The sequence below is a fragment of the Condylostylus longicornis genome, unplaced genomic scaffold, assembly GCF_029603195.1.
Source record: "Condylostylus longicornis isolate FDR11 unplaced genomic scaffold, ASM2960319v2 ptg000048l, whole genome shotgun sequence".
Taxonomy (NCBI): domain Eukaryota; kingdom Metazoa; phylum Arthropoda; class Insecta; order Diptera; family Dolichopodidae; genus Condylostylus; species Condylostylus longicornis.
Genome location: NW_026578017.1, coordinates 6,199,357 through 6,343,535, shown reverse-complemented (window position 1 = coordinate 6,343,535; position 144,179 = coordinate 6,199,357). Strand labels below are relative to the sequence as shown.

General features: G+C 26.4%; 3 protein-coding genes across 4 annotated transcripts; 2 read left to right on the top strand and 1 right to left on the bottom strand.

Annotated features, from left to right (window-relative positions):
• The first annotated feature begins 36,856 nt into the window (after nucleotides 1-36,856).
• Nucleotides 36,857-67,498, top strand: LOC129610934 (solute carrier organic anion transporter family member 74D-like). 2 transcript variants are annotated; one of them, XM_055523765.1, is made up of 11 exons: nucleotides 36,857-37,429; nucleotides 41,404-41,487; nucleotides 41,559-41,960; nucleotides 56,395-56,460; nucleotides 58,019-58,413; nucleotides 58,482-58,646; nucleotides 62,090-62,768; nucleotides 62,838-63,309; nucleotides 63,374-63,537; nucleotides 63,598-63,753; nucleotides 65,166-67,495. In XM_055523765.1, the coding sequence occupies exons 3-11, from the start codon at nucleotides 41,929-41,931 to the stop codon at nucleotides 65,338-65,340; spliced, it is 2,304 nt and encodes a 767-aa protein (XP_055379740.1). In that variant the 5' UTR covers nucleotides 36,857-37,429; nucleotides 41,404-41,487; nucleotides 41,559-41,928; the 3' UTR covers nucleotides 65,341-67,495. The 2 variants fall into 2 exon arrangements, with proteins under 2 accessions (XP_055379740.1, XP_055379739.1); XM_055523764.1 differs by lacking the exons at nucleotides 36,857-37,429; nucleotides 41,404-41,487; nucleotides 41,559-41,960 and having other exon boundaries at nucleotides 55,630-56,460; nucleotides 65,166-67,498.
• Nucleotides 67,499-83,007: 15,509 nt separating this feature from the next.
• LOC129610824 (ankyrin-1-like) lies at nucleotides 83,008-88,172 on the top strand. The gene is made up of 4 exons (XM_055523570.1): nucleotides 83,008-83,068; nucleotides 83,204-83,335; nucleotides 84,254-84,321; nucleotides 85,240-88,172. The coding sequence occupies exons 1-4, from the start codon at nucleotides 83,008-83,010 to the stop codon at nucleotides 88,063-88,065; spliced, it is 3,087 nt and encodes a 1,028-aa protein (XP_055379545.1). The 3' UTR covers nucleotides 88,066-88,172.
• Nucleotides 88,173-104,698: 16,526 nt separating this feature from the next.
• On the bottom strand, nucleotides 104,699-105,374 carry LOC129610823 (uncharacterized). Its single transcript, XM_055523569.1, has 2 exons — nucleotides 104,871-105,374; nucleotides 104,699-104,803 (listed from the first exon to the last, which is right to left on the bottom strand). Exons 1-2 carry the CDS (start codon nucleotides 105,372-105,374, stop codon nucleotides 104,699-104,701), a joined length of 609 nt encoding a protein of 202 aa, XP_055379544.1.
• Between the last annotated feature and the right edge of the window lie 38,805 nt (nucleotides 105,375-144,179).

Below are 144,179 nucleotides of genomic sequence, written 5' to 3'. Positions count from 1 at the left end.
TGAAACAAACTTCTAATTTCTAAAATTTAACTCATATAGTTGATATCTTACAGATTTCAAATATATAAGTAAAATTTTTAGTCTGATTTCTAAATATTACGACGCGTCCCGTCTTAGATTATATTCCGATGCCAATGAGTTTCATTTAAAAGCTTCGAAATTACTTAATTCCCGATTCCAAATTAATTATCTGAAAATACACCAATTTATTATTTTATATTGATGAGCACTCTAAAAACATAATGAGAGTCTTTAAGAGCTCTTGATCTGCTGAAGTTTGCAATTTCAAAAATTCTTGGCTATCATAGGGTTTTAAATTACGAACGACGGATTGAAGTACAACAACAATCAATATGTAAAAAACAGCAAATTTGCATAAATTTAGGCAAATGGCTGCTATTATAGAGTTTGCTTAGTTTTTCGCTTTTAAAATAATTAACATTCTAATTAAAAATTATTTCCTATTAGCAATTCCAATCACACATTATTTTTAAGTTGCTTTTAATGTCTTTTTTTTTTGTTTGTGGAATTTTTATGAATTTTTTACAAAAGTTTTTGCTTTTTAAATTGAAAATATTAATTGACAAGCATAAGCAATTTATATATTCCAACTATGCGAGTTCATATTTTATTTCTTTTTAATTAATAAAAGTTGAAAAAGACGTAGAAACGATAGTCAACAATTTAAATTAAAATTTTCGAAGTAAGTTTTTTTTTCCCAACTTTTTTTTTCCTTATCAATAAATTATTTCATTAACAGAAAAAAAAGGCCAGTCTTAAGAGCCTTCTAACTTAAATCATAATTAATAATTTCCTTTAAATGAATCTTCAAATGATCAAATAGCTAATTAATAAAAAAAATTACAGAAAAGTTTTTTAGAAGTTTTTTTAAGTATAGTTGAAACTGTCAAAGGAAAAGTTTCGCAATTGTATTTGAATACTGCCTTTTTACCAATTTTTTTGTTTTTTGTTCAATTAAAAAGTTAAAAGAAAAATTTTCAGTAATGATTCTATCAATTTTGAGACCAAGATTGAATTTCGGTTCTGCTATTCCAAGGTTTAATTAATGTCCTTAATTTTTGCCGATTTTTAAAACTTTTTTTTAGTTTATTTTAGTTTTTACAATTTCCTAAATTACTTTATGTCCAAATTAGAACCTTTGGAATGTTCGAATCTCAAGCAAGTCCTACCATCTTCGAAATAAGAGAAAAGATTTAGCATTAACAAGATCATGCCCTTAAAGTTTTCTCTAAACTCGCGATTTGTTTTCCAACATCATTTAAAGGAAATTACAAAAAAAAAAATGCAGTACGTCACAAGAACTGATGCGTGGCAGCGCAAATGCTATGGTTTTGGGCATTAATTATTGACGGGCTTCAAATAAGTTTCTTCAATAATTGAATTAGTTTAGGTTTTAACGTTGTATTTACTCTATAAATTTCTAGGGAATTTTAGAATACCGCGTACAATAAAACTTTTCTCTCTTTAATAGAAAATTGCAAGATGGACATTTCATTACAAAGAATAAATTAATTGTAATTTATTGAATACATTTTTTCTGATATATTATGTATAATTCTTTCTGTAGTATTTGATTAACAATTAAATAAGTTTAAAATTACTTTATTGATAAAGTATATAGCTAAAATAATATACACAAGTATGTATGAAGGTAAGTTTTCTGAAATATTTTAATGAAATAAAATTAAAAATTTTTTAAAGAAACTTCTTAATAACAATATTAATATTCAAATTTATATTTTGGCAACTTATGCTTTTAAAATCAATTAACATTCAACTCACAATTTGCATACAAATTTTAATTAACGCTAGAAAACTTATAAGAGAATGAAAAACGAATTAATTTTAATGTCTTTATTAAATAATTTCAATGTTATTTGGTTCTTATCATGGTTCCTATCTAGTAGGATAGAAATCATGGTTACTATCCAGTAATCTACAATCTAATCTACTATCCAGTAGAAACACAAGAAAGTCACAACACTGGCACCAACAGAGTAAACCTGAATGCATGAAGCAAAAGAGAAATAATTTTGTCATATTTATACATAAATTAAAGAAAAATAAGGCAGAAAGCCTTGATAGAATACCGAAACAGATTTTGAAAGCGGGCTCAAATAACAATTTGGATCAACAATATCAAAAAGTTAGGAAAGCCGCATAAAATTTGTCAAAATTGTAGTTATTTCAGCTTCGTAATTGGCGAGATATCACAATATTAAGATCTGTTGTCAGATGGTAGCCCTCAAGTTCACTCAAGAATCAAAAGCAAAATGGAGACGAATCTTAGAAAAGAATAAACAGCCTTATTGATTTCATTTAAGTATTTTTTTTAAGCAAAGCAAAACCGATAACATATTTGAAAACTTTTTGTCCAATAATTCACAAGCATATGCAGGTTAGCACAATTTACTGTATTTTAAAATAAGTTTTATTGAATTAAGATTGGCTTCAGACAGATTTGGAAATTGTGATAAATTTCTAAATTGTAAGGTGCCTGCGTTCAATATATGCAAAGAAATTTTACATTTAAACGTGGAATAGACGGGGACTTCATTGTCATGGAGCCCTGTCAGAAGAAATTGTTCATTATTTCTTTACTTAGTTAATAATACTTCATACTTCCTTACATTCCTTGCAGAAAAAAATTGAATTTGTATCTGTAACATTTTTATAATAATACAAACAGCTAATTGTCTGAATTAAATTTAATTCATATAGAAGAAAAGTGCTATAAGTTAATATTTCAGAAATACGGCAGAGTTTGAATTAATTATAAGTAAGAATTTGATTTTTAAATATTTTATTGAAAACGAGATAAAGTAGAGTTGATCATGTAAACTCTGCAATACCAGCTCGAACTCGTTTCAGTACTGTAATTTCAATAGTTTCCGGGATATAACCAAACAACAATTGAGTATAGCAACTGCCACAAGAATTAAAAAATTGCAACGACTTTATTAACACATAATAACCCCAACGATATATTTAACGTACTTGTACTATAAATTTTGATGTCATAGCGTCAATAATTACTAAGATATAGTCAAATAAATTTTGAAGTTAGAGGGCAGCTAACCGAATCAATGCCAAATTAAATAGGATTTCAGCATTTACAATTATTAATCCTTTGCGAAAATTTGGCGAGCTTTGCTCAGATAGTTTTTGAGTTACCGTTGGGACGAACGGACGGGCAGACATTAAATCGACGCTGTTCAAAAATATACTCCTAGTGCATATCTCAGACCACTAATTCATAGCGTTACAAACAGTAACGCAAATTTATAGTATCTTCGAACATTCGTTCGTACAGGGACAAAATATTTCATTCTTAATAATGTTACAAACACAGGTCGGAAAATGCCCGTAATAAACGCGAAATCCTTTAGAAAAAAAGTATAAAATGGAAGACTTCTAATTGCTTATACTAGTGGCTCTTGAATATTAAATCAACTTCTAAAATTTACATCCATATAGTTGAAATTTTTTCCGTTTAAACGTAAATTAACTAAAAAAAAAAGTAAAAACTTAAGAGCTTAATAAAAATGAAGGAAGAGTTTAACATCTTAAGTAGAATAATTTTATGCTGTTAAAATTCACTTAATCCTTTTTCTTCCACTATGTGACGAGGTATGTATACTTTTAACAATTTTAAGTCTTTAGCTTAAATGACCGTCACGATTTCTTTTGTTTTTTAATAACTTTCTATCTGTTTCTTTAATGAGAAATGCTCGTTCTACTTTACTATACAAAAAAATGATGCCCCAAATTTAATGATAATTTTTTTAAAATTCTAAAGAGTTGGTAAATTACAAAACATTACAAGAAGTTGCAAAAAACACAGAAAAAAAATAATGGATATTAGTTCGGGAAAAATATAAGAAAATCTGCCCCGTTTCGGTTGTTTTTGTTTTTTTTTGTTTCTATGTGCCTTTACTGCCATGACGATTTATTTACGGATCATAAACTAATACACAAATAAAGAAAAATAAAAGTAACTGGTTTTAAGTATAATTATTTCAAAAAATAATACAAGGAATATTTTGTTTTGTACAAAATATACCAGAAAAAAAAGCAAAACAACGGAAGGAAAATCTCATCAGGATAAAAATTTTAGATGCGGTTGATTCAAATAACAATGTCCCATTACGGACGAGTTATATTTAAAGTGATTGGGGGTGAATTTATACGTAAGCTTATACCGTCAAGTGCTTCATTGTATTCGTAATAAAATATTTTTACTTCTGATGTTATTTAAAATAATTCTAAAAGTATTAAAATCATTAGTTTTTTTATACACAGCTATTCTTTTCCCATTATTTTTTAAATTATTTTTGCTAAATTTTATTTTGTTCTTTAATTATTTTATGAAGAATCCGCATTAACAATGTTATTCTTGTTCTAATAACTTTTTATTTGCCATTGTTAAGTTTTATTTTTAAATTTTTAGTATTAAAATTATCAAATATATTTTGTTTAATGAGCAGAATGCAAAACCGAATAAATAATTTTAGAATCCAATATAGGTTCTAATAAGATTTGGCTGAGTGCTACAAAGCCTTATTTTTGAAGAAATTTAACTGACAAAAATTCCCAATATTTTTTTTATTTTATAACCAAAGCTAGTTTCGTAACCAAAAGATAAAGCCTATATGCTTTTAAACGTATGGCTTACGGCTGTGGGATTGTGTCAAGAAAATACACATCAAAATACAAACTTATGAAGCGAATACCACCCTCGTATGTGCGCACTAGTAACATTCATAAGGAACTGAGTATCCCCCGAGTATGTGAGGTAATAAAAAACTGTGCCATGAAACATAGGGTGCGTTTGGAAGAGCATGTAAAGGATTTAAACAAAAACACTGAAGAGTGTTTTTGTTTAAATCTTTTAACGCGAATGAGACTTCTCGATTAAGAATAAAGTGCTATAACAGCACTTGCGTGCCTTCCTTCACGGTATGTAGACACAAAAACACGATAGAGCAAAACTAATGGTTAGTCAAATTGACTAGTTTTGGTAGTTTATGGCAATCCAGATGTTTTTTATGTTATGTTTGGTTAACGTCCCCCACTATTAAAAGGTCTAATGACGTTTTGGGTCCGCCTGTCTTTCGATGATTGTATAGAATAAAAAATTTATATTAATTAATAATTTCACACAATTAAGGAATTTTATTTGCGGAAATTGTACTAATACATTTTTTCTCTTTTCATATAGTTTTTATACTGTCAGCAGCAATGGATGCAAATAAGTGTTTCGGTATACGGTGGATCCCTCCAACATATACAACGAATGTATTTAAATTATGTGGATCCAGGTGCGACAATTGGGGTAAGTGCACATTAATTTAATTTAGTTTTTGTAATGTGGTTCTTGTCTTAGTTATTTTTCATGTTCAATTATTGAACTGCTTAAATTGATTCGTGTTATAGAAATTTCTTTCTATAACACGAATCAATTTAAAAATAAGAAAATTTTCTTAAAATTTGTTAGAAAAATGATTTTGCAATATTGTTGATCGGTGCAATAATATGTAAATACGAGTACAACTTGTTTCCATTTTTTTCTGTCAAATTGAGTGAAAAAACCACAATCGCCATTCTATAATTTGTTCTAATTTTGAATACTTAAACATTTTCTTTTGCGAATATTTTTCTAAGAATCGCTGTTAAATGTTTATTTATAAAAATCAAGTAAGTAAAATAGTAAGCGGTTCAATAATTTAATCTGAAGGATTTTTTATGTATGTGTCTAAGCCACATCATCAATGAAATTTTTGCTCTTTTAAATATCCTAATCATTAAAAATTAGGATACGTGTATTTTTTTATTAAGTACGTACCTTATTTAAACTCTTATGTGCACGTACATTAAACTTCATAATTAATTATATAAGAAACTTAAAATACTACATTTATATATTCGTATAATATAACATTTTGATATTTTGAATTTTTCACTAATTTCAAAAATCAATATTTTGTTGAAATTTTTCGGACAAATTCTGTGCACATTTGTATAATCTTTAAATATCAAAGTAATTAAATTAATTTCTAAAAGCAAAAAAAAAATTTATCAGAAGAATCCATTCATCTTAAAAAATAAAAATTAGGAAAAATAAATATTGATTCAAACAATTGCAACTTTTCTACTTTTAATAAAATATTCGGGAAATCTCTTTGATATTTTTGTTTTATTTACCATAAAATTGTAACAAAAATGAAATAAATGTACTTACTCGTAATTATCATATTTATATAAATTTATTAATAAAATGGAAGTTATCCTTATAATGAATTGGAAAATTCCTCATATATCTGCTCTTATAAAATTATAATTGAAGTGGGATCTAAAATTAAATAAAAGAAATATTTTCCATTAAGTTAATTTATTTGTAGTGAGCATTTTTATGTACACATTCGGATAATTTGCCATAATATTTATATTGAATGATTATTTTCCTCATGATTTAATTAATTTTCCATAGACCAGACAAAAAAAAAGAGAAATAAATTAGGGAAATTATTTTCCAATTATGCATATAAACATAAAGAAATTACAGATGAAGACAAGCGAGAAATTAATAAAGACGTAAGCATAAAAAATATGACATTTTTTGTCAATACTGAAAACATTATTCAGTTGCAAGATAGGACAATTTAATCGTTAGTTTCGAGATCTTTTCACTTAATTATTAAACGTTGATTCAAAATCCTTTTTGAACGTTGGAACATATAGAAACGGGAACAAGTCGAGTATGGATGGTTTCTTTTCTAATATTAGTAAATTACAAATTTGATTTGAGGACAGTTGAGCGTAAAAATATATTACGTCAAACTTTGGGATTAAAAATGCATCTAATTCTAAAATTTTAAATAAAATTGTAAACCTATATTCCACTTAAAACACGTCGAACATGGTGCACCGTAAGAAAATCCAATAATATGTTGATACCGAAAAATAGCTTTGAGATTCCAGGTAGTATTTACTCACTCTATCTACCAACTGTTATTATAATTATTTCCAAATTGGCATATCTCGTGTTCTCGTGGTGAAAAATTGGAAAACTTTTCTGGTTCTCGTGATGAAAAATTAAAAATTTTTGGGAACATTCAGGCTTAATTTAGGAGTGAAAGTTAAAATAAAATTTAAAATTTTCGTTAATTCAAAATATTCATAAACAAAAATTTTCATAAATCCTACCATAAATTTTTAAACAAATTTTGAGGGAATTGCAGATAACCGAATTTTACAGGCAAGAGCTTGAAAATGAGAGAACAATTCATATTTTAAGACATATTGTGCTTCAGTATATCAGAAAAAGATTTTATACGACGTATTTACGACATGACAAGGCCAAAGAACTAATTCCGTTCGTTTTGCAAAAATTGTCACTTCTTAAATCGGTGAAGGATTGTCTATAAGATGCATTTCATTTTTATAATTATTATATAAGCATTTCACTTTGTAAGTAATAAAAATATTTTAATTCCAATATAAAAGTTATATGCATATTTTTACAATGAATTCTCTTATGGCAACAATATCCGTATAAGTATTTTTATACTTTTTTTTTCTGGTAACTTTTCCACCACGAATAGAATCATAAATCATATAAAATATTAATAATGCGATAATAAGATGAGACTATTAAAAAGCATTTCTACAAAAAAATGAAGAAAAATCTTTATTTTTATTATACTCTCATTAGGGGTCGTTACGAATATGAAAGGTTAACGATAACACGTTCAAAATACGAGCATTTACCACTAATATTTTCCAACTTATTTTCTGTTATTTGATGTGTATGTGTTATTAATGACTTGCATATATGTGAATGTGAATGTAAAACAGTACTGTGTATAGTTCTTTAGAATGCTATTGTAATATTATAAAAAAAATCATATCACTACGTATATTTTAATATACTTAAGGAGAAATTCTTGCTAGGATATTAATAGTACGCTCATACATACATATGTATATATTGTATTTATGTATATAGAAACTATAATATCGGTTATAATTTAGAAAAGAAAATGAAAATAAAGCAATCTTAAGAGGTGATTTTATTAGAAAGTAAAGAATCAGCCGAAAATCGCCCCCATCAGCTAATAATTACTGTATATAAAAATAAAGATTCTTTCTTCGGCTACTTCTTCTTCCAATAAATTTAATGTAATATTTAAGAAAATTCAACCAACAATCGCCAATAAATTTAAAAGAAATGGATTGAATGTAAAATGGCGTAAGAAATATACAATGTACTTAGTGTGTTGGTATTGTTATGACTTTGGTACGAATTTTTGATGTATGAAGAGAAGAACCATAATAAATTGCACCTAAATCTAAATTAAATGTAAATCCAATTTTATTTTTTTTTATTTTCTGTAATTTCTCTTTTTAGAAACAATAAATATGCTTACTTACAACAGCATACACCACGAATCAAAAGGATATTTTTGCTCCTTCACGATATCCTCATTATGGTAGAATTTGCCCGTTTTGGATGTAAATGTATATGTACAAATTATTGTTATGAAAATGGTTAAAAATAAAATTAAGATTTTTTTTTTTTCAGTATAGTAAAAAAAGAAAACGAAAAGCGATAAAAATAAACACAAGAGCGTAAAAATAAATAGGAAACGTGATATGAATTAAGGTGAAATTTTGATCCTGGTCAATTTGATCTTATATGATGAAAAAAAAAATAAAAACTACAATAATTTTTTCGCTTTTTTTGAAATTTTGAATAAATATTTAAAAAACATTTTTAAATAGGTTTACCTAGGGGGTGCCACAGAAAAAGCATTCAATTTTAATTAAAAAACCAACTTTTTTAAAGGGCAGTCATGACAAGGATTCTTAAATTTTTAATATTGCTTGCTATTCGATATTGAGTAAATTTTTAACTTAGTTTTTTGTGTAACGAAAAAAACTAATTAGGATTTATAAAATTAGATGTTATAAAAAAATTTATAATAAAAGAATTAAAGTGAGGCACATTTAAAGGAAAATTAATGTACGTAACTACCTCATGTAAAAGATACAAATTTAGTCTTAGAATGGTCATTGACCCTTGGATATGATTTTTATTTCAATTGCTGCGATAAGGCTTACTGGAATATTTGTACTGTTTTATTCTCCGTTCGAAAATTTCACTTAAAACAATATTTTAAATTTTTTGAAATGTTTTAATTTCAATTCGCGAAATTTTACTTTCAGCAATGTTATTATAGAAAATTGTTATCCATATATTTCCATATAAAGTTTTATCCATATATTTCCATACTGGCATTTCCATATAAAGTTTATATAGAATACATGACTATTACATGCGCTGCAGAAAATGCACCAATTTGTAACTTAGGGCAGTAAAATATAAGAGTTTTAGGCATAAAAAAAACTAAGAAGAAATGAAGAGGAATTCCTGTAAGATTGTCATTAGGACAAATACGACTATAAAAAATTTAACAGACCAAAATGGCAGTCAAAGTTTGAAGAGGGAATTAATTAATAGTTCTAAAGGAATCAGTAGAAGAATGATATGGAAGACATGTTGCCTTTTCAAAAGATTATTTTATATCGAATTTTAAGAATTATATGAAAAATTGTCGAATCATACCTCATATCAAATTTTGCCCAAAATTTTTATTCCAAATTTAAAAATATGTAGCAAAAAATTAATTAGCAAAGTTTAACATTCGTTTTTCAAAATTTTAACTTTTCGAAAACCTTATTTTTCCACTTGACATTTAGTTTTTAGGATTATATAAAATATCATGTTTGAAGCTTTAAGTTAACATAATATGTAAGAGTTGTTATGGCCAAATGTTCAACTTAATTGACTTGATTTACTTTATTTACTGTATCGGCAAAAAGTTTTGAATTTTTTATAACAGAATTTAGTTTCACAAGAATTTCGTCAAAATTATGAAAAATAAGTTCTGCATTTCTTACGGCTAAGTTTTCAATTCTATAGGAAACTCAAAACGCACCCAATATTACTGTACACATGATTAAATAATAATTTGCTGCATCAAGAATCTATAACGATAAAAAATGCAAATTGTTAATCATGAACGGTTGTTAAATAAAATATTACTACGCAAGAGTGTGAATTTAAAACACAACATCCAAATGAAAGGATAACATATTGAACAGGAAATATATATGCAAAATTATTTACGCCTGGTGTGTTAAATTTGAACTAAATAAATAGTATATAAGAATTTTCGGAATTGCCTTATATATGTCATGTATCTACATATAAGTTGAGTTTCCAAATCAAAAACAATTTAATGTTTTTATTAACTATCACTTGACGAATTATACAATGGCAGGAGGTTTTATAATCACGAACCCTTATGATTATTCTCAACATGAAAATCCTTAAAATATACATACCTACATAAAAACAAACATGAATTGTATTTACTTTTTAAATCTTATGGTTTCAATCAATTTTCTTAGAATATTTTGTATTCTTTTTTTATGCTAAACATTACGGCAAAACTCTATATATAATTGTACTTGGAAAGAAAAGTTCACCCTTAAAATAAAAGTGTATAGAGAACAATAAAATGAAAGACAAAGAAAAGGATGAAATGATTTTTATATATGATTTTAAATCTATTTAATAGACACATGTTGATCTTTAAACACTTAATATAAAATTATCGCTACATTGGGAGTTTGAAGAAGAATCAAAAACACTCAGAAAATGGGCAATCCTATAAAATGTTTATTCATAGAAGAAAAAAGCAAGATTCCCAATGATCAATGAAAACCAGTTTAATTGAACAATATTTCTAAGAATTTTTAAACTTCACAGTTTACGTATTAAAACGAATTTCCACTGTTGAATAATTAGGGAAAAAAGGAACATCTGTTCAGTAAAGAGGGAACATTTTTATATAATTTTTATTCGCCAATAGTAGCGAATAGCTGCAACGGATCCGGATCCCAATTAAGTTGACGATCCAGAATCCGGAGTCCAGCGAGAGTGGTTTGTCATATTTCTTGGCTTGGAAGAGCGACCTATTGGCAATAATTGACAAAAATTATATGGAAGAAAATTGTGCGAAAACACCGTCTTTCGAAATCAGCATGTCACAAATAAAAAAAATTCCGCCACTTACCTTTATCCTAACTTATTTGTAAAAAGGGGTATTGAAAATAAAATTGAAAATAAAAAGCCTTCAAACTTTAATTTCATATCCCAGATGCGCATTACACATATAAATGGCACACATAAATGTAGAAAATCCATAATTTTTGCAATAAAATAAATTTTTCAAATGTTTATACAAATGATAATTTTAAAGTTTCTTTAAATTGGGTATAGTATCTGTTACACTATATTGTATATTACAATAATATCATCATTTAATAGGGTTGTCACTTATAACATAACCAAGTATTATATACAAAGACAAAAAATAGGTAAGCATATACAGAATTTCTTTTAAACAAAATATTGAAAATATTCACATCCTGCACATATCCTTAGAAAATCATTTTAAATTCTAACATAATATGGTGAAAGTTAGAGAGAAAACATAACATTATATTTAAAATAATAGAACAAGAATATTTGATATAGAAGGACAAAAATAAAAGGGGTGCTAGAATATTTTATTACGAAAGAGAAAAAACTTGTAACTTACAAAATAATTATCTTTAATTTTAGAGTAACCTTGTACAGACAATAATAAGAAAAAGCATATTATTTTAAGAAGGTGTACATCATGCGGTGTCAATAATCTGATTGTGGGAAAATTCTAAGAAATTATTTCATCTCTTTGTTCATACATGCATATATATAAAGAATATAAGGATGTTGTCTCATATATGCGATTATTATGTATAAAAATGTAGATCAGGTGAGTTTTTTTTCTCTATAAGGATTATATTAATAAGATTGAAATGTTTCGTTCAGCTAATTACAATTTAAACATATTTAAAAATTTATATGCATTATAATATTCGGTAAATTATGTATGAAGATATGTGTATATTGTTACTATACGTACATATTATTTATGTATGTATATAATGAGAATTTTGAAATATGTTTTTTTAATAAATAATTTAAATAGTATTATAAGCATATCAAAAGAAGGATTTTTTAAAGTTCTCGTAAGAAGAAATGAAACTTGCTGAGGATTTAATGTTATTAATTCTTAAACTTAAGTATGTTTCTAAAGAAATTTAGAAAACTGTGTACTAATTGTGTCTAATATTTATTTGAAATTAATTTGAATTTTTATTGAAATTAGAAATTTTAATCTGGTTTACACCATCAAAATTTTATGGACTCCGTTTGATTTAATAAAAATTTTATGTAACTAAACTGCGCCTAGGATTTTGTTTAATAAAAAAAATTAAGAATCTATGAAGAATACTTAATGTCAAAACTTTAATTTCCATTTTAAATTTCGAACACCAAATTTATTTTTTACTTTAAATTTACGTGCCTTTATATAGGAAATTTTCGATAATTCTATTACAACCAAGATCTGAATATAAAGCATGTTTTAAAAATCCAAGTTGCAAAATCTGCAAAAATATGAAGTTTGATAAAATTCTGCAATGAAAATTTTCAAAAATGACAGTTGTCCCTAAAGAGTTTTTAAGTTTTTTTATATTTAAGAGGAACATAACAGGAAAATGTAGGATGTGGAAGACTTGAGTACTTTTTTTTGCAATTTTTGCGCTAAATTAATAATTTTAAGACCTTAGATAAAAAGTTGTAAAAGGAAAATATTCAGTTTCCGCCGTTGGAAGTATGTATAAAGTGAAATCTAAGATTTAATTTAGAACTTTCAGCGCGTGTCTGAATTATCGAACATCTTTTTTATTTCTTTTGCATTTAATTCCAATCTTATATGCACTTATATTTGAATAAAGAAAAGTCATATTTGGTTTCAATAATATTTCTCCGTTCGCAGAGTTTTTGCATAACTTTTGAATTGCAATTTTAAAACTATTGGAAATTAAAGCATTCATAAAAATATAGATCGCAAATCTATACGCGTTTCAGACTGAAAATTTGGACCGACAATACGCAATTTTTCAAAAACGAAGTAGGTTTTACATTTTTCTTAAAATCGAGACATTTACCACTAAAAATACTGTAGATGCGAAAAAATTTTCAAAAATTGGTTTTAATTTTTTTAAATGTGGAAATTCGTTAATACAGTTTTATTTGTCTATATGCTAAGTTCACACTCAAAAAAAATTTAGTTAACATTAATTAGTATGATACAATTAACCACAATTTTATTATATCGGCTTCTATCCGCTGGATAAAATTTCAGGCTACAAGCAGATTTAAGCATTTTGACTATAAAAGTATACAATTTCGACGTCGAAATTTGCTCTAATAATTTGAACCTACTTATTAATTTGAGACTAACAGGAAAATGCGTAAAATTGAAGTGAAAGCCGTTTATAGATTCAAAATTCAATATATGGACGAATATATCATTTTGAATTTTAAGTGCAATGTCAATTTAGGAAGTAGGTAACTTCAAGAACAAAGCTATGAATAAGAAATGGACTCTTTTACGATTATTTTAGAAAATTGTGGTATATAGAATCGAAAAGCTGTTGTGATTTCTGTTAACCACACTTAATTTATTGTAATTCGCCTAATTTAAAATTTTGTTTATAATTTAATTATAAGGTCTTCCAAAAAAGCTTTGTTATATTTCTAGTTGTAGACTGAAACTAAATGGATTATATGATCTCGAATCATCACCAATACAAAGTGTGGTAAGTGCATAAAATATGTAATACATTTTTTTTGCAAAGACATTATGGGTTCAACTTATCCTCCGTTTTCGCTATTCCTAAATAAGCTGAGCATAGAACATACTTTTCTGTATAAACAAAAATATATTTTTAATAATTTTATTGAACCACACCCACATTTCGCTGGTAAAAGAATTAAAAGTTTTTATATCTATGGTAAAATTAAAAAATATTTTTAGACTACATTGTATATGAGAAATGCGCCTTTATCCTAATGTATAAGAAGACAAACTATACAAGAAATAAAAATAAAATAAATAAACTATACTATATATAATAGCTGTAATACTCGTATAATACAAACAGTATAATATAAACTCTACTACAGTTTGAAAAATAACTCCTTTTTTTAGAGTACATAAATTCCTTTTTCGTAAAGCTTTTCCTCTTTATTTTTGTGTTGTTTCCCATTATTTTTTTGCTTTTCTTCTTGTTATTACTATCATTATTCTTTGTTCTTTGGTTATTGTATCATCTACCTCTTTTCATTCGTTTTCACAAAATAAATAACAAGAGAAATAAAAAAAGAGAAAAGAAAGTGGAACAAAAGAACAAGGAGATAAAAAAAAAGGAAATTGAAAATGTCAGGACTTTATACTTCAGTTTTATAAATATTTTTATACTCATATAGCATCTACTCTTATTTATAACTATTATATTTAACAAAAAGAAAAAAAAAACTGTAAGAAAATTAAAAGTTCTAGAATAACTTTCCAGTTTTTATACTTATTTTTTTTATTCCGGTTTCTTTTATATCAAAATACACAACAAGTCTATATAAAATCCAATCCACATACATTCATACATCTGTTTCACTCACATATAAACATTTTGTATAATTATAACAATATGTGTATATTTTAAAAGTATAAGAAGAAAACAGAAAAACAAAAAACCATTTATATTCTAAAGTCCTTGTTTAAGCCGACCATAACAATCACCACCATTTAAGAATCCTTTTTTATTACATTTGCTCTAAAAAGAAAATAAAAATAAAAGCAATTGTTATTATTATTTTTTTAATTTTCTTTTGTTTTCATTTCTCTGGTTTTATATTTTTTTGTGTATAGCTTTAGTAAACTCCTCTTCCTCCCTTTCCTTCTCTATCTTTCGGGTAAACTTCTTTCTCTTCACGCAAACAATTGAAACAAAATTAAAGTGCATATATCTATAGAGAAGCATTTGTAAAAAATAAATAAATAAAAAATATTAAAAAAAATAAATATAAAGGTTTAAAATAAAAAAAAAAAGAGTTAAAAAGTACTGGTTGGCTCATATTTTTTTAGTTTTCGTTTTGTTTTTATTTCATATTTTTTATTTTTTCAAAATGAATTGAAAAAAATTAAGAAAAAAATATTTTTAATTAAAGGATTTGCTTTTTTTTTTTTTTGACTTTTTTCTTTGTTGTTTTCGGGGGTAATCCACAACATTATTTTATTTAATGCAATAAATTAAAATAATATAGGGAAATGAAAATGAACGCATTGCCAGTTTGCAAAGTACCCTCGTGGCGGTACGGCTAGAATTACTGCTGTGATTGCTAAACGTATGCTACTGTTTTATATTTACCGACCGTATTGTGTAAACAATAGGTAGGTTATGTGATGGCAACAAATTTTGCATATCGAGTTTTCGGTGGGAACGTACTTCTCCATAGTAGGGAAGTGTAAGTAAACTATTTTTAGCAACCTGTCGGTCTGTCGGTTTGTCGGTCTGTCGGTCTGTGTGTGCACGCGTGTATCTCAAGTTCTGCTGAACCGATTTTGATGAAATTTTATATGTAAGTTTATTTCCACCATGGCACGGATTGATCATGGGATATATTTGGGATATATCCGGCCTCGGGAACTGCACTTTTTAGCGGGCCTGTTTTACATTTTTGAACATTTTGAAGAAAGTATTCAACCGATTTACTTGAAATTTCATATATAAGCTTTTCTCGACCGTCCGCAAAAATTCCTAACTTTTGGAAGAAATCAGACATCAGCAACTGGACGTTTACAACGGGCCAAATATACATTTTTGCGTAAATAAAGAGAAATAATTGACCGATTTCATTGAAATTTAATATATGAATTCCTCGTATTAAAACAATGAACATGAAAATTTTTTGGAAAGATCAGAGCTCAAAAACTGATCTGCGGGCCGATTTTACATTTTTCACCATATCTACAAAACGAATTGATGGAATTTCTTGAAATTTAATATTTGAGTTCTGGTTAACTGGCGAGCATTTCAGGGAATTCGGGTAGCACAAAGCGAAACTCTACTAAAAGCTAAATTTACATTTTTCTAGGTATGTCAACTATAAGTTTACTAATGTCCTAAAAATTGGAAAGAAGTATTTAAAAGACATTTTTATAAGATTCTGTAACCCTTTCACTTAACTAGACAATATACAATGCGGTCGGTTAGGTGCTGACCACATCAGATTTTTTTTATTTGTTATTTAATAGTTTTTAAATTAAAAACAATTAAAATTCTGTGATCCTTTAGTTCCAATATCATACGCTTGGAATTGGAACTTCACAGTTGAGATCATTTGCGGTTTCCGTGTGTTGATTTCAGTAGTGTACACTTGTGTACGTAAAGATAGTTTTTTGACTATAGTCATATAGTTTACAATGAATCTTTTCGTACTTATTAAGAATAATTTTTTACAAATTAACATTGTTTCCAATACGGTGGATAATTAAAAAAGTAACAGCTTGAATAATCTATTTTAAGCACAAAAACTTAAATAAGGAAACTCACCTTACTTAATAACTTACCTTTAGTTATTATTGGCATTTCCATACAATTGAATTCAATATTTATAAACTCTAAAGACGATTAAATTTTTGCTGCAATTTTCATATTAATGACTTTTAAAAGTGTTACTTTTTTTCATAAATTGAAATAAGATTCGTAAGTCTTAAGAGCTGTCAGAGTAAGAGTAAAAATAAAAAGGCTGTTTTAAGCCATTTGAAGATACATGTTTTACGATCTTAACTAGCCATTTCGAATTATTTTGTATTAATCGATGTTTTGTTAGCACTTAGGTACCTTACTATGTACTTACGTATTGAAGTTTTGTTAACGAGGATAATTGTATTTTTTAATGGTATAAAAGTGCATTTCTCCAATGAGCAATATTGATATTCACCAAAATATTTTTAAAAAAATTTTACCAATATTCTATGTTTCTAGCGTCACAGTCATTTTGCTCCCACTGATGGATGAAATTTCCCGTACTGTTAAGATTTTAGGGCTAAAAGAAAAAACAAAATAAAAATTAAATGTAAATTATATAAGATTAGGATCATTTCAAAAGATCTTTCGTTCTGTGTACCAATTTTAAAAAATTGCTAAATAAATGGCATAACCAATTAATAGGGACTTACTTGCTTTTCCTAATTTTTTTTTCAAAATGTCATGAAAATATTTTTTAGTGCAGCTAATTGATAATAACATAATTGTTTTTGTATTAGCTAGGTTAATTTTAGATGGTAATTAATAATTACCTAGTATGTGGAAGCCAATAATTCGGAACCGTGAGACCATAGAAGAAGATTATATTTTGATATTAATATTATTATCGTCTCTTCCATGTAAAGCTGATGTAAGAAAAATTTAAAAATAATTCCAAAAAAAGATTTATTTGTATTTTACACATTCTGTTATTTTAAAAATTGAGCTCATAACCGCTAAGAGATAATTAAATGGAGCTGCTGTCGTCATTGGTTCCAGGCACTAGAAGAAAATTCAATGTAAACAAATGTATTATGTCAACTACTACACAAAAATTTTGAACATTTTATTTATTTTCTATAAAATTTTGTTGAAGAAGTTGATTTTACCATTATGAACTTACCAGTGGCTTTTAGAAAATTACCAAATTTAACAAATAGTTTGTATAAGTGGAGGCATCTTTTATTCCTAAATTCTTAGACAAATCGTCCCTGAATAAAAATAAAATCGTCCTGAAAATCAATTTTACCTTGACCATTTTATTGAAAATATTTAATTACCACAAGCAAATAAATTACTTTACAAACGTAGCGTTGCGCCAATGCAACTGAAGTAACAGTCGTAACTAAGATTCACTGACCTATTGTCATCTTCGTTTTTTAACACTTTAATACTAGTTATTTTAAATAAAAAATTTGTACTAAATTCGATTTGAACACCTTGTACCTCTATAGATGCAAGACATTTCATATTATTCTTAAATAACCCATAAAGACATGCTACAATACATAATTTTCAAGTTAGTACTTTTCCAAAATAAATTTTCCACAAAAAAATAATAAAGAAAATTAAAAATGAAAATTATAAAATAAAACAAAAGGAATCATTTAATCAAATTTCTTAGGTATTCACTTCCAAATTACAAGGTACACACATACAAATTCAACCGTAATTCGCTTTTTTATGCTTTTAATTTACTCCTTTTTTTAACTGTTTTGTTTTTTGAAATAAATGACAGCAATAACGGTTGTAATCTTTGGCCTTTGTCAAAATTTCAGATAAAATATTTGAAATATAATTTTTTTTTCTTTATTTTATTTTTAAAAATTTAGAAATATTAGATAATTTTTAAGAGTTTTAAATATCGGTTAAGCCTCTTGTATTATTATTTTTGCGAAGGTAGGATTTCTTCGTTGAAAAAGAGAGTAGAAAAAAAATTGTAGTAGCATAAAAGGTGCGAGTGCGTACATTTCAAAAATTATGTATTTTCTAAGTGTACGTGCGTGTGTATATTTATTTTTAACACATTAATTTCTTTTAATTAAGTATACCTACCGCATTTCAAAAAATATAATTTGTTATGAATGTCTAAGATTAAAAATGATTTAGTTAAAATAATAAAAGGCTCATTATGTGTTATTAAAATAATTTTTTTTGTTATTATTAAAAATATTAAAATATAAAAAAGAATTAAAAATTGTTTTATTTTTAGTTGGAAATTGGAAAAGAGGTTTTAATAATGCAATATAATATATAAAAAGTGTGTAAATAAGAACACATAACACAAACCCTTAAATCAGGGTGAAAATGATGGAAAATTCTTCTACACAATTTCAAACTTATTGCTGCCAAACGCGATAACTCAGAATTACTTACGATATCGTGAAGAAAAATTTGTGAAGACCATGAAGTTTTTTTATAGAAGCCCTAGTTCTACTACCGTCTTCATGCCGATTACACATGTTCTTGTACAAAGCCAAACTAAGGTGGCAAAATACCATGATGTGCAAATCCTATGGTATAATGATTGAAGTATAGCATCAGCTTCTTTTTACTAATTTCAAAAATAATTTAGATTTCATTGTCCTACACAGCTACTTTTGTGTAAGCTGCTGTGTCAGAATAACACAATATTAAATTTTGTTAAAAAATATGCAAGTATATGTAAGTATACAAGATGAGGTCGAATGATTTTTATTAAAATTTATTTTATAGTAATGTGCAAAATATGGTGTATTGGCACCATATAATTAAATAATTGTATACAAAATTCCATACAAGACTTTGAAAGATTTGTGATGGGGATATTGAAAATCGATTTTAATTTTTGGTTGTTGCTAATACATTTTAAACCTAAAAACAACTTGTATATTTTATTCATACAATAGTAGAAACGTAAAAAAATCTAACATAAACTTATAATAAAAAAATTCTAAGAAAAAAGCTTTGAATAATTTATTATGCTGAAATAAATTAAAATAAACGCACTCTGACGGAAAACTAACACAATTCTCTTACTACTAATTATAATTGATCGTGACAAAATGCCAGGGTTCTCCTAAAAGTATGCAAGTTTTTTCTTAAAATCGCAAAATATCCAGTTTTTAAAAGAAGTGAAAACTGAAAAACACTTTTTGTTTTGAATGATAGCACGAACGCTTGTTACGAGTATTTTTAAATTAAAAAAATTTATGTGCCGTACGTAAATGTCTTGCACTCCTAAAAATATGGCATTTATAGCTGTAAATTGCTGCAAATATTGATTCCTGAGCGTTTATGAATTAATTAATAAAATAGTTAAAAATCAGCTTTAGTTTTTCCATTTACAAAATTAAATTACGCTTTTAAAATACAATAAAAACATAAAAGCTATTTTCTATTTACTAAGAAAGATTTTGAACATGAATAGGGTTTCCATTTCAACTTTTGGTATATATCAGGCCTCGGGAACTGCACTTTTTAGCGGGCCTGTTTTACATTTTTGAACATTTTGAAGAAAATATTCAACTGATTTACTTGAAATTTTATATATAAGCTCAGCTCGACCGTCCGCGAAAATTCCTATGTTTTGGAAGAAATCAGGCATCAGCAACTGGACGTTTACTACGGGCCAAATATACATTTTTGTGTATATAATGAGAAATAATCAACCGATTTCATTGAAATTTAATATATGAATTCCTCGTATTAAAACAATGAACATGAAAATTTTTTGGAAAGATCAGGCATCGGAAACTAGGCGTTTACTACAGACCAAACATACACTTTTGTGTATATAAAGAGAAATAATCAACCGATTTCATTGAAATTTAATATTTGAATTCCTCGTATTAAAACAATGAACATGTAAATTTTTTGGAAAGATCAGGGCTCGAAAACTGATCTCCGGCCGATTTTACATTTTTCACCATATCTACGGAACGAATTGATGGAATTTCTTGAAATTTGATATTTGAGTTCTGGTTGTTACCGAAACTAACTGGCGAGCATTTCAGGGAATTCGGGTATCACAAAGCGAAACTCTACTAAGAGCCAAATTTACCTTTTTTTAGGTATGTTAACTATAAGCTTTCTAATGTCCTAAAAACTGGAAAGAACTATTTAACAGACATTTTTATAATATTCTGTAACACTTTCATTTAACTAGACAACACACAATGCGGTCGGTTATGTGCTGATCACATCAGATTTTTTTATAGTACTGTTATGCAAAGAGTAGACTATACAGCGCAATTTGTTACAGTTCTTACATTGATATTTTGATGAGGTTCGAAAAGAGAGGTTTCATATATTTTGAAATAGATTTATGGAAGAACTAAGATCACAATAAACTTTCAAGGTCAATGCTTATTTTAATGGTTTTCTTTTAAACTGCATTAAAATTAGAAGAATGACTAAACTTTATATAAAATCAATTTACAAAATTTATCTGATCAGTCTAACATCGATCTTAAATCTTGCTAGACTTCAGCACTTTTAAATATGGTATATATATTTTTCTTCAAAAGAGTTTCAAAATTACAAAATTGTGTCGGTGAACTTAGTAAGTATAGCTTTCACAATTATATGCACAAATTTTTATTCTTCAATTCCGTTAAATATTTTTCCGTTTAAATTTGCCCTTACAGCATCGCTTTAGTTTCAATGGATTTAGATTTTAAAATAGTTTTAAAAAATTATTAAATTATCCTCAGTTGATTTGTTCCTTTGTGGATATTAAAATTGACATTGTGCCAGTGTTACTTATACAATGATAAATGTTAGGTTTTTACCACATTACTCATATTAATTTTATACCATCAAAAATAACAAAATAGTTAAATGAATGGATAATTTGGTAATGATGATGGAATCCGTGAAAAATCCATAAATATAGTAATATAGTAAAGGTCTGGAAGCTGTAATTGGTCTATACACATTTGTATCTATATATACTATAGACAAGTAGTATAATTTTTAATTGAAATATCTGTTTGTCATTAAAATTACCTTGAAAAAACCATAAGAAATAAAAGTTGGAAAAGAATAATTTCGCATTCAATTGAAAATTTCATTCAAACAGTTTTAATATTTTGCATTTATCATTAATAAGGATGAAAAGTGTTGTCGATTTTTTGAAGAAAAACGAAAATCATAGAAATTTGATTTTATGAATAGCATAAAAATTATAATAATTTCCCATTTGTGACACAAAAAGATTTTCTCTACGTCTTTCAAATTAAATTTCTTTTCTTTTACCTTAAATTCAAAACATTTTATTTGTTTTCCCCAATAGTTTTTTTTTTGTATTCTTTTTGAAGAAAAACAAAATTTTAAAAATTATAAAAATTCTTTTCTTTATTTTGTTTTTGTTGTTTTCTTTTTTTCCAAACTAATCTTGTCTTTTATATAAATAAATTATTTTTAAGGATTCACATTGATTTCTCTGATAATTAATCATCTTACCAATATACACTCAAAATTCATAATCCATCTATGAATAATTTTTGAAGATAATTTTCATTATAAATGCAATGAAAAAAAAAAAATAATTCCCTGTTTTCATTTCCTTTTTTTGTCTGATTTTTTTTTTGGTATTTTAGCGGGAAATTCTTTTAATGAAAAGGAAAATATACGCGTGGACAAAATAATCCATTCATCCTTAGAGACTTTTATGAAAATATTTTTGAAATATAAAAATTTGAAAAATCTCTTTTTTTTTCCTTTAAGATTTTTTCTTATTTTTCTGTTCCTTAGTTGTTTTTTTTTTCGAAAAAAATAAAATAAGAAAAAAATACATCCTTCTTTAACTTTGTTTGTTCTTCATCGATTTCAAAAAGAAAATTTTAATATTTTTATGCTTTGATTTAAAAAAATTAATCCCTCCAATAAAAAAATAAGAAAGAAAAAAACAACAAAATGTATATTATATAGGATATAAGAAAAAATATTAAAAATTTGGAGTTGTTCTGGATTATATTAAGAATTTTAAAATTTTTAAATATTTTATTTAAAATATTCGTTTTGCTAAATTACAATAGATTCGTTATGAATTAAAATCGGAAAACATTTGCAATAAAAGTGACAACCAAGCCTTAAACCATATAATACCTTTAAATTTCTACTTAATACATTAAAAGACTAATGCGAAGCATAAATGTGCTGATGTCGTCGTAAATCCTTTAGGAGAAAATCTATATTGCCTCGTTTTTCGGCATCCTTGTATTCTGCTTTTCAAAGAAATTTTCAAAAAATAAAAAATTACTAAACGTTGTCATTGCGTGTACTTAATTAAAATTAAAATCTAATATAATTTGTCTCTATCGTTATGTAGACTAAAAATGATAGTCATATATTAGTAATACAGTATAGGTCGGATAAAGAAGAGATTCAATTGAAAGTTTCTGTATATTGCAAAAAATTTATGTAATTTGTGATATACGACAAACTAGAACGAAATTTCAATTCATCAGAAATCATGCACACGTGTTATTGCCTCTTATTAAATTGAAAAACATTATACGGCGTACCATTAACTAGAAATTCATATCTTTATATCTGATGATAATATTCTGGCAACAGCATTCGATAGATGACTTTATATTAGTAAGAATCGCGTTCATAATTTAAAACATAACGAAAAGCGTATTGTACAAAATTATAAACGAATGCGAATTTTACTAACAAAATGTAAAAATTCATTAATAATAAGAAAATATGATTACCGAATTCGGGTATAAACTTTCCGGAATGGAGAAACTGAGGAAGGTATCGATTTTAATTTTTATTTTGTCCATTAAAAATGAAGTGACTTCCTTTTTCTTTTTTCATTTCTTATTATTTTCGTTTTCTTAATTTGGACAACTCAACAGTAAACAAAATTATAGAAAAAAGAAAAAACAAAAAAAGAAAAAGAAAACATAACCAAACAAAACAAAAGACGATTGAACAGTGAAGACACTTAAAAAACTTAAGCCCTTCGTTAATCTTCGCCATTAGTCCTTTCTGATGGAAAATTTAATATAAATGAACTTATAACATTTTCTTTTGTTGTCTTTGTTCTTTGTTTTTTTTTTTTTAATTTTTATTTAGTGTCCTGTATAAGAAAATATTAAACGTTTTTTTTTTGTTTTCTCTTTTAATTTTTTCTTACTTTAATTCCAATTTTTTTTCTTCCTTTGTTTGTAATGAAAAGTAAAATAACAACCATCATAGCTATTAAATCTAAAGGGATAGCATCCACTTAAGTTTTACCAGGATGTTATGCTACCACTTTTTTTTTTGTTGTAAAAATACAATAGAGAAAAACAAGAAGAAATAAAAGAAAATTAAAAATTATGGTTAGAGAAAATAAAAATTTAATTTAAAAAATAAAACTTAATTTTTTTAGCGATCAATTATGCAAACAATGCCAAAAGATTTTCAATATATTTTTTTAATTCCAGTTAAAAATTAACGCAATTCTTATTTAAAAAAATGTCGACAAAATAATTGTTCAAAATTTTAAAATTTTAATCAATGGGTAAAATATAAAACATTAAGAATAATTTGTACAACACTTCTAATTTAAAATTTTTTGACACTGAAGTCAATAATGCTTGGGCACTCCACTTTAAAGCAATTTTCTAGAATGTTGTACGAAATTTAACATGTTAAGTTTTTTATTATGCGGGTTTTAAATAATTTAACTACAAAATTTCATTTTAAGAATCAGTGTTAGTCAAAATAACTTTTTGTATATGCAAAGAGGTGGCTAAGCTTTACAATTAATAAAAATGTTATGATTCAGTTTTATGAAAAAACAAAAGTTGACAAAATTGACCGTGTCAACTCTGTGATATCCGTACCCGAATGCTTAATTTTAAGTGCTGTGTGCTGATTGCTACACTGGTCCATAAGTTAACTCCTGCTTTTTTATTCGTTTGTGCAAAATTTCAGTACTGTAATTTCAATAGTTTAAATATCAAGAAATTTCACCAAGTTTTAACACATATAAGAGCCCTAATGAAATATTGGATTCTGCTAAGTTTCAATATTATAGCTTCAATACCTTCTAAGATATAGTCAAATAATTTTTGAAATTGAATGGCAGTTATCCGAACCACCATTAAAAATAAAATGGGATTTCAGCAATTACTATTATAAATCATTTATGAAAATTTGGTTCAGATGGACGCGCAGACGGACAACGAGCAGAGCACTATTTCTTAGAGTTACAAACGGAAAGACAAATTTACTATACCCTTCTAACATATGTTTGAGTTTTGTAGAACACTCAAAAAAGTTATGATTCGATTGTCTTTTTAATAATTAACATTAGTAAATGTAAGGCCATAAAATACCAATTAAATCTGTTCCAGAATTTCATATAAAATAAATCGATAAAATTCACAATTAAATTACTCACTATAATTAAATTAGATATAATTTTAATGGAAATTTTCGATTGATTTTAACGAATTCAATTTATGATAAAAAAATGTTATACTTGCAATATTTCGAATTCATAGAAATTCAAATGGACCACCTTTTTACTGTAGAAAAGTCGATTTTTGAGGAATTGTATTTAATCTAATTTGAAGAACTGCAATACTAATGCAATCTATAGTTTTAATTAAATTTTTCCATATGATATACAAGCGTAAAAATATTTCAGTTCCTGCTAGACATTCTTCTTTTTTAATATATTAAGAAACATTAATTAATACGGTAAATATTAAATCTATAATTTGAATTGTATAACTATCTCAGACAATATTAATAACAATTCACTATAAGGTAAATGGAATAATTTATATTCCGTATGACCACATGTTACAGGAGGACGCCATCTTAACAAGATGCGAACTAGCCATCTTAACTAGATAAAGATATGTCAGAAAATGCATAATTCAAAACTGTTATTGACGCATACTCACTACAAAAATGTTTAACTGTGAGTCAACAAGATAAAAATATATAAGAAGGCATTAACCTACGATATTTCTATTAATACCTGTATGAAGTTTCCGTTCATTATTAAACGCGTTCATTATTAATGTTAATAAAAAATATTATATTCTTTAAGACAATCCTTAGGATTTAGTTAAGTACCTATCTCCATAAATATCAAAATTCGATGAAAATCACAATTTTTGTTTTTAATAAATGAGTATGCAAAACTTTTTTAAATCTTATATAAGCTCTATAATATTTACATATCATAGAGTCAGAGAACTAATATTTTAATGAAAACCAAAATTAACTACTCATTAATTTATTACTTTTTAGGATAATCACAACATTTCTAAATGTACTCACCTTTAAATCATATTATAAAAATTTACATACTTACCCTCTAGTATTTCAAATATTTTCTAAAAGATTCTACAAGTTATTTTGTATAATTTTGATAATGTTTCTTTAAAATTATGCATGTTAATCTTAGAGGTTTTAATCTCACTCCAAAATTTTTATTGTTTTCGTATTGCACATTATTCAAGATTCGAAATATAACATTTAATATGTTGCAATCTATAATAAAAAAAAGTTTAAAAGGGACGAAACAGGACAATTTCTTCTACATTTTTTTTTTTGTTTTTGAATCAAAATATTAATAGTCGGCTAATTTACAACCATATATAAAAAAAAAAACTCCTTAAATCCTTATTTTTCTATTCGAAATCGAAGAGCAAAAAAAAAAAACTTAAAAAAGGCTCATAATTTTTTTTATCTTGTATTTTCACTAAGTATGTCTTAAATATTATGTACGCACCGTTTACTTTACGACATATTTTTTTCCCCGTTTTGAATGCATAAAAAAAATTCTTTTAAAATTACCTTCCAAGTATTCTTAAATACAAAAAAAAGGACATGAAAATGTGGTTAGAATTAGTAAATTAATTGTGTATCATCATTTAAAGAAATCATTAACTCGATTTATTTATTTTTTTTTTGCTTTTACTCCTTATGTCCTGTTTTTGCCTAGTTCTTGTTATTTCTTACTTTTTGTTTTTTTTAATATTTCCACAATATTTTTCTTTCATTTTCTTTTCCTTTTATCTGTAGCGATGTGCAAGTTACCCTGTAAACGCGATGTAAATTACCGGTTTTTTCAACCATAAAATAAAAAAAAAAAGAAATAAAAAAAACATTTAATTCATAGGTAAATATCGTCCTTTAAATATAAAATGAAAAAAAAGAAGTTGAAAAATAAAAATTTTCTTTTTTTTTTACTTTCAGTTTTAAGAGGGCGAATATCCTTTACAGTTCATTTCATTCATATTTAAAATAATGAAAAAAATTTGAAAAATATCAGTGTGGTTCTTTTTCATGTTGGGTGAATGTGGTTTTAAATTATAGAAACAAAAATGTGTAGGAACAAGTACACATTTTCCATTGATGAAACGCACATTATGAACGTAATGGCACTAATCGCATGTTAGTCGATTATGTAAAATAATAAAACAAATGTGATAAAGTAACTGATAAAATTTCTTCATAAACTACGTTTAATAGTAAATCTAAAGTACAATATATTTAAGTGAATCTGCTGAACACCAATCAACCGATGGCACCTTTAATTTTTATGGAAAAGGGAAGAAGATTTAAATACATCTTCTATTAGAATAAGGAAATTAGATCTACAAGAGAAGCAAGTCTCTGGATGGCTTAATCTCTGTAGCAGACGGGAGCTGCGAAAAACTGAACGCCACAAAATATCTTGAAGAAGTACTTTAGGCGTCATATCTGATACTTAGTCGTATCCGTATTTATTCCAATAAGAATTCAAATTAAAAATGGTAAAATTTTCTTTGAAATTATTAACCTTTTCCACTGCGCTGTCACGATTATTATAACTTTTAAGTTTGAATTTTAAATTTATTTGCCAAAATCGGCACAACTTCAAAGCTAAATCGCTCTTGTTTAAATTGTTTTATAAGTCTATTGTTTACATTCATGTTAGCATTTTAAAAATGAGCAGAATAGGCATATGTTTACGAATATAATATGTGCATTTTTACTCAATATATAGCTGTTGAGTCGTTAGATTATCAAAACAGTGATTAGGCAGAGTTTTAAGAATTTTATTTGAAACATCGCATTAATACGAGTATAACTTTCCAAAAATATCAAGTCTTTCTTAAGATTTTTCCTAAAAAAAACGACACAAGCATATTTGAATTTTGTTTCCGTCAATATCTTTCTAGAATCATCAGTATTTTTTAGGTCTAAAAATTTACAGCCTCCAAAATGCAAATTATTTTTCTAAGTTTCTTATAATCTATCTTACATTCTATCTATCTATAACAAATCTTTGTTATTTTAGAAATTCTATTTAATAGTAATTTCAAAGTCGACCACCTTAGAAGTTTTGTGCTTTACATCTAATTTAGCCCTATGGAATATAATATTAATTCCCAATACCTCCTTTGTATTGTAGATATTGCAGATATTTTTCAACATTATTTTAAAAATTTGTTCACCCTACATTTTCTAAAATAAAAAATATTTTCAAATTGGAAACCCTCAAATATTTTCCAAATTTTTTTTCTAAACTCTTCTTTAACCTCAATCTACTTTCCATAAACAAAATTTTTATTTTATTTACTTATTTAATTCTTTTAAATATTGGAATAAGAACTTTTTTGTATACTGTCCTATGGAATATTGCAGGCCACAAGAAATGGACTCTGCGATTGAATTTCCATATAAAAGAAATTTACCTACAAAGTAGTATAGATGAAAAAAATATCCGTTAAGGGAAAATAAAAAAAAAACAATCTTAAGCTGGTTTCCAAGATGATTTATTCAAAACGAAATTTTTTTTTTTGTTTATTAGGTTTTCGGAATTTATTTCTTTTAGCAACTTTTTTTTTAACATTTAATTTAAAAAAATCACGCTGTTTGACTTAAACATTAGTGTTATACTTTACCAAAAATCATTGATATAGAAGATGAAAAGATGGAGAATTGTGTTCAAACTTCTTTTCTTCTTTATATAATCTTTGGTTTGCAGCTTAACGCAAGGATTACGCTTGTTAGAATGTTTTCTTTTGTATATACTGGCAAAGTTTAAGTTGCCTAAGCTTAACATAGAGATTTTCTTGTATTTTATTTCATTTTTAACTTCATTATTAAAATTTAAGTATATTTCATGAATTATTGTAAAAGTTTCAAAGATGTTATTAAGTAGAATAAAAATTTATTTGGAAAAAAAAGAAACTTTTTCAAATATAATACAAAAGCTGAAGTCTAAAGTCTAATAAGAATTAAAATATGAAAAAAAAATCAGAGATTACTAAATATTATTTTTGACCTAGTTGAAAATATTAATGAAGATAAGAAAATATTCAAGAAAGCGTGGATTCCAGAAAATAATTTTTCATTGAACAATTAAAGGAGACTCCAAGTTCAATGTGCTGGCACAAACCTGTAACTCTTAATTTACATTTTAAACTGATTCTTTTTGTTTTCATTGCCTAAAAATGAAATTTTAAATTTTTCCTTTAAATTCTGTTAAAAAAGTATGAGAATTGTAAGAACACATTAATTTAATATTATGTAGGAAAGATATAAGAAGAAATTTTGCAAGGATAAATAAGACCACCATTAAATAAAACTAAATTAAATCAAGTACAAACTATGAAAAGTTGAAAGTTTATCTTTAAAAGAAAAGCTATCCATCAGAATTAAAGATTTTTCTTATTTTATGGGGATAAATTCTTTGTTCTATTTTGGCGGCCAATAACTGTTCAAAAATACTCAACCAATTAATAAAAAAACAATTAAATTTTAGGTTATCTGATCAATTGTATTTTGACAACTAAAAATAACCATAAGAAACGGTACTATTTTTAAATTGCAGAATATTCATTTATATCGTGTGTATCAGCGAGGTCAATCAACTAATTTACCCTTAGTTACTCCAAAAGAAGCAAAATTAATTGATTGATTGCTTGTTTAATTAATTGAGTTCTCGTATTCAATAGGCTTCATGTTCATAGTTTTTTAACTTATTGATAAATTACAATATACCCGCACTAATGATATTAAATTATAAGTGGAAAAAATAATATTTACAGCTATGTGGACAGATTATTGACCAAATTTTATCGAAACAAGCTAAAGTTTAGCTATTTAGATTTTATTGAGTTACAAAATTTGAAAAACTTTAGATTAAAATGACTATTAAAAAAAGTTTAACTAAATCAGAATTATTGTTAACTTCGAATAAAAATTAAGTCCAAAAGCTTAAAATCATTTAAAAAAAAAGTTAACAATTGGAGCTCGAAGGACCCTTAGAACTTAGTTAAAAATTTTTATTCACTGAAGTCTTACAATATTTTGGTGAATTATAGACTTTAATGCGGTGAATTTGAATATTTTAGTATGAAAAATTTTGAACTAAATCGACTTAGTTGGTTTTATCATATTGATTATCTTAGGACTACCTTTTTCTTTTAACTTGTTACTATTAACTGATTCTATGCTAATATTGAAAATTCTATGCTATTGATTTACGATTGAAATTCCACGCTATTAATTTATATTATAAACTGCGTGCTTGTATGATAATTTAGAAGTAAAAATTTTTAATTCTTATATAGCTTCTATTTTTAAACTATAAATTTACTTTATGGCAACTCTAAGCATAAAATTTCTAGTGAGAGTAAAATTTGTTAAAGTAAAAAACTAAAACCTTTAAAAAAGGATTATTTTTGTGCTACTAGCATCTTAATTTATTATTCTTTATAATCTCTTCATTACACCAGCTATAAAAATAAGAAACAGAATGCTAAACAATAATAAAAAATAATACAAAAACAATTTGCAGACACACACAAAAAAAAATACAAAAAAAAATTTATACAAAATAATAAATTTCTAAAATCCATCTTAAATATTCATTATTCAGGTATCCTTGGTAAAACATATGGCGCTTAATATATTCAATAAGAAAAATTTCTATTATAAATTTTTCCCGAAAATATTCAATTATTTTGTATACCTACACTCTATACACTCTCCCCCTTACCATTTAATAAAATACGCGTTTATTTATAAGAAAATTATTTAGATGAATTTTAAAACTCTTCAGCTTCAGCTCTGCATTATTTTTCATCATCACATATTTAGAATGCTTTTCTACATAAAATTATTTTTTATCAATAATTCGCATTAAATTTTGCGCATCATCTGTTTTTTAAAAAAAGAAAACAATCATAACTTAAATTTTATGATGTCTTTAATATTTTTAAATTCTCCTTCATAATGTTACGCCCGCTTATGCTTTAGAATCTTTTCTTTCTAATAAAATTTTTTTTTTATTAACATTTATTACTTATGTATGTACTTATTATGTACATGTACTCACTTACCTTACTTAGGTATGCGTGGGTATTACAATATTAATTTGTTTTTAAAAATATAGGCTTGCACACATCCATACACTCCATATAATATTTATTATTATTGATTTAAAGTAAATAAAATGAGGCAATATTCTCAATCATATAAAAAGGAAAGTGTATTTATAGTTAAAATATAAAATTTTTAAAATATTCTTGATATGCCAATTTGACATAAAAAAAAAGTCCAATGTCTTTTGTTACAAAGATGTGCGAATTTAAATGAAGAGTTTTTCTTTTTGAAAGATACAAAAATTATATACCATGCCATTTGAAACGATGTAAACGACTACATGTCAATTAAATAAAAGTTACATTTTATGTACACATGCATAAATAGAAAAAATAAAATAGAAATAAAGTAGAGATTTTAAATTCATTATTTTTTTTCCTATCGATATTTCGCCTTATTTATGCAAATTCATTCTGCAGGATTGCTATAACATAAATTGTTAATATGAGTAAATAAGTATGTAAGTATATGCAAATTTGTATGATGCAGGTATACGAGTACAAAAATTTGATATTGGAAGAACATTTTTGACAATGCGGAATTCAATTTTTATTTTTATTGTCAATATTATGACATAAATTGTTATACCACTTTAGCTTATAGGGAATAAAATGTTGAAATTTGAAAATCATTTTATGGAAATTTTTATAGTTTATTTTCGTATTTAAATTAGAGAATCGCATTTTTATTCCGCATTTTGTTTACAGTTTAATACCATTACTATTTTAAAAAGTACTGCTGTATAATAGTTTTATTGAAACTCAAAAAAAAAGGACTCATAGTCTATGCTAATTTTAGAATCATGTGTACACAAATTTTAGTTGAAATCTATGCAGACTATTGTGAAGTTTATCAAATTCACATAAAATTTTTCAACAAAAGCTTAAGCAACCGCAAAAACAAATAAATATGTTAATTATTTTATTTAGAAAAAGCAGACCGTTTAAAATTGTAGGTATGTTATAGATCACATTATTACTTTACTGTTATACAGTTTAATTCTGGTATAGTAATGAAATAGCCAAGCCATATAGTTTAACTTACGAGAGTTTATGAACTTCAATCATACAGAGTAGATGCTTGGCTCTACTTGAGATCTGAGTATTTTTGATAATGTGAGTCATATAGTGTCACCTTGAGAATACTTTACTTGCGAATGGTTTTAACTCTTAATTAGTGCTTAAAAAATGTTATTGTTTGATTTCATATTAAAGAAAAATATTTAAATTCACCCAAAAACGGAAAATTTATAAATCATATATATACGTATGTCTGTCAGACTTTATGATTGAATTTTTAAGAATTAAATTAAAGGGCTAAATTTTGGGTTATAAACACAGAGACTTAAAAAAAATGTCAATATTACTAAAAAAACCCAATATTTTGTTTAATATTTGATTTTTTATATTTGAGTAAAGACCCTTTCTAGGCAGTTTTTTTGATCGTCATGACCTGAATGCTGCGTATAGTGTGCATATTATAATTGGATTATTGCCTCTTAAGACGAACTGTATTTATTTTAAGCGAATACAATCCTTTAATAATTGAACTGAATTATTTGATCAAATAATCTTTAATAAAGTGTCTGTGAATAATTGCGAGGATGGAAATGAGGAAGTTTAAAATATAGAGATTTTATTTAAAATTTCTTTATGATTTATTAAAATTTCATTTGATTTTTAATTACATGCAATATCTTTGAGTCACTTATAGTTGAACACCTCCTTAAATTTCACTATTTCTAAAATCTCTTTTTAAATTAAATAAGATATAAGAATAAGAATAATAAGGATAAGGGGCGGTCGTGCACCTTGCATTCAATTTTTCTCAATTTTATTTATTTCAATAATTAAAAAAGACCTTGTATAGTTTTAATGTCAATTTTAATGACATCAATTAATGGTATCACAAAGCAAACAGTTGATCGAAATTGGGAAATCTTTCAGGCTTGAAATTATTCATCTTGATATTTTGTTATAATTTTTTTTTAATTATGGGTCGTCTGACTTTCCAGTTTTAATGTAATACTTAATTTCTTATCGGAAAACTAAATACAAAGTTCCTCTATTCTTGAATCTATTACAAAAGATACATAATATTTTTCGATTTAATAATATCGTAATTTAATTTAATTAAAGTAGCCTTTAAATGAGCTTTTTGTCAAAATTAAGAAAAAGTAAAAATAAATAAAAAATAAGTAAAAAATTTCAATTACAAAAACAAATATTGTGAAGTCATCCTCAACATATACAAATACATATATTCCATATTACGTAGCTATTATACAAATCAACTAACCAAAACGCCAATCAACTAAATTAGTTTATTTTTATTTATGCGAACACTTTTTAAGTTTGGTTTTCCCTTACATATTTATTTATTTTTTTGAACAATAGTTATAAAAATTATAACGTCAAGTTAATTATAAAGCAAAAAAATCCCCTAGTCTATTGATTAATGAATTTTTATAATATAAACTTTATGTACTTTCGAATTTAAAAATATTTAAATTTTAAGTTTAATATTAATTTCATTTGGCTATAAATAAAATCACTTATGTTTTCATTCTACGTTGGAAAGCAAAAAAATGGTGCGGTTTATAAGAACTACGTCAAAGTTTTTGGGCAAAACTGGTTATACGATTTAGTATTTAGTGATTATTTAGTATGAATTGAAATACTTTCCATAATAAAAGCAGATTTTTAAAATAGAAATGAATGTTCGCTTATGTGTTCTTAACTTTTAAATGAACAATGCAGTTGTCAAATTCATTGTTTGTAAAACAGCACATCTCGGTTTAGTAATTTTATTGTAGGATAGAGCTTGCAAGTTAGATACGGTAGTACTTATAGTTTTAGGTACAAGCAAATGAAAACGATTCATTGAAAAAATTTTCTTATTATCATATAATTTTGCATAAATTTAGGAGAAATATTAAACTATTTGTTCTTGAATAACCGACACCAACATAAAGTTTAAATTTGATTTCTAAGTACACAATTTAGTTCAAGCATATGGGTAAATTTTTGGTCAAAAAATTCACTGTTACTTGTTTACTTTTGCAGAAGTTTAGTAGAACTTACAGTGTCGAACAAATAAAGGACCATAAATTGGCATATTGTAAACTTTAAGAAAATAGCAATACAGAAACTTTTAAGGAATATTTGCCGATTTCAATAAATTACAAGTACATGAATTACATCTGGGTTTTCATGTTGAAGTAAAAGTACTCCGAAAATTAGGGAAAAACCGGTTCGAAGGTTCAATTCGAAAGTCTGACATTTCTTTTTAAATTTTTATTATGTAGTAGTCGTGAAACAACGGACAGATGAATTAATAGGCAAAGTGAAACTAATAGCCATGTTATTTGAAAATATCTTAAAAATAAGAAACAAAAATAAATAAATCTGACCACCAAATAGTTTCTAATAAGCTAGCATACTCGATTTGTAGTGCTGTAATAAAATTTGTAAAAAAATAGATACAATCCAATGTAAGGCATAGAGTATTCCTATATACCTACTTAACAACATTCTTATATTTCCATGTTAACATGTAAATCCATATTATGTACATATGCATACAAGAGTTCATAATGTCAAATATCAATGGTAAGGTAACATTAAACTAGTATTTGGTAAAAGAATTTGCGAAATTTAAATTCAGTGAGTAAAGATGCAAAAACATAAATAATAAACAAAAATAAAATAAAATAACGTTGAAAATAAAATGTTCATTAGCACATTTCCAACAAAAAAACGTTTGTTCCTTTATGTTCTGTCCGTCTATCAATTTTGAAAATTTTTATCAAACTTCTGCATCCTTCGATACTTATTTGACATATTAAAATTAAAAGACATCTTCCGGAATAAATATACGTTATCACTTTTCAAAACTTCTCATTTTTTATGGAATGAAAGTAATCTCTCCATAGGATTTCAGACAATTAAGTAGAGTGTCATGAGACACAGTTAAGTAGACAGTTCAATAGTGCCAATTAATTTTACGCAAAACAGAAGGTTCTGAAACACAATGTCCATATATAACACAATTTATCTAAAGCACACACTTTCTTTAAAAAAATATATTTAAATTTGATAAGCTCCACAATTTATTTTGCCAATTCATGCTGAATAAAATTAAGCCGTCGTTTACTTAAAAAAAAACAGTACTAATTTATTCCAAATTTTTGTTATGTGACGTCCGATTATTTAAAAATAAAGAAGCTTTAAAAAAACAATAATTTTTCAATAAAATAAATTATATAATTAAATATACATACTAGCATATTATAATTTTATAAGTCATGCGTACCTATATGCAAAAAAGCAAATATACATAGATATAAAATATCTATGTATATGGAAAAGCTAATTATCATTATATTGAAAATGCCGATAAACTTTATATTCTATGATGTTTAAGTTTTTCATAATTATGTTATTAACTTGTATACAATTTATATACCGCAATTGAAATTACCTAAATTTGATATACTGCATAGAATTCAGAATATTTTGCAGGTTTATGTGCTGGCGATATATAACAAAAATTGCATTAAGTAAAAATTTATTGTAGATGTTAGAGTTATGCTTTAATTATGGCCCCTAATAATGTTAGAGTTATGTTTTAATTTAGGATAAATTTCAATTTTCAAATAAATTATTGCTATGTATGGAACATATCTACTCAAAGAGCTTACTAAATCTGAAGCTCCAATAATATTTGAAATTAATTTTTAAAGTTATCACCCTACACACATGTACATACGTATTTTAAATAATGAAATATTATTCAAAGTTAGAGATTAAGTAATTAGTTAACATGATATTAAGTTGGCTTAGTTCAATTAAATAAATAAATTTTATAAAGAGCGTGGCTCAATGAAATACTTTGAAATTTAAGTTTTACTTCTTTTAAGACTAGTTCGAAAAAGATCAGTTTATTCCAAACTAGACTATTCTAAATTCTAAAATTTATCCAGAAATTTACTGTTTTTTACAGGCATTCTCTAATTTTTTTCCCTCTAATCTGTAAATGCAAATTAAAAAACAAAAAAGTTTGTTTCAAAATTTTAATTCTCATATTTAAAATTTTGCTGTTTACGCAAAATAATACTAATAGTTCGGTTACTCCCCCACCCAAGAAATTACGCTAGAATTTTTTTGTTCATTTTTTTATATGTACACATATGTATAATAATGTACATAATATATGTACATATGTATGTATATATACTAAATATCATATTTTCATTCTGTTCATCGCTCCAGCAAAAACTACAAAATAAAAAAAAAAAAGATGAAAACAAAATTGCTAAAAGCTTTTTTTTCCAATATCAGGTTTACTTTATGGATAATCTTCAAATTTAAAAACAGTTATTAACGTGATCTATCCGTGTATCTTACTGATATTAACAGAATTAAATAAAAATCTGAAATGTTGCAAAAATAAAATATAAGATTTTATTCGAGACTTTAAAATAATCTTATACTTAAGTATATGTGCTTAGCTCTAGTGTAAAATACTATAAATTTGAAAATTGAATTCTTTTGAGAAAATTTTGTGATACTAGAAATTTAATATGCATAACAGAAATAACAAATATAGTATGTAACGTGTTTGCATAGTGTGTATTAAATTTATAATTGTATTTTATCTCTTAGCACTCTGTATTTATACATTTTGTAAGTGAGTCTTATATGTACCTATACATCACATTATACATGTATGATTCTTTGTGCATTCATAATCATATGTACATATGTTTGACATAAAAAGTTGTTTATGTTCTAGAATGTAAGTGAAAAACTATTGCAATATTGCATGCAGCAAGTTTTTATTTACGAAAAAAATTTTTTTTTTGTATTTTTCAAATTTTTCTATAATTTAGTGTACAAAAATTTAGTGTATAAGTGTGCGCTGTTGAATAAGGTATTTTTTGTGTTTAAATTTGTTGAATAGAAAAATTTTAAATAACTGACCAATTATAGCATTATTTTTTCCCTAAATTAAATTTAAAAATAAATAATTGCAATAATGTACAAATAATAATGTGCCAATATTATATTTAACATACACACATACAAAATACAGGTGTATACCAAATATAAAAGTTTTAAACAAAAGAAAAAGTAAATTCAATACCTTGAAAGAAATTATGTGCCAAAATATTGATACTGTTATTAAAGAAGACCTAAAATAAATTAATAAATACATTCAAAACCAGCTTGAAAATTTTAATTAGCATAATTAACACATATAAATACAACATACATTTATACACATGCAAATGAGTTATAATTAAAAAAACAAAAGTTTTTTATCAAATTTATTGAAAAGAAAAAAATTAATAAATATGAAAATTCCTACTTAATTTTCGGCGCTTATAATAAATATAACAATTTTATATAAAAATGGAAATATTCTCAATATAAAACCGGTCTTACAAGATTGTTATTATATTATTGAAGAGGTAAGAGAAAATCTTAATTAATAATTAATAAGAATAGAATATGTACCTTATGTACCTTAATATATGTAATTTATTATACATTCTATACACACACCTGTTATATGTATAACTACAACTTATAATTCAAAATTAATTTTCATAAATCAATAAAATATTTGACGCAATTATTGTTTAAAATTAAATGCCATTTTTTTATTTTTTTTTTGCAATCTTGAATTTTTTTTATGTTTAAAATTAAAGTTGATCTTATCTTAAGAATTAATGAATTTTTAAAATTTTACCAAATAACTAATTAATTTAGATTTAAAATTCACCAGAAACGTGTTTAATCCTTTGCTATTTAAAAAATTCATAAATAGCATAAGCAAATTCTATTAATTATGCTAAGCTAATAATTAGCATAATTATTATTTTATAGAAAAACATTGAATGCTTAAGACTAATTTATATATGTTTGAGCAGTCACTGCTATTATTTTATCCGAAGCGATCTTTAACGAATATGAAGATGTTATTCGTTCCAAACTGCACAAACAAAAGAGTCACCTGTAATGTTTTCTTACATGCTAAGATTCAAATAAGGTTTTATTTTATCACACCCCGTGGAAGAAGAAGGTTTGCCTTTTGAATTTTGATAATGCACGATTAAAAACAATAAATTCATATCTATGGGCGAAGTAGATCTTTCACTTACTTTCACTTTCAGGTTTTTTAAGGTATTTGTTTTTCCAATAATTTTAACAACTTCTGGAAAGTGAAACTTATATTTATAGATAAAATTTTTATCAATACAAAAAGGACGTATTCTCAAAATCTCTTGTTAAAAGCCTCGTTAATTACTCGTAATATTTATATTTTTAGGAATTAAGATCCTATTGAACCAACCACTTTTATTTTTACTTTTTCATTTCGATATTTATACCGCTGCAAATATAGAAATAGAATAATATCGTACTTCCTAGGGGTGCAATATGAAACGTTTCGATCGCTTTCTTATAACTGCAATGGGAATTATGATAAAGTGGAGGAAGTGGAAAAAAATTTTTCAGTTTACTCAAACATCTTAGACAGTATTGGAATGATTATATTGTATATATAGCACTGTATTGGAATGAGTAGTAAAATATTCTGTTAATTTTCAGAGAATAAAAACAAAAAGTTTAAGTTAATATAAACTTTTGGAAAAATAAACAATTCTTGTGTAAACAATTCTTGTAAAAATTTTAATATATTTGTAGTGTTACTGTTTTATTTTTAACTAAAACACCTGTTTTCAAATTAATTGCTTATAACTTATTGACACCTTTCTTAAACTTCAGCTGTCAAGAGACTTGAGACTCTTCCATTTATGTAAACAATTAATAGTATTCCAAGCCAATTGCTTATATATGCTTTAAATAATAACGTATTGTAAACAATAATTTAATATTTAACCTTCTTTATTTTGCTTCAATATCTCGAAATTGATTAGTGACGCAAAACTGTTCTTCATAAGTTTTTTTTCTTCAAAGGCGTAACTCAAGTTGTGTACACAAATCCTCTTACTTTATTACTTGAAATTGAAAAATGTGGTTGTTCAAAAAATGTACTCTAGATTTGTAAAATTGCACATTTCTCTCTGACAGTTTAGGTCTCGATTTTGAATTAGTATGGCTTTAGGTCTAAGTAATGAAAACGATATAGATTTTACATAAAATTAGATAAAAAGCGGAGTGATAATTTTCGAAAAACTTAAGGCATAAAAAAGGTATATACTTTTCTTATATTTTAGAATTTTGTAGAAGTTTTCAAAGCTTGTATTGGTTCCAATAAAAATGATCGGCCCAAAATTCAAATTTTTCAAATTTCAACGGGTAATATTTTGGAAGGAGAATTAATAAATTAAAAGTTTGTCCATATTATTTTAAAACATTGCTCCCAAAAATTAGTAAAATAACCGGCTTGAGAAAGTAATTAACAAGAGGGACCAATTCGATAGCTTGACCAATACGTTAGCTTGAATTTTTATTTACGATAGAAGCAATATTAGTGCTTTTAGTTAGTAGTTTGTCAAAAAGTTGCATTGTCACGACAAGTTATAACTTTTAGAAATAGGGGATATAAAAATTTTGTAAATGGATAGATAGCTTAAAACTAATAGGCACATTTTTCAAAATTTTCATAAAATGTCCCAAAAAATATGCATTTTTAGTAGGCGTAAAACAAGTTAAAAAGAAAGTGAAACAGCTGTCAGTTTTAATAATAGTATCATAAATGGATAGGGGTATTGCACTATTCCTTAAACTGTTGTAAAAAACTTATTTTAAATTGTTTTCTGAAAATTATATTTTATTATATTTGCGGCATATTATGCAAAACGACATTATCTCAGGTTTCAAAGTTAGTGAATTTATATGTAAGCGGAAGTAGTATGACCTATTAAGTTTTTGACCTTTATATTTGAATTATTTCGTACATCCGATAGTTATAAACTAAAATTTTAAGCTCGAATTTATCATATTAATACATTTAGATCGATACGGTTACGTATGTAGTATAATTTATTTTTTGGTTCACGGCCACACATTATTTTTAAAAGCTCACTAAGTTATGACAAAAAATTTGTTTAAAAAAATTTTTTGAACGTGATTTTTCGTTGATTTTTATAAATACCATTTACTATTTTTAAAACGAAATTTTTAGTATCTACTACTCCGCTATGCAATAAAATTTTATGATTTCAATTACTAATCAAAAATTGCTTTGTTTTTAAATTAATTATTAGGTATACAAATGCATATATTTATAGATAGATTTAAGGGCATGATAGTTGAAAAATAATTTGAGAGCCGGACAAAATATATTTTTTGAAAGTCTAATTTGTAAGTCCGATGTAGTTGAAAATACAAATAACAATTAAGAGGTCTTGATATTAAGGTTTTCACTATTTACTACATACGTTAACCTCGGTTAACGTTTTAAACTCGGGTTTTTAAACTCGGGTTTTTAAACTCGGGTTTTTTGAATTCTCGCAAGATATGTACATGTGTATGTGGGTATATTTCGCTGACTTCAATTGTGTAGATATATGCGGTATAACTGCAGAACTACTAACGCTATAGTAGCAAGTTCTGTATTTAAAAACACTCTACATCATTAATTTTGCTTTTGTTGAAATATCGAAATATATTAAATCATTGCATACATTTAGGATAAGATATTTGAAAGAAGCGTTAAAACACTGATCGAAAAATTTGAAAAAGCTGGGAGTTTCCGAAAATGAAACGATGAATATTTCAGTTTTATGAATTTCGCTTTTTTGAAATATTTCTACCGAATCCAACTATTTATTAATGTCTAAAAATTCCTAATATTACAAGTTCTATAACTAACCGTCTAGAAGAAAAAATAATGATAATTCAACGGTTAATTTTAAAAGAGGGAGATTAACATGTCAACCGTAACGATGTTAAATTTATGTAGTATTTTTAAGTATGCATAAATTTTTCTATATTCGAAATACTCAGTATATGGGTATCGGACTTGGAGATTTTTGTGCATGTAAATTAATATTGATTGTGAAAACCGTAGGCCTTGTAACATTGCAGTATAGTAAGAAAGTTAACGAAATGGCAGTATGACACACTTGTACATTACAAAAAAAAGAATATCATGAGCTTTCAAGTGAGTTAATTCTACTTTCAACTTTTTCCGAGTTATAAAGAATTTCGAAGCCTCATATTTCAAAGCACTTTGTTCATTAATTCTGCGCTATGATAGTACCGGTAGTCACATGTATATTCGAATATATATAAATGCATCTATGGAATGAACAATTACTTTGCCCATTATTTTTAACAATTATATTCTGTAATCCCTGCGAACTTACTACATTGTTCTGTACATTCTGTTAACTTTACATTATTGTTGAAATTTTGCAAATTATTCAAAAGTATGCGTTCTTCAACTATTTTAATTATTTTGTTTAATTTTTAGGCTTAATGGATCATTAACAGAAGCATCCACCAATTTTATCTAATAACTCGAATGACCATCACCAAATTGAATACAACTTATATGGTAAGTTTTAATTTCTGAAAATGTTGATTAAATTTTTATATTATTTATTTCTTTTTTTTTCTTGCTTAAAGAAATCACGTCCATTTATAAATGACCAATTAATTTTATTATACAAATATAATCTACAACAACGTTTTTGATTTACAAAAGAAATTACAAATTAGTAGAAGATTTGGTGTTATGTGTGACAAGAAATTACTTCATATGTAAAATTTTATTGCACTTTGTGCAATATTTACAATATACATGCAATAACATTGCAGAACACAAAAGGAAATTCAACACCGAATAAGCTTTATGTAAACTTTAAAATAATATAGAGAAAAATCATCATCACAAATTAGAGAATTTAATTAAGAAAATACAGTCTTCGAAATCACTGTGATAAAAAATTATTGTATAGAATTTTATAGGTAGACTGAACAACTAAAAAACAACAAAATGAAGCTCCTGAAACAGCTATTTGCAAAACCGTATGTATCTATTATTTCATACACATTTTCCACATTATTATTATATTATTTTGTTTATTTATATATATATAAGAATTTACTAATATCTTTATACCTATATGTTATAAATTTAGGTATATAAATATGTATACCATAATAATTGTAAATAAGTATATTATTATCACAGCTTTATTTAATTAACGCTCAAAATTTGATTCAATTTAAAAAGTTTTCATAATAAATCTAAATTTTTATTTGGTCTGACAAAATAGAAAACGTTTTCTAAAAATTATTTTCGCCGTCACACTCCATGTAATATTTATGTTAAAATTAAATTATATTATTTTATATAATTCGCCATTTTATGGCGACTTTCCGTACTACATTCGAATTCACGTTATTTTAATAAGTTACTGTATACATAAATGGTTACATAATTGTAAAAATGTTTAAAATAGGATTATAATATAAAGTTGGAAGATAAAGGACGGCTATAATAGGTAAAGCTAATATATAGAAATTTTTGAAATACCAGTTCAGTATACTTCAGACAGATTTATGGAAACAAGTTCAATCATCCTCGAAGACGATATTGGGATACTAGTGAAATATGATCCTTCTTTAATAACTTCTTCAAAAATCATTTTGCTAAAATTTTTCTTATTATTTTTTACCCTTTTTTGATGTTTTCTAATATTTCACCCAAAAAAGTCAAATTGTGATGATTTTAATTAAACTAGCAGTAATCTAATGCCAATAATTAATTAAGTTTTCTAAATTCTGATTCGTTGTCAAAAGTGATACTATAGCCTTCTTGAGTTTGCGGAAATTCGAAATAACATTGAGAAACAAAAGTAAGATTTTCATATTTTTTTCTGTTTTAAATAATACGGGCGATAAAAACTGATAAATTTTTGTGGGTCGTTGAACACGAAATTTCACTTTCATTATAATTTATATTATTTCATCCATCATTTATGGCGATTATATTTAGGTATTAAATCAATATTCTAACAAATTTACAAACCATTTCTAAAATATATTTTTAATAAAAACAGTTTATCAGCTACTACTATAGCGTTAATATTTTAAACAATTCTAAGTGCACATGCTCATGAGATTTTAACATTAAACTAAATCTAAAAGCGAGTGTTGATTCAATTGAAAGCACAAATCTTTTATTTTATTGTTCATTAGTTTGTTAGCTTTTGCTTTTCATACTTTTTATTTAATATTTATTTATTTGTATATTTCATTGTTTGTTGAACTTGCCTTTCATATCTAGAAGTATGTAGAATATATTGTTACTTTTTTTATATAAGTAGTAAATAGACACATACATACATACATACATATACATTATTTTTATTAGAGTGAATGTTTAATTTTTTGAATGACATTTGAAAATATAAGTAAGTTAGTAAAAAAATATTTGATATTAAATGTAATTAAAGCTTTAATGTTTTTATCAGAAGAGTTTCACTAAAATGTGTCTAATAGTTCGATATTATTATTGTTCAAATTTGACAAAAATGTCATAAAAAACGCATACCGAGCAAAATATTCCAAAATTATGTTAAAAGGTGTGTAAAGTGTATTTATTATAACAATGGAATTGTGTACTAATGGTTTTGAATTCTGAACTTACTGGTGCTTCCAGTGAAATAATAAATCTATAATATTTAAAATTCAAGTCGATTCAACTACAGTTAATGACAGAACCAGCAGAAAATTGAATATTTTGGGGCCTTCAATCAAAAATCAATTTTCAAAATTGCAATAACCCATAATCTTATACTATAATATTTATTACAAAACAATAATTATAAAAGTATAGGTAAAAGCGAATTAAGATTTCATTTGATTTCGTATAATAGAATACCTTCAGGAAAGTTTTATATTCTTCCATGTAACTTTCTTAGAATTTTTTGTTTTAATGATAAAATCTCACATCAGAACTTCTAACATAAATAAGCAATTAATACTCTTTACTGCACTTGAAGTTGTCTTAAACAACCTGTAGAACGAGAAGACATGCTGACTTCCAATCACTACATAAAATTGAAGTCTTCATGTATACATATAACATATAGTACATATATGTATTTGCAAATATATTCCGAGAAACTGCAAGAGCCATTGCTTTCCGCAAATCTTAAAACATGTGTATGAAATCAGTATTATTAAACGATAGTGAATCATAGTTGGTATAGAAAAATAATATGTAAGAGTTGCTAGTGTTCATCAATGATTGCAATAGATCATAATCCGTCCTAGACCTTGCATAATCTGACTTAAAAGAATAATGAACAAGAACTATGTGTAATAACGAAGCAAGAACCAATAAACGGCCACAGATAAAAAAAAATCTGATGTGGTCAGCACATAACCGACCGCATTGTATATTGTCTAGTTAAGTAAAAGTGTTACGGAATATTATAAAAATGTCTTTTAAATACTTCTTTCCAATTTTTAGGATAGTAGTAAGCTTATAGTTAACATACCTAGAAAAATGTAAATTTGGCTCTTAGTAGAGTTTCGCTTCGTGCTACCCGAATTCCCTGAAATGCTCGCCAGTTAACCAGAACTCGAATATTAAATTTCATGAAATTCCATCAATTCGTTCCGTACCTATAGTGGAAAATGTAAAGTACGAAAGACCGACGGACCGACAGGTTGCTAAAACTAGTTTACTTACACTTCCCTACTATGGGAAATAGTTTACTTACACTTCCCTACTATGGGAAATAGTTTACTTACACTTCCCTACTTGTTGCCATCACGTAACCTACCTATTGTTTACACAATACGGTCGGTAACAATGAGAATAGTAAAGTAAGCCAGCAATTTACGAGCACAAATGGCTACATTGTTTTTAGCATTCAATAATGACTGCATTAATAGCACTCTGAAAGGGAATAAGACATTACATAATTTTATTTTAGACCTACCATGCATGTATGTCTAATAGCTTCTTTAATGAATTGAGGATGTTTAGATATGTTATATAACATTATTCTCCCTCTAAAATTTTTCATCCCTGATTATTGTATATTATAATTGTTTTAAAGTAGGAACTAGTTTGCTATTACGTATTATAAAAATCTGTTGTCAGAGATCAATAATCTTGCTAGGTAATAATTTAATTGTATAACTAAAATTTAAATTTGTGTTTCATTAGAATATGTGAAGCGGTTGTATGTATGTATGAGTCGTGAAATTTTGAAAAATATTTCAATTATTGTATTATCATTTTTCTGGCTGCTCTTCTTTTCTCTTTTTTACATTTGCGACTTTTTTTTTCTGTAAATTGCCGTTTCTTATTATGTAGGTAAAATTTAAAGGAATAGCATCATAGCTTTTTATTATATTATTTTTGTTATAAGGAGACGTAAGTATGTATGTATAATAAAATGTTCTGTGCATGCAATGTGTGTATATACCGTCATGTTATTATTCATATTGTCCAGATAAATTGTATATATATATATATATCTACATAGAATGTAATCATAAGTGTGTATATACACATAGGTACATGAAAATATGAACTTGAGTACAGATTAGTTATAATTTACTTAAATTAGAATTTATTTAAAGAATATTGTATTGTTCATTTTCTTTTAGATACCTCGGATTAAGACGAATTTGAACTAAAAACTTGAGTTAGTTTTGAAATAGCTTTGATTGTAGAACTGTCGGTTAGAGTGTAAATATTTTCATATTTCTATACTTTTTTATTTTCTTTCCTCCGCTATAATTATAATGTTATAAATAACGGTTAAGGTTTGGAATATTTTAAACCCACACATACTTTTACACATCGCATATTTATTGGAATGGTTCTTACTTAGTTTTATTTAAAATTGATTAGTGATTTTAAGTAAAATTAGACTATTTATTTAGTTAAGCAAATAAATAAAAAAATTTTGTAAATTTAGAAGAATAATTGTAGTAAAAAAGTAAAAAAATAATTTTCTAAAGTGCTAAAATAATTTTTTTTAAGAAAATCGTTATAATATTAAATAAATAAAATAAAAAATCAATTTATATAAGTATTATGTTGATAGATTGAACAAAAAAATAATAAAATTTTTAAATTAATAAAGTGTTAACATGAGTTTTATTAGAATACTTACACGGATAAACTCATTTTATATGTATTTAAACTAATTCTTGTGAATTAAATTGTATTAATTTAAGTATAACAAGAAAAAATTGTGTGAAAATTTAATTTAAAAAAATTGAATTACTTAATTTTACTCATAAACAAATTTACTTTTATACTGTTATACCGTATAGGTAATATGTAGTTTCAATGAATGAGATGGTTGAGATTGTGTGTAAATGCAATGTGAATATATTACAGAGGTGCTTTCCTTTGACACAACTGAATTTCTTATTATATTATTATTTATTATATGAAATTGACAAACTTTTTATATGATATTTTGACGTCATTCAGCAACACTCATTATGCGATTATATAAAATGAAAATTATGCTGAAAATATAAAATTATAATAAAATTATGCTATAATTGCAAAATTGAAGACAAACTAAAATAGTTAAATATAAAAATGTAAAATAAAAGTAATTATTTCTTCAATCTAGTAAACTAATATTTTCGAAACTGAAAATAACAAATTTTAATAATTAAAGTGTGTGTAGTTAAGTTAAATGCGATGTATAGAATATCCTTAAATAAAATATTATCAAATTACAAAAAGGAGGCCTTAACAATTTTAAAATTCACTTTTCTACTCTACTTTGGGTTTGTAACGTTATATATATTTTGTGGAGACATATTACAACGCCTATATTTTTATATGAACGGATTAAGTGGTTTAAAATTTTTTTTATTCTTCAGTTTTATTTTAATATTGCATACTTATTGGCGATGATTTATTTCCATTTTCTATAATAAAACATGTAAATATGTATGCATTTAAATTAATATATTTTTACCGACCGAAATTGGATGTAATAAGCGAGGTGATGTGATGGCAACAAATTTTACATATGGAGTTTTGGGTAGGAACGCACTTCTCCATAGAAGAGAAGCGTAAATAAACTTAATAATTTTTAGAAAGGTGTCGGTCTGTTGGTTTGTGTGTGCACGCGTGTATCTCAAGTTTGGCTGAACCAATTTCGATGAAATTTTATTGTAAGTCTATTTAAACTATGGCACGGATTTTAAAGAAAATATTCAACAGATTTACTTAAAATTTCATATACAAGCTTCATTCGATCATACGCGAAACGTCCTAATTTTTGGAAGAAATCAGGTGTCCGCAACTGGACGTTTAATACGGGCCAAATATACATTTTTGCGTATATAACGAAAAATAATCAACTGATTTCATTGTTGATTATTTTTAAAATAGTGTTAAAACAATGAATCTATAAATTTTTTGAAAGATCAGGGATCGGAAACTGATCTGGGGGCCGATTTTACATTCTTACAATATCTACGAACAGACTGACGGAACTTTTTTATGAATCTGGAATACTTTTACTAATCTAGACAATATACATATATTGCGGTCGGTTATGTGCTAACCACATCAGATTTTTTTTTCTTTTTTTTACTTTTTAACTTTATTTTTCACGATAGATTGGTTTCTTAGAAAAGTGTATGTAAATATCAGTGCATATAATTTATAACTACCGTACTAAAATATTTTATTTATTGATTTTAATTTTTGAGGACTTTTATTTTCTTTTGTATAAGGTAACTATAAGGGTATTTAAGGCATTTCAGGTTAAAATTTAGAGTATAACCGTCTACTATTTTCAGTTAAACAAAAACCTGCCCTATTATTTACGTTCTTAATGCACCTACATCAATTATTTCGAATGGTTTAGTAAAAAGAAAATGAAATAATTATTTATATATATATTTCTTTTTATACACATTGACCTTAATATACTTATAATGCATACAGTAGAAACATAACAATATAGCCACAAATTTATACATAGGTAAACCATGTGCTTTGTCTTATTTAAGCGCTAATGTTCGATTTAAAATTAATTAGTTGGAAAAACTTAGTGAAATTTGTTTCTTTTAGTTCATTTAATGGACTTTCGCACATGGCATGAAAATCGACGCAATACTGGAAAATCTTAAAGAAAGCAAAAAAATTTTTTTCGTGTTTATTTATATGTTTTTTAAATATCACATTTTTAAGTAACAAAAAAATGTTATGTGTACTCAAAGCTAACTTATTAAGCCAAAAACTTCCTTCCGCCCATAAATTAATTTAGGATAATGACAAATTCATACTGAAAACTTTTCTAAATACCATGAATTATTATTTATACATAATTATGTATGCACCTTCATATATGTATGTACACATATATTATTTAAATTACGTTCAAACACTATATCTGAAGAAAAATCAAGATAACAATATTAGAATAGAATTTAAATGCAAGTACAATAGAAAATTTCAGTATTGTAGCAGTGACGACTAATAATCTTATCAATCAACGAAAAGAAAATAATTGAAAGGTAAATGAAACTGTTATATAAACTACTGACTGAAGGTTTATGTCATAATTTTGTTATATTATTTGCATACATGCTTAGATACAGGTGTACGTAATTGAAAAAAAAATAAAGAAAATTCGCAGACGGATTCCTTATATTTCTATACAAAACAAATTTACCTTATAATAATTGCATTCTATAGATATTTTTGAAAAGTATCATATCATTATCGTTCTGTTTTCAAAAAGATGGTTACAATTACGGTTCAAAATATAACAAATTAATATTTTTATTTTTCAAAAACCACTTGGGTTCTAAATATATATTAGAAATTATATGCCAGAATCCTATACAATAATACATGGCAGGATTCTTAAGATGAGAAGAACTAAATTTATAGCATTATACTTCATAGTAAATATGTCTGTTTGTAAACACATATTTTGATGAATTTGTATGAATGACCAAGAAATTAAACGAATTATCAATCAATCATTATTTTGTAATAAAATTTGTTAAATTAAAAACATTATTCCTTAAGGTGAATTCCATTGATTATTTTGACAGCTCAGGATATGATTAGATAACCTAATTAAAGTACCATAACCTATGACAACTTGAAATCTTATCATTCAAGAACTGAAAATTAATACTCGTGTCGTTTACAAACGAAATAATTATAACAAACAACATTCTTTTTACCATTTGTTTGATATTGCAAGAAACTTATTTTCGAACCAATCAATGCAATTTACTTATATATATATATATATATAGATATTATATATATATATATATTTAAGTATATTCCGTTTTGAAATATTTTGTACAAAGAGAAACGTTACAATTACTTTTTTGTGAAAGTGGTCGTCTAAAATATATGAAGCTTAATACTAATGCAATTTAGAGCAAATTCATTTTCAATAATCATTGTAATTTATCGGTGCTTATACAATATGTCGGACCTTCCATTCTTATACAACAATAAGACGTGTAACGAGTAATGGGTGTAACTAAGTTCTAGCACTATTAGGTTAGTTTGGTTATTCCGTTTTTCAATTTCAATTATTTTTATATAAGATTGCGCTTTAAAAATATAATTATAGAATTGGAAGTATCACACTTCCTTTCACGTTTATATACTCACGATTTTTATGGTTTTATAGCGATTTTCAATTTAATTTACTGATTACTCAACGAAAGTATCTAATTTCGTATCGGAAATAAAACTATAAACTGTAATATAATATACTTTTACACTTATATGTGCACATTTTGATAAATAAAAATTGTATCGGAGACTGATCTCTGATTATGAAAAGTAATAATTAAGAGAATAATTTTTTTTTAAATTTTGTCTTTTTATAATTAGTTGAATCCTCCGTTTTCTAATACGGGAAGTTGATGACGTTCGTGTTGCTTTTATAATTTGAACGAAATGACACTTCCATGTTTGAAAATCTTAAAATTTTCGAAAAATTTGTTGTATTGAATATCTCAGCACGTTATTATTGGTTACAGAAAATCTATATAAGACATTTTTAAACCGAAATCCGGATGTCGAATAAATAGAATATTTATACACAATTCAGCTTATGAATTATAATTGCTGAATTGTGTTTAGATACAGTAATAATACAATTTGGAAATAACGGAAATGTAAGAAAGAGGAAGAGGTTTCATTCTCATAATTAGTTCATTTTATATTATTAGATAATTGTTATTTATAGCTTTCGAATTACAATAGTCATTCAGTTCATAGTGATATTGGGTAGTGAAGTAGTAGTAGTACAGTAGAGAAATTACTAAAAATATGACCGTCGACGCAAAACACATAATCTAAGCGGAGTTTGATTTTTTCAGTAATACGATTTAAATTCCTGAATATAAATCTAATTAAAGTTACATCTACGTTAGGATGTTTGTCCTATATCATTTGATTACAAACCAGCAGGTATTAAAATCGAAATTTAATTTTTTAATTTCGAATTGTAATTAATTAATTGGTGTATCAGTTCAAATATTTCTGTAAGCTCTTTATCTGTATATTTAGTGTTATTCTAAAACACATTGTACATATCTTATTGTGAATGAAGTATATTGATAAAACGTTCAAGTTCAAACTATTTAAACTTGTTTCTAATCGTAACAGAAGCTTTTAGATTACAGAAGAGGCATTATTCAATCTTTTAAATTTATTAAACTTATAATTTTTTTTATTTGAATGCAATTAGTTGTAAAACAATTTTATTTAGAACTAGATCAAATTTAAACTTCCTAAATTTTTAATATTGTTCTATTTTTTTTTTGGTTGGAAATTTTTAACCGATTTTGTCTTTAATTATGAATATTTTTAAATTAAATTTATAGTGCAAAAAATTTTGCGAAAAATTAGTAGTCATAAGCAAGTAAAATTTTGTGGTTAAAAGATATTATAGTGGTCATAAAAATGGAACTGAAAAAAAAACATTTTTTAAAGAAAACTTGTTTAGAGAACTTTTTCCTATAGTTGTGTCTTAAATTCAGTGACGACAGTACGGTGTGATTCGGCTTTACTAAAATTTGTTTTAGAACGTTTTCATAAATAATTATTTATAGCATTATGAAAAATAAAAGTCTTAACTTAATCTATTTCAACCAGAATTAAAGTTTATCTAAAATATTTTGTAACTTCAAATCATTCATAAATTTCGAAGATCTAATAATTCAAGTTACTGTGAAACTTACATTAATAATAAAAAGACTTTAAATTCAATGTGGAGGTACTGCGACTTAAAAATTGTCCTTACTTCAATATTGAAATAATATCGCCTTTAAAACCTGGTCATGATAAGACGTGAATTGCCGAGTTCAGTTTGAAGAAATTAAATTTCTGAAATTAATTAAAAAACAGTAGTGCTATACATTAAGAAACTCAAAGTGTGTAAGAAATTTGAGTTAAGCGTGCGTGCAAAATATATGAAAACCGTTCATATTATTTATCATGTGTTCATGTGTACATCACGTAAGGGTGAAAACATATTGGTCTCTCAATCACGAAATGTTATTTTTTAATCTTTTGTTAATTGACATTATAGTCACCCACATTAAATTCAGGATTCTTTGATTCTGTTGTGACTAAGTAGTGTGACTGAGAAAGTAATTATAAATTTCACGTTAAATAAGTGCAAAATATCAATAAATGGTTCTTAATATTCCTAATATTCCTTAATAAAATTTCCTAAAATTTTTAATTTAAAAATGTAGCTGATCGTAAAAATATCATATCTCACTTCCAATTTTAATCTAAGGCTTTATAGGTTTGTAGGTCAGACCAATGAAAATTATCTATTAAAATATTTTCTCATTGATATTATAATAAAAATTTGAAGCACTTTGAAGACGCATAAAGGTGGAAATATATAAAGTGTTTTGTATAGAACTTTCACATGTGTTTGTGTATGCTTCATTTTCATATCTTGAATGATGTAGAAGTTTTTTAAACAGATATAGAATATAGATACGCCGGAAGAAACTATTAAACACATTTTTGCCTAATTTTTATAGAAATGTGATAAAAGGGCTTTTACTGTAAATTTATAGAATATTTTGTTTCGAAAAGTGATGTGTTTTATTGAACATCAGTCACTTATTATATTATGAAAATATGTTAAAGCTTTTTACATTTACAGTTTTTAACAATACTTATATCGAAAAACAAAGATTATTTGAGATTCTACAGTAAAATGAAGTACAGAAATAAAAATCTTAACTTTCATAGTCTCGATTACATTTTTAGTATATTAGATTTCCAAATATAATATGGGTTCTTATACATGTATCGCACATATGGAACAACAATACAGAACGGTAGAATTTTACTATTCGATCTTATGAAAATCTAAGATTTATAAGTGAAAGTAACTTTGCACAAGTTGTTTTGTATAGCGTTAAATTGATGCTGTAAAAGTGCATGTTTTGTGCTAATTCTATAAGCTAATTTTGTCAGCTATTTTGTCGTGAGCTTTACTTAAAATAAGCTGGTTTTGTGACGGCCACAAATTTCGAACTCGTACATTGAGTTTTCGACAAAAACATGTTTTTCTATGCTGGAGAAACGTAAATAAATTATTTTTAGATGGATGTCAGATTATATGTGTACTCCTGTATCTTTTAATGAAAAATTTATATCTGAGCTTTCTTTGACCATGTGGTGGATTAACGATGACTTTACGTTATTAATTTATTTAAAGAAAAAATAAGTTAATTTTCTTTGCTTTATCAAGATTTCTAAAAAAACATTTGCCAACAACTTTCGACTGAATTTCTCTTTTCACCCAATTGTAAAGAAATAGTCATCTGATTTACTTGCAAGTTAATAGTCAAATTTATATTTTGGACGGCCCATCAACTGGAAGGTCACTACAGCTTACTTAAAATTTCAAATATCTAATTGTGCTTTTTCTTCATCTTCATAATCTGGGGTGCACATGATTTTGATGAACTAATAAAAATAAATAAATAGCGATTTAAATTATTCAGAAAATAAGCATTCGTGTCGCGTACCGGTTGTTCACATCCGCTTTTTTTAGTGTAGTGTTATTCCATGGGTGCGATATATACCCATATATTAGATTATTATTTCGTTATGTCGTAAAATGTTAATATCTAATTACATTATCTATCATATCTATATTTTATCATTGAAAATAGGTAAATAAACACATTTATTTAAATATAAATACAAATTTATAATATATGTATTTGTGCTACTTGTTAGAAAAATTGTAATTATAAGAATTCTAAGAATTTTTTCATTTGTTCTTTTGACTAATCCTCCAAATCCTTTAATTTATGAATAGAAATTACTCTTACAGTTTTGATATATTATGCATCTGTATGTTATGATATATGACGTTACGTAGACATTTACCTACATATGTCTATTTTTAATTATTTTATTACTTTTCGTAATTTGACAAAAATATTATGAAATTATGATCTTTCAAAATGAACCGGATAATTCTCGCACAAAGCTTTATTCTCCTGAATATTTGAGTGTCTATATTTTATTTTTTAACATATTTTTTTTGGCAATAAAACTCCTTAAGCGGGTTGATAAACCACCTTATTTTAAATATTTTCAAATATTTTCTTATCTTGTTCTAATTCTGGAAATCATCGTAGTCTTCAATTCTTCATATTCTCATATTCAAAATTTTATATTGCTTTTGGTGTCAAAAATCGAAAAAAATTATGCAATTGCGATTAAGTGTCGTTGGATATCGAAAAATCGGATCAAATCATCTCCTTTCAGCAAAGTGTTATGGGGTAAATGTTATATATAATATGTTATATATATTACTACTGTTATATATAGTACAAGTAATTAAGAGTTACATACATATTTTATTAGAAATAAACCGGCTTCTCATGTAGTTACAGACACACATATAGACATATAGTATGCATGTAATTTGTATTTGTAAATATGAAGTATTTGCCTATCAACTTGAGTCAATATTTAAAGGTCGTCTCATGTTGCATTTATTGCAATAAGCAAATTTAAAATTAATTATTTTCAAGTATCTTCACAACGCGTCATTACTAACTTTTATTTAACTTTTTCAATATCAAATTGAATTTATTTAAGGATTTTATATTTAGCTTTTAAAAAATTTTTATTAGCTATTATACAAAAGTTTAGATTAAAATATTTTCTGTTAGGAAAACCTAACTACACGATGTAGATTAGAATTTAGTTCCCCAGGTTTTCTCGTTATTTAAAGTAAAACTCTGTCCTGATTCACTCATGATTCAGAATATCTACAATTAAACTCCGATATCTTTTGCAGAGTTGTCGGATATTTTCTTTATTAAAATTTTTTCTTAAATAATTTTCATTCCTCAATATAATTCCTTTCTTTCTTACTTTCTTCTGTTCTTGATGTTTCTTTTTTACAATTCCTCTATCATCCCGAGGGTCTACTAAATCCCCTAAATTTCTGAGGGTCTACTAAATTAAATGATAAAATGTTTATGGTTTTTCAATTTGAAAATTCCATGACTAGACTATAGGGAATAATTCCTTACTAAACAATTTTAAATTTATATGTAAATTTGCGTAGGTCCACAAATTATAATATGTAAATATTGAAGTTCAAAATGTCCGGTAAAAATACCGAAATTATTCAAAGTTGCAGTAATCATGTTGTGGGAATAAGTGGCAGCTATAATTCTGGAAACATGTCGCGCGACGTAATTGGACAATAATAATAATAATATTTTTCTAATAATTGTACACACATACATAAGTATATTATTAATTATTATCAATTTTAGTATACAAGGACAAAATATGCTATATGAATTTTAAAATTTAGAAATATTTCGAACTCTTATCGATTTCATTTTTTGTTTGTGTATTTTTCCACGATAGACTTGCCAATCTACTAAAATTCATATTGATTGTTTTGATTATTAGACCCAATATCAATTGAATATTTTGAATATTTTAGTTAAAAATAATTTCAGTAATATTATGATACAGGCTTACTGAGACAAACAGTATACATACATTCGTATAGATAACAAAGCAGACAAAGCTAGATTAATATAAAATTGCGACACAGTAAAATTTTTTAGTCATTGTTCTTATCAACTTGTTCTTAACACTTAGTATTTTTTTTTATTCAATATTTTTTTTCAGAACTCACTTTTTGTTCTAGATTGTCAAACATATGATATTGGCGCTAAGTATATTAGTTATAGTTGGTTTATTAACCTAACAAATGACTTATCAAAAAAATTTTTTTTTTATACTTTAGATACACAAAAGTTAACTTCTACTTTATATAGATAGTAATAAAAAAAAAGTAGTTAATTATTTTATTTAAAATATACATATGTACGAATATATATAATAAATGATGTATGTTAATAAAAAAAAATAAATAGAATAAAATTAAATAAATTGAAATGAAAAGTCAGCCGTTCGAAATTAAAACAATGACGAGTGAAGAAACGAAAGACTTAATAATTGTATTTAAGTAGAATAAAAGATTAAATTTTAACTAAATATTTACAAAAAAGATTAATATTTAAATGCGATATTACAATATTGTATACATAAGTACAACCCAAAGTACATAAATATAGCTGCAAATATACACATAAAATACGAATTTATTTTAATCTTAATTTTAATATTTTATTAAAGATTTAAATTTTAAAACAATGATAAAAGAGCATAAACATCTCCTCTTTTTTTTTAATAAATAAATCAGAATAAAAGATGATGAACAATTTTTCGAAACGGTACTCTGGTCTAAATTATCGGAATGTGAACATTTAATTAACGAAAAAAGAAAAAATAGGAAAAGTACCAAGAAATTAAAAAGAAAATTAGTAGAGCATTTCTATATGCATTTGCTCTAAATTTAAGAATCAAGAAATTTTCTATTTCAAAAAATCAAATTTTCTGTAATTTTCTAAAAAAAAATAAAAACTTTATTAATAATAATTATTGCTATTATAGTGTAAAATAAAATAATAGATTTTTCTTTTATAATTATTGTAACCATTTATATATATATACAAAAGAATATCCAATAATGATTGATTCTAAAGATAAACGTTATTTAGAAAATTCTAAACCTGAAGAATTAGTTAAATTAACTAGTAAATTAAATGATAATGAAAATGATATAGATAATGGAGGTGGCGGTGGTGGTGACGGTGGTGGCGGTGGTGATAATCCTTATAATAATGATAATACAAATAAATTAAATGAAAATGAAAAAAATCATGTTGATAATAATGAATTTTCAAAATTAAATGGTAATGATTATACATTATTAAAAAACAAAAATAATAATTTAAATAATAAATTAATTATAAATCAAAATAACTGTGATAATAAAAAAAATTTTGATGATTTTGAGAAACAATTAGATGATGAAGTTAATCGTTTTATTAGGGATATGCCATTATCTGAGGATACAACATGTGGATTTTGGATATTTAAAGGATCATTTTTACAAAGGTATGACTCCAATTAAATTTTAAGTAATTTAAAAAACTTTTAGTGTGTTCTATTAAATAATTAATTCAATCAATTTTCTTAAAAAAAGTGTAACAGGGACTACAGAAGAGAGAAGTTTAATTTTAAACCTCAATGTTTTTTATTGTGCAGATTTATAGAATTCAAACTTTTTTGTTATTAAATGGAATTCTTAAGATCTTTCCTGTTAAAATTATTAACCAAAACTCAATTATAAAGAAGAAATCATTGAATTCCAATAAAAAATGGTCAAAATTAATTATAGACATTTTCGAGAATTTTATTACAAATTAAAAATTTTTAAGCTTAAAATTTAAATTATAAATAAGTTGTAAGCTTCTAACCTTAATTTTAAGAAGTTACAGTTAGGATTTTAAATTTTACTAAATTTTTGAACCAAAAAAATTAGTTTTCCATGCAAAATGTCTCAGTTTAGATTCCAAATTTTTGTAAGCGAAATAATTAAACAATTTATCAAAAATAATCCATGTCGATTAAACCTTGAGTTAAACATATATTTTATTACAAATTTGCGTGTAATTATTATTAATTTTTTTATCCTACTTCGCTCCGCGGAGGAGCCTCGAGCTGGTGTATGATATCGTTGAACCATGAACCAGTTTTTTACGCCATTGAGTTTATTAGGAAGATGACGAGTTTACCGTAAATTATTATTAATAATTATTATAACAGAGTTTGTAATAAGGCATTATGTAAAGTGGCCAAGATATGATGATACTCGGTGGTACGATGGCAAAAAATAAAATGTCATATGCATTTTCTTGTTGGGCTGAACGTATTTATCACCCCATTTCGAAATTACCATTGATTTTAGAACACCTTTTATAAAATTTCAATTTTCTTTGGTATTAAGTGTTCACTGATTTTTGAATTAACATGAACAGGAATTTTTTAGCAAATGAAAGAAACATTAAATTGTTAAATACCTGTTAAACTGTTAGTAATATAACTGATTTAATTTTGACAATGAATTTCCTTTGAATTTTTGCTTGTTACTGCAATCTCTCAAGTCAAACTACAATTTATACTCTCAGTATAAATTAAATAAATTAAATATTAATAAGCGAAACTTATTCTTTATTAAGAAGCTATGTATATGCTGCCGTTTCCAAAGTTTATCAGAATTTTTCGAATTCAATTCAATGATACTCGTAAATAAAATATCTTACCGTTAGAATATCTTACAACATTCAATGAATTTAGCTTTCTCCATTAGCATAGTATCTATATGTTAACTTTTTATAGTGGAAAATATTTTTGATTAAAAATAGAAAAAATACGAATTTTGTCTTCTTAAATTTTCTTCATTAATTATTTTTTTTGTTAATTTAAAGTCAATAATCGAAAAAAATATAAAAATTTTATTAATTAAATATTATTCAGGTTTTTTATAACTTTCGAATTTATTTTAATTAATTGCAATAATTAAGTATTTCACATTATATTTATTTTTCTCTTTGCTTATTATTTATTTATTTATTAATAAAATATTTTTAAAAAAATATTTTATACAATATAGATTTGCAAATAAAAAGGCATATGTAATAATATATGGAATAGTCGGTTTAATATTTTCTATGACATACGCATATTTTAATGGTACAATAACAACGATAGAGAAACGTTTTAAGATACCATCAAAAAGTACAGGTATTATAACAGTAGGTAACGATATAAGTCAATTATTCGTATCTGCTGCCTTAAGTTATTATGCTGGTAAGGGGCATAGACCAAGATGGATTGGTATTGGATTAATAACAATTGTTGCATTTTGTTTTCTGACTGCTTTACCACATTTTATTTATGGACCAGGAGAAGATGCATTAATGCTGACAAAAGAGTATGGGACACAAGCTGATGTAAATTTAACAGAAGTACAAGAAAAACAAAAGAAACAAATGATGTGCAATAAAGGTAATAATAAAGATCAAGCAAACATTTCTGATAATTTTTAAATTTGATATTTTGTATTTAATGTATAGATGATGATGCTGTAAGTTGTATATCAGGTGATGGTAATTTAGCACCACAAATAATGCTTTTCATGGCACAATTTATATCAGGAATTGGAGGTTCCTTATATTATACATTAGGAGTATCATATATGGATGACAATATTAAAAAATCAAAAACTCCAGCACTATTGAGTAAGTAGTAAAAAATTTTTATTTGTTTTTCAGTGTAAAATAAATGCAATCATTGACTTACTTCGATCGGATTGGAATCCCAACAATGTCATGCTCCAATTTCTATTCAGAAATCACGTCTTATTTAAAATTAATTTAGCACAAATTTTTAAGAAATTCTTTAAGCAAAATATTTAAGAAATTCAAGTTCTTCCTGCTTTAGATACTCCTCTTTTTTTGTACTTTCAAAAAGTAATGTTATTTTATTACTCTTGTTATAAACAATTTAGTACAAATTAAACAAAAATTAAGTACTTAAATTTACTTTTTCCCAAGGTCGTACAATATCTTATTTATTTAGTAAAATGTCGTGCCTCAAAATATTGATAACTGCAGTCATCTATAAAGTGTTATGTTTGTGTGACACTGATATCATATAACCATTAACAGATCTGGCTTTAGTTGATTTTGGACGCCTCGCGTATTTAATATTAGCTTTACTTTTAAAATAAAGCTATTCAATTATTACTGTAATTATTGTAAACAAAGCTTAGCTATTTCATTTAGTTATTTTTAATCTGCTGGTACAAAAAAAGTCGTAAAATATGCATGAAAAGCTCTTTTAGTGCCATTAATTGCACACTTTGTTCCTCTTTGAAAAATCAAATAGCAGAGCTATTCAATTACAATCATATCACTTTGAAAGAACGAAAAAAAAATTTCAAAAGGAATATTTTTCATTGTATGTACTTCAGGGTTTTGTTTGTAGTCAACGCTTATAAAAGAATGCGATGGCAAGGCAAACAAAGTACATTTGAAGCTCAAAACTATACCGAATCACTATAACTAGAAGTTCTCCTGAATATTTGAATGTACGTTTTTATGGGATAATTTGAATGTCATAGTTTACCTATTATATGAATATTTTATTTTGTGTATTAGAACCGATCCTGTTTCATATTTCATAAATTCGCAATTATAATAAAATTCTCTACTTTAAATCAACTATCTAGTGTACGTAAGTGAAGATGATTTATAGCATTTTTAATTTTACTAATTTCGCAAACAATTTAATTGTTGTAAAGATTTGACATTCTAAAATTTTTTTTCTTTTTGTTTGTTTCTGAATTAAGTCTTTAAAATATTTAACTTTCTCTCGTTTAATTATATTTAATAGCTTATAAGATATGATAAGCATGTAGATTTTTCAGTAGGAGTAGTATTAAATAAAAATTTGTTTAATTACCTAAGTAGTTGTGGAAATAAAAAATGACAATGTTATGTGAACGACGACCAAGTTATTTTGGAAAATAAAAAAATAACACAATTTGAAGAAAATTTTTTTCTAAAATAAAGTCGCGTGCTGATTAAATGAGCAGATAAGAATTTTTTTTTTTAATTATCATTTAATTGAACATAAAGATTTGTTATATACAATTACTATGTAGGACATATGTTAATGTAGATGTTCGCTAAGCAAATATATGACGTAACTAACATGTTAATAAATTTTAAAACATTTGCAAATTTCATAAATCAAGGGAGGTGTTATTTTCGGTGTTATTTTAAATTTTTTTTTGGAAATAGTTTTTAGATTTGTGCATTAAGTTATCTCAAGTACGATTCAAATGATTTTATATGTGCTTTTGGATGTGAAGGAGCAGCATTTAAATATGTAAGATTCCGCAAACACTGCCTTTAAAAGTAGAGCCAATATGTCATATTTCTTATCATCTTAATCAACAGATTTTTTGGAAATGTTATAAACATATGTACATATATGACAGCATGTTCTTTCCGATAATGGAGTGACTTTAAAAGGTTTTCGAATATAAAATGCTCACATACATATATTCTACCAAAATAATTAATGTATTTATTCGAAATTTGATGTTTCAGCCCTAGTTGTGACAAAAAATAACTAAGAAATTTTGTAAAACAATTAGGTTCTTATGATCTTATGAATGATCTTAATTCTTATTAAGGGCAGTCTTTACACTTTCGGTGATATAAAAGGGATTATTTGAAACTAAATATTTGATTTCTGTTTATCGCCGAAGTTAACTAAAAACCTGAAGTAAATGAAAGTGAATGTGTATTAAGAACCAAATTTATATTTTTGTTCAACACATTCAATACTTAAAATTTGAAAACAGCCTTGCCTACAAAATGTAAATTTATTCTTTGGGTAAAAATTTATAGAATAAGCAACTTAACCAGTAGCTTTAGTCATCAGCAATTACTGATAAAATTAAATCTGTGTTTATTTTTCGTCGATTTCAATTGTGTTATTGAGGACGATGTTTACACATTGTATTGTATATAATAATAATTAATTTTTTTTTGTGATTAAAAACAAAATAACAAAAAAAAAACCACAAATTGGGAATACACTTATGTACGTAGATAAATATTAATTTTTATAATCGCAATCAATGTACCCCAGAAATAAATTTGTATTGGTGAATTAATTTGTTTTTAAAGTGACATGTTAATAACCTTTAAATTAGCCAGTATTTTCTTCCTTGTAAATTTTAGCAAGTTTTCCAGAAGTCAATTCGAAGCATCGTTTGAGCCTTAATTTTTGATAGCGAGTATATGTAAAAAGAAATTATCCACTGAAGTTTGAAATTCAGAATTGCGAGTAAATGTAATTGAGAAGACATAAAAGTAACAAGTGATGCTGGAAATAAATTAAAATAGAAAATATTGTACAAATGAAATTGTGTTTGTGTGTAAAAACTTCCAAAAAAAAAATGAAATTAAAAAATTTCTAATTTTTAATTTAGGAGCGCTATAGGAAAGGTCTGGTTCCTATACGGTATATGAAACAATCGCAAAAAAATTGTTGATTATTGTTTTAGATGCTGTCAGAACTATCAGCTGGGCTGCAGTCCAATTTACCCCAAATATTGATTAAACCGTAAATTTTATTGCCTTAACCCAAATGTGAATTTTATATGCTCAAATCCGTTAAACTTAAACTGAAGAAATGAGAAAGTACGTTCGCAGACAAATAGATAGAAAAGCTAAGGTTGAATCCTGTTGAAAATAGTTCTTTTGTGTTCTCCCGTTTTGGAGAATTAAATTGAAAAATTGAATTGAAGAAATTAAAATTCTCCAATTTCAAATATTGGCGATCACAATACGATTGCCAATATCTCTTGCGATCGATTAGAATGCGTTCCGATCGATAAAAAACTCTGAAAAAAATGGCAATATAATATTGCCTTGAATAACTCGTATGCGAGAATTCTTTTGTGTGTAACTAATAGATTAAAAAAACTAATAAATTCGTTTCCGAGACATCTATCAGATGAGATCGTTGTTGGTAATTGCTTGTAACTAAGCGGAAAATTTTGTTGTTTCAAATAGACAACATTAAAAAATTTTGAATTAAGAAATTTGTTGTTATTTTAAATTGCAAATTGTAAAATAAAATTATTTGTTTTGCTTAATTTTAGGTCTGTCATATTTCATGCGTATGTTGGGGCCAGCTTTGGGTTACGCATTAGCATCGTTTTGTCTACGAATTTATATTGTTCCATATTTGCATCCCGTTATAAAAAATAACGATCCGAGATGGTTGGGTGCATGGTGGTTAGGTTGGATAATCTTGGGTATTTTACTGATATTTTCGGGCTTATTCTTATCAATGTTCCCAAAACAATTACCTAGAGCGGCAGCTCGTAAAGCCGTTGAAAAAGAAAGACAAAAACAAAACTCAAATGATGTAAAGGAATCAACTGAAACACCGGCTGAACACGAAGCATCATTTAAGGATATGATCAAAACATTTAAAAGACTTATTACAAACAAGACTTTTATGTACAATAATATCGCCTCAATATTTTATTTCTTCGGATATATGCCATATTGGATTTTTACTCCGAAATATATTGAAGTACAATATAGACAATCCGCTGCAACATCAAGTTTAGTGACTGGTACAGTTGCATTAGCTTTTTCAGCTATTGGTGTGTTACTATCTGGATTTATAATATCAAAATATAAACCAAGGGCTAGATATATGGCAGCTTGGAATGTTGCTTGTGGTCTTTTTTCAGTTCTCGGAATGGTAACTTATGCATTTTTAGGTTGTCCGGGAAATGAAAATTCTATGGTTATGAATATACCAGAACCGTAAGTATATTTATTGTTTCTGTTATAATACTTAATAACTATTATACTAAAATAAATTTTTTATCAAAGAAATTCCAATTTATTGACGTGTAACTCATTATGCCAATGTGATTATGTCCGATACTCACCAGTTTGTGGTCAAGATGGTCAGACCTATATATCACCATGCCATGCTGGTTGTGAAAAGCAGTATACAAATAATAAAAATCAAACAATTTATTATAATTGCGCTTGTATTTCATCTACCGTATTTGAAAATAACGGTTTAATTGGTGAAAAACTGTCTAGATATTTGAATTCAACATCAACAAATAGTAGTAATTCAAACTCAACAATAATAGAACGTATTAAGAGAAGTTTAGAACTCTTTGAAACAACGACATTAGAAAGCATAACAGACCCAATGTCAACTGAAACAACGGCGTCGGAATTTGTAACAACATCAACACAGTTACCGATTACAACAACACAGTTACCAATGACTACAACAACGGAGCAAACAAGTATTACAACAACGTTTTTGTCTCAAATATCTGAAAAAGTAAGTTTTTGTTGCTTTAATGTTAAATAATGACAGTATAATATGAAATCCTGTATATTTTTAGTTGAATATGGGAGGACAAGCGATACCTGGAGCGTGCCCTGTCGATTGCTTTAAGTATTTCGTAATGTTTTTATCAGTAATGTGTTTCTTGAAATTTATTGGGGCAACTGGTAGAGCAAGTAATTTCTTAGTATCTGTAAGATGTGTACCAGAACAAGATAAAACGTAAGAAGTAACTTTTACAGCTTCATGGCATGTAATTTATATAAATATGGTATTTTTTAGTGCTGCCATGGGTTTAGGGTTAATGATGATGTCATTATTTGCATTTATTCCAAGTCCAATATTTTTCGGCTGGGTTTTGGATAGTTTATGTCTCGTCTGGGGCAAAACATGCTCAACGAAAGGAAATTGCTGGTATTACAATGCTGAATCCTTAAGGTATTTCTTATTTATCATTTTACAACATTTTTGCTTTATAATTGAATAAACTCCCATTATGAACATTTCAAATTTTTTATTCTATTTTCATTTTTCAACTGTCCCACTAATTTCATTTCCTGTGCAATTTCACTTTAGTAAACAAAATAAATATCATGGTTTTTTTAACTTGAATTTTAAAATTAAATTCTTTCCGTTCTTAAAATACAATGCTGATATATACGTTAAAATCAACGAAGGATACAAATATTTTTTTTTAAAAAAAAAAAGAGGAATAATAATTGAAATTCCAATGAATAGCTGATATAGTCAGATATAATCATATAAAAGTAATACAGTTATGTAATAAAATTAGAAAAACAAAAATTAAAAGGAATGTTTATTTCCTGTCTTGTTCCTAACACAAAAAAATTTCTAATGTTGAAAAAATTGTTAGAATGTATTAGGTCAGCCATTTATAGAAACCATTGCTTCCAGGTAATTCCACATTTACGCGAAACTAATGTTTCATCAATAAGCTTATAACAGAATTAATTGGGGTTTTTCGTTAAAACTTAGCTTATTTTTATATTTCTTGTGTATTTCATAACAATTGCATCCATTGACAATTCGCGCTAAATAATTTTGCCTTTACACTCATTTGTGAATTTTGTGATTATTAAGCTCGTTTTCGATTGGAAAATCATTACAATGCTTAATCTCATTATGGTTAATATAAGGCTGCTTTCATATTTCTTTTTCAGTGCTCTCATAATTAATATTTAAAATTGTTTTCGTAAAATGTTTTGTCGAAAATAAGAGAAGTATAGCACTCGTATTAGTAACAAGTTTCACATTACAAAATTCAAATATTTTGAAGAAAATTAATTGATTTGCGTATATGAATAGAGAGCAGAAGGTAGTACCAAAATAGAATTTTTAGAATTATAGAAAATATTAAGCAGCGTGATAATAGCTTGGTTAAAGCTTGACCCTTAAATAGTTGACGAAATTTGATGGTCATAGTGAAAATTTACGTATAAAAGTGATTAACAAACCTTAATTTATCATGAATGAAGAGAACTACAGTGAATTACATTGTTTAAAAATTCGACTTAGTCTTATTTACCAAAATTTTTCGACTTCAAAAGCATATAATTTCAGGAAAATTCCAATTTTTTACTTATTTTATTTAAATTTCGCCAATTTCATTAAAACAACAGAATAAAAGTTTAAATGTAAAACCTTTTTTTTATAAAAGTTCTCTTGTTGCGCCCCTCAAATTCATATGTACTACCGTTAGCTTAATGCCTGTAAATTTTAGTTGGATAGATGCTGTTTTCATCAAGTTTTTTTTTCTAATAAAATCATTCCATCATTTACGTAGCCATTAATATTTTAAAATAATTTTTCTTTTATTTTCCATATTTTAGGTACAAACTGAATTTGATTGCATCGGTATTTGTAACTATTGGTACACTGTTTGATGTTGGCGTTTGGTACTACGTTAAAGATTTAAAAATATTTGATATTGAAGTCAAAGAAACAGAGCTAAAGGATCTTGATAAAGAAGAGGAAACCACAAATGAAAAGAAAGTCGAAATTTAATAATAAAATTGTAAATAATTAGAAAAAAAAGAAGAAGAAGCAATATAATTAAAAAAAAAAAAAAAATTAAAAACAAAATAGAAAAAAAAATAAATTATTTTCAATTGATTTTTATATATGTATGTATGTATGTATAAGTTCATATATACAATATTATATTTGTACGTATGTTTATGAATGTTAAAATGTACGTATTTATTTTAAAAATTTTTCAATAATCGCAGAGCATTTATAAAAGTTTTTACATATTTTCTGTTTTGTTTTTTTTTTTGTTTTTTTTAGTATTGTTTGTTCTTTTTAATATTTTTAATATTTTCCTGTATTATTTTGTAAGATATTTTTTAATTAGATTTTAGAATATTAAAAAAAAACAGCAAAACATCTGATATAAAAATTTTAATGTTATTTTTTTTAACAAATCCGTGGTTTTAAAGCAAAATTGTCTAATTGAATAAAAGTACGCGTTTCGAGTAGTTTAACGGCTTTATCATAATCGGCAAAGCGAATGACAAATTTGGAATGAATTTGTGATATTATGATTGCCGAATTCGCCTAGATTTTAAGTAAATAAGAAGCTATGAAAATTGCCGAATAAAAATTCTGTGTGGCAGCCATGCCGAATAAAAATTCTGTTTGGCAGCCATGACGAATAAATTAAAATCAAAAATAAGTACACATTAACAAATAAAATACTTTAAGATGAATGATAATGTCATTTTTGATGTCTTGAATTAGCAACGTTTTTATCTGGCGAATCAATGATTATTAAAGGCATCATAAATTGAAATATTTCTAAATTTGCCAAGTTCATTCGATTCTTCTAGTTATTCGTTTCGCCGATCATGATAAGGCTCTAAGTACAAACATTTAGACTCATAGTTCTACCGAAATAAGTTATCAAAGAGATTTTGTCGATATTATTTGGCAATATGTAAGTAAAATAACCAACAACTCAATTTCAATTACATTTAAAAAAAATTATTGTCGTTTTAATAGATTAAGTTTGAAATAAGAATTAAGTTTATGAATTAATTTTTGTAACAAAATGGAAATTACTACCGAATTTAATTCAGGCAGATTTTGCTTTTAACCACAGAATTATTGTATATATCTTTATCGAATATCAGCACAATTGCGCTATTATGCAAATTGCCAGAATGCTATATATGAAATATTAACTTTTGTATGCGAACCTATAACATTTTTAGGTTTTGTCTGCAGAATATGTTCGCAATATAGTTGTAATGTGCGTAAAATTCTGTGTTGATTTAGATATGTCCGTCCGTCCGACAATATGATAATCCTATAAAAACTATATTTTTTCTGGCAGGGATCGATGCTATTCGCACAATCGATTTGCCCGTTACCTGCCATGCAGCTCAAAAACCTAATTTTAAAAATATAAACTAACTGCATGATATTTAGCATGTAATTCAAGAGCATATATAATTTTAATTTTGAAATAGCTATTATGTAAATAAATTACAAGATAATTTCAGTCTACAAATGTAATGTGTAAATAATTTTAGTATAGGTATACATTAATTGAATACATCAAGAGTCAAAACAATAATGAAGTAATTCGCAGATCAATAAAGATTTTTCACCAAAAGAACCTTAAAAGCTTGAAACTGCTTTCCAAAAAATTACAATAGTGTGATTTGTGATACTTTTTACATTTCTTTTTTAACATCTTCCATTTTCTTTACAAAATAACCGGCATTCTCGACAACAAATTGATTTCCATAAAAAACGAATTTAAAAAATTTTATAACAATTCCAGTCGTTATTCGCCGGGCACACTCAATTAAATTTTTTAATAATTACAATTCCAATTCAGCAACATTTTTATTCGAAATTCGAACAACATTCTTATTCGAAATAAATTTAGTAGAATTTTTATTCCATAGTCTAGTTAAATAATTTTTAATTGTGATTAGTTGCAAATATAACTTTAATTTTTTGTATATATATACCTAACATTTTTTATATAAACATGTTATATATATATGTATGTATATATATGTATGTGCATATGTATTTTGTATTTTAGAGAATTTGATTTTTTATGAAATTGTTAAATTTTTGTTAAATATTTTTATTTTAGCTGTTTTCCCTACAATTATGTAAATTTAATAAAATTATCTGTTTATAAATATTATTTAAAAAAAATATTCGTGTAAGTTATACTCGTATAAGAACATTATGCTTAGTATTTAATGTTAAAAAATTTAATATCAATAAGTATGTATGTGTATCCTTTCAAATATAATTTGAATGAAATAATAAACAAAAATTTTCTTTAATTTTTTCGCATTGGAAATTAGGAAACTTATAAACTTTGAAATATAATTCGGAGTGATGAGGAGCTTGTCTATAGAATGTCTTTAAGCTGAAACTGAAAAAAAATTTAACAGCTTTGTTGATGTTATTAGTCTAAGTCTTCTTTTTAATACTGAGAATTCCATTTGTCCTGAATATTGTTGGATTTTGAATATAAAACTTCTACAAGCAGTTTTCCACTTTTTTATTAACAGTTTTATTCAGTCTACCATACTAACTCCTTGAATTAGATGAGTTATTTTTCGTTCTTAATATAATTTTGCTGGAAATGAGAACTATTCCCACCATCCAGAGATGATTAAAAAAAAAATGATTTTCGAAACTAAAGCTTTGAAAAAATATATAAAATATTTTACAATTCATTTGTTGTGGAAGTTGGATGGCCTGACATTTTGTTTTTTATGGTGGGGAAGCGACTCCTGAATTTTCGATTTTCTAATCATTTTCGATTTTATAATTGTAGAAATGTTTCAAGCAGATGAATAAAGAGGCCGCCATATGCGCAATTTTCTTCAAAATTTTTTGATGTTTCTTATAATTGTACAATATTTTATTAGTGAAAATTCAAAAATGTAATGATAGATTTTTATTGCACGATAAAATTTACATGGTTCACGCGCTAAGTAGTTCATCTAATGCACATTTTGTATATTACCCGACATTGAAATAATATAATTATCTCTTTTAAGTAAATAATAATTGATACTAGATGTCACACAAAACAAAAATCTTAATCGGTAATATCATTTAGAACACAAACCAATTTGTAAATTAAAAAAAATAAGTAGTAGTGCCATCTATATTTTGTTATGTTATAAAAAGAAAATTTCTAGTATGTATTCAGAGCCATCTACATTGTGACGTAACAACTTTTAGGATACAAAGAGTAATTCTTCTCCTAATAAATACTAGATGCTACTGAAGTCAAATTGGTACTAAATTTATAGTGCAAATAATTAACCATAGATGGCACAGAAAGAAATCGGTAATATTAGCTTAAGCACAAACCATTTCATAACTCTTATAAAAAAATTTAATATTTCATGAACCTTGTTGTATAAATTAAAAATTTTCATTTAGATATGAAAAAAGAATTCGTAGCATGTATGGAGAGCCATCTATATTTTCTAGGAACAACTTTTTATGAAAATAAAAATAAACGAAAAATTTCTCCATGTGACATTCATAACATTCTTTTCAGTTTTTTAGCACCTTATCTTTATCTTCAAAATCTACATCAGATTTTGTACGAGAAATTTATTTTGTTTTGAGCTAGAAATTGATTGTATGTAGAGAAATAATCAATGTAAATCTTTACAAACACAAAAATCGACAGTTCATATGCAAAGAATTAAATGAAAACTTATTTTAATAGGTTTTTTATGTGAGTATATTTGTTAAGTAGCTTACTACACATACAAATATTTTGCGACAAACAATTTTTATTTTCAAATCCTGGAATCATAAAATATTGCAGGCCGGAAGGCGAGAATTATTTTTAATCACATTTGTCGATGTCAAAGGTTATGGATTTTATTACCGACCGCATTGTGTATAGGTAAGGAACCGATTTTGATGAAATTTTATAAGTAAGTTTATCTCAACTAGGCCTCGGGAACTGAACTTTATCGCGGGCCTGTTTTACGTTTTTGATCATTATGAAGAAAGTGTTCAACAGATTTATGTGAAATTTCATATATAAGCTTCATTCGACCGTACGCGGAACCTCCTAACTTTTGGAAGAAATCAGTTGTCAGAAACTGGAGGTTTACTACGGGCCAAATATAAATTTTTGCGTATATGAAGAGGAATAATCAACAGATTTCATTGAAATTTAATATTTAAATTTTTCGTATTAAAGCAATGAACATATAAATTTTTTGGAAATATCAGCGTTCGAAAACTGTTCTGCGGGTCGATTTTACATTTTTCACCATATTTACGGAACGAATTGATGGAAGTTCTTGAAATTTGATATTTGAGTTCTGGTTGTTACAAAAACTAACTGGCAAGCATTTCAGGGAATTCGGGTAGCACAAAGCGAAGCTCTACTAAGAGCCAAATTTACATTTTTCTAGGTATGTTAACTATAAGCTTTCTAATGTCCTAAAAATTGGAAAGAAGTATTTAACAGACATTTTTATAATATTTTGTAACATTTTCACTTAACTAGACAATACAGATTGCCGTCTGTTATGTACTGACCACAGTTATGTACCGATTTTTTTTTATTGCTTTTCGGTGCAAAGCTTTTAAAAATTTTCCTAGAATTTTTACTTAAACATAATTTACGTTAGTATAAAAACTAATATCCTGCTCTTGAATTTAAATAGCGTACATTCATTTTAGTCTTCAAATCAGTTACTCCTAGCTTTATTTTTATCCTCATTGTAAGCTATAATAGATAGGGATAAGACATTGCATATAGATTCTACAAATTTTGTATTCGGAAAAATTTAAAATTGGATTTGATAACAAACAAAATCAGGTATTCAATGTACACCTACAGTAATGTTAGTCAATCAAAACCAATATGAAAAAAAATAAAATTCAATTAATTCTGACTGAAATGCTGGTATAATTTTTAGCTCATTACAAATTATTTTAACCAAAAATGCTTAAGAAATTATTCGAAATTTTAATTGAAAAAGAGAAACCACAATTTAGTATTAATTAGTGATATTGATTTTATTTATATTTTATTTACACACATACTCATTCCAGCACATAAGCTGATTTGTAAAAAGGTTAAAAACTTTCTTTAACTTTTGAAATTTCAAGCCACATAGTAATTATTTAGCATAGGTAAATTACAGTTAAATATTTCTAGCTGTCAATTAATTTAATTCGATTTTGAAGTAAAAAATAATTTCAAAATGAAATTTTGTTTTCACTTCTATTTACTCATTAATTAAATTAATCTCACATTTGGATAAATAAATTTTCTGATAAGAAATGGAGAAAATTAGTAAAAAAAATTAAAATAAATTAGTTTCCGTTCAGTTGTTTTTCATTAAGAAGAAATCTTACATTCTAATATTAACATTAAGTAGAATACATACTATAATGATCGAAATGAATTTGAGTTGTAATACAGTGCAACTTCTATAAGACGAACTTCTCTTAAATTAAAACTGCTATTAAACGGAATTACATTTTTTCTTTCTGCTTTGGATTTTTACATTTCTTTTCTATATTTTTTATGAAAAAGCGAAGAAACAGCGATGACTTCTTTTTTTGTTAAAAGGCATTCTGATCAGTTCATTCAGAATCGCGCAGCACCGCGAACCGGAGAGATTTTGTCCGCTTACCGATAAGGAATTAATATTGGCAACGCGATATGGTGCACAAACCTGTTAAGTACATTCCGAAATGGGTCAAACATGCCAACATAAGGATTTATAAATTTATTTGCTCACGTTTTTTTTTCGAAATCTAAACTAAATTCAGCCTCATTTATAATATTTAGTTGGCACATAAAATTTAATTTGTGACAAAGAAGGATTCATATATATGCGACTAACAGCATTCATCCCCTTTAGAACAATTCCATTTAGACTGTACAGTTGACTCAGCTTTAAGAACAAAACTCAAAACCTTACATTTGCGTTAACGTTAGGCTATGTCTCGTTACTAATAACCGCTTTTACTTTAAAACACTTTTTTATAATAATTGAAATTCGCACTATCATGCAAATCTGCGAAGCCACACAGAATTCAATTATTTACAGAATTAATAACGTCATTATGTGAAGGAAGTCAGAAAGACATCATGAAATGATGGCCGCAAAGAAATATTATAGCTCCTGTTCGATAAATAAAACTAAACCGACAGCAAAATTTTTCAAAAAAAGAAAAGAGGTACCATTACTACATTGTTACGGGACATATACTTATATTATTCACTTTCTAAGTTAATATTTTGGACTGTTTCATACCTTCTGATAGATTACGAACAATTTTTTGTATCGTATCTACTATTCTATTGAAATATGTAGATATGATTAATGAAATAGATTTTCTCCAGTTGGCTAAACTAATCTTATTTATCTTCATTGTTTTCGTTTTACTGTTCAATTTTGAATAGATCACATCACACCAAACAACTTAATTACGGATTTACTTAATTACAGATTTCTAAAGAAAAGGTATTGTAAAATGTATGTATCTATGTGTAAATAAACTCTTAAAAATCTTTTATTGATAACTCTTGATGATTTTACCTTTTGTTTTAGAATTTTTCTTATATCATAGTTATACTAGTATACATATTATAATAATAAATGTATATGTACTCATTTCCAGTACGTTTTCCTATTAAACAACATTATTATCATATTGATACCAATGCCTAAATACTCAAATGTAATGATATATTTTCAAAATATACAAATTGTGGTTAAAACAGTCGATTTGAAAGCCATTTATCCTTATTCTATTATAACTCAATCTTAATTTCTAAATTTTTTTTTTGTGGTCTCATGATATTTAAGGTATTGATTACTAAATATATAAATGTGTGAAGATATCTAAAGTACTAAATATACCTAGATAGTATAGAAATATATCTTGACCCTGCTTTAGTACTTAAAATTCTAAGGATAATATACATGCTTTAGTAAAATTTGAAGAAAATGAAAAAAAAAAAATATTCGAAAATACAAAAAAATAAAATATAAAACTAAATTGAGACAAATTATTTTACTAAAATGCCTGATGATTTTTAAGACAATTGATTTACAGTACAATGCTTGATTATGAGAACAAATTTATAATGTTACTGAGATACTTAAAAGGAAATAATTATTAAGGTAAAATTCCGATCCTGTGTTTAATAGTTTGAAATTTGCTAGTTCAGGGCCTGATCGTGTGTCTCTCTACTTTACTCGGCAAGTGAGGAGAAAATGAATAACTGTCATGTATTAGTATAAAGTAATTTTCGATTGAGAACAATTATCCGGTATTGAGTATCTCGTTTTTTTCCTTAAATGTATACAAAATTTATTCTGATTTGAAAGTCAGTAAAAAAGCGCGATACACTATTAGGCTGTTAATCTTTGGCACATTCTCATTACAAATATTAAGAAAATGGATTAAAATTTTTGAAAAAGCACAAATTTCTTATAATTCACTCTTGTTATTTTTTATAATTTACTCTAATAATTTATCTATCTGAACCAAAGACATTTTCAAGCCCTGCAAACTGTGACCGTTGGCCATATCTTATATTTTTCACCGTATTAAAAAAAACTAGAAGTAAATGACATACTCTAGAATTGACACTTCAATTTAATTGTCATCTCCGATCGATTTTCCGATAACATTCTATATGATTTCTGTTCTACACGGTAACTTACATGAATCTCAAATTTTGATAGAATCAACAATTGCTCCCATTAATTACATACTATTTTCTTTTAACTTTGTTTGTATTCGACTTTAATCCAAATTCATGTTTCCTTCAACGTTTGGTTTGTCAATAATGACCTGAAAACTTATGATTTCAACTCTTTACCTGTAATTTTCAAAAGAAGAAAACCTTTTTTTATTACATAATTATAATGTGGTTTATATGTGGGTAATTATGGTGTGGTTTGCTTTTGAAAAGCTCTACCTGTTATAAATTTGGAAAACCAAATCACCATACATTACAAGGCGAGCCTCTTAAGATTTTTTACAAAAAAAAAAAATAAAATTATTTGGAAACACAGTTTGGGCTCCCTATTTTCTTTCGTTACTGTTAACTAAACTGTTAACAAAGATTACACGTTTCTGTTTTACTAATAAGTAATACTATTAATATTAAAATAAAAAACAAAAAAATAAAAGATGGAGAAAAGAATTCAATTTTTCTTGAGGTTTTTGATAAATTATTGAAATGGAAAAAGATAGTAAAATAACAACAAGATTCATTACTGAAAATAAATAAAATGAATGTCCAGTAAATTAATATGGGCTTTTGTTTTTTTCATAATGAAAAATGGTTAAGATTTCATCATAATAAAACAGTTAGGTAGTTTAGAAAAGGCCATTGAAAGATAATAGAATAAAATTTAGATTTTTATTTTTGTGGAAATTTTGAAACAAAAAAGAAATGTAAAGTGTTACCCTAAATTCATCTCGAAACGTTTATTAATATAAAAAGAAATTTGTGAAAATTTTAGTAAGGAAGAAATTCTTTTTCCAATATTTATGACATCGCAATACCACATTGCTTTCTAGTGCCATTATTACAATGCCACAGTTAAAATAAGGATTATTAGATCCAAAATTTGCAATAAAATTTTTGTTTTTTTTTTATTAAATTCAAAAAATAGTTTGGAACGTCTCCTGTCTATGATATGATAAAGATAGGTTTTGGCTTGTATGTAAAAGTAGGTTTTTGGATCAACAAAGCATTCTAGTTGTTTTTACTCTGATTTGCGGACCACTACTTTAAATCTAACTCTACAAGAATCTAATCAATGGAATGAATCCATTTCTTTTACATATATAGAATTCAAAAACCTAAAGATTCTCAGAATAATTATAATTTATTGTACTTTCCAGAAAGCATAATGGAAAATTTAAAAAAAATAATCAAATTACTTACTATCAGAATTGTTTTATTAGCATAGTTTTATTATTAAATTTGCTTTACATTTCTAAAAATAATAAACCAAATAGAACTGAAACTAATAATTATAATTCTAGCAGTACTATTGAAATGGTGTTTCATTTCATGTTTTCTCTAAAAATCTCAGTTTAATAATAGAACAGCTTATTCCACAATTTTTTTTTTCAATTATTATTACTTTTATAGTTCCATTTTTTAGAATTATTTAAAATTTTCAACCCATAATTTCTAATCATTTCAAAGGTATGTAGGTACAGTAAACATCGGTGGAAAATACCTCCAGCATTCTAATGAAAAATTTCCAACTTTATTTTAACACAAAATTATGTTAGGTACCTCAAGCTTTTCTAAAAATTGAAATCAAGGATGGATTAAATTTGTAAGATTCATTTGCTGTTTGACCTAGTAGTTCTAATAGCATAATTATGCGCTCAATCATTTAAGTCGACTGCATTTAAATCCAAATGTCTTTAATAAGTCGATTCAAAAGGCACTATTGCGGAAAAGGATTTTGCTTAATAGATTTACTTTAGACCTTTAATTTTACTGATACAATATTGGCAATGCAGCTGACTTTAAAAATCGACAATATAGGCAAATGCCATAGCGATAGTAAGTTTTAATAGCAATTATTGACTTTATATTATTACCTCAAAATAAGGCGGATATTAGCCTTACTTTGAGACCATTGAGATTATTTCTTGAATATTCAATAATTTTAAATTACAATATCAGACTCAAACACATGGGACATTTGAAGAGCTATTTGTAACTGGGGTAGTATTTTCCTTGTTTATGAATTGCTTATTCATCCAATGCAGTTAATTTATTCATAGGTTAAGTTATGTCTAACAAGTAATAAGCTACAATTTTTATTTGCTTGCATTATAGCTCAAATTTTGATAAAGTTAGGATAATGTAACCATAAAAATAGTATCAAATATTGGTATACTGCAAAATCTTCCCCCATTATGAATTTAGTCCATTTGTTGGGTATTTCCTGTAAGACAATATCGGACGTTTAATTAAAGGTGTACATTAATTCAAAATGCATGTATTCATACTTAAAATAATAATGCAAAACATTTGTATAAGTACTATACATTTCCTTCTTCAAAATTCCTAGAAATAAATTTATGTTTTATTTTATTTAGGTTTATTATAATTGTTTAGGTGAAATGAGTAAAAATTTTATTTACATATAAGTTAGTAATAACATGCTAAATAATACGAAAAAGAAATAGTTTGAAAAAAAAACGTATCAGATAGTAACATTTAAATTGGTAAGCATAGAATTATTTTAATTGTTCAGTGGATCCTGTTCGAAAAATTATAAAGAGATAGTCATTTAGCTTATGTTGATGCAGGACAATTGAAAAAAATAGCTTTAATTAATTGAAATAAGGCATTGCTACAGAACGTACTCTAATATATAGAAAAGCAATCATGAGGGAATAGTCAAATCGAATAGTCAAATGAGAATAGTCAAAATCGAATTTTGATTTAATATGAATTTGAACAGCTCCGTTGATGATATATTGTTGAACACTACGGAATCACGGTAACCTAAATATTCCCAGAAATTTTTTTTTGCCTTCCACAACATCAGCTTTAAAAACGCTTTATGTTGGAAAACTGTTGCAGTACAAAAATTCTGATGTGGTCAGCATATAGCTGACCGCATTGTGAATTGATAAAGATTATTTAAATGTTTTTTAAATACTTGCTCCCAATTTTAAGAAAGTAGCATTCAGTTAACATTTCACAAAAAATGTATATTTCCTTGTTGTATATGTATGTACATTCCTGAAAAGTTCGGGCGCTAGTTTTGGTAACAACCAGAACTCAAATATTAAATTTCAAGAAATTCCATCAATTTGTTCCCTTCATATGATAAAAAATGTGAAATATAAATAATAAGTACTCGTATACGTTTATTTTTTTAACATCCCGAATTTAAATATTAAATTTAAAGGAAATTACTTTCCGACATCTCTCAAAAAACAGTTTATTGTTGGTATCATCACATAACCTCCCTTATTGTATGCGATGCAATACATTGTTTATAAAGTTATGAATTTAAACAATAGAGTAAATACTACAGCCAAACAATAAAAAACTTGACTCAAATTAGTGGTTTGCAAAAGAGCACATTTTTACTTGAAACTTGATTCAATATAGTTCAGTAGTTCAGCAGTTTTAGTAAAAACTATTCAGCAAAATATTAGGAAAATATTGGGGAAGTTGCCAATCTTTGATTTTTTGTAGTGAACCTAATTTATAACCTGTGCATTTTTTAAAATGTTTAAAATCAAAAATTAAGGCTAATACGATAAAAATACATATAAGGACAGATACAAATTTACATACATACATTTAAATATGAGAGCAAAATAGTTAAGAAAACTGTTAATTTTTAATGGAACAGAATTAGTTTATACCAACTGGGTACTAATGTTAAAGGTCCGACCTCTTTTTATAAACACAGTGTTGAATTTTCATAAACATAATTTTGTTACTGAAAAAAAAATTATTTCTTAAAATAAAGGAAAAGTACTGGAATAAAGAAAAAATCAGCCCTTTATTGCAAATTTTTTTGCATTTCGAAAAAAACAAAATATTATCTTTTGTGACGAAGAAGTTCCTACGAAAAAAAGAAATGAGAATTGAAAATAAAACCCATAAACATGTACATATATGCATATTTACACACACTTATATAATACATACATATATAATTAATTTATTTGTACCTCTATACGTACATGCTTACCGGTCCTCCGCATTGTAATTGCAATTTATTCTGACCTACATTAATACTAACATTTTTGCATCACTTAATTTTTAATATTGTGATTTTTATCTAATTTCCCGAGAATTGAAAGAAAAATATTATAAAAAATGTCTTTGTGTATACACCAGTCATTTTTGCTAATATACACTCTTAGAATCCATTGTTTTACTATTAGTAAGTTCCTTGTACCACAATACCCACCCCACAAACTTGTAACTACATAACTATAGGCTACAACTATAAAATATTTTATTAGAAAAAATTTATATGATGTGCCCTAATATAATTGTGTGTATATGTACATTTATTTAAACACAGTATAAATATTTGAAATAAGTGGAACATAAAGTATTCGAAGAATAATGAAACCTACTATAGCTAGTCCGTATCGTGCTCAAATCATATATTTTTGTTTTACTTCAAGTTTTAATATAATGATGTGGTTTTACTTTTTGTTTTCGTGACGCTAATTGAATAATTGAGCAAAAATAACACAGTGTCAATAAAAACTATGGTAATAAAATAATATGGAAACTAAAATATACAAAAAAATTTCTATAACTTTTAAAGGATATTTGAAAGTCGTCAACTTTATGTTGTCGTAATTCTAATCGCTATTTTACATTACTTTTATTCTTAATTTATTTAATATGTAGGTACAGGAATTGCATAAACTAATAAATTTATAATAATATATTTGAATTGTTTTTCCATTTCATGTTTTTAATATTTAATTTTAATTCTTTTTTATTACTAAATTTATAGGAAACTAATAAACTGAAATAGATAGCCAAAATGCTAACTCACAATTCTATAAAAATATTGTGGAATTGCTCTTTTAAAATTCTGGATTAATTGAAATTTTTCTTTTATAGATCAATTTGGATTTTTTAATTAACTAAATTCTAAGTAATTGCTAATATAAAACTAATCACTTTTTATACCATTTGTATTTCAATAGGCGGTAAATAGACTGCTTTGTAAAATTTCAAGAAGTTTTTTTTATAAAACTTACTTATTTACCTTCGAGAATAATTGCGGCATTATCAGTCTTGAGGATTTCACTTCCAAAAAAATGAAAATTGGTAACACGTGAAATTAAGCCCAACTATTTCCATATTTGTTTATAGGATTAACAATGAATTTTAATATAATGCACATATGCTGAAAGATCAGCACAAAAAGTTCATAAAAGTTCAAAAAGAAAAATGTTAGTCGATTACTCGTTAATATAATCGAAATAAAGGTTCCTAAAAATGTCAATTACATTTCAGAATTGCAATTAAATAACTAGTTGATAATTAAGGCATTTAAAATTAATAAAAAGCAGAAATAGTGAGAATTGTTTTAGTTTGTAGTTTTTAAAAAAACCTTTATAATCTTGAAGTCCAAACGGTTTTCTGCTATATCTCCTGGATCGTAAAAGGTTTTTATACGTTTTATATTCAATTAAGCCATCAAAAACTTGAGTAATGGAAAAAAATCCGCAAACTCTGTTTTGATGTTTCTGATGGTGAAAATTTTCATCAACAAAAATAAGTTTCCAGTAAAAACCTGTATACATATTCTATACACATAATTCTATCAGCATTCTATGTATATTTCAGCATTCTATCTTCGAGGGTATTGAGGTTTTTTAAACATGTCCACGGACGGACGGATGGATGAAACGCACTTCTCGATGGTAGGAAAGTGTAAGTAAACTATTTTCAGCAACCTGTCGGTTTGTGTGTGCACGTGTGTATCTCAAGTTCGGCTGAACCGATTTTGATGAAATTTTATATGTAAGTTTATTTCTACTATGGCACAGATTGATCAACTTTTGGGATATATCAGACCTCGGTACGCGGAACCTCTTAACTTTTGAAAGAAATCAGGTGTCAGCAACTGGGGGATTACTACAGGCCAAATATCAAAATCAATCGATTTCCTTGAAATTTAGTATTTAAATTCTTCGTACTAAAACAATAAACATATAAATTTTTTGGAAAGATGAGGGCTCGGAAACTGATTTGAGGGTCGACTTTAAACTTACTGGCGAGCATTTAGGGAATTCGGGTAGCACAAAGCGAAACTTTACTAAGAGCCAAATTTGCAATTTTCTAGGTATGTTACCTAAAAGCTTACTAATTCCCTAAAAATTGGAAAGAAATATTTAACAGGCATTTTTATAATATTCTGTAACACTTTCAATTAACTAGACAATACACATTGCGGTCGGTTTTTTGCTGACCACATTAGGTTTTTTTATGCAAATAGATCTTTTCAAGAAATTTTTACCTCTCTCCCCACACTAACAGTTTAGACTTAGACCATCAAAAATCAAAATCCTAAAAATGCCATAAATTGGCAATTTGTTGTGACAAAACCTCAACCATAATTTGTATTCTCCAAACGTCAAAAACTACACACTTGTTAAGAAAATACATATAGTCAAACATTAGAACTACAAAATGACTGCTGAATTTTACCGCTATCTTAAAATCGTTGTTTTTCAAATTTTTGAGATCGTTTTTCAATGTTATTTCAGATATAATAATAATTTATTTAAAAAATTTTTCCCACACAGCCCCTTCACACTCTCCCCACCTGGGATTAAATCAAAATTTGAAATTCATTGTTGAACTGCTTATGAAAGAGTAGATGCGGTTTCGTTTTTAATAAACAAAACACAAATTAAATTTGTCGTAATCAAAAGGCTTAAAATTAAATTATTGTATACACAATTTTATATGTATGTAGATATGAACATTTTCCATTTCGTATGATTGTATTAATATGAATATTAATATTAATAAAAGTTATTTATTAGCAGTAACGCTTGTTATGACTTTTGGATTTCTCATTTTATCTACGTAAAGGAACCACAAAAATTGCAAAACGTAGAATAAACTTTTTGTAAACCAATACATTAAACTTTCTAATTTTAGAACCTGTAGAATAACATAAATTTTCAGCACATGTCATAAGATTGGAAAAACGTCCAATATAGAATAAAAGTAAACATAAGCGTAATATATTCCAACAAATGATTTACGTTATGTAAATATTTATTTTACTTATGTTTGTGTAATTATGTAAAGTTTCTGACATAAAACTAGTTATAGGTCAGGTACATATTATTTGATTAAAATTCAAACTCTTCAAAAAGCTCATTATTTCATTTATTTGTGGTTAAATCGTAATACACGCTTACAGTATATTTAAAAAAGAAAAATTGTATTTTTGTTCGTTCGCCTGTCTTGTTTTTGTCTGTCAACCAAATTTTTAACTCGGTGGAGAAAGAACAATTAAATTTTGTGTATTAATAGATTCTAGTAAGCGCATAATTTCTTTAAAATAAAATTTATTCGTATTTTGCCTCACCTCTAAGTTATAGCCCTTTAAATTTGTGAAAGTTTATATATGGCAAATTATTGCACATATCTAAATTTAAAACAAGACATTCTTTGATTATGAAATTAATAGGATCATTTAATTCATAAATTAACATTATAATTAAACAAATTCAATTATAGCAATTAATGAACAGTGTAATATCATAAAAATGAATTTTCTCAAATAAACATTACAGAAGTAATTAAAAGCTTTATCTGAAATGCTCAAAAATACTTGTGAATGTATGAAAAACAAAAAAAAAAAATTAAAATTGAAAATTAAAACAAAAATCTGATTTGGTCACCACATAACCGACGGCAATGTGTATTGTCCAGTTAAGTGAAACTGTTATAGAATATTATAAAAATGTCTGTTAAATACTTCTTTTCAATTTTTAGGACATTAGTAAGCTTATAGTTAACATACCTAGAAAAATATAAATTTGGCTCTTAGTAGAGTTTTGCTCTGTGCTACCTGAATTCACTGAAATGCTCGCCAGTTAGTTTCGGTAACAACCAGAACTCAAATATCAAATCTCAAAAAATTCCATCAATTCGTTCCGTAGATATGGTGAAAAATGTAAAATCGGCCCGCAGATCAGTTTTCGAGCTCTGGGCTTTCCAAAAAATTTATATGTTCATTGTTTTAATACGAAGAATTTAAATATTAAATTTCAATGAAATCGGTTGGTTATTTCTCTTTATATACACAAAAATGTATATTTGGCCCGTAGTAAACGTCTAGTTGCTGACACCTGATTTTTTCCAAAAGTTAGGAGGTTTGCGGACGGTCGCGCTGAGCTTATATATGAAATTTCAAGTAAATCGGTTGAATATTTACTTCAAAATATTCAAAAATGTAAAACACGCCCACTAAAAAGTGCAGTTCCCAAGGCCTGATATATTTAAAAAGTTGATCAATCCGTGCCAATATGGAAATAAACTTACATATAAAATTTCATCAAAATCGGTTCAGCCGAACTTGAGATACACGCGTGCACACACAGACCGACAGACCGACAGACCGACAGGTTGCTAAAAATAGTTTATTTACACTTCCCTACTATGGGGAAGTGCAATCCCACCGAAAACTCGATATGCAAAATTTGTTGCCATCACATCACCTACCTATTGTTTACACAATACGGTCGGTAAAAATTATGTAAAAAAATTTTCATACAAAGCTCACAAGTTAACCATTAAGATTTCGTGAAAAAATATTTCTTTAACCCAAGATAGCCAATGAAAATATTATTTACGGAAGGAAGCCTTCAAATCTTTTCTAAATTGCCCAATATTTCTAGTAACTCACAAATTAATGAGCTAGAGAGGAAAGAGACGGCAATAGGAAAATTCATAAAAAGGGAGAATCCAGTAACAAAGGTTTTTGTAACAGAGGTTCCTCTTTTGCACATACGAATATTTATTCTATACCTTGTGTTAATACCGTAAGTTTAATTATTATTGAATGACTAATGTATGTATATATTATTAACTTTGAATAAAACTTCGTCTTAAACGATGTGAAACAGTATATAATTTATTTAGCCCTTTTTGTAACACCTCAACATTATTGTTCTTCCGCAAAAAGAAAAGAAAGCTTTTTTGTTTATCGTACTTTTAATTTTGTTTTTTTTTTATTAAACTATCATTTTGTATTTTCCCACAGAAGTTTGCGATTATAAAAATACAAAGTTGCATACATACGTATACACATGCTTCCTATTTTATCAAAATAGTTAATTTAAATACAGTTTAAATTGGATATCATTTGTTGCGAAATGTTTTACATTATACAATGTTAATTTAAGTTTACTATAATATCGACCTTGCTTAAATAGAATTTAATTTACAGTTGTTCAGTTACAATTTTCATTCTTAAGGAAACCAAGCGTTGTTCAGTACACTTTATGCATTTAAATTTTCAATTCAAATCTAAAAATGAAAACTTAGTGGTTAAAATTTGCATACATACAACATTGAATTGAATATATTATTTTCACTTCGACAATATTTTACAATTCCTGAATCATTTTTATAAATTTTAAATAAGCAAATCAGTGTTATTTTGAAATGGGTACTGCAAATATCATTTATACTTCAAATAATTAAATAACAATTTTTAATTAATTAATACAAAATAGAACTTATTGGCATCAATATTATAATTATAACGAGTCAAAATGCAAGACAATAAAAATCGTGATAGCACAAGTGAGAAAGAAATGCTTTACGAAATTAAAATGAAGGAACTATTTTCAAAAGAGTTTTTAAATTTAAATTATGACGGTATAAAGTTTACAACAGATCCTTTCATTGAAAATTTGAAAACTTTCTTTAAGAGCAAAAAAAAGGGTGTTACAATTATAACACAATATTCAAGTATCACAAAATATAAAATATGGAATTGTATAGCTGAGAAATTCAAATTAAATCAAAATGTCATTTGTTTACCTTACAAAGATTTAAAAATAATAAAATTGCAATCTTTCATTAAAAATTACTTAAAAACTCGTGATATAATTACAATTTTATTAATGGACAGTAAAATTGATACTGAAGATTCAAAAGCAAATGATTTGACAAATGTTATGACCAGTCATAGCAAATTGTTAATAATTTCAAAACATAAATATGAAACAAATTTCAAAATAATAAACGATAACATCGAATACAAATATTTGGACTATGAGTCACGTCAAGTAATTCTGAATAGAATTGTTAATTTTCAAGGGAATGAAATCCCATTAAATTCATTATTTCCGTATAAAGAAGATTTAGCATTATGTGAAAAATACATTACGTCAAAAATTTTAGTTCATTTAATGGAAAATGTTGATATCTTATGTATAGGGGAGACTTCAAGTAATGATGAGGAGAATTTTTCTCTACCGAGAAAATTGATTACACCAAATGGAAAAATTATAGCTGAAAGAAATTTTTTTACCGAAATAAATAATAATGAAGAGAATATTGCAATTATAAGTGGTTCAACAAAATGTGGAAAATCAGTACTTTTAACAAATTTATTAAAATATTTTCGAATTTATTGTCGCGATGAAGGGCGTTATAAGTGGATATTTCGTGTTGATTTGAGCAATCCAAAATCAATAATTGAATTAAAAAAATTAAGAAAATTTAATGAAATGAATATGAGATTTATATTGAAACATGATTTAATTGAAATTATTATTAATTTGTGTAAAAATGAATTAACTGGTACATTTTATGAATTTAATGAACAAATTTTGAGACATCATTTAGAAAATAATCGAATTTTTATAATTTTTCATGACATCGACAATATTGGATGCTATGATATTGATTTTTATTTTCTAATAAGACAAATTTTACGTTTCTTCGAGAATACAAACATTATAATAACAGGAAGACCAATAACAGTTGAAAAATTAATTGGAAACATTGGTTCTAATATAGTTTATTTGTTGAAAAGATTTGAGAATGAACAACAAAAATTAATGTTATCAGAATTTTGGAAGGTTTCAATAGGAAAACTTTTTTCATTAGAAAATAAAAAACAAAACTATGAGAAATTTGAAGAGAATTTTTTTAAAACACTATCAAAAATCTCTACAAAAGAAGCCATTTTGAATATTGGTCTCTCATTTATAATATATATGTATTGTTCGATTTATACAATTGATCATGAGAATTATATTAAATATAAAAATTTAGAGGATGATTTCAATATTTTTGAATTATACGGTATTTTTTGTAAAACTTTATTTACAAAAAAATTTCAAATTAAATCTTTACCATTAGAATCATCTAACGATACAATTGTTGATGAATTATATTTGAAATTTGAGAAAAATCATGAAATGTTGGCTGTTTTGTTGTTACTTAATGAAAGAGATATGCGAAATATGAAATTAAATGAATTGTTTGGAAAAAATCGTGGTACAAATATTATAAGAAATTTCACATATAATGAATACAATTACAATATAATAGCAAAAGTTCTTCTTAATCAACCAATTTTCTTGGACTTATCATTAGCTGAGTACTTCCTTTTAAAATATTTCATTAAATCTTTAGAAAATAGTCGAGATATTTTAATAAGCAAATATTTCATCACAAATATTTTTGTTGAATTTAAAAATATTAATCTTAGAATGTTTTTCAATGAATGGTTAAAAAAGGATTCACTGGAAAAGAATAACTTAAGTTTATTAGTTATTAAAATTTACAGAAGACTTAAAAAGGTAAATAATATTAATTTGATTTTTTTATTGTAGAAAATGAGCCAAAACATATTGTTAAATATCATATTCATTTATTTGACTTGTATTGTTACTGAAAATTTCTACATCCTGCAGATTCTGCTCAGTTAAAAATTTCGTATTATTGTTACTCTTACCTAAAAATAGTTTCATACTGTGTCCCGAATAATAATCAAAAATGGCAGAACAAGCTAGCTTAAGAAGCATTTCATTCATGAAATTTAAGTTTTAGTTATGTGAACTCAATATGGATTCAATTGATGTGGAAATTTTCAATAAAAACTGTTCAAGTTGTGCGAAGAAAACTATGAAAAAACATTTAACTCTGCCTTATTAAGCATTTTAGAATTATATATTTATTATATCTGAAGACAGAAGCCAATAGGTAATAGAACTGTTATAGCTAATTTAAAGTAAAAGTACAAAGTTAATAATATTTATGGAACCCTCATCAAATTTACAAATTTCGTATTTAAATTGCACGAATAAAAAAATAATATTTTTGGTTTAATTTTTTTTTTGTAGGAGGAATACTATTCTTTAATTACCAAAATAACTGAATTATCAACACAAGAGGGTAATTTTGCAATAGTCGAATTTTTTTTGAGTCATTTAACTGATGAAATGCGATCACGTTGCATAAATGAACTTCAAATTGATGAGCATGAGACCTCCATTTTACATTATGTGACCACCTATAATGATATAAAAATGGCTTCATATTTAACAGAAAATAATGTGAACATAGATTGTAGAGATGTATGGGGTAGATCACCTATATATATTGCTTTGAAAAAAGGAAATGATGATATAGCGAAATTTTTACGTGAGAGTTGTATTTCAAAATATGAATTATTGCCAAGAGCATTTATAGATACTAATATGAAAGTTGAAATTCCTAAAGTCAAGTTTTCTAAAGAAGGACCATGGCTTATTAACAGAGTTCTTAAGGAGTTTTGTTCAGAGGAAGAAGTTCGAAAAATAAATAATGCTAGAGATTTCAATGTTATAAGCTGTTTTTTATTAGCGTCTAGATACGGGAACTCAGAGCTTTTGCAATTTTTATTAAATCAGGAAAATGATTTTCAACGCAATGAATTCATCGAAGCGCAAGAAAAAGCATTACTTATTGCAACTATTTATGGACATTTTAATATTGTTGAAATTCTATTACAAGATGTTAAATTAGATTCAATTCGAGATAAGTTCGGAAACACAGTTTTATGTGTAGCAACTGAATTTGGACATTCACATATTATAAGATTGCTTTTACGTCATGGTAAATTTGATATAAATGCACAAAACAATAGTCTAGAGAATTCTTTGCACATTGCTGCTAAATACGGTCATTTTGATATAGTTGAATATTTAGTGAATGCAAAGGCGGAAATAAATTTACAAAACAATAATGGTGATTCCGCTCTTATGTTGGCAATTAGAGAAGGATATACAAATATTGTTAAATATTTAATTGGTAAAGGCGCTAGTATATGTTTGTTAAACAAATTCAAAGAAAATGCTATATTCATAGCTACTGAATATGGTCATCCAGAAATTGTTGCATTACTGCTTCAAATGACACCAGAACTAAATCGTTCAAATATATTTGATGAAACACCACTTTTAGTAGCTTTACTGCATGGAACAGAAAATCGTCGGCTAATAATAAAAAGAAATTCTGACTTAGACGTAAATAAATTAGAAAAATTTTCGGCCGAAGACATCAAAATTTATTATGGAAAATTTTTATATGGATTTTGTTGTTCAAACAATGTGAACTATGAAGGATCATTAAGACGCATCATTAAAACCGAAAATCATCCATTTCTAAATAGGAATTCGAATAATTACAAAAGAATAGTTGAGTTATTAGTAGATCATCATGCTGATATACATAAAACAAAACTTCGAATAGCTTTCTTTGCTGCTGCAAAGGGGGGCCATTTGATGGCTTTGAAAATGTTTTTAGGCCAAGATGTGCATATTGATCTTGATAAGCCTGGTGAAAGTGCTCTTTTAGTTGCAGTGAAAGATGGCAGATTAGACGTTACTAAAATGCTTTTAGAAGCAGGAATACCTCCAAATAATTCAAATGAAAACCCACTCTCTTTAGCAATTAAGTACGATCATAAATCAATTGTAAAAACTTTATTAGCATATGGAGCAGACATTAAAATGGAAGACAGCAATGGCGAGACACCTTTGTTTGAAGCATGTCGACAAGGAGCTTTTAATTATGTTTTCAAGTTCAGACAAAATGGTGCAAATTTGAATTTGCAAAATAAAAATGGTGAAACACCCCTTTATTTAGCAGCTTTTCATGGGCACTTCAAAATAGTTAAACTATTGCTTGATAAACATGTTGATGTCAATAAAAAAACATGGACTGGTGAAAATGCTCTTCATGTTGCTGCTTTTCGTGGATATTATGATATTGCCAAAATACTTTTAAAACGTGGCTCACAAATTATAAATCAGAATAAAAAATCAAATTTTTTTCTTCTTTTAGAAGTTCTATTTAATGGCTATTACGACGTAGCTAAGCTTTTGATAAATTACGGAGCCGATGTTAATATTCAAGACTATTTTGGGGTAACGCCACTTTTAATAGCTGCAAAATTTGGTTTATGTGAAATAACAAAATTATTATTGAAACAAAAAGTAAATGTCGATGAGACAAATTTTAATAACGAGACTCCTTTAATAATGGCAGCTGGAAGTGGCCATTTTGATATTGTGAAATTGTTAGTTGAAAAAAAAGCTGCCCTAAGTGAAAAAACTAGAAGCGAAGAAACTGCTTTATTTGTCGCATGTAAAAATGGATTTTTGCCCATTGTAGAGTATTTAACCCTTAAATGTTTGAACGATATAAATTTACCTAATGTGGATTCTTTCACGCCAATTTTCATAGCAACTGAAAAAGGTCATTTTGAAATTGTAAAATTTTTATTTGCTAAAAATGCTAGTATCTTACCGAACAATTATGAAGAAACACCATTGTTTATAGCAGCTCGACATGGTTACGCTGAAATAGTTAAATTTTTTTTGGAAAAAGGCTCAAAAGTTGATTCGGCAAACTATGAAGGCAAAACGCCGCTGTTTGTTGCTTCTGAAAATGGCCATTTAAAAATTGTTAAAATTTTACTTGAAAATGGTGCTAACGTTGACACAGTAACAATATTAAAAGAAACAGCGTTATTTGTTGCAGTTAAGAATCAATACGAAGACATAATGAAATTACTTTTAGAAAATTATGCTGACATCGAAATTGCAAATAATTGTGGCGAAACGCCATTGTCATTAGGTCAAACATTGGGATACGATTTGAAAGCTATGTGGTGTCAGCATTGATGCTTTCAAAATGTTTGAGCATTTTCGTAATATTCTTGAAGTTAGTTTGAACAGTTTAGTAATAATCAAGAATGAAAATGTTATTAACATTTAACACTAATCCTCTGTTCTGATCATACGTGTATAAAATAAATGTATACTACATCTATATTTAGTATACAGATTACATTGAAATTATATAATTTACATAGAATTTTTTCTAAATACTATTCTGTAAATTTAGAAATTAAAGTAAAATTAAAAAAAAAATAATTAGTAATTTTTATTTTCTCGTAAAAAGAAATAGTATGGATATTTGTAAAATGAACAACAAAATATTTATGTTGTTGCGACTGATTTCAATTTAAGTATGTTTATCTTTTTTCAATTAATTTTTTATATAAAACCTGCATAAAAAAGCAAGGGCCTAATAAAATTCGAAAACAAATGCTGGATAGTTTTGTTCTCTCCGTCCATCCATTTGTCCATCCGTTCGTGTGTTTACAAAACACCTTTTAAGATAAAAACTTGTAAATTTTTTTTCAATCAGAAAATTTTCACCTGCCTCTCCCGATTTCGATAGGTCGTGAAATTACTAAAAATTCAAATTTATGACAATTTATTTTAACGAAGTAGTCAATTGTCAAATATTGCTATGAATAGCCGCTTTACCCTTTACCCTTTTTAAATTTACTATTTGTCGTACTACCATATTACTTTATGCAAAATTTCAGTACTGTGTTTTCAATATTTTCTAAGATATGGAGAAACTACTCTTGAAGTTGTATGGCAGCTACCCGAATCAGTACGCGTTACAAACGGTAAGGGAAATTTAGTATACCCTTCAGACATGCGTTCCTACGAGTAAAAAAACGTATTCATTTGTCACGGGGAAAAGTGTGATTTTACAATCTTACTTTAATCAGAATTGATCAAAGGACTATAAAATTGGAGGCAAATTTTCTTCAAGGTTCCTTTACTTTTATTGTGGAATATTTTTGTAAACTTTCACCACAAGTTAATTAATACACTGTATATACTACACTTGTTTCTTCCCAACAGTTATGACATTAAAATCGTATAATTTTAAAGCATATACACATATATCCATACTAAATGTATATAAAAAGCATTGTATTTTTTGGAAATAAGCTTGAACGATTTGCTAAAATACAAACCTCATGACATAAAAACACTTTTAAAAGACTTAACGGTTCATTCATTTTTCGTTTTTATAATTGAATAATGTCATATACATACAAACATTCACATATTTATTTATGTATAATATACATTATAATAATATTATGAGTATGTATACATATATTATTATATAAGCACAAATATTATTCATGCACACATGTATTATTGTGTAATACATGTGTATGCATATGTTCATATGTCTGTATAAGTTATTAATTACAAAATTAAATTGCGAAGTATAAGTGGACCGAATAGTAATAGAGCAATTTTTGAATTAAAAAATTGACATAGTGTCATCATCATCATCGTCATCATAAACATTAAAAATTTCATTCTTGTAAATGAAGAATTGAAGTGGATACCAGCGAATGAAAATTTAATAAAATTTGAATACGTCTGCAAGTAATAGTATAAATATGTGCGTTCATAATTTTTTACTTGAACTTTTGGGACGTTTTACTGTTATAAGTATGTTAATATGTTGATATGAGATTCCATAAATCCCAGGCGTTCCTTGTAATATGTTAGAAGAATGAAACATAATGACAAAAAACAACTGTAAGCATTGTCATAGTACTCGTAATGTCCAATTTGTAAAATTGAAAAGAAAATCAAGAAGGTGATTTTAACTTGAATCGATACATTAACTTTTATTTTGTATGTATGCATGTAAATTAAACACGATCTTCAATTACACAATACACAAATTATGCATCTACATCGACAATTTTTTGCAAGATCAACTCTTTCCTCACCAACTCTGAACTTCTTTTGGAATGATAGTATAAATGCAGTCGAAAATAAGCCAATATTTGCAATATTTCCGTCGTCGTTTGCTACGTTTACGTTTGAAAAATGATCCATTGACATTTGCGAGGCCAAGCAGAAAATAATGGAAGTGTGTCCTTCATTTCAAATTCCGAAATCGTCATAATTGAAATAATGAAAATTCCAAGAAATTGCAAATTCCAAGAAATTGCAAATTTAGAAGAAAAAGGTCCTTTTTAGAAAATTCCAAGAAATTGCAAATTTAGAAGAAAAAGGTTCAAAACCTGAGTTTTAATAATTTTGTGAGCTAATAACTGAAAAGGGAAAGAGTTAAAAAAAAAAAGTTGTTCTGATAAATGTTATGTTCATAATACTTTATCAATTTCTACCTATGCACACAATGGTATTTGGGAGGATATTAAAAGCTCAAATTGTTTTGTTTAATTATTTTTTTAATTCGCAATATTAAAGGTAATTATTATATCTAACTATCTTATTATACTCGTATCTATAAATATTTATATATATATATATATGTGCATACTTATATAAAAATTATCTGCATACATAACAAAATAAAAAAAAAATATAAAATTCTGTGGCAGCTCCGCGTCCGCTGTAATAAGCCAAACATCTGATCATCGTTAGGAAACATTAGGAAAATTAAAGGAGAAGAGTTTAAAACCTTTCGGATCGAAGGTTTAATAAGTTTATTGGAAATCTTAAACACGAATAAAATTTTAGTATAATCATGTGGAGTATAAAGGGAGAAATCCAAGTATTTCTTCGAAAAATTATAATAAATTATTAGGTAGAGAACGAAGCAATTCGAACGTCCTTAGATCTCAATTTTTCTACAGATTGTATTTTTTAAAAATTATTAAAAAATTTCAACAAAATACAAAATTATCAGGGACTTTTGTTTATTCTATTTATACATATGTATGTATAAACAGTTTTCTTGTTGTGTCGTATTGTATTGCAAGTATACAAAATTTTTGAAAAAAATTTCGAACTAAGAAAGATTTATGTAAATACATTATGTAGATAAAATTATATAGAGACAAATATGAACATATACATACATACATATACATACAATAATACATTTGAATCAGTCAACAAATAACAGAAATTAAATTTTCTTTTATAAGAGAAACAAAAAATGTAAAATGGAAAAGAAAATTGGATATATAAAATTTTATTTTTAAATTAAATACGAAATGTGAATGTGTATCAAATTATGTTGATGGATGGCTGTTTAATGATATAAAAAGGAGGGTTAATGGGTAACTCATTATTTATTTTTATTTTTTTTTTATTTTGTTTCTATGTTTTATTTCTAAATTAAAAGTAAAATGTGTTTGTCACCTGCAAATCTAGGATTCTTCATACACTTTATTTAATTTTAGATTGTGTAGGATGAAAATGTGAGCCCTCTTGTTTTCGATATCATTTTGGGCAAAAAAAAATTTAATACAATTTTAGCAGGTGAAGTTTTTTGTGAAACAGTTGTAAAAGTAGTTTAAAATCTCTTGTGTGTTAACAAACTTAGTTAAGGTTTTTTTTAGCGAAGCAGCGAATATTTTTAAGAAAACTCTTAAACAAATTAATCAAAAAATTTAAATGAGGCGAAACATAGGTATTTTTTTTATATAAAATTACGAGAAAGCCAAGAAAATTCGACACGATAATGGCCGAATATTATTATATAATTGTTATTAACTAAATATATCGTTTTTTTTCTATATTTTTCAATATTATGCTAACGGTAAAGTATTAATACCTTAACGAGTATAAATTGAAAAAACAATGTTTTTGAGTAGTAGATTAACAACTCCGTATTTAGTCCACACAATAGACTGAATTGTTTTAATTTTTACTATAAATGAGTTATTCTTGCAGTAACAAATATTTTAAAGAGTACCTTAAATTAAAAGCTTACTAAATCAAAATTATTAGAAATTTTATACTCAATTTTTCACACTCAATATTGAAAGGAATTTGAAATTTTAAATACCATTCATAAAAGTAAATAAAAAAGAACAATAGGAAACAAAAAAAAAAATTCAAGCACAATTAAAACGGTAAAAGTTTTTGTACGATGGTGGCGGAAAATCATAAATCTCTACACTTTATAAGGATATAAAAACGGGATGTAATCCAAGGAAAAGAATTTTCGGCAATAGTTAATTCATTTTAATTTTTAATAGTCTTTTTTTTAAAAGTTAACTAAGGTAGGAGAATGTTGACAAAGATAAAATTAATTTTTATGTAATTATATTTTTTATTTATCTTATTTTTCATAATTAGTTTCGTATTCAAAGAAAAGAACAATAATAGTGATAATTTTAATAAAAGTTTTAAAATTACTTTCGCTTTATTATCGTAAAATAAAAATAATTCATATAATTTTTAATAATATCTAATGGTAAAAAAAAGTAATTTTCCCTGACTATTATAAACTAATTTTTGTAACTGTATTAATAATTCGCTGTTGTTAACTAAAAATTATGAGTGTGTTGCCGAAATAATTCAATGTTCACGGTTGAACTTCGAATATTACTACTGTATTTATCTATGTATATCATAACTGTTTCATCAAGACTCGATGGCTCGAATTACACTTAGAAGTTTTAATTTAGTAATTTAGATTCCTGCAAGTCTTAAGTCCAACTTAAGGCTTTTATTTTTATTGTCTAGTAAATTTATACTTTGGAAATCTATAAAACAAAGTTGCGTATGTTAGTTGTCTAGTCTAATGTCTAATTAGACATTAGACAATAGATTCATTTTTGATAAAAATTATAAGAATTAATAAACTAAGAAGATGAGGTGTTGTCAATTAATACGTTTGGAACTGGAATATATTTTAAATCTCTTGTTAGGAATATTTTTAAGCTGTTCTAAAACAATTTTGAAAAGTAAAAAATGCAAACTAATATAGATCCTTATCAAACTTGATATGAAGTTATTGTATCCGTTTAAATTGAGTTTTAAAGCCTGAAAAAGAGACAGCATAAATGTTTGAAAAAACTAAGCCAAGTAATATTTCAAAATTTTGGAATTATCGTAAATTAACCGTGAATTCGTTATTAGAAAATGCTTATTTGAATAAAACTAGTTTTTAAAGTAACAAGAGCTTATGAGGGACTAAAAAATTTCCAAATAGTTTGGATATTTGTTAAATAATATTGGATTTAAATTACCGCCTGGCAGCATTCTCTCAATTTCATTAATTTCTCTAAATTTCATTTTTTATAAATGTACTTATTGTATGTATAAAAATTCATATATATATGTATGTACAAATACTCATTTCCGATTTCAAAAATAAATTGAAAATAATCAAATAAAACTAATAAAATAAAAATTGTGATCATTAGAATGAAAGAAAAACGACCTAATAGTCTTAATTCTTTGTTATTTTTCTGAAAGTTATCCGGTTTCATTCGGAAGAGTGAAATTTTGTTGTAAGCTATTTAGGATATCCAAAAACCCTTATTTATAGAGATACGTAATAGCATTTTAATTTTTTTTGTCAATGATTTCAGTACTTGTAATAAGGATATTCAATTTTTTGTAGTTTTTGATAGTCGGATATGTTTTTTAACATTTATATAAACACCGTTGGTAGGATATTTTTGAAAAAATTTTAGACAAGAACACCATAAAATTATCTCAAGTGATTTACAAAGTGTAGCTGACCTAATCATGAGAATTTGTAAATGCTGGCAAAGGAAGTGACAGCCGTTTAAGGTGTACCCATTGTTTATTATAAACTTTGTGGTGAGCTTACAGAGTACTTGTAACAATAAATTTGAAATTTTATTTGATATTAAAATATAATAAATATTCTATTTTGAAATTACAACATCCTTAAATACCTACAGTTTCTAAAGCCTCCTCTCTGGAAACAAAAACTTAATATTATATATACAACGTGATTCAGAAAGGTATACAACAACATATATCATTGGTTAGAGAATCGAAAATGGTAAAACTTTTGTTCCGAACTGGGTGCCAAAACACATGGATTTCGGAATTCCAGGGATTTTAACAAATTTTCACGAAAGTTTTACTTATCCAAATTTTTTGATTATAACTTTCGCTCTGAAAAAGAAAACAGCTGCTTACGCTTTAATTTAAGCCCTCAAAAATTTTAAATTTTTTATGGTTTTAACAAAAACCGTTTCAATTTAAAACTATTTTTGATTGTTATTTATTTTAAACGAAAATAAGTAAAAACGAAAAAACAGTTGACATTTTTAAGAGCCGTTATTTTTTCACAAAATCTGAATTATTTTAATGGTTTATTCAAGTGTAACAAGTAATAATAAAATTCAAACGAAATTTTATACAAACTTTTTAATTGAAAAACAAAAATTGATTTTAAAAAATTTGAAATTTTTGAAAAGAAAAATCAGAATTTTGTATTACGAAAAACAAAAAAAAATCTAGTAATCAAAAATTTTTTTTCGAAACTTTTCTTGGTAAAGAAAATTGATAGGTTTTTTATTTTTCCCAATTTTTATAAGAAATGGTACCTATATGGTTTGAAATTTTTAAATGCATTTTTCTCACATTGGGTGCAATTTAAAAATTTGAAAAAAATATTTTCGGAATCTAGACACCATTTAGCATCTGAAGATATTAAAATTATCCAGCCGGAGCGAATTTTTAGAAACATACCATACAAATTTTGACATTTATTTTAATAGAAAAAATTTTTTTTAAAGGGAAAATTTAATTTTTTTATACAAAATGGAGTTTGTAAATGTTAAATTGAATTTAATTTTAGTTTAATCAATGGCTTATTTAATTTTAATTGAATTTGTGGCTTATTATATTTGTGATTTTTGTGCTATATCTTCTGTACCATAAAAAATTTTTGATGTTTGAAGACTTAAATTAAAATTTAAGCAGCTAGAATTAACAAAAATCTTAAGGATTTAATAAATTTCTTACGAAATTATTCTAGTTAGAAAAAACTGAAAAAATAAAATAAGGAAAAATTTTATTATGCCTAAAGTTTAAATGCTTAGTATTCCAAAAGTACATAAAATATATAATCAAGTAACATGTTTAAATTAACCCTTTGCTAGGCCTTTCAGAAACTGTTTGTTTGAAGTCCCCATCTTTTTTAGAACGGAAGTTATAATCAAAAAAACTTGGATAAGTAGAAATTTCGTGAGAATTTGTTAAAATCCCTGAACCTCGTAAACCCTTAAGATTTCGCACCTAGTCCGGAACAAAAGTTTTACACATTTTCGACCCTCTAACCAATGCTATATGTTGTTGTTCTGAATCACCCTCTATATGTAAATAATATATGTGGTCTTTAGGTACTTCATTTGGTGAATTACTAATGCCTCTGTGATTATGTCTGAACTCAGAAACCTCGTTTTTGGGTGACGCAGACTTAGACAAGTAAAGGGAATTTAAAAAGAAAAACATCATTTATCTTTTATTATTATTAGAACTTTTGCAAAAAAGTTTCGAAAAGAAGTGCTTATTAGTTTCACTCTGGGCCCTTTTACAAAATTTCTACACTCTTGAGCTTACATAAAAAGCTTGTAATACAGAGCTTACATAAAAAGCCTTCTCTAAAATTATAACCCCCGAAACCACAAAAATGTCTACAGCAGTATACCACAATTAAACTTTAAAAAAACAAAATGGCCGTTAAAATTTACCGTTATCTAAAACCGTTTTTTTTTTTAATTTTTCCTTTTACCACTAGTTATGGTAATTTTTGTGGCTGCTAGGCACTAATAAATTGTTGATTTTATTGGGACAAAATTTCGCCTCTAGAAATTTGTAAATTTCGAATTTTCGGCACCATATATTCCCGGAACTTCAAACTTTTCCAAATTCCTATAAATTTTACAGAAAGTTAAAGGTAATTAATTAAATGAATACATATACAAATAATTTTTTTTTTTAATGACGCAATAAACTCTTTAATTTCAGCATCATGTTAACGCCTCTTTACATTTTTTTCTTGTTTTATTTTAATCTTCTCCACATATCATCTTAGATGTATGCAATTTTTGAAATATTTTAATATATGAATAGAATTGATTCAAAAAATGTAATTGATTGTTTTTAAAAGCACTATTTTCACCCGTTGAATGGAAAAATGCTGTTTACAAACAATTGGTTTGACCCAATTTTATTTTTATTTGTGTTTTCGAACCTACTTAATTTTTAACAAATTTTGGTTTTTACCCAAACTTAAAAGATTTCTTCTCGTTTGCAGTTTAAAAAACCCATCGTGTCACCCATAGGCTATAAGAGTAGACTTTAAAATCCAAAAGTTTGGGCATTTACGAAATAGTTTGGCAGATTTTTATAAACACAAATCACAATAATATGTCATGCCATATATATTTATGTACGTATCTATAGTCAAAATGGCGCTGTAATAATGTTCATAAATAAGTGTTGCAATTCAACTCCAGTCATAAACATTTCGAATATAGCAAAATTGTTAATTCATTTGTACATTTTGTACATTTGAACAAAAATAAAAAGTATTGTGTATATGAAAATGTGTAGAGTGTTAGGAAAAATATTATTTTACAATACACCTTTGGCCACTTGGTCATGTAGGTACACAGATATTTTTATTAGGGTACAAACATCTACATTATTTCATAATTTCTTCATAAAAGTATATGAAATATAGTATCAGTATATCTAGGTACATATAATATATTATACAGATTTGTACATTTTAAATAAGTCAATAGCAAGACAACTCTCGTGATTGTTTTCTATTTTTTAAAAAACCATTACTTATATTTCTTAGAAGAATATTTCCAATTTTTTGTTTTGTTTATTCCACTCTGTTGCTACTACAAGGCAGTAAAAATTTCGCTACAACACCTTCATAATAATAAAGAACTTCTTTTTCCTAGACAAATTTAATAAAAAAAAATCATCAATGTCATAAAAGCCTATAGAGGGTTTTGATATGATGGTCGGCCAGCTCTTGGTGTATTTTTTATGTTGGAAATCTTGTAAACACTTACAAAAGTATCATCTGATGACTATTTTCAATGTTCTTTCTTTCTTAAGAGAATACAAATGAAAATAAAACTAAAAATAGAAAGGACGATAGTACAAAAAAGAAAAAAAGAAAGAGAGGAGCCTATGAGTATTTTGGAAACATTTTTGAATTCCCTTAATCCCTGATGTAATTTTTTCTATTACTTTAATATATGTTTATACAATAAAATTTTTTTTGTGCTTTTTCAATATTGTTAAAATCATCTAATACACATTCATATGGGAGTATGTAATATGTATTAAACATACGTATATAATAATATGTTTACTACATATTATATGCACCCATATATAAGGAAAGCCTATTTTATTTATTAACAATGCACTTTTTAATAAGGCAAATTATGAAATATTGTGAGTAGATGTGATAACTAAGGTTTGCGTATTACCTACACTATTTAATTCCTAAGCGAATTAAAAGTTTAACTTAAAAGTCCGGCCCATTGATGAATGGTTTAGAAATATTTACCCAAAGAATGGGTGAAAGATTAATATTTAATGATATTAAGAGCAATATCTTGAATTAAACTTATATTAATTACCTTATCCAATGACTAAAAGTACCTAACTGCAATTTATTGCTCGCAAGGAATAGATTCCTATTTAAATACTGGTACTGTTTTCCTTTGCATGAAGACGAATTATTTTTCGTTTAAACTGTTAAAGTTTTGAAGAACATACCGTTTTGAATTCTTGCCGTGAGATCAATATTAATATTTCAAGTTTGAGAATAAGAAAAACGAAACATCTTCTTCCTTAACAAATTCTTAAAAAATTAAAAGTAAAACTGAATTATGTTTTTTTAATATTACACAATATTCTCCAAAACATCAAGTCAACGAATAATGAGGATCTCATATTTTTAAAATCATAACACTTCATTCCAGTCATAAAGTTAGGGGATTATACTCGTACCGATATGAAATGAAAGAATAACTTTTATTACATTAAAATAAAATTTATTACGTTAAAATGAAATAAAAAAAAATAAAATAAGTAGAAATTTTTTTACTGCAAAAAAAAATACTCGTACAACAAAATCACATAAGAGTTATTGAAAATCAAAAAATTTACAACATGTCATTGTTTCAATTTAATATTTTGGTTTTTATTTCTTTATCATACTTCAGAGGATTCTGTGACTTTTAATATTTTTATCACCCCTTATAATAATTTTGTTCCAATAATTCAAAATGGGGAAAATTGAATCATAATATTTCTTTTCTATATAATGGAATTACTGTTATTTTGATATTTGATTGCTTTTTAAAATGAAATTTGAAAAAAATTCAATTAACGAACGTATTTATGTAATGGGAAATTTGATTTTTCTTCATCATTCTATATGCCATGGAGAAAGTAATACATAGCTTTTTTTTTAATAAAAGATCTTAATGATATACAGCGGTGGTCTTTAATTTTGCAATCGATTAAGAGGAACAATGTCAGTTCAAAGATTAACCTTTAAAATAGTATTAAATTCTCTACACAACAAACAACTTAAAATTATATTATAAGCTCTAACTTCACTTATACTCTATATCTTAGTTAACTAATGTGACTTGACCGCTTCCCTATTACAAAAACTATTTTATAACAGACTTTTAAACTGATGGACAGTGAATAAATTTTTTTACTCTACTCCGGTTTAGGAATTAATTTTTTGACTAAACATTACTGAGCACAAATATTTTTGAGTTTGACTGTATGAAATATTTTTGAGTTTGACTGTTTGTTGTCTTGAACCCGTTTTTTGTTTTTAATTTTTAACATAATTTATTTTTGGCGGTACGGATCTACGAATCTAAAACTTTGTAGAAATTAATAATTTCGCCACAATAAAATTAATTTCCACACCGCTCCCCTTTCCAGTTATAGCTTGTAAAATTAATTGGATTCGTTTATTATGTTTAACTGTCCTAAATTTTTGTTATTTCCCTGAAAGTATGCAATATTTAATTTAATTGTAAAATTTTGGTATATTATTGAAGTATCTTAAGTAGCTCTAGAAAAATGTTTTTTTTAAAAAGTGAGCTTTGCCTCTTCTTCCAAGGAAAAGTGCTATTTTGCGAACCAGTGGTATCATCCAAATTTTTTTCATCTTTTTTGAATTATGGATGAAAAGTTCTGGTCGAAAACCTATAACTTGAACTTATATTATTCATATTTTGTTTATATAACATTATAGTAATACTGATTTTATTTTGTTATATTACAAAGAAATCTTACTATGAAATACAAAAGCCTTAAATGCTTTTTCCAAAGTATTCTTTAATATATTAAAAATCATATTTACTGAATATTGAAATGCCTATTTAGAACCTATATAACCGTTCTTATTCTTATATTTGTAGTGTTTTGGTGAAAAGGTGAAAAGTATATTTTTGTTTGGTATTTTGTTTTAATATTGTTAGACGTAAAAAGGATTCCACTTACCATTACCCCTACCTATAAAGTATGTAATAAAAACAGAATTTTAAATTCCATAACAAAGAATGTTTTTCTGTTAGGTCTTCTAATATTAGTAAATATTCAAGTAAATATTCAAGTTCGCCAATACGCGTATAAATATATTATTATTTATTAATATACGTATATGAAAGTATGTGTGCTTATTTACCAAGAAGTTATGTTTATATTACCAAAGGATAATGAAGATTTATGGTCAAAGCCCAAGGTAAAAATAATAGGAAATAAAGCATTTTGCTGTTTTAACTGAAATATTTATTATAATGTTTTTATGGAAAGATTCCAAAATGTAGAAAGTTGAAATTGCAAAGTATTTATCTTACATTACAGCAATATTTATACACATAATTTGAATATATACATATATACATCACAATAGATTTGAATATGTGTACATATTATATAATGTAAATATGGAGAAATATATAAATATGTTTTTATATATGTAAATAAACTGATATTATTATTTTGCCTTTAAATAATTGAGATCCATCTTAATTTGTCTTTGCAAAGAATGCCTCAAGTTGAAATTGTGATAAAATGTCTATATAAATAAGAGCTCATTTTGTACCTTTATTCTTTTCAGAAAATAATTAATATACTTATCAAATGGTGAAAGTAAGACTTTGTTCTTCATTTAGAATACTTATATTTCGAATGAATTTTATTTTGTTATATTTTTTCTGAAAAGGTGAAAATAAAATAGTAGAAGAATTCGAATGGGTGTGAATAAGTTATGAAGAATTAGTACGGAATTCTGACAACAAACAAAAGTAGAGCCTTTTATTAAAGTTGCGAAAGTGTGTTGAAAAATTCTTTAATAGGCATAGATTTTGGGCGACACGGTAAATTATTTTATGGTTGTAAAATTTTATCTGCCGAACGATTTTTCAAGCAACCTTCTTGTTCAGGATTGTGCTATATTGTGCTATTGCCTGGTAATATGAATCACCGTTTTAATTTCAATTAGAGCTTAAAAATAGTATGAAAGTACAGCACACATTTTCACCAAAGGAGAATGCTTCACAAAATATATTATTTAAAGTTGATCTATGAGCTTACGTATGTAGGGTAAATTTTCAACTCCATATTTAGCCAATTTATGTTAACACTAGATTGCCCATGGAAGTCATTTTCACTGCTAGTGAAATTTAAAATAATCAAATGACTTATTATTGAACTGAGTAAATTTCTTATATGATCAGTTCGACTCTGTATTGAAATAACATTTATTTCGATGACCGTTAAATAATGGCATGCAAGTATATGATAAATTGTCGATTTGAGCGCGCTCTAACTAGATAACTTGCAGTGTCTCAATAATTGTTTTTCGTGTTTTTAAGCAGTGGTACTTGTTCTAACAATTTGTTTATATTATATCATTTGCGTCCTAAATATTTACTAATAACTTGCTATTTAACTGTAAATAATATAAAAAAATATTAAAAATGAATTTTAAACGAATTTTTTTTTACATCAGTTAGTCCTTTTGACTGGTTTTCGGCAACATAGGTACATATATACAAAATTTCAGTTTTTCTAGTGCTAATTGTAGAAATTGAGAAGAAAGTATGAAATCTTAGATGCGTTCACATCTGGTGAAACTAGCTTGGAAACTTTATATTCAAAATTTACAATTCAAAGTGCTAAAACGATCAAATTACCTTGATCTTATGGCATAAAATTCAAAAGCATTTTCTTTTTTTTGAAAGAATCTTGGCATGGATTAAGGACTAATTCTCTAGATAAAAGAGCCAAAATATTTTTTACGAACTTATAATTTTAAGATATAATAAAAAAATTATTTATACTATTCAGTTCAGATATGATAAACGCATTTTCAATTTTTTATTAGATTGAATGTGTAAAATTAATTTTACTCGAAACTTAAGATTTGTTGTATGGAATCTTTTATGCATGAACTAAATCAAATTTTAGTTGTATGTTAATATTATACTGTTTGTTACTAAATATTGTGGTAAGTAAATAATAACGTTTTGTAAATTCAGAAAATTTATGTAAATATGAAATGTTTAGTGATTGAACTCAAGTAATCATCTAGTTTTTTATAAATTAGTTTTTATGTAGTAAGCTGCAGTCAATGTGTTGTTGAATTCAAACACCAAAGAAAATCCTGTTTGAAAAATAACGCCGTACTCGAAATCGTATGTAAATAAAGAACGCCCCTTAAAACACATAATTTATTATCCTCGCTTGCTTTGTGTGCTTTAGAGTTTTTATGCAATGGACTTGGATTCCAAAATATTAGAGCAAAAATAAATTTTTGCTCTTTTCTCTGGAGTAACAATTTTGGCAAAGAGTTTTAAATGTGCTTTTCAATTTGCTCCATTGCTTTTCAAATTAGTTTTGGAACCAATTTTCTTCAAAATGATCTTCAAATCTGTACCAATGGTGTTCTTCACTGAGAAAAATGGGTTAATTATACTGCGAGAAAGTCTTGTCTTTTCATATTATAAAATTCTGATATTTTTATTCAAAAATATTTTTACACTTAATTGTTTGGAATAATGTGCTTCCTTAAAAAAAAGGGTTAAGAATTTTTTCATTTTCTTTACGTTTTGTTTATAATAAACTTTAAATTTGAATTATTTTTTGATGTTGATGTAGTTTTTTTTTCTCTTTTAAAAACAATCATTACGAATATCATAGTTGTAATTATGACCATTTTATTACATAATCATCATCATTGTCATTTTTATATTCAATTCTATGAAAATTTAATAAAACAAAGTTTTCAGTTTAATAATTAACCCTCTTTTCTAAAAATACAAAATACAAGAAATCATGAGAGAAAATTCATCCTGTAGATTACATAAATACCTAAAATATTTTCATAGAACAAAATTAAATTATTATACGAGTAATATCATACGCGTTCTAACGTATGTGTGTATAATACTTGTACATACCTTAGACAGAAAATTAAAATAGTTAGTTTCCAAAGCTACAACAATGTTATTTTAAGATTTAAATTTCAATAAGACCAGGGCTTTTGTTTTTTATAGAAATATACATGTAAATTTTTTTACATACTCGTATATGTGATCAGTGCCTAGATTAATACACAAAAACTTTTTCTAATTATTAAGAAGAGATTACTTAACTCGTAAGTAAACATTATATGAATCGTATGTTTCATTTCTTCTTATATACTCTTATGTGTATACGATAAATTCCTGAGTAAAATATGGAAGACCATATGTAAGAATATGTTAACATATTATGTATGTATATGTATGTACATTTTAATAGGTACGACAGAATTATGAAAATTTTGCGTAATAACACTGTAGTAGGTCGAAAATTTAATATGTAAATAAGGCTAGAGAATTTTTTTTTAATGCATATTATATGAAATGAATGAGTTTTTTTTCCATAGAACGTTTTAGTTATAAAAATAAACGTATTAAATTGTTTGGTAAACCTGGGGTTCTTTAATCTTTAATTATTATTATGTGAACAGATTTTATTTAATGATTTGATTTTAATTGAAAATAGTTAAGGCAAAACATTGTACATAAGTGAAAAGGTTTCTTTTAAATGTAGGCCAGTAATAAAAGAACAAAATTTAGTTAAATTTTTTCGTATAATAAAAACGAAAAGTTTTATTTGAATTAAGGTTCTTTTAAATAAAAAAGGATGAAAATTAAAAATTTTAATTGTTTAACACTTTAGTTTTTTTTTGTAGTTTTAATTATTACAAAATATTTCAAATGCATAGTTTCCTTGAAAATGTAATTCAAAAAGGATATTAAGAAAATATTAAAAATTTCTGGTAAATTAATAATAATTTTCTTATAGGAGCACGAAATTATTAATAAACAAAATTATTTAAAATTAAAATTTAAATTAATCTAAATAGAAATAGTAATAATCACGATTTTTAGATTATTTCAGGATTATTAAACTCCTAGTGGCGTTTGTACGAAGTTCTGAGTAAGATGACTTAAAAATAAAGAGTTATTGCATAAATTGAAAAAACTTCAAAAAAATAACGCAAGTGTTAGCTTTTGGTAGCTCAAATAGCCAATTAAAATTAGGCGCACCTAAAAATTGTCGTTATGCAATTGAAAAACGAAATTTTGATTCAGTCTACAATTCTTTTATAGATTGATTGAAAGTTATCAAAGTATACCACCGGTAAGATTTAAGAGACTTGGTTTAGACCATTTAGATTCTCATTATGAGATATGATGTTGATTTGTTTAAAAGTCTAACTAAGAACCTCCACCAGCATTTTCGTACCTGTACGAATATATATTCCAAGCGTGTACTAAATTTGCCTTATCGTTTGTAACGCCAAAAAATAATAAACTGGGATATAAATTTAAGTATATGTTTTTGGTCAGCATAGAATTCGGAGTTGACTTAACAATATTTGTCCATCGCTCATCCCAAAGATAACTCAAAAAGATAACTAATTGAGTTAAGTTCACCAAATTTTCACAAAAGATTTATTATAGTAAATACCACAACCTTATTTAAATTGAATATGATCGAGCTACTGATTCGAGTAGTTGGCGTACAATTAAACTACAAAACTTATTTATCATATACTAAATATAACAGACTTTAATATATCTCAGAAATTATAGAAGATAGAGGTATGAAATTTGGCCCAAACAAATATACGAGTATTATTATTATGTTATGCTTGATAAGAGCCATTTAAATTTCTCTCAACTGCTGATAGTAGCTTCCATCAAACTTCATAAATTGTTGGATCTTAGTTCAGAAACTTTTGAAGCTACAAAAGTGAAATTTTTGAATAAACAAATTAAGTGATGTGGTTTTCAATTAATAAAACTCTTTTAGATAAGCATAATAGGCACCATATTGTATAAAATAGCACTAAACATATAAAAATCAAGGAGTTGTATGAAACTGTATGTTAACTATCTTCGAGATTTATTGCAACGGGTATCACAGAGTAAATACGGTCAACTATAACTAATCTTGTTTAGATAAATGAAGATTAAAATTTACTTAATTATCCAACAAAATGCACCTCAAAGGCTATAATGTTAAAAAAAACTTTTAAGAATTAAAAAATTATCAATTTTATATTAAAAATTTTAAATTTTATTCCTTTTATTATCGCATAACTAGTTCATAATTTTTATTGTGACCATTTAAGGATTTCAAAGCTTTTTTCAAAAATTTTCTTCAAATCTACACCTTTCTTTGATAATGTGTTACGAATATTAGCTGTACTAGAAGCAGTCTATAAAAAAATATTGTTTGTTAATGGAATTTTAAAGAGATATGATTTTGTGACTAATGTAGCTTACCAAAAATTTATCAACCAATCCCTTGAAATCAGGGTGATTTAACCTTGTCATGAAAGTATTGAATTCAGGGCTAGTTTTCATCTTCAATTTCATTAAAGTAGAAATGTCATCTTTTGGCATAGCATTTAATAAATCTCTTAAGAAACTATTGACAGTTCTTGGCATTATAACTAATTCATCATCAGGGTAACGAGCCACTTTCAAAAGTTCAGCTAATTTGTTTAAATCTTCGGATAATTTATAGCCAGAACTTTCGATATATGTCACAATACCACGGAACTCCGCATTTGAAACAAGTTCACTCCATAGTTTTGAGAATTCATCGGTTTTAACAAACTTAATGAAATCCCCAAATAATTTATTTAATGTTAAGTGTTTTGCAACAATAGCTTTGACTCTATCTACTGGCACCAAAGCACCAATTTCCCGGAAATCATCTTTTAAGTTGGCTTCAGTTGATAAAACAGTAGCAGCAACACAAAGTGTTATTAAGAAGAATTTCATTTTATGTCACAATTAAAAACCTTCTTGTATGTCAACAATAAATTAAATACTAGTTTTTAGACTTTTAAATACGTTCTTTTATAGTTATTTTAAAATTTAAGTGACTCTTGAGGAGTTGGGAGAAATACAAGAAAAATATAATCACAAAATTAGATAAGATTGATAAAAGACAAATAAAAATTAAATTTAAATTTCATATCTTAAAGCACTTAAATTAATGAATACAAATTTCGACGTTAATTACTTTCAAGTTTATGTATATTATCATCTAAAAGAGCTTTCTAAGTATCTGTATCATTAATAACAATCTGCATTTACCCAAAATAGATAATATTGGAAAAACAAAAGAATATTTCTAATTAGAGAAGCAAATAAATGATGATGATTGGAAAAACAACAAGACATGCACAAATTACAAAATTTTTAGTGCGTAGTTAGAATGTAATGTCTGAAGCAGAATTAGCGATAACGTCGCTCAGTAGTGTTTTTTTTGAGCCATATAACTGTGTTATTTGGTTTCAGTATGAGTCTAAAGAAAAATTTTCTATATAATGAATATAATAGGTGAGGAAAGAAGTAGTAGTATTAAGCATTTGCCTAAGTTCAACAGCTTAGTTATTTGATATGCTAACATTCATCAAAAATCTGTTCGTATTTTTCTTAAAAAATATTTTAAATGAAGATTTTTTAACTGTTGTTATAATTTTTACGATATTTGTTTTCCCATGTTTTTATTTTTGTCATTTCCTGCGTGATTCATTATAATTGTTGACGATTCAATACAGTTTGCCACTTCATTAATCCGTTAGTAACGTTTTCAAGCTCTTGAAAATTTCAATACCGAAATCTGCTATAGCGACCGCATTTTGACGATATTGAACCATATGAGTGATTTGATGTTCTGGATTAAAATAACGTCTCATTTTACGTTTTTTCATTTCACATCCACCATTTTAGCAACACATCCTGAATATACAAGAAAATCGGGATTATTGTGTACTGGATTTTATATATTAAATTAACAAAGATCTCAAATTCACCTTGATTTGTCTTTAAATATGTTTTCCTTAAAGCAGATTAATTTTAGAATGTTCAGTAAATTAATTTTATTTTCAATCTAATGAATTAATATAGAAGAAAGAAAATCAATGATAAAATTGCTATAAAAGTAAGATATATGTAGATATATACTTGTACTCGTACATATAGAAAATCTCAGTAAATTAAAATGAAGAAAACTAAGAAATCAAGAAAATAAGAAAGAAAACTTTATCATTTTGGTATCATGTACCCAATAATTAATTTCCAATCAAAGTAACAACACCTTATGGTCAATTTATGTTCATTTGAAAGCGACTTCCCTTTGAAATTTGTGCAATTTTTTTTTTAATTTGTTTTGTTTTTTTTTGTTAATAATCTTAAAAACAAAACAGACATAAAAATCCGAAAATCTGAGAAAGCACGTTTAATAGATTTTTTCATTTCAATGAGCGTGGTTTCATTATTTCGATTGAACGTTTCTAAATCAACACCAGATATGTATATATTTATGGACATACATACAAAAGTATGTACTTTATATTAATTTTATGTGCGCTTACAGTACTACAAAAAATTAAAGATACAGTATTTTTTTTAATTGAGAAATTAATTAACAAAGCAGAGGCAGTAGTTTTAGTTTGTTTTCACGAAGAAAAAATCACTTTTTATCTTACATAAGAAAATTCCAGCTTTGCATTTAACAATTTATCGGAAGTTGGAAGTTGATAATATGTAATTTCAAGAGTTAGGCAGATTAAGTCATTAACTATATAATGTCGAAATCAATGAAATATAAAGTATTAATTGACTATACAGGGTGAGTCAGAAAGCTATAGAACAACATATACCATATAGTTGGAAGATCGAAAATGGGTAAAACTTTTGTTCCGGACTGGGTGCCAGATCTCAAGAGTTTCCGAGTTCCAGTGGTTTTAACGCATTTTCATGAAATTTTTACTTATCAAAGTTTTTTGAATTGTAACTTCCGTTCTGAAAAATATAGAAACTTCAAACACTTTCTGAAAGGTCTAGTAAAAGGCTTAAAATAAACGTGCTTGACTCTGTATGTTATATACCTTCGGAATACTAAGCATTCGAACTTTAGGGAAAATCAAATTTTTTCTTTCTTTTATTTTTTCAGTCTTGCCTTTCTGAAAGTGTTTGTTTGAAGTTTCTGACTCTTTCAGAACGGAAGTTATAATCAAAAAACTTGCATAATTAAAAATTTCGTGAAAATTCGTTAAAATCTATGGCATTCGGAAACCCTTGAGATTTGGTACCGAGTTCGGAACAAAAGTTTTACCCATTTTCGGTCTTCTATCCAATGGTATTATGTTGTTGTATGCCTTTCAGAATCACCCTGTATATAAGTATTTCCATAATAGCGACATAAGTGTTTTATTCTCACTTTCTCACAGAAACTATGAAACTCACGACAGTTTTGTGCACTCAAGTTTTTTTGTTTCGTTCTCAAATTTAAATTTAGAAATTTAAATTATTTTATTATTTATTGCATGAATTGGAACAAATTATGATAAGATAAAATGCCTTTTCCCTATTTCTAGATAGTGAAGTAGTTGAGATAGTCACAAACCTATCTAGAAAAATAGAATTGACAATCAGTGCAAGAAATTATAGCCATGAAATTAAATTTTTATTAATTATGTACAGCACTGTTGTAAGACTACGTATAAAATGCTTTTATTTTCTTTGGATATTGTCCTAAGTTTTGTAATTCTTTAATGTACATAGATCTCTATATAAACAAGCCTCATTACAGCAAAAACAGGAATACTATCAAAAACTCGAAGTTAAACAAAGTAAAATAGAAAAAATAGGCTTATTTTTTAATATAAGATTATTAATTATATATAAGTAATTGATATATAAGTAATGGCAACGGCTTCCCAAATTCTAATTTTTCTTCCAAAATTTTTTCTGTTTTATATATTTTTATTCACATAAAAATAAATATAATTTAAAAACAATAGAACTTTTGAAACTTTTAAATTGATCATCGATTTCCGTAGAGTAGCATAACAACAAAAATTTTTAAAAATTTTGACAATTATCGAAATTGTATACGTTACCGCTTGAATTAGGGGACACACAACATCTATATGTGTTTTCTATCTACTTGTAAGTCAACTTCTTTGACGAGTTAACAGTATTGGATTTGTTTCTAAATGCTTAAAATGCCCGCAATGAAATTTCCTATAAGTTTATCGATACTGCGTTACTGCTGTAAGCACTTTTCGAATTTTCTTGGCTTGTAAATAAAGAGGCTTTTCATTTATATAACTAATCACATTCAATATATGAAGATATTAAGATTTGTATTTTGTTTTCACTTTATTTTTTGTTTTCAACATGTGGAAAAAAGAAGCTACAATAAAAATAAAAGGTTCCCAAACTGAAATCAGCAAAATTTATTTCCAGATGGGATACCAAATATTTCATTCTGTCTTTTCATTTTTCTTTTTTTCTATAATCCATTTTATATTAATTTAATATTATAATAATATTGGTGTTATTGTTTTGTTATACTGAATCAAAATGTACCCAATCGGCTATAATAAAGACAAATAATTCAAAATACAAAAAAAATCTCTTCCAGACCACCTTTAAATCTTGCAAATTCATTCCTGTTCCTATTTTCAAGTTGAATTACATTAAGAAAATTTTTGAATATTAAGTTTAGGATAGAGAATTAACCTCATGTGTGTGAAAACAAAAATTAAATCCGAATTATTTTTGTTTTTGTTTTTCAATGTTATAAAATAATAAGTATTCATAAAAAGAAGTGGGATTACAAAGATTTCATTAGAAGTTTACTGTTATAAGAAGAAAATTACATAAAAAGATTGACCCATTCAATGGACCATGAAATAAAAATCCTAATAAAAGTCGAAGTGGAATCAGTAGAAGAGCAAAACAAAAAAAATGAAAATAGAAAAACAATTTAACGCAATTGAAGGATGAAAAATTCATCGGACTTTAATGAGGCACGTCTATTTAATAAGTTTTAAAGAAATATAAAATAAAGCATATTATATAGAAACGCATGATAAAATAAAACGAAACAGATTTCATTTTGTAAAGGCTGATGAACATAAAGAAGTGAGAAGCTCCATTTAAGCGTACATTATAAATCTATTTAGGTATAGAAATAAACGCATTTTAGGATTGTTTAGATTAATAGAATTAAAAATTTTTCTTTTGTATCAGTCGACTCAAATATCTCGATTTAATTGACCATATCTTAAAGCTAAATAAAAAAGACCTATACCCTATTTTTAAAAAATTATAAAATGATATTGACTAAAACTGCTCTCCATTTCCAGGTTAATTGCCTGGTCTCTGGTTATCGACACAAACAAGTTCGAAATTGATTTAATTTTCTATTTTTCGGTTCTCATTAATGCTTTAGCAATTATTTTGAAAAACAAAAAAAAATATCTCAAAAAATCTTGACGTCTTGTGAATACCATAAAACATGGGAGACTGCCGTTAGAGTATGAGTGCGGCATTCGGCATCGTTTGTTTCCTTTAAGATAATGACAATAAAAACGAAAATATTTCGAATTTTTTGAAACGCGGTTTCTCAACTTCTAATTGAAGCTATATAATTGAATCCTGTAGCTCTAATTTAATTTGAAATTGTGAGATATCGTTTGTTCCGACGAATTTTTCGTTTTATAGTACTTATATGTATTTGCATGTGCATGTGTCATGGATTTCGCGATATATATGAAAGTAGTTATAAACGTTTGTGAATTTTCCATACTTATATTTTCAAGAAAAAATGTAAATTAAAAAAATTAATTATAAAACCTATTGTATAGCGTCAATTAACTTTAAAAAGTTGATTAAAATTTAATTGTTCGTTAAAGTTGTAGCACTTCACTTGATCTACAATATTGTTTGTTAACAAAATATTTTTTTAAAATATATACAACAACCCCTCTAAATTTAACACCTAATTGAATTGAATCTAAAAAACAATTTAAATCAGTTTGTATAATTCTTTTTTTAACGCGATTTTTATTAATGCACAGGAGATTTTTATCAATAATCATATCAGAAACTCAATTGCTATGATTGAAAACGCTCACATCAAATTAACAAAAAAAAAAAACAACTTAAAGAGTTCTTAAAATTTCTAATCAAATTAAATTTTAAAATAATACGCTTTAAGGGTTTTTCGATTTTACATACACATATTTATATTGTATGTAGAGGTACACACTTTAAATATGACGCACACTTTTATTGTTATTAATTACTTTTATATTTACTGAACATGAAAATATAAAATTGAGGAAATAATGCGGTATACACATAGTATATTTGGTCAGTTTGACATTAGGTATGACATGACATGACGTAATAACCTACACATATTGTTAACAATATATGCAATAGTTTTGTATCTGGTACGAAAATAGACCTATTAGAAGTTAAGTTTGTTGTGTCAGATACAATACCTATTATTAGCAAATTCCTCTAAATTCGGCGAAAAATACTTTCTCCTCTACTAATGTAGAGAATGACATTAAAAATTTTTAACTTTTGAGTGGAAATGAAGCACTTTTTTTATTTCAAATAACAGTAGGATCCGGACACTCTGTGGAAATTGTAAAATATTAATAATTTTAAAAATGATTCACTTGTGTACAGAATATTAATTGTCCTTAAAGAAGACGTTCAAAAGCTCCTCTAGCAGATTAATTTTGAAAAAAAATGCCAACTTAAAATCTTATGCCAAAGAATCCACCGTTACAAATGATTTAATCAATTAATAATACCATTCATATTTATACAATCATACAAATCAATTAGTCAATTATATAACTGTTTTTGATAAGTTTTTGATACAGACATATAAGCATTGCTTGCGCCTTAACTACGCACATACGTTACGTATGTCAAACCTGTATAATGTTTACCCCTTTAAATAGAACTCAATAAAGTAGTAAATAGATTTAAAAAAATACATATAAATATTTTGTTCTAAACGTTCATTATGTAAGTGGGTGTATTTGAACCCATTTACAATTGATTAATTGATTATGTCCTTTAAGCTATTTCTTGTATTTCACTCAACATTTACCAGACATTATATTATATGCTTTTGAACATAAGGGGATTTTTTTTTTAAGATATTGCTTATCATAAACATTAATCTGTAAGGATAACAGTGTTCAGGCAATATGCAACAGTATAGTTAAAAGAAAAGCTAGTTACAAGATTGGTAAAGTACGTATAACGTGAATATACATATATAAAATAATATCGGCTTACTATCGATTTTATTATTTTTTTGTCATATAACATGTGTATATTTTGATATTATGCTTAAGAGATGCTTGATGAAAAAACATTTTGTATATGAACGTATGCACGAGCATGCATTTATGACTATACATATTTATAAGTATTTTAATAATATATTTTGTATGTATGTAATGCGTAAATCAGAAAGAGGGTAAATCATGCAAGAAAAAGGGCTGTTTGACCTCAAGTATGACATTTCATAAATTCAGGAAAAATATTATTTTGATGAGTTAATATTAAATTTTCATATATGAGTTATTGTTCATCGTTTACGAATTTTCCGGTACTAAATTTTGTTTGTTTCATTCTTTGAAAAGTGTGTTCTTGTTTTTATTATAAGTTTTTTTTTAAAAAATTAAAATATGTTTTGAAGAAGGAAAATACAAGAATACAAGAATATCGAAAACATTTTAGTCTTACAGCAGTAAGATTGTAGACTAAAAGTTTTTGTGATGTTGCATAATTTCCAAACTGAATCGAATATATGATGGGGTAAGAGCAAAAGTGGACTGACCAACATTTTACATTTACTTAATAATAGGTAAAAGTAAAATTTTCAATGGAATTCTATCACAAAAAATTCTTTTTGAAGCAAAGTGCACTCAGATTACTTAGAGTTGCCTCTAATATATAATCTATATATACATGTTATTAATACAAAAAATAATAATGCATATTAAATTATTGCATACATTTGGGATGAGTAAAAGAAATAAATCGAGAGAAATATTAGCATAATTGTTGAATTCGACGGTTAAGTGAATTGAAATAAAAAGTTATATTTTTTTAATGCCATGAAATTTTCTATTAGGTTTTTGCTCCTTTAGAAATTGGGAGAAGGTTGCAATTTAAAATATATATGAGGCAAGCTTTTCCAAAAATTTGTAATTCAAATTTTACGAATTTTAAACATAACTAAATCGAGTCAGAATTCGATCATTAGCAAAAACATATACCTATACCTCAGCCGCTTGCTTTTTAACTTTATAAGCTAAGTGAATGTGCTCATCCGGTAAATGTTTACCTTTTAACATGGTAAATTTTTATTTTACAAATTTATTTTATATTTTATTGGTATTGTAAACTATTTTTCCATGCACTTCGTTTTGCGCTTTTTTCAAATGATATTTTAAGTCCGAAAATTTTATAACATTTCAACTTAGCTGCCTTTTATAGATGCTTGGTGCAAGCGCAACCTATTTAAAATATTATCGTTAAGACCTTATTGCTATCGTTAAAAAGTAAACGAAAATTTGAATTTTTTTTGACTATCAATTTGCGGTTATGATTTTGTAATTTTTTTTTTTACTTTAAGTTGTTTAAAAAAAAGATTTTGTTTAAATTTTCGGCTTTAATGTCAAAATAAATTAATCAATTTTTTCAAGCTATACGCAAAATTTAATATCCTTGAGTAAGTTACAATTATTGTCCAACAATTTCGTGTTTTTCTTTGATATGTTGACTAGTTTCTGTTTAAAATCTTAAAACGTATGAGACGTAAATAAAAAATTTAAGCAATTTTAAGAAAAACATTTCTTTTTCTACTTATTTTAATGTTTGGGAATACCTGCATTTTATATAATAAATAATTCACATTTCAACTAAACAAAAATCATACTTTGCTCTTAACCTAAACAAGTCGTGCTTAACTGAAAAGAAAGGAATGAAAAAAAAAAAATAACATTTTTATTTTGCACATAACATAATGAATATTTTCTTTAACTGATATTATAAAAAATGAATGAAGGACTGTTATTTGATGCCTTTAGATAGGAACAAGAGCAAAAATTAATGGCAATAAAACAGCAGGATATAGACAGACGACGATGATAAATTCTTATGCTTGAACAAGGAAAAAAAAAACAGTAAATATATGCATGCAAGTATGTAGGTATATGTATATAGGAAATAAAAAATTATATAAAGCAAATATAACAAAATGAAATTTCCTTGAACAAGCACTGCTTTATAACAGGGGAACTTGGACACAGATATAAACAAATATGTAGATTCATACAAAATTCCAATCTTTCCGCTTACATTCAAATATTTGTCATAGATACCCTTCCTATGTTTGTAGATATATGGTTTACCTTGTTTTATTGTGAATTGTAGAAATTGAGTGTTTCTGGTTTGCTGGTTCTTTTATAGCGAATTGAAACACATCATAAACATTTCATTTTCCGCAGAAAATCACCCGAAAAAATAGTTAAAAATGAAGTTACAATGTACTCACGGAGTTTTATCGCGTAATAAACGTTGCTGTAGTAGAAAATTTCTAGTATTATTCATAAAATTTCGCTAAATTTTGTAGATTATAGTATTTTTACATACTTGCTTTATTTGTTTCTAAATAAGTGCACTTTATAATATAATATAAAGTCAAAAACTTAATAATGAATTTTTTTAATGAATTAATAAATTCGGGTTGTTTTCAATATATTTTGACAGACAGACAATAAATTTAGAACATTAAGTGTGGTTTTATCAAATATGAGTATTAAAAATATCACATCAATTGATATTGTTTCTGGTTAATTTAGTTTCATATGCTCATACCGCAGTATAAAGTGAAAGCTTTATAAGATAAGTAAATAGCTATTGCAAGTTCAATACAAATTACATGGAAATCGTAGAATTTGAACTATGATTGTTATGTTTTTTATAAGTTTATGTACAAAATACGCTGCAGCAAATCAATCGTCAGTAAATATTGATCACCAACAAGTTAGAGAGGCTGATAAATTAATCGTTAAGTAATATATAGAATTCTGCAAAAGCAGACGTATAACATAAACTTTTTTTACATTTTTGTTATTCTAGCAGTTTGAGTTCGGCAAATTTTATTGAGGTAAAATTAATTATTTACCCACATGCATGAATTGTTAAAATTTGACAGCCATTCAATAGTGGAAAACAAGTAATTTTGAGAATAGATACAGCAACTTAATATCCGCTTTTGCTTCATTTTAGCTTTAAATCGCCTTTGTTTTTGTAAACACTATACAAGTTTTGTAATACAATTTCAATATACTAGCAAATGGATAGATAGAGTAAAATTAATGGGAACAATTTTTCAAATCAAACAATAAAAAGGTGTCTTTCACTATGTTCTTTGCATACAATTCTAAAATTCTTTTTAAATTTATTAACTTTATCTATTTTTATCGTATCTTATGACAATTTAAAATTTTCAATGGAATTGAAGCAACAATATGTAGAATTTCAATAAAATTTTTAAATTCTATACAAGTTTTACAAAATGTAAATTGGGTCAAACCAATGGTTTGTAATGTAGCACTTTTTCTCCAGGAAATAGACATCTATGCAGCTTTCAAAAGCCATGTATGAATTACATTATTAAATTATTGCCATTCATAAACGAATATATTTCAAAAATTGAAATACGTTTATGATGAGAAATTTATGTAATCTTTGAAGAAAATAAAAATATGTTTTAAGAGATGTTGACATAATGCTCGAATTCAAGGATAATTGCGTGAGTTAAAAAAAATAATTCTATTTTTTAACGGCATGAAATTTACCGTTAGCTTTCTGCATTTATTGAAAAAGCTTGCAGTTTTGGAATATAAGGGGTCAAAAATTTGAATTTTACAAATTTCGATATAGGCGATAACGAAATTAACAATTTATTTATGTCTAAAAACTGCTAAAGTTTCAGGTTTCTATAACCTGAGATCGAGAAGAAACACGACATCAAAAATGTGGAAAAAACACATTTTAGGTAACAGTCAAGTTTAACAGTAATTTTGTTTTTGTAACGTTTAAATATCGGATACTGCGGTAGAAGAACCCAGCCACTACTTTTCTGCAATAAGGTTCAGCTGTAATAAGTAGTTAATTAATGGCAGTTTTAGGGTTTAGGTTGAAGTTTTCTTATACGAAAATTTATAGTAAAGATCTATGTAAAGATAAAAATTGAGCTACTTTCAAGCGAGTAGAAGTTTTGTAAGCATATCTACGAACGGACAGACGGACGAGCAGAGTGAAACTAACAAGCACGGATTTTCAAAAAAAAAAACCTAATTACTAAGAAACACACAGTTCAAATTAGATTTTGTAAAACTTAGAAATTGTTTAAAATAATTCAAAAACTAACACTAATCAGGATTTTAAAAGGCCAAAAAATAGAAATATATTTTCATTTAAATAATTGTTCTCTCGCCACGTTATATTTTTGCATACGTTTTAAGTGTTTATCGATTATGTTTAAATAAAGTTGCCCTAGCACAGTGTTGGATTTGAACTGAAAAGATTTCAAATTTTTGTTTTTGTAAAAGCTTTTTGTTTAATGTATGTTATTATTTTCACATAATATCATTTTTAATACAAATTTCAGCTTGCAGAATTGTTCCGTTTTCGTTTAAGTGCTTTAGGACTAGCTCTTTTTATATGCAGCAGATGGGTTTAGTTCCAAATTTTAACAGCTTATAAGTAAATATTTATAAATTTTTTTTTGACCTGAACAAAATTTCATCTTTCTTATTGTATTTTCATTCCTTCTTTAATTACTGCTAATTTTGTTAAATTTTTTCCAGGAAATATATTTTATAAAACCTCGTCTCGCAACTCGAGACGTTTATATTTAAATCACAGAAGAATGCAAAAATAACTTTGTGAATTTGAGTTATGAAGATTTTTTTTTAAGTCATAAGAACCGAGGACTCTTAAGCTAATAAGTTCGAAGTACTCTTAAACATAGAAATTTGGAGGCCACTCTAAGTACACCACTATTTTTATACAGTTCCTGTTAAATTTTCTTTTTCATCAGAATAGTAACAAATTTAGAAGCTTTGATAATATTTTTTTTAATAAATTGAAATTTACTTTACATACGTTGTTAGACACACTAGCTAAAATTTCACAAAATTCTAATTAAAGGTGTCGCAATACATAAATTAAAGAAAATTTGGAAATTGCTCGTCTTTTTTGTCCTCTGCTCTTCCAAAATATATTATTTTTCACATATGTATGTAGGTACAAGTTTGTTAGCAAGAAATTTCTTTTACAGCGCGTAAAAAGGTCTTTTGTTATGATTACCTATTATTACTTCACAGTATGCACCGTTATTATAATGAATGAAAATATGTACGTACATACATACTCATTTTATACATTAGGTAGGTAAGTATATGCATATATGCATATATCTTATAAAGCGAAAAAACGTTGCATAAGTTTTAAAGTTAGCTAAGAGTTTCGCTATGCTGTGCGACTTTTATAATTTCTCTTTTTAATCTTAAAGATATATAAAGAATTATTCTATGACAAAAATAAAGCATAAAAAAAAATAAATTAAGAAGTTTTGTCGAGACAATGGACAGCAACAATATCATACTATAGTACCAGCTGGTGCAGATAAAATTATAAACTATAAAAGAATGGTATTTAATAAAACATGTTGTTAAAAAACTGGCAAAGATTACTAGAATTAAAATAAAAATTAAATTAAACATCATTAGATACTTTGTGATTATATGAAGAAAATTCTCGTTTTACTCTCCCATTTAAAATTACAGGACAGTTGAACATAGTTTCCGAGTATTTTAGTTTCTTTTAAAAAATTTTAATGTCAAACCTGTATGGAAGTGCTTCTTTATAAAATTTTACTTAAAAAGCCGAAATACATTTTATATGTAGATTTTTAACTAATTATGGTCAACCAAAATATGACTGAAATATTCGTTTTCGTTTTAGGGTTTACGTTAGAGACTCAAGGGAGTAGAATAATAATTTTTCAGATATGTATATCAATTTGGTTTTGAATTTATTTATTACCGACCGTATTGTGTATAGGTAGGTGATGTGATGGCAACAAATTTTACATATCGAGTTTTCGGTGGAAATGCACTTCTCCATAGTAGGGAAGTGTAAGTAAACTATTTTTAGCAACTTGTCGGTCTGTCGGTCTGTGTGTGCACGCGTGTATCTCAAGTTCGGCTGAACCGATTCTGATGAAATTTCATATGTAAGTTTATCTCTTTTATATTGTACATATTTACTTATACGTGTTATTTAAGCTACGAATTGCTTATTATAAGCTTATTATTAGCATAAGTACAGTAAACACAATAAGTTTCTAAATTGTATAACGGAATATGTATTTTCTTATTACTGTAATTTAACGATATAAGTTTATTTAAACCTTGTAAGATGATTTGAAAAAAAATTGCAATAAATTATGTTAATTATTTTGAAAGAATATAGTGTATATGTAATATTGTATAACAGTATGAATATAGTATATATATAATATACATAACTTCTCATATATTTATGGCTTAATATTAAATTTCATAAAATCTCAATTTCACTCATATTAAGATCAAAATTCTGCAACTTTGTGATACTCTAAGAAATACACCACAAATTTTATGTATAAATATGCGAAAAGATGGGATTCTAAAATTCAACAGGATTTTTTTTTTACACAAATTCCGGATGGTGATTACTCTTTTTTATTTTTGGTAGTAAAATTCAAATTCACGTAAATTTTATGCTTTAACGAACCATAACACTAGGTTACCAAATTTTTTTCCTTATGTACTTTTCAGATGGAAAATGGTTTAACAGAATTTTTTTTGTTTTTAATATCACTGCATAAAATAATGAGAAATAGGCATTGCTCTTTATAGAAAAAATTTTAGTATTAGAATTTCTACGTGCCATCACAAAGTCATACAACGAAATAATTCTTTTTCTTCGGAGTAAAAAATAAATTGTCGAAAGTGTTTTTAAGCAAAAAAAGGGCATAAAAATTTACAATATTTGCAGAAAACCCAATGGAAAGTTAGGAGTTTTCGTATAAGGACTTTATAAGTTCTGCCAGTTGTCATACAAGTTTTCGTTTGGTCACATGTATACTAATTTTTAAAAATTATTTATTTGATTTATATTTTTATTAAATTATATTAAATCATCTAACTATTTCATAATTAGATTGTCCTCGGGTAGATTATAATTTAATTAGTTTTTACTTGTTTAGAAAAAAAAAACCTATAAAATTAATGTCGCCCAGTTCAAAGTTGGGTGGCTTAAAATTCAATGAATATAATCTTAAGATCACAAGGATTTTGTGCCCCAATGGGTGAAAGTAGTCCCCTCTTTGACTACTTTCACCATTTGTTAGGTTTTTTAAACGGAAATTACTATTCTTTAAGTTTACTGTGAAATGAGGAAGCTGAGGATTTTTTTATAAGAAAGCTATATTAATTATACTAAAACAAATAAAACTTTTTTTAAGGCTTTGATAAGCAATAATATGTCATTATTGGCAATCATTTTGTTTTTTTATTATTTCAAGAGCGTCTAAAGAGGTCTTAAAGCTTTGGTATGCTTTTTACATACAAATGCCTTATGGGAAGTTTTAAATCTAATTTGAAATCTTAAGAAACCTTATTTTGGGTTATAATACTTTTCTTGGGGTTGCAGCATTTTTCCTCTAAGTGCTCTATATTGTTACGTCACCACCATGCTTTACTCTACATGATACGTGTAGTGAAACAGAATTGCCCATAACAAATTCAAATAAAGATTGCCCTCTACCTTTCCAATAAACAAAAATTGTTTTTATCAAATAAAATAAATTTTTCTTTCCTTTCGTAATAAAATTCTACTTGCACTTTTTAAAATAAACATTCGCGACGCGTTATGTAACATCCGTTTGCAATTTATCGAATTACATAAAATTTTAAGTAAATTATAATTATGAATTTTAAATAACAAACAAAAATTGCCTATCAAGCAATTTTTACTTTGAATAAAAATATTGGGAATGAAAGTTAATAGAAAATAAAAAGTAAGTTAGTTCTAAGAAGCCATACGTGGTATCAACAAGTTTGAAAATAATTTTTAAATAAAAAAAACTTTTTGAATACAAAAACTAAAAAAGTGTTTTTAATCCACATAAAAAAAAAAAAATACAACTTTTGTTACGCGAAATCTTGAGATACGTAAGTATATGTATGTTCTTAAATACTTTTAATTTTACCGTTGCTGTTTTTTTTTTCTTAAGTTTAAATTTTTTTTTATGTATGTAGTTTTAGTGTTTAGCCCGAAATTGTTTATGCAATGACATTAAAATAACTACCCAATGGAAACAAATTACATAAACATTAGCGGCAACATAAGGGCAGATTTTTTTTTTTTAATTTGACTATGGTGTAAAATTTAAATAAGTTCGTGTTTAATGTTATATTTATATTTCTTTTTTTTGTTTCCCTTATAAATATATTCATGTATACACAATACCTTTACGCGACATAAAAAAATGCTGATATATTCAAATATCGGTATTTTGAATATACTTACATTATTTAATGTACGTATACACGTGTATGTATTTTATAAACTAAGTTACTTTGTGGTAGCTGTTTATATATAATGTACGTATACATATTTGCATTTATAAGTACATATATAATTTTAGTTGAAAACGAATAAAGAAGGTCGTTACAACGACGGAAAACAAAAATGAAAATAAATTTAACTACCCTCTTTAGTGTTAAATAAACTTGCAAATAACTGATGTCTAGCGTAAAAACTTTTTCTTTCCTTTTATTATTGTTGTTACTTGTTTAAATGTGTACTATCTATTCACTTGCGTTTTCTTTCCACACAGAGAAGATATTGTTATTTTTCTTCAAGATAATGTTAATTACGAAGGAATAAGAATGTCTTTTCAAATAGTCACCAAATGCGCGTAAGAGAAACAATAATGTATGTAAAAGAATTTCAAATTAAAGCAATATTGTCCTTTCGTAGGGGAATTGAAATGAAAAATTGAATATTAAATAAAATACGATGTTGAAGCAAGTGAGATTGAGAATTTTTTTAAATCAATCATTTTAACTACACATATAACAAAACTCTCAGAGCAGTTGATATAAATGTTATAAATTTTCTTAAATACACGTTAAAAAAACCTGTTGCCAGATTTGAAATGAAATTTCTAAATTTCTAGCATTTATGTGATCATACAGTAGTGTTTTTAGTTCATTCACTTTCATAGACAAATTACCCTATATTTTGAAAGAAATTTATAACACAATAACAATTTATTTAAAATTTAGAAGATTTTATAACAGATAAATTTTTTTGGTAACGAGTATATTGAGTTTTGCGCCTTTGCCTTTAATGTTTATAGTGTATGTTGATCCTTTTCTTTATATTTCATTGCATTTACAAGTTGATTTTAATATAGCTAAATAAAAAACAGTGTAACGAAGACAAAAATCTTAAAACTCCCAGCTGACACTCAATAAAATTTTCAACGTCCTCTTTTATATTGTTTTTCATATATTATTTTTGTTATGTTAAAATATTGGGTAATAACGGGAAAAGAAAAGCCATTAAAATTTGATTGCAATATTCCTTAAGTACTGCTAGTTTTCTTAAACATAATAATTCAAGAAAACCAACAAGTAGCTATGGTTGTAAATAACAAGTAGCATTTATACAGAATAGATGAACGTTGACACATACATTATGTATGTAGACAAAAAATGTAATATATCAATAGGAAAGATAGTATATTAATATAGAAATTAAAAATATGTTGCGACCTATGTTAGAAAAAAAAAAACAATTTTCTTTTCTTTATGAATGAAAAGAGTAAAAGATGCACCTAGCTCGTCTTTCATTTAATAGATAATATTACGTACTTATACATAAATATATAGGATTTATTTTTAGTAAGCAAATGTTTATAAAATAAATGTTGGTTTTTTATACCCTGCATCTTCGCGAAGGGTATATACACTTATGGAAGTTATAACCACTTGAAAGAGTCGCCTCCGGTATGAAATCTATCTACTTATATTCTTCTTCAGCGAAAAATTCTGCGTTGATTTAGCCGAACAGTTAATCCGTCCGATAGCTCGATAATTCAAAAACGACACCAAACTTTCACTAATTCTATCTTTTCTGCCAAAGATGGCTGCTGTTGTAATTGCATCAATTCAGACAACGGGTTTTGGTAGCTGCCATACAACTCAAAGAGTTTATTTTAAATATTTTGAAAACTAATAAAGATGTTAATATCAAATTTTACGAAGATGCGTCCAATTGCATTTACAGTGTTTCTGGTACCTGCCATACAACTACATAAACTAATTTTAAATATTTGAAAAAATCATATTTATTAAACTTGGCAGTCGTGTGTCCAGTTTTATGTCACATTTATTCCGGAAGGTTTGTTAGAATGATCTGACTGATTCGGGTAGTTACCATACAACTCCAAAATTAAATTTCAATTATTTGAAACTTAGCAATTGTGTGTCCAATAATATGTCAGACATATCTGTGCAGTTTCTATAGTGGTTTGACAGGCTTCAGTACCTGTTATACAACAATGAAGGCTAGATATTTAGAAAATAAATTTAGACTCAGATTGCCAAGGTGCAGGGTTTAAATAATTTTATAATTCGGTCGGTTTACACTGACTGAAATGTTTTTACTTGTTATTTTTAAATATAGAAAAAAATCGAAGAAATCCTGATCCATATTTAATTTTTTTTTTTAATTTCTAATTTTCCATTTAAATTTTTCTTTTAATTCTCACCATTTATGGTTAAGAATGTAAACTTAAAATGATTAAAGTTTCTTCAGTTTTTTCGTTTGCCTCAAATATTTATATTGGTGAAAAAACGACCATGAAACGACCATCACCCTTTTCATTTGCTTAGTTAGGTTAATCAGACATAGAAGGAAAACTTGCATCAACTTAAATCTGTTGAGCTGATATAGTTGTTAAATCTGTTGAGCTGATTATTTTCTTATGCAATTTTCCTTTGATATTCTAGAAATTATATATTTTCTATAACTGTAAAATATTCCTGATAATTGTAAAATATGCAGTTTTTAATGAAAACATTTCAAATATATCATAAGATTTTAGGTGTTTTCGATTGTCCTCACATATTTCAAAATTATTTTGCAAGTTTTCCCTACATTAGGGCTAGTACTTATTTGACTCAAGTAATCTAAATCTTTCAATGCTATATCCGAAGTTCTAAAATTAAAATATTGCGTCAAATTATTACATTAACTACAAAAACTGGAAATGCTTTTATAACATACTTTAGACTTGCTGTTTTGTGGAGTTACCAATATGAGAGTACCAACGTAAAAGATGTTCATTAAAAATTCTGACCAACAATTTTTTATTGAAATTTCTGAATATTATTGTAATCACATTCTCATCGCATTATTCCGTTTCATTCAATTTTCATCGATTATTGGTACGGAAAACTCGATTCAAAAAACCTGGCAAATAAAAAATAAATGTATGTATACTGTTTAATGTTGCAAGATAATATGTTATTGATGTCCTTTAAAACTTGTTCCTATCTTATAATATTTTTTATACAACAAAATATCAGGTCGAACGCAATACTTCATAAATCATAAATAAATTTAAATATAATTTTTTAACATTATCCTGAACAAAATCATTTCTTTGCACACAGTTCAATGTTAATCTGTCTTAGAATGCGACTCAGTTTTTCATAGGATACAAACTATAATTATAGCATTGATTAAATTTTTATAATTTTCTTCAATGACCTTTTGGAAGATAACAAAACATTTAGCCAGTACTCACTCGCAATTGATTTTTGTGAGTGACTATGCTGTAACCAAATTCCTCGTAGCGTTCCAGAAAAAGAAACTTTATTAAACATAATTAAAACTCCTTTTGTTCACTTTAATTGAATTAATAGAGACTGATCTGCGTGAATTCATTTCGATTTACAGATAATTTTTTTTTAATAATATAAGGTGTGAAACATGAAAGTGGAAATAACACCAAAGGAGATCAGGTTTTTTTTATTGTTTAACAAATTACATGGACAACAAAAGGAAGGTAGATTCGGGTAAAATTTGATATTTTTGAAAAATATACAAATTGATTTTTTAGTTAACACGAAAAATAGTTCCTTAACAGGAGATTTTCGAGTAATATTAGACACTCTCTTGCTATGTTAATTTCACAATAGCATTGCTTCATTTTTACCAATTTGTTCTTTATTTCGAACTAGAAACTTTAAACATTTTACTGTAACATATCCCTGCTGCTCTTAAACTGTAAATACAGAAACAATTTGGATATTCTTTTTTCAGAAAATTAAAAGGTGCGGTATAAAAAAATAATTGCAGTGTAGAACGGGTGACTGACACTTGTGCTTTCCTAATAAGCTAATCGTTATTTTTAATAACAAGCTGGAAAATTCAGAATTTATATTTTAAGGCAATATAAGTTGGCGAATTTTTTAAAAATGATGATTTAATTAAGTTGAAAATTTGTACACCATATAATTAAAATCTATTTTGAAATTCATTTGATTTTACCCATATGTTACCATTTTCACAGTTCGAAATTAATTTTTGAGGTATTGGCATTGCAGTGACAAATGTCTCGCCTCGAATATGCCTCAAATTATTTTACTATTTTCTAAAATTGAGATTTCTTTCTTATTTTCAATTTTTAAACTTTTATTTTAAATTATTTGTAAAAAATATAATTGGGTTTAGTTTCTCTAAGACTGTAAGTGTCGCATTTACAATATACCTATTAATAAATAATTGAATTTTTCTTCAATATTACAATTTCAAAATAATATTATGTACTTACTTGTTTGTTTTACTTATCTTTTTAATTTTAAAATCCATCCGCTAAAAAATTTTTTAAGCGTTTTAACAAAAGAAGTATAATTATGGATACAACGTTATACATAATACCTGAATTCGGTTGATTGTGTTGTATCTATACATTCTACAATGTACTCAATTCCTGTGAAGGTTTTTTTTTAATCCAAACAATAGAAAAGAAACAAAAAAGAAAATTATGAAAAAATTAATGCAAGAAAGTGGAAAAGTAATTTTACCTTACAGTCAAAAACAATTTTCTTATTTTTTTTTTCTTAAAAACGCTTAAACAATAGATAAAACCCATGAAAGTGTAATAAGCCCTTTCTACATCTACATAATACGTTACGTTTTTACGACAGCAGGCCATCATCGCAAACAAATATAACGTGAAAATATCATGGTTTGGGGTTATAATTTTTATTAAAAATTTTAACAAAAATTCTTTAACACCCTCCACTTATTTTGTTTACCATTAAAAAAGGGTGAGAAATGAAAACATTATTACATATATTTACCATTAATTTATAGAAAGCTCTTCTTGTTTCTTCTTATATTTTTAGAAACATAGTAAGATTTGCTTAAGAAAGTTAAAGTCTTTCAAAGAGTCTTAACAGAAAAACGTGTTAAAATTGGGAGGTTGAGTCCATGTAATTGTGCAATACATGTACATGCATATTTAAATCTACTTATATACATAAAAACGTTTTCTCTAATCTAATTATTACTAACGAATTTAATTTTAAGATTTTATACTTTTTAGCAAAAAAAAAAAAAGAACCGAAAACGCATACAAAATTTTCAACAAAAAAGTGCTAAAAATTCCTTTGTATTGTTTTTGTAACTGAGTGTTTCTTTCTCTATAACCTGTTACAAGTAATAAAAATTCACTTTTAAACTATGAAAGGTAATTCAATTTTTCTTTTTGAAGGAGATATTAAAATATATACATATGTAGATGCACAGATGTAAGATTGTATTTTTATTAATGTATTGTGACATAAGAATAAGAGTCAACAATTTTAAAAGAAAACAATTGTTTTTGTTAATCTGACGAAAATCCAAATTAGATATGGGAATTCATTTTAATGTTTTCGAAAATAATTAAGGATATTAAAATTTTAAGAGAACAAAACAAAAAGTTGTTTGTTTTGTTGCTAACAAATGTGTAGTATTAAAATATCGGAATGAAATTTAATTTAAAAGACATTTTAATAGCATAATTAATATTAAATCAATGCTAGAGATTAAAAACCAGCATAATTTTGCAATTTGAAATGATTCCCAAGCAGTGGTTCTTAACCATACTTAATCATACAAGGTCATACGTTATGGAAATCTGAAACTATAGTACTGAAATTTTGCATAAACGGATATGTGGTAATCTAGGTATGTGCTAATTTGAAAGGAAATTCTGGATTATATTTTATATGTCACTAATGTTCATTAGTTCCACTATTATTTTTTAGTAATTATGAAGAATCACGTTTTTATCAGATTCCGCTGGATTATAATCGATTTAATATAATCAGTTTTTTTTTCCTTACTCCATTTGGGCACATTTGGGAGCACACTTTACTTTAGAGTCAGGCATAAGTTTTACTGGTCATTGATCTAACTAGGCGGTGGCCAACCTGCCGCAGTTTTTTCTTTATTATTATTAAAGATTATTAATATTTATTGTTTATTTTTGTTGGTATGTAATATCGAATACAATGGATATTAGGGCAATTACTTTTATATTAACATTTTACTTTACAAAATTATTGTAGTGACCTTACCAGGGTTTGAACCAGAACCCCTCCGAATGAACGGTGCTGTTACTACTGCACTATTTATTACAATGCGGTCATTATTTGTTATTTCGTTATATGATAGCGAAACACTACACATTTTGTATAATAGGCTGTTTTAAGTTATTTGTGAAGATTTATTTGTCAATCTAGCAATAAGGAGTCATGAGAAAACAAAGAATGAGCCATATGAAGCTTCTTTGTAAAATAAGTGTTACTTTAGTTATTAATCTCGAAAAAGAGGAAGAAAAGAAATAAGGGAAGTTAAAGATCATTTTAATAATTCGATAAAATTTTTAAGATGTCAAATGAAAATTTTTATTTTACTTTGTTCTTCTTTGTGCTACATTTACACCAAGTTTATCTTACAGAAGAGGGATTTTTGAAAGGAAGGAATGAGTCTCAAATGCATATCCTGGAAATTCTTAATTTAAAACACAAAATTTTACACGATTTTATAACAGGTTGCTATTAAAAATTCTCCCGAAATAAATTTGTTGTTTCCTTCTTTTTTGCTTATTTTTTTGTTATTTGGAAGTTTATAGTCTTGCAAGAGAAAATAACAAAGAGAAAAAACCAAAATTGTTTCATCTTTTCCTCTCTGTTCCTAAATATCTCCTTAAAGTGTACTAAAAGAAATAAATGGGCTTTGCTAAAAAAACAGCCCAAAAGTTGATGAACGTTTTATGAGTGTTTTTCTCTGTTTTTACTGTTATAAATTTCCTTACGATACTTCTTTTTTCGCCAAAATTACAAAATGGTTTTTTTTTTACAACTTACATGTTAAACACAAAAAAAAGTTTTTCATGTAAAAACAAATGGAAGAAAGCAACATTTATGACTTCATATGTAATTTTTCTCATTATTTTATTTACTCTACTTTGTTTTAAGACGGAAGGTAGACTCCAAATTACAAGTGCGTGTGTTTATAGATAAAAGTGTAATACTCGTATTACACTTAGGTAGGCATGTTGATTTTTAAGTTAAAAGTCAAAAATAATAAAAATGTTTTCATGAAAACGCGATTCACTTTCACCTCTAACTGACAACAAAAAAAAAATAGAAAAAGAAGGAATATTTTGTGGGAAAACTTTTTAATAAAAAATCTCAGAGACTTAAATTATTCAAAAAGATTTCCTTTCTGAAAATTTTCGCAGAATTACCACTAAGGTTTATTTTTGGAGGAATATTTTAAAGGTCAAATTTAAGCTATAATATCACGTTTATATTTCGTAATTTGAAAATTATGCGAACCTGGTTTGACCTTCACTTCATTAAAGTTTGATAAAGTAAGATGAAGTTTGATAAATTATTGGAAAATCTTACCGTATTTTAAAGATTTTTCGCCACTTGTCACTTTCAAGTGTCACTAGTCATCAAAACACTCCCATACGTCCTAGAAATGGAGGTATGCCGTTAACTATTATTTAAATCTCGTGGGAATCCTTTTTCAAAAGTGCGCAAATACCGTAATTATTGGTAATGAAATTTGATTATGGCTTCTAATCAAGCTTTGTTATATTGTACTTTGGCAAGTTTATTTTTTGCTGTTCCCTAAATTTACTTCAATTTTTTGAATTTTAGTTTGAGATTTTTTGAATTACCTCAGAAATATTAGAATACTTAAGTTTTGAACTGATTCAAAGCAGAAAATTCTTCTTTTATGCGATAATAATTTGTAAGTTCATTTTACGAAATTTGTAAAGTAAGAGTAAGAGTAAATTATTAAATTAAGAGTACATTTATTTTACAAAATTTGTTTTTCTAAATCTTTTTCTGTGTTATAAAATACAACTTCATTTTGTACTCCAAAACAACTAGCCAGTGAGATAAGTGTGGCAATGCTTTGCTGAATTTTTATTTCGGCGCATTTGTTTTTTCAATTAGTCCGATAAACTCTTCTTGTTAGGTGTTTTCCTAAAAAAAATTTAAAAAATATTGTACTTGTTATTCACAGTTTGCTTTTAATATTTGTCCTTGTTGCTATTTGGTTGTTAAACTTACGGCCTTCGATATCTTAAAGCCAATAAGTATAAAAAATAACTTAAAAACTGTCACTTTAAACACGAATAAGTTTTAAAAAAACCTCTGCAAAAATGAGTAATGGAAGTGTGGGAAAACATAAGTCTTATCCAAGAATATACACTCAACATTTACACCAGCCTTAAAATGCATAGACATTTAAGTGAAGTACCCGTAAACAGTTATCTTGAACTGTGCTATTTTGAGAACCGTTTGATCGGGCGACTTTCCCTACTTTTTTCGGATTTCGTTCCCAAAATAAAATCATAGATTGAGTTATTTGTATTGGAAATATGGAAATGTTCAACTAATAAAATCTGGCAATTACTTTACGTGCTCTCATATTATGTTTTTTTTATATTTACGATTTAATAAGATGGGCGCAACATTCAATTTGTACAAGTTTTCTGTTGCATTTGGTTTACATTTTTGAATAAAATATTCATGTAATATGATTAACGGTTTTTTTTTCGAAGGGGAAGGGGCCGGAGGTTTCTATTTAAAATTTTTTAATAACGGTATGAAGAGTTTAAAATTATTTCAAAGCGGTATGAATTATTTGGAAATGAAATCAACTGATTGATTGCTTTGAAATCAAAAATTTTAATTTGCACTCATTTCGTTCAGGTCGAATTTTCACGTATGTGATATGAAAATTTCATTGCTAATAGGAATTTGCAATTAAAAAACATTTGAAGTTCAATAATAATTATTATTGAAAACTTTAATTTTTTCTCTTAAATCAATACTTTTGCTTTTCTTTCAAATCCTTTCACGCTGTGTTGCCGTCATATTTTTATCCTTTTCATTACTTAGGCACGCATTATTTTTCTTTTTTATGAGTTTTTTCTTTTTTGTACAAAAATGTCTTCATAAAAACATAATTTAAGTTATTTTAAGGCAGTTATGCAAGACGTTAAATGGGAAATATTAAGACAGGTTTATTTTCTTTATAAAGAGCAATAAAAATAAAGGAAAAATTGGAGAAGTTAAAGGTAGTATTAAGAGAAAATCGAAAGCCTACAAAGTTGGTAACACAGAAAAAACTTTCTAATATAAAATCTTAGAATAAAAAAAAAAACGGTGTCCCAAACATGAAAAAACTTTGTTAATAAAAATAAATCTGATGCAGTCAGCATATAACCGATGGCATTGCGTAATTTAAACAAATTTTAATAAATTTATTCTTACTTGTTTACCAAAAAGATTTTTTTAAGAAACATTTCTAAAATTTCAACAAAAAATTAATAAATTTGTAGAATAAAATATAGAAAAATATAGATACGAGTATAGCTAAAATATAGAAAAACTTTTGTTTCTGATGTCTGATGTCCCTGGCCGATTACGTTCTGAATCAGAGTCCAAATATTAGCTCAAATATGATGCATATTACCCGAGAGAGCCGATGACTACTTCCTCCTACATTGATAAAAATGTAAATTTGGTTTTACATGAAAATTTCTAGCAACGCCGAAAGTTCCCCGAAAAGTTTGCTGTTTGTCTTCAAAAAAGTCTGCAAGTTATTTTCCTAAAAATTATTAAAATTTCATACAAGCTATAACTTTTTTCTCCCAAAACTTCGCCATGTAAAACTTGATACCATTAAAATACCTCTCGAATTGCATGGAATGTAGTCGTTATGAAAAGGTTTGATTAAAAAAGTTTAAAAATTTTCAAAATTATAAAGAATCATAAGGATCTCCTTTAGTCATTATATTCAGGCATTTTGAATGAAGTAATCGAAATTTTTATTACAGTTTTAGTTATTAAAATATTAAAATGTACTTAAATTTTTTTTTAATTGCAAAAAGATCCTTTACTAAGTTTATGTTTTTCATTTACGCATTTACGAAGGCAAATTACGGACTCATAACTTCTTAATTTAGCAATTCAAATAAAAAACACTAGACTACTATGAAAAATTGTTTCTATACATAAACAATCAAAGATTTTATACTTATCGGTTTCTGATGGATTAAATCACTTATTTTACGTCAGCGTGAATTTCCTTTGATTTAATTTGTCTGTCATCCATGAATAGCATTGACTTATTACTCATAAGACAGATTAAAGCTTTTCCTATAAAAGAAAATGTTTATAAAAACAATATAGTAGTATCCTGTTGTATCCCTGATTTCTAATCATATTACACATACCTGCATTTTGTAGAAAATGGGCATTACCGTATTTTGTTAAGTGATATTTATTTTTCAAAAATTTGTGAACTAGTTTTTACGGAACTACGTAAAAAAGCTCCTACGCAGTACGTCAAGGAAATGTTAAAAAATAAAATATCTTTAGAAAGACGCCAGCGTATCGGACGAACTGATTTTTATGCAACTTTTCTTTCAACTTACACTGAACCTTTGAAATGGAGCATAAACCACAGATAAATTTTTACGTTTTTGATATTTTCTTTTTAAAATTCTAGCAATAACATGAGTCTTTTTGGAAAAAATCTGTCTCCTCGTAGCAAATTTGACGTACACAGATACAGACTTAACTTAAGTGTAACGTATGTTTTAATAAAATAAAGTTGGGTCAAACCAATGGTTTGTATTGTAGCACTTTTCCCTTCAACAAGTGAAAATTCTGCTTTTAAATACAGTCTATGTATACCTATCACACTATTAAAATTATTTTCATTCATATACAAAACTATTACTAGGATTGCATATATTTAGGATGACGCATATATGCAGTCTTTGAAATAAAGCAAAAATTAATATAAAAAGGGGTTAACACAATGCTCGATTTTAAGGGTTAATTGTGTGAGTTAAGAAAAATAATTATATTTTTTAATTTCATGGAATTTACCGTTAGCTTTTTGCGTTTATAAAAATTTGGAAAAGCTTGCGGTTTCGGAAATATAAGGTGTCAAAAATTCAAATTTTACGAATTTCAAGAGGTGATAACTTGAGAGGGGGTGTAGATGGAAAAAAATTTTCTTCTAACAAAATAAACTATTTGTTAATATCTAAAAGCTCCTAAAATTTCAAGCTTCTACAGTCTGGGGTCTAGAAGAAAAACGACATCAAAAATTTGGAAAAAAAGAACTTTAGATAACAGTAAATTTGAACGGCCATTTTGTTTTTCTAAAGTTTAACTATAGCATACCGCGCAAGGGGAAGCAAGCCACTGCCTTTCTGCGTTTGCAAAATTTCAAAAATGCTTATGGTTTCATTGCAACAAATATTTAAAAAAGGCCATTTCTAGGGTTTTGGGGGGGTATAACTTATAGAGGGGGGGAGATAGGTAAAAATTTTGTTCTACGGAAATAAGTTTCTAGTGAAGATCTATGTACGTATTAAATTTCAGCTTTCTATCTTCAAGGGTGTAGAAGTTTTGTAAACAGACCCACGGACAGACGGACGGACAGAGTGAAACTAATAAGCACTTTTTTCAAAAAAATTTTTGGAAAAGTGCAAATAAAATTCAGAGTTTTATTAAAGCATTGGATTTCTCACTTAGGGTAAACGTACTAAAACTGACAAAAATTTTCTTAAAATGTTTTTCGTAAAAGCAAAGAAACTTTTACGTTTACGCAATACGAAAATCCTTTTTAGCTCAACACAAATTATTGTGCCGAAATTTACAATTTGCAGGGATTTTTAGGCTTAGTGATAATTATTATTTAAGGGCAGAAGGGTGGAAGAAGAAAAATTTGTTGTAGGGAAATAATTTTATAAATTAGACGTGCTCACTTGTAAATTTTCGTTTTTGTTTCTAACTTTTACAAGGAAAAGAACAGCCCGAAAGAGTGAAACTAACACTAGCATTTTTTAAAAATTAATTGGAAATATACAAAAAATTTATGAAAAAAATGTTGTATTGGTGTGGTGAATTCATTTAGTCAATGGAATAGAAAAAATATGTTCGCCAGAAAGCGTTTGGTTTAAATAAATTATTGGCTGCGAAAATATTTTTATATTAAACCATATCTTACCTTGTTGTCTTTCAAAAAGGATAAACCGTAAGTAATTTTTCTCCCCAAATCGAAATTGTTTGAATTGTCCATTCCTATTTTTGCTTATCCCTTCTGCCATGATAAAAATTTACATGAAAATTTTGTATTCAACTTTGATAGCAATGTACAAAAAAGCTGGGAATTCCACTATCAGCTTTAACTTTCAACAATGATTTTATTTTCCTTTTCATCATAATTTGTAGTGATAAAAAACTAATCCCTAAAAATCAACCGAATAAAAACAAAAGTTTTAAATTTTTTTGTGGTCTATATTCATAAAAAAAAAAGAAAAAAAAGAAACACTTTTTTTTTGACCACTGCTATTAGAAACTTTGAAATAAAAGGGTTAAAACATCAACCCTCCTGCTTTTAACATCGCTTGAAAACTTTTTATTTTGTGAAATTTTTTTTTTTGTCAAAATGAAATGTGTGAGCTATGAAAGTGTTATTTATAGTTGAAATTCTATCTTCCGTTAATGGAGATATACAGAGTGTTTCAAAAGTTAGTGTATATTAATATTTTTATAATAATTTTTAGAATTTAAATTTTAATGTCACAACTGACTTAATTAACTTGGCACGAGGGGTAAAAATAATTTGTACAGTAAAATTTATGTTATTTTAATAGTTGTTTAATTTTTAAAAATCTATTTAAAATGCAATATTGGTTTTGAGTGATTGCAATTGGAATTTTGAGTGATTGTATTGCAGCTACAACCTAAATTTTTCAATGATCAACGATTCTTTTTATAGAGACTATTAATCAACTATGACAGTACCATTTTGTGGAGTAATTCAGAATTGACAATATGAAATTCGTAATTTTCCGAATTTTAGAGCTCCGAATGAAATTCGTGTTTGGGGTTTAAAATGAACATGTCAAAAAAGAAGATACGTGGTTTCGGCTTCTACCCGATTATATGAAAAAATAGCATGGCACGGAAGTAGCGATATAGTAAACTGCTATTCATATTCAATAATGCCAGGTTCAAAGTATACAACAGGTGAAATTATTGTTGTGAATTTTGTATTCTTTGTTGTTATTGATTATTTTTTAGCAAATGATTTTTATGTCTGTGACGTCATGACGGAATATTTATTTTACTAACTTTAGCTACCTTTGCTAATTCTTACTAAAGCTTTCAAAGTTTTCATTTCTTACGAAATTAATCGTATACGTATTAAACTCTAGATACTTTTACGGTATATGATTGTAAAAACTTTTAAATTGTGAAAATTCTTACATTTCAGCCTTTTCATACAATAAGATTATCGGACTGTAAGATTATCAGACATATTATTATTGTTATAATTTTAAATTTTAATATTTTCCTTAACAAAGGTCTGAAACACCATGTCCACCACAAAATATGAAATTGTTTGAAGTCAAATCTGATATGTAGATTTTATATGCTTTATATAATAGAAAATTGAAGTATTTTTATCGAAATCTAGTCCCCCTGGCGACGAAATTTTCTAAAAAATTGATTTCTAAAAAATAAGTGAAAGTTTGTAATTTATTATAAAATTTTTAGTTTTTACTTTCTTTTCATTACAAATATATGCGTGTGTAAGTATGTACAAACATCAATTTTTTTTATAGTACCGTTGTCGTCATTACACCTCCTTTCTTTAACTTGTGATAACTTGTCATAAATTTTCTTTTTATTCGTGTATGAAAAAAGTTTTTCAATCACTTTCCAATTATAAAGACAATATTAAAAAAAAAATAGCAACTAAACATCAATAGTATTTTAGCTGTTGCCGCAAAACTTTTCTATTACAATATTCGAAAGTTTTATTGATTTCAGGTTTTTTTTTTGGAAGAAAAAAATAAAACATTATGGATTTAATGGCTTTGATTATTTATTAAGTTCTGATTTTAAGCTATCAAAATTAATAGCAATCAACGCAAAATAGCCGAACTTCTTGTAGCAAACAGCAGAAAATTTGGGTACTTTAAAAACGAATCAAAATTAGTTTTAATGAGTAAAAAAAGTAATTGAGAACAATTAAACAAGTAAAGAATCTGAAATTTGATAATGAAGATAAGGAGGAGATATACCCTCTTGTAAGTGGAACCAAAAAATTAGTTCCTTTGGATTTCCCTTTTCCAAATTTAAGTGTATTTTGTTATTTAAATATTTTCTTTGGCAGTTACCCGGACAAAAAAAGTAGCAGTTCGCAAGCCAATCAAACTTTGTCAATGGCTATGTACAACCAGGTAAGCAATTTTGTTCTCATAGTATTTCGATTTTACTTGAATCTGAACGGTTGTTGAACGGCTCATGTTTATCAGACGATTGAGGTATATGGTATTTTATTTCCTTGTATTCTATATTCTAAGACCTATTATATTTAATTATGTTCAATGTATATATAATTTTTGCGAACCGTTGTATGAAAAGTCATAGATGAATAAATAAAGTAAAGAAAAAATAGTTTACGCCTTAAAGTTGAGCTGAAATTTGTAATTCAAATTGTATGAATGTGAATCGCTTTTTAAATGTATACAATCTGGAATTTGATTTTCTGGAGTAGTGGTCTTTATATAAAATAGAATGCCTCAGATGTGCAGTTTTAAAGCCACAGTAAATTATTGAACGGCCTGCCTAGTATTTACCATAAAAGCTGAAAAAATATTGACGAAACATTTCGAGAAAAGCAACCACCTTTCTAGATTCCTTTAAAACACTTTTTAACTGTCTTTTCACATAAATATTTTGTAAATTTAAGTACATGTATTAATTTATAAAGAAATTAAGCAAATTTTTTAGACAGAAACCTGGTTATTAGAATAAATGTAGTTTAGGTGTGCTTTTATTTTATGAAAAAAAACCAATTTTTTTTTTATATAAATAAATAAATGTTCCCTTTGAATAAACTAGAAAATTGTTCATTTCCGGGCTTCGATTCTTCTTTTGACAGATTTAATTTTTGTAATTCAAGGAATCAAAACACAAACTAAAGGCAAAATTTCGTCTCGTTTATAAATAAATTTTTAAAAATCATATTCCATTAAGTTGAATCATCAAAATTATCATTTTACTTCATTTCACTTTTGTCAGAAATGTTCCTAAAATCCATTATGTGTCCGCCTTTCAAAAAAAAAAAAACACATTTTGTTGCATAAAGGGAAAATGATAAATTTACTTACACTGTCTACTTTTAAAAAACGAACAAATCCACTACACGATTTAATTTTGGAGGACATAAAAAACAAGATTCAAAATAATTTACACCATTGTGGGATACTTAATCTGCAGTAAATATTAGATTGCGTAATTGAGTGTTTTCACCCTGAATTGATGTAATAACACATCTTTAAAACATAACAATTAGGAAAATCATTAAATTGTAACTGTGTCCTATAGTAAGCATTAAACGCCATATCGTTTGTTTTTGCTTGTGGCTCAAAATTCTGTATGCACGAAGCGTTTAAGCACCTGAAGAATATAAAACATGAAATAAAAGAGGGCAAAAGCTTTAGTTTTCGTGTTCTTTCTTCGTGATCATATGAAAATTTCATTCGCTTTTTTTGAAAAGTGTAGAAAAAAATTATAAAATACATTTCTAGCCTTACCTCAAAATTACTATGCAGCGTAAGTAGGTTTGCTCTTTAGTACCATTTTCCATTTTTACATTGTTTCATGTACATGTTATGAACTTTCAATCGAACTCACAATATAGTCTTAATAAATGGCCTTTACTTTATGATTACTGGAGATGGTCGAATATTTTTTTTCATTGATTTTTCAATTCATAAAATAAACGAAAAAATAAAAATTAAAAACATATAATAGATGGCAACATTGAAATGAGAAAATCTAACATCGTTTTATGAAACTTAACAGCTTTTCAGAGGGTTGTCGTGATAGAATGTTCAGTAAAGTCATATTATACTCGTATAGCTACTCATAACTAATATGTACACACATCCTTTCATATATTGTAGTATATGTAAATGGAAATTTAAATAATATAAAGAAAGAAGTATTGCAACACAGAGTTACATTATATATGAATACCGCATTAACTAAAAGAAATGCTTTAATAATGACTAGGAAAGGGACATAAATGGAATATTTGTCAAAATTAATGGACATACATATTATAATATGCATACATACATGTATATATATACTAGTTTGGAGCATAAGGCTATGTACGTTAGATATTGTCTGATTATAAATCAGAGTGCATGAGGGTTTGTTATTGTGTACGATTGGGAAAATGTAAAGATTTTTATTGCTGTCTATAAGAAAATCGCTTAAGAAATTAAACTTTAGCTTTGCAACCAATTTTATAATCTCCACTTTATGCTGACCGTTTTGTTAACCAGCCCTGTAGATTTAGTTCGGTTTTTTATTTTGTTTCTCTTCTGTATAGAGAGTTGTCTCCCGTTTTCCTAAAAAGGAGATTGTGAGAGATTTAGTATGTACCTTAAATAATTACATTCTATCACAAAAACCATAAGCAAATATCAGATTTGCGAATTCAAACTTCAAGTTAACCGATTTTTCAATAATTCGGGAATGCGACAGTTCGGATTTATAGGCTAAACTTTGACAGTTAAAAATAAATTCTATAAGTTTTTCAAGAGTCTCGACCCTAAGTTTTGTATGGAATTTACCTCGAATTTTGAAATAGGAACAAGAGAAATACTTCAATAGATCTATATGAACTATATTTTAATCACTATATACATGTGGGAATTAATAATCGTCCCGTATCTTTTATGTGATATTGGTCACTTTTATGTGTCAATTATTTTATTATTGCGAATTCAGCTGCAGTTTATTTTGTTAATTGGATACCTACAGCATAATGTTTTTGACAAACTTTCTTCTTTATCAGAACGTGGACGTGGACGGATGTTTTTTTTGACAAAGTAATTTTAGAGAAAAAGGTATTTTCCATATTTAAATAAATATTAAAAAAACCACATGGGGGCTCAACCGGGATCCTACCATCTCTAAAATTTATGTAACAAAACAAAAAATCATTATAATATAATAACAATTTGAAAATTTTATGCGAGTTTAAAACGTGGAACGTAGATTAAAATTTTATAAAATTATAAGGTGGACGATTTGCTATAATAAGATTGATTTATATTTTAAATTAAAGTTTCAAAGCATAATATTATGAGTGCTAGACGCCGTAGAACGATGCAAAGCAGTAATTCAGCAGTAGATTTTGACGATGAAAGATATGTAGTTGATGACACAACACCGAATGTGAAAATTAACTTCGCAGATATAAAGTTTAGTAAGATCATTTTCTGGATTTGGAGAAATAAATATACAAACATGGATTGGTGATTTTGAGCAACATGCAACTGTATTTCGATGGAATGAATTGCAGAAATTTGTATTTTGTAAACGTTTACTTTCCGGGGCCGCAAGACTTTATATCGATTTTGAAGCTAAACCTTTTAATTATAATAGTCTGAAAAACGCTCTGCTAAAAGGAAAAAGCAAGCTAATGAATCATATCGTGAATATTTATATTCTATGCTCGATATATCATCTCAATCCGAAATAGATGAACTCTCAGTTATCAGCTATGTCATTGATGGAATTAAAGATTCTGTGAACAATAAAATGGTATTATTTGGTTGTAAAAATATTAGTGAGCTAAAAGATAAACTATTTATATATGAAAAACTGAAGAAATCTGACGTCACCAAAAATAATCCATCTGAAATAAGAAATAATTTAAGACAAAAAACCGAGAGCTATTCAAAAAAAAATGCAAAATATTGTTTTAATTGCGGATCCAGGGATCATGAATTCTATAACTGCCCACAAAAGAATTTGGGCCCTAAATGCTTTAGGTGCAATAAATTCGGCCATAAGAAGCCTGATTGCAAAGAGGTAGTCACTGATTCGTCAAAAAATTCCGTCAGTGTAGCGCAACAAAATCTTATTTGGAATAACAATCTAAAAACTAATATGTGTATTAAAGCAAAATTAAATAATATTTCTTTCGATTGCTTAATTGATACCGGCAGCGATATTTGTGTCCTAAAATACAGTTATTTAAAATTTATTAACACCTGTTATAATTTTAGGAACAATCCAATAATAATATCTGGCTTGGGAACCGATGTAATTACAAAAGGTTCGTGCAAAGTTAATGTGACTATTGATAACGACGTTTATGAAGATATTGAAGTTCATTTTATAAGTGATAGTTGTATAAAGACTGATATGATTATTGGGATGAATCTGTTAAAACTGGCTGCGGTAAATATTGTTAATGGAAAAATAAAAATAATCAAGAATGTTCACAGACAAGATGATAAAATGAAAAATGCTGAAAGAAGTAGTACCGATAACATTGAAGAAGCAGCGTGTTTCTTAGCTTCACTTAATCTTGATGAAATTAATGAAACAGATAATCTTCCAGATTTAAGTCACTTAAAAAGAAATGAGTCTGACCAGGTAATTGCTTTAATAAATAATTATGTTCCAGAACCGATGAAAAAATCTCAGGTGTATATGAAGATTGTTACAATAGATGACGAACCAGTATATCGTCCACCCAGGAGATTTTCTCCTAGCGAGAAACAAGTCATAGAAGATCAGATTAAACAATGGTTAAATGATGGCATAATAACTGAGAGTGCGTCGGATTATGGAAGTCAAGTTGTGCTAGTGAAGAAAAAAGAAGGTTCTTACAGGATGTGTGTGGATTATAGAGGCATTAATAAAAAAATTATTAAGGATAGGTATCCTTTACCGAATATTGAGGAACAGATTGACAAGTTGCAAAAGGCTAATTTCTTTACCGCTTTGGACCTCGAAAATGGGTTTTTCCATGTCGAAATAGATGAATCGAGCAGAAAATATACGTCATTCATTGTCCACTGTGGACAATTTGAATTTACCAGAGTTCCGTTCGGACTGTGTAATTCTCCGAGCGTTTTTCAAAAATATATCAATTTTATTTTTAGAAATCTAATCGCACACGGATATCTTATAATTTACATTGATGATTTGGTAATTCCATCCAATACAATCGATGAGGGTATTGGTCGTCTTCAGAAAGTGTTGGAAGTTGCTGCTAATAATGGCCTGAAAATTAAATGGAAGAAATGCCAAATTCTATAAAATCAAATTGAGTATCTTGGGTATCAAATAACAAAAGGAACTATATCCCCGTCTAGATTGAAAACAAAAGCTGTTCTGAATTTCCCAATACCTACAACTACTAAGCAATTGCAAAGCTTTTTGGGACTAGCTAATTATTTTAGAAAATTTATCCCCAATTTTTCTATAAGAGCAAAACCCTTAAGTGATCTATTTAAAAGGACTACTCATTTTAGAATTGGCGAAGTTGAATTAGCTGCCATAAATGATTTAAAACAAGCTTTAACACAAAAACCTTCTTTAAAAATTTTCGAATATGGAGCTTACACAGAACTTCATACGGATGCGTCGCAATGTGGTTATGCATCAGTTTTGCTCCAAAAAGATTCTGAGGATGGGCTTTTACACCCAGTATATTATTTTAGTAAGAAGACTAATGATGCCGAATGGAATTACAGTTCATATGAATTGGAAGTATTAGCCATTATCGAATCATTGAAGAAATTTCGAGTTTATCTACTAGGTCAACGTTTCAAAATTGTAACAGACTGCAAAGCCTTTACATGTACCATGAAGAAAAAAGATTTGTCAACTAGAGTAGCACGCTGGGCATTAATGTTGGAAGAATTTAATTACGAGATTGAGCACCGAAGTGGTAGTAAAATGCGTCACGTAGACGCCTTGAGCAGAAATCCTCAAATATTTTGTATATTTCAACAAAACGATTTTCTTAAAAAACTTGAAGAAGCGCAACACCAAGATGACAATTTGATGGCGATAATTGATATACTATATCTTATTTTTCGTTCCAGAAAAAATGCAAGATCAGATAATTTCAGAAGTTCACAACAGAGGTCATTTTCACCACAAAAAAATGCAAGAAATCATAGAAAAAGACTTTTTTACTCCAGATTTACAAAAAAAAATTTCAAAGCACATTTCTAATTGTATTCGATGCATACTTGCCGAAAGAAAAGTTGGTAAAAAAGAATGCCTATTAAACCCGATACCTAAAGGAGAGCAACCGCTTGAAACTTTTCATATTGACCATCTTGGCCCTATGCAAGTCACTAAAAAACATTATAAATATATTTTTTCTGTAATGGACGCATTTTCTAAATTTATATGGCTTTTTCCCACCAAAACTTTAAATAGTGATGAAGTCACACAAAAACTTGAAATCATCGCAGAGACGTTTGGTTATCCCAGCAGAATTATATCGGATAAAGGTGGAGCATTTGTTTCACACAAATTTCACGAGTTTTGTAAAGACCATGATATTAAATTACATTATATAACCGTTGGAGTACCAAGAGGAAACGGGCAAATTGAAAGAGCCCATTCTATTGTCATTTCTTGTCTTACAAAGCTTTCAATTAATGATCCTGATAAGTGGTATAATTTTGTCAAGCCTGTGCAGCAAATAATGAACTCCACCTACCAAAGGGCAATCAAAACAACACCTTTTCAAGTACTTACAGGATGTAGAATGAAAACTGGAAACGATTGTAAGATAATTGAAATTATTGAAGAGGAACTAATTAAAAATTTCGAAGAAAATCGTGATCAAATTAGAGAACAAGTTAGAAAAGATATTGTGTCCATACAAGAAGAAAACAGAAAAAATTTTAATAAGACAAGAAAACCGGCTCAAAAATACAAAATCGGAGATAAAGTAGCTATAGAGAGAGTCCAATTTGGAACAGGACTTAAGATACGCCCCAAATTTATTGGACCATATCGCGTTGTGGCTATTAAAGAATTTGATAGATACAAAGTGGAAAAAGTAGGAAACCACGAAGGACCTAATATTACTGATAGTGGAGCAGAAAAAATGAAACCATGTTGCGGTGAATATGAAGAATATGCAAATACTACTTCTTCAGAGGCTGAAGAACTGCAGGAATGGCCGTGTGGGAATTAATAATCGTCCCGTATCTTTTATGTGATATTGGTCACTTTTATGTGTCAATTATTTTATTATTGCGAATTCAGCTGCAGTTTATTTTGTTAATTGGATACCTACAGCATAATGTTTTTGACAAACTTTCTTCTTTATCAGAACGTGGACGTGGACGGATGTTTTTTTTGACAAAGTAATTTTAGAGAAGAAGGTATTTTCCATATTTAAATAAATATTAAAAAAACCACATACATACATATGTATGTATACATTATATTAATACATACAATATGTTTAGTATAATTGAGAACGTACTGTACGTACAGTATAACTTAGAAATTATGTGATTACATGTTCTCTCCCGTAGACGCCAATTTTAAATATCTAAGAGTAGAGTAATTCATTGTAACAGTTCCTGATTGTGGAATGCTTTCCATCTCATATTTTAAATTTTGCGCTTAGTTTGTTTAGGTTTTAATGCATTTTCTTTCTGCTTGTTTTTCTTTACATTGTCATTTTAATTACATTTCTAAACTTTTTGATTCAAGATAAATTATTACATAGATCATTATGCAGCTACTTCATAAAGAGAAAAATTGTTGGCATTTGCATGTACCTAATTCGGAACAAACAAGCTTAAATGAAAATTTGTGCTTAAAAGCAATAAAAGATTTTTATATAGAAGCGATGCTATAGCCCAAATATGCAGTGCACAAAAATTTTGAGGATATGCCCTTCCGTTATTTCTTAGAAGTTCGTTAGAAGTCATTCATAACAAATTACGTGAAAAAATGTGCAAGTTTATTAAACGTCAATAGAAGATTTTCACATCTTGTTATTTAAATTTACTAAAGCTTTAATAAAAGTATGATCTGAATTTGTAATAACAGTATTAATATTATTTCTTAAATTAGAAAAACTTTTTGGAATAAGCAAATGAAACAGCACACAAAATGATTGCTATGAATGTTTTGCACTTAACATTAACTAATATGCCACCCAATACAATCCTGTGGTCCCCTCTATCAAAAATTAGAGATGAAAAAACATTGTTATTACAAAAATTGGTTCTGTGTTTTTCATCCTTGAATTTTTACCAAAATTTTTTTTTTATATTTTCTAGTTTATCTTGTTTTATTAGGCTTTCGAATTCATCGTTTTTTTTTTGCATTACTAACTTTCTAGATATAAATGTACATTTATACACATACACATACGTATGTATATATGAGTTTATGTGGTACCTAATGGTGAATTTTCTAGAATAGGATTTTTATCTAAGTTAGATTAATGTTCATATTTTTATTTAAATTATGTTGAGTGCTTTAGTGTAGCGTAGTTCATACTTTTGTTTTTTTTTTTCATATTTACTTTTTCTACGGTGAGTTTGAAGGACTCCCTCAAATATTGGTGTTGAAATAACAACTATGCTTTTATCATACAATTTTTTCTTCTCTTTCCGTAAATACATAGCTAGTTATATGAGGCGTCATTAATCACAAGTGTAAAAGTATGAAGAGCTAGAAAATGAGATTTTTTGCTTTTACATAAGTAAATCATTCATCTAATTAATGTAAGTTTTATTTATGAACGTATATTAGCTACTTTTTTTGTAATTTTTCCAAAGTTTCTTAGAAAATATGTATGTTCCCTCTGGTGAATAATATATAGGAAAGGTAAATAATTCTAAATACTCTTGACCTCCGCTAGCGAAGGTCTTTCTTATTAGGTTCATTGTTACTAAAACAAGTGCCATATTTTTATAGTTATACCTTCAATTTTCCATATTTTTTGTTTCTACAGAGTTTTATTCGATGCTGCGTAATTGAGATATTTCTTTTTAAGCACTTTTCCATTTTTGAACAAAAGAAACTAACAAATTTTTAAAAAAAGGGGCTTATTATTTTCACTCTGTCCGTTCGTCCGTCCGTCAATCTTTCCATCCGTCCGTCCGTGGACACGTTTAGAAAACTTCTACACTTTTGAAGATAGAAAGCTGAAACTATATAAGTACATAGATCCTTACTAGAAACTTATTTCCGTAGAACCAAATTTTTTTCCTATCTCCCCCCTCTAAAAATTGTACCCTCCTAAAATCCTAAAAATGGTTTTTTTTAACCATTTATTGTAGTGAAACCATAAGAATTTCTCAAATTTTGCAAACGCAGAAAAATAGTGGCTTGTTTTATCTACCGTACACTTGAACTTTAAAACAACAATATGGCCGTTAAAATTTACCGTTATTTAAAGTCGGTTTTTCCAAGTTTTTAACGTCGATTTTCTTCTAGACCACAGGGTGTGAAAATCTAAAATTTTAACAGGTTTTAAACACTACTAAATAGTTCATTTCGTTAGAAGAAATGAAAGAATTTTTTCCTATGTTGACCCACACTCAAGTTATCGTCTCTCGAAATTTGTAAAATTTAAACTATATCCGAAACCGCAAGCTTTTTTCTATAAATACAGTAAACTAACTGTAAGTTCCTCGACATTAAAAAATAAAAATCCTTAATAAAATTCTTAATATAGAATAGTTTTGCATATGAATAAAAGTAATTTTATTAGTGTAGTAGCTAGGTTGCTTTTAGAAGCAGTATTTTCACTTGTTGAAGGAAAAAGTGCTACAATACAAGCCATTGACCGAACTTTATTTCTCTTTCTTCAGACGAAATTTTATTTTCGTGCAAAATAATTAAAAATGTTGTAACTTTGGTAGTTAAAAAGGAAGATTATAGAAAGTGTGACTAGATTCATTTAAAATAGCAAAAATAACTTTCTTCTTAAATTAGACACAATATTTTTGTTACACATGAATTGCTTTCTAATCCCTTCAAAGAGATAGAAGCTTAAAAGAAGAAAAATTTTTCAGAGAAAAACTTTCTTCGTTTAAATAAAGCTAATTTGTGGAAGTGAAACACCGGTAATAGGTACGAATGTTAAATTGAAGCATTTATCAAATATTATACATTCAAATAGATG

Excerpts from the sequence above, each read along its gene's own strand:
- LOC129610823 (XM_055523569.1), bottom strand. The coding sequence starts at position 105,374 with ATGAAATTCTTCTTAATAACACTTTGTGTTGCTGCTACTGTTTTATCA. Across the intron at positions 104,804-104,870 it reads GATTGGTTGATAAATTTTTG|ACTGCTTCTAGTACAGCTAA; the intron begins GTAAGCTACATT and ends ATTTTTTTATAG.
- LOC129610824 (XM_055523570.1), top strand. The coding sequence starts at position 83,008 with ATGGACAGTAAAATTGATACTGAAGATTCAAAAGCAAATGATTTGACA. Across the intron at positions 83,336-84,253 it reads ATGTATAGGGGAGACTTCAA|AATCATCTAACGATACAATT; the intron begins GTAATGATGAGG and ends CTTTACCATTAG. Across the intron at positions 84,322-85,239 it reads AAAATCATGAAATGTTGGCT|GAGGAATACTATTCTTTAAT; the intron begins GTTTTGTTGTTA and ends TTTTTTTTGTAG.
- LOC129610934 (XM_055523764.1), top strand. The coding sequence starts at position 56,030 with ATGATTGATTCTAAAGATAAACGTTATTTAGAAAATTCTAAACCTGAA. Across the intron at positions 58,414-58,481 it reads ACAAATGATGTGCAATAAAG|ATGATGATGCTGTAAGTTGT; the intron begins GTAATAATAAAG and ends TTTAATGTATAG. Across the intron at positions 58,647-62,089 it reads AAAAACTCCAGCACTATTGA|GTCTGTCATATTTCATGCGT; the intron begins GTAAGTAGTAAA and ends GCTTAATTTTAG.